This window comes from Podarcis vaucheri (assembly GCF_965113315.1).
Source record: "Podarcis vaucheri genome assembly, chromosome: 5".
Lineage (NCBI taxonomy): Eukaryota > Metazoa > Chordata > Lepidosauria > Squamata > Lacertidae > Podarcis > Podarcis vaucheri.
In genome coordinates this window covers 7577692-7721870 of record NC_138763.1, presented here as the reverse complement: position 1 = coordinate 7721870, position 144179 = coordinate 7577692, and the positions used below count along the sequence as shown (strand labels likewise).

Here is a 144179-nt window from a genome sequence, read left to right as displayed (position 1 = left end):
AGAACTGTTAGGCTGTTTGAACTGCTACATTGAACTGTTACATTGAACTGTTACATTGAAACTCACACTTTTTAGAGATATAACTTCTTTAGGATTAACTCTGCAAAAGTTAAAGGACTTGGAAGGTTTTCGGGAATCTGATGCTGTTTGATATTGTCACTAATTTTTAAGGGACACTGAGTATTTTGGAAAAACTTTATGAACAGTAACTATTCTTTTTTCAAGACATATTTAGTGTCCCTCTAGTGGAATATTGAAGCTGCGCAACTACTGGGTTTTTTTCCCCATCTTTGGACTTGGGGATTTCCATGGGAATCGTAAACCGTGAGACTGACCTTGACGCATAGACAGCGGTGGGATGAGTGGGAAGACAAGATCAGGCAAAGCCAAAACACAACAATCTACGATAATTTCACAGCTGCGCAGATCATCTGTTCCCATTGTTTCTGTGGCACAAGAGGAAGATCTAGAGCAAGCTAGGCCGGAAGGAATGGCCACAGGAGGGGACTTTACTTCAGTATTAGATAAAATTTTTGAAAAATTGGATGGCCTGAGTAAGCAAGTGACGGAACAATCATCTAAAATTGACCAAAACACAGCTAGTGTTAACAACTTGACTCAACAAGTTAGTTTAAATGCACAATCTATTGGGAAATTGTTGGAAGTCACTACAGAAAATCGTAAAACAGCTGAGGAGGCCAAACAGATAGCAGAGGCCATGCAAGAGGAAATAAAACCTATGCACAAACAGATTGGCGAACATCAGGTATATCTGTCTATGATAGAATTAAAAAACAAGGAAAATAATTTGAGATTGAGGTCAGTTCCAGAACTTGAAAAGGGAGATTTAACTGAATATTTGACAAAAGAATTTGCAGAATTTTGGTCTTTGTTTTTTTTTATAATATTTTTTATTGCATTTTTCAGATAGAAATAAACAGCTCAGAAGAAATTAACAAGAAAAGAAAAGAAAGAAAGAAAAAACAGACCATTTCCAAATCTTTTTTCAATCCACCAGCGGACTTCCCCACATCTCCCGCACAGTGCATTCTCAACAATAAATTTGACAGCAAATTATAACCTTATTTCATGTGTTTCTTTTATACCTTCAAATACGTTTTAGGTTTAAATTACTTATTATCCAAATTACTCACTAAATTCATATGTTTTCCTTTTTTAAAAAACCTTTAAACCTTGGTTTTTTCATTATTGTTATCTAGTTTCATATATATTCCACTCTCGTTGCTGGGGCTAACCTTCCGAATCGTGCAAACTCCTATAGTTCATATAACTTATAAAATTTTTGCAAATAGTCCTTAATTTTTTTCCAGTCCTCCTCCATTGCTTCTTCTCCCAGATCTCGAATCCTGACAGTCATCTCGGCCAGTTCCATGTAGGCCATCAATTGCGTTTGCCACTCTTCCAGTGTGGGCAAATCTTGAGTCTTCCAATGTTTAGCGATAAGAATTCTTGCTGCAGTGGTTGCATACATAAAAAACGTTCTGTCCTTCTTTAACACCTTTTGGCCCACAATGCCCAAGAGGAAGGCCTCCGGTTTCTTGGGAAAGGTGTACTTAAACACCTTATTTAACTCATTATAGATCATTTCCCAGAAGGCCTTCACTCTTGTACAAGTCCACCATAGGTGAAAGAATGTCCCTTCAGCCTCCTTGCACTTCCAACATTTATTATCAGACAGATGGTATATCTTTGCAAGCTTGACTGGTGTCATGTACCACCTATATATCATTTTCATAATATTTTCTTTCAGGGCATTACATGCCGTAAATTTAATACCAGTAGTACATAACTTTTCCCAGTCATCAGACATAATGTTGTACCCGATGTCTTGAGCCCACTTTATCATGGCTGACTTAACTGTCTCATCCTGAGTGTTCCATTTAAGCAGCAAGTTATACATTCTCAATAAAACCTTGGTCTTTGGTTCTAACAACTCTGTCTCAAGTTTCGATTTTTCCACCTGGAAACCTATTTTTTTGTCCAGCTTAACCACCTCATTAATTTGGGCGTAATGAAACCAATCTTGCACCTTATCCTTTAATTTTTCATAGCTCTGCAACTTCCAATTATCTCCAACTTTTTCTATTATTTCCCAATATTTCGGCCATCCGGCCTCCATATTGGGTTTTTTCCGAGCCTTGGCCTCTATTGGTGACAGCCACCTCGGGGGTCTTACTTTCAAGTAAGTCTTTGTATTTCATCCAGACCATAAAAATTGCTTTCCTGACAATATGGTTTTTGAACATTCCATGTGTTTTTACCTTGCCATACCACAAATACGCATGCTAACCTAACGAGTTATTAAAACCTTCCAGATCTAGGACATCTGTGTTCTCTAATAAAATCCAATCTTTCATCCAGCAGAAGGCTGCAGCTTCGTAGTATAACCTTAAGTCTGGCAGGGCAAACCCCCCTCTTTCTTTTGCATCAGTTAGTATTTTAAACTTAATTCGGGGCTTTTTGCCCTGCCAAACAAACTTTGAAATATCCTTCTGCCACTTTCCAAAACATTCCACTCTGTCCATGATCTGCAAGGTTTGAAACAAAAACAACATCTTTGGCAAAACGTTCATTTTTACAGCCGCAATTCGGCCCAGCAAGGAAAGCTTCAATCGTGACCAAGTTTCTAAATCTTTCTTAATTTCTAGCCAACATTTTTCAAAGTTATCTTTAAACAGATTCAAATTTTTAGATGTCAAGTTTACCCCCAGGTACTTCACTTTTTTAACCACAGTTAGCTCTGTTTCCTTCTGAAACCCCTCTGTTTCTAAAGGTGTCAAATTTTCCCCCAAAACTTTAGTTTTTTGTTTATTCAATTTAAATCCTGCCACCCGACCAAAATCTTGAATCAGTTCTATAACTCTTTTTGTACTAGATTCTGGCTCCTGTAATGTCAAAACCAAGTCATCTGCAAATGCTTTCAGTTTATATTGTTTCACTCCGACCTGTATCCCTTGTATTTGCCGGTCCCTCCTGATCATATTCAACAGCACCTCCAGGACTGATATAAATAACAGAGGGGATAGGGGGCACCCCTGGCGTGTTCCTTTTTCAATATGGATCTCCTCTGTCACCACATTGTTCACTATCAACTTAGCTTTTTGTTCTGAATAAATTGCTTCTATGCCATTTTCAAACCCCCGTCCCACTCCCATCCCTTCCAGGTTTTTCTTCATAAATTTCCAAGAGATGTTGTCAAAGGCCTTCTCTGCATCAATAAAAAGTAAGACTGCTTTGGTGTTAATATTTGATTGCAAAAGTTCCAGAATATCTATAATATTCCTAGTGTTGTCAAACAAATGTCTACCAGGGAGAAAGCCTGCTTGGTCCTTATGAATTACTTCATTTAAAACCTTTTTAAATCTACTTGCCAGAATGTCTGCAAATATTTTGTAATCCACATTTAGGAGTGAGATGGGACGGTAGTTTCTTAGTTGAGTCTTTTCAGTTTCCACTTTGGGTATCAATGTGATGAAGGCTTCTTTCCACGTTTCCGGTGCCCTTCCTCCCCCCATAATCTGGTTGCACACCTCCATTAGTGGTTGTATCAAATAGTCTTTCAACGTCTTATAGTACTTGGAGGTAAGTCCATCTGGGCCTGGAGACTTGCCCAACTGCATATTCTGAATGGCATCCTCAATTTCCTGTTGTGTTATCTTACAATTCAAGATTGATCTCTTCTCCTGAGATAGTTTAGGTAAGCCATTAAGTTTCAAAAACTGGTCCATCTCAGACATTTCCTCAGGCCCTTGTGCAAACAACTTTTTAAAATACTTCTGGAAACACCTTCTAATTTCAACTGGTTTCTGGATATTTTTCCCTTCCACCTCTAGATTGGTAACATAGTTCATTTTTTGTCTTTTTTTCAACTGCCATGCCAGCAGTTTCCCACACTTGTTCGCTGACTCAAAAGATCTTTGTTTCATTTGTTTAATTTTCCATTCCACTTCTTGATTTATCAATTTCATATATTGTGACTGGTGGAATTTAATTTCTCACAGAATCTCTTTTGATTTTGGGTTGGATCTCAATCTTTTCTCTCCATCTCTTATCTTCTCTAATATTTTATCCTTTTTTCCATTCCAGAGTTTTTTCTTAATCGTGTTTTGTTGTATCAGAAACCCTCTCATTACAGCTTTGCTTGCGTCCCAGATCGTTCTTTTTTCCACCGAGGTGTTCAAATTAATTTCAAAATAGTCCTTTAAAGTTTTTTGGGCCTTCTTTACCAACTCTTGATCTCTAAATAGGCTGTCATTCATTTTCCATCTAAAGGAGCCGGCTGGAGTAAATCTCACTTCCATTTTCAGGGCATTGTGGTTGGAGCAAGTCTTTGGGCAGATTTCCACTCTTATAGTCTTTGGTGCCAGCCCTCTAGTTGTCCAAATTTGGTCGATTCTTGTCCATGACAGGTGGGCCTCAGAAAAGAAAGTTCCTTCTTTACCTAGGGGGTTCCTTGTCCGCCAAATATCAATCAAATCCATATTGTCTGTTAGTTCAAAAAAGGTTTTTGGTAGTCTGCCATCTTTAGTCAAGTTTTGATTTTGTGACTTATCCATAAGGGTAGAAACCACCCCATTCATATCTCCCATCATAATGATGTTCGAGTAGTCCATATAGTCCAGCAAGGTCTCATGCAGCTTTTTGTAAAATTCCGATTTCCCCTCGTTTGGTGCATAAATTCCTAATATCAAAACTTTTTCTCCTTGCGTTTGTATTTCAATTGCCAGGATTCTTCCTTGTTCATCTTTGAACAAAAATTTCGGTGACAAGTTCTCCTTTGCATAGATCACCACGCCTCTCTTTTTGACTCTGTCTGATGAGATAAATTCTTGGCCTAGTATTTTATTGATTAACACTTTCCTGTGGAGTCTTGTCACGTGTGTTTCCTGCAAGCAAATTAAGTCCAAATGTTCTTTTTTTAGAATATGAAAGATCCTTTTCCTTTTCTCCGGGGAATTTGCTCCATTAATGTTCCAACTGTATAGCTGCAGAGACATCCTGGATCAATCTGATGTTTCTATTCTGGGGTGTCCTTCTTTTCTTCCGAACCCGAGGGTGTAGGTGTTGGTACTATTCCAGGCGGTGCCGGTGGCCAAGAAGCTACTGCTCCCTTCTGAAGATCTTCTCCGTGGTCGTGCAGGAACTTCTGGTTGTCTTCTGTTGTTTTAATTTTAACTTTCTTTCCTTTGTAGTTAAATGATAAACCTTGTGGAAACTCCCACCTGTATGATATCCCGTTGCTTCTCAAAAGTCTAGCTAGGTCGGTGTAAATAGCTCTGAGATCCAAGAGTTGTTTTGGTATATCCTTGTAGATCTCTGCTCTTCTGTCCTGGATCTCAAGTGCTTTCTTGAAATGGAGGTCAAGTATTTTGTCTCTCTCCTGTTTAGTCCTCAAAATAATCAGGCAATCTCTAGGTCTGTCCCTCTTTGCTACTCTTCCCAGTCTGAACGCAGTTGTAATTTTGAAATCCTTGTCTTCTTCTATACCCCAGAACTTAGCAAATTCTGTTGTCAGATAGCCTGTCAGGTCTTCCCTTTCAAGCTCTGGGATAGATCGTAATCTTAAATTATTTTCCCGATTTCTCAATTCCGCCAATGACAGGTAGGCCTGCTGGTCACTGATATGCTTATGTAATGGCTTTACCTCTCCTTTCAATTCGTCCACTTTCTGATTCGCTTGGTCCGCCTTCAAGCTAGCAGCCTCGGCCAGTTTCCGGTTCTCAGAAGTGGCGTCTTTTAAATCCGCAATTGCTTGAGAGTGTTGTGCCACTTGTTCAGATAGTTTAGAGGATGTGGCTAAATCAATTTTTGCTGTTTGGTCATCCACCTTCTTGTTTAGAATTGCAAATTGTTGTAGCATTTCCTTTAAGAGGGTATCAGATCCCCCTGCAGCCATATCCTCTGTTGTTGGCTGTTCAGTTTCCTTCAGCACAGCTGTTATTGAAGATTCAAGGACCGCAGGGACTGATGATCTGCGCGACTGAGAAGTCAATGTTGTTTGCACAAGCTGGCCTTTCCCTGCTTTCGCTTTTGCAGCTCTTGTTTTCGGAGGACCACTCATTCCACACGTGTCAAAGCGCCAAGGTCAACTTGTCTATTGTTCCATGAGAGGGACAGTTCCTCAGATTAGATAACAAAACAGCAGAGAGTCAAAACAAAATTAGTTCCCAGGAATTAATAAATCCCAAGTTCCACTAGAGGGAGTATTGTTGCAATTCAGGAAAGAAAGAAAGGAATTTAGCCGCCATTGAAGTCCCTGCGTCTAAATAATAACTCTGCAATAGTTCTTAAAACTTTTTCCACAAGCTTTTTCCACTTACAGAGCCTTCCAAGTTACAGTTTATTTGCTTCTCACGAGTGCAAGTTACAGTTACTTAGTTATCTCTTCCAGTATCGCCCAAATGTAACAGTGTAGCAAATCCAAATATATACTGTATCCGCAAAGACAGCTCTTTTCCCCTCCGTCAGCCCGAGGTCTGGACTCTTAAGGTTACAAAGTCCACAAAGGGAGGAAAGTTCTCAGTTTAAGTTATCCCAAAAGCAAAAAAAAAGACTTGCCTTTCCTTTCAAATACCAGCTCTTCTAATGCACGATATTCCCTTTTTTTTTTAAAGTCCCTTCCGCTGCCTCCAGCTTGTCAGCTCTTTGCCTTTGATCTGTAAGCCTTGCCGGGAGACGGACTTCCTTTTTCTCGTCTCCCGCTTTCAGCCAAATTCATAAATTTGTAATCCAATTTCAAGTAACTCTTACTCACGAGTCGTTGATTTGTAATCCAATATTAAGGAAGAAAGGTCGGCGCTCAGCAGCAACAGCCACGCGGCTTCACTCCCGCAGAAAGAGCGATGAACCCACAGCACCGCTTCCCCTCGGCGCTTCCGGAGCCCCTTACGGGGTCCCTTCTTCGTTTTGGGGGTCGCTCTAGGTGCCCACGGCCACGAGCTCACTCTGCTCGTGGTTTATCTTAATGGGTCGTCGCTTTGCCGCAGCGAACGACCCTTTTCTGCGGAGCCCCTCTTCGCAGCGCAAAGAGGACCGCCATTGCTTATTTCGCGCCGCCTCCGGAAGTCCAGAATTTTGGTCTTTGGAAGAAGATAAAGATTTTAAAATTATAAGTGCATTCAGACTCGGAAAAAGGAGGGAGGAAGGTTAAGTCTAGAGACTGCCTGATCTCCCTCAGAACGAAGGTAGAAAGAGACAAGATACTGAGTGCGCACTTTCAAAAGACCCTTGAAATTCAGGACGTTAAAGTGGAAATCTACAAGGACATCCCGAAACATTTATTGGAACTTAGATCTAACTACGGAGATTTGGTGACATTACTGAGAAGTAACAGAATCATCTTTAGATGGGAGTTCCCCCAGGGACTATCTTTTACTTTTGGGGGGGGGAGTTAAAATCAAAACAGTTGAAGACAAGGAAATTTTTTTGAGTGACTACGGAGAAGACCTTCAGAAAGGGATTGGAGGAGATCCAAGAGCCTTAGGATCTGGACCATTAAGCTCTGTACTTACACCCTTGGGTATTGACGAGCCTGAGAAAGTGATACCACTGTCAAAGGGAGAAGATCTTTTGGGAGCTGTAGGAGGAAAGTAGAATTATTTCAACATGTCTCTGCAACTATTAAGTTGGAACATTCATGGTTTTAATTCCCCTGAGAAAAGGAAGAAGATTTTTCATTTATTAAAAAAGGAACAATTAGACTTAATTTGCCTACAGGAAACGCATGTGATTAGGCTCCATAGGAAAGTTTTAATCAATAAGAGACTAGGTCAAGAATTTATTTCATCTGATAGAGTGAAGAAGAGAGGAGTTGTTATCTATGCAAAAGAAAGCCTATCACCAAAATTTCTTTTTAAAGATGAGCAAGGGAGAATTTTGGCAATTGAAATCCAAATACAAGGAGAAAATTTTTTGATTTTGGGAATTTATGCACCAAATGAGGGGAAGTCGGAATTTTACAAGAAGTTGCAAGAGACAATGCTGGACTATATGGATTATAATAACATCATTATGATGGGTGATATGAATGGGGTGGTATCTACGAATATGGACAAAGCGCAAAGACAAAGTATAACAAAAGAGGGCAGGCTACCAAAAACTTTCTTTGAACTAGCTGACAACATGGATCTGATTGACATTTGGAGAACAAAAAACCCCTTAGGAAGAGAAGGGACATTCTTCTCTGAAGCCAAAATGACATGGACTAGAATTGACCAAATATGGATAACTAGAGGACTGGCACCTAAGACTAGAAAGGTGGAAATCTGCCCAAAAACCTGCTCCGACCATAATGCAGTAAAGATAGAAATGAAATTAACTTCAACTGGTTCCTTCAGATGGAAGATGAATGACACCTTATTAAGAGATCAAGAGATTGTCAAGAAGGCCCAAAAGAATCTGAGTGACTATTTTGAAGTAAACTTGAAAACTACAGTGGAAAAAAGAGTAATCTGGGATGCAAGTAAGGCGGTGATGAGGGGGTTTCTGATACAACAGAACGCAATAAAAAAGAGAACTCAAAATGAGAAAAAAGAGAGAATTTTGGAGAAAATAGAAGAAGGAGAGAAAAAATTAAGATGCTGCGGAAGTAGAGGCCTCTTCCTATGAAGGCAATAAAACACTTAGCAAATCGAACAGTGGGGAAGAGGAAGCGTTTAGTAGAGATGATACCCCCCTTCAGACCTGGCAAGCCTCCAGTCAGGAAAGAGATTGGAATTTGATCCTAAATCCCCAAAAACTGGTACTTACGAACTTCCCGAAGCCTAAGGGCTTCCTTACAGGGAAACAGCAAATAATGAACTTTGTATCTAGCCTAAATGACATACTGCCAGGAACGGTTAATTTTAATGATATTACCTCAGTGGAATATCTACATTATGATGGTCACTCAGTGAGAGCACTGACCACTTTTAGGGATCAGAACCTGGCCAAGCTTATTTTTAGGTCAAGACCTGCCTTTTTAAAAGCACGGATAACAATACTTAGGCTCTTTGAAAATAAGGCTTCTTTGAGCCCCCTTTTGAAAACTAAGCAGGCAAATCTCAGAAAGGGGAAACAACTCTCAAAATTCTGGCCTGACAAACAGAACCCGCAATGCCTTGCAAGCAAAGGCGAGGATTTCTTTACTATGGAAGAAAATATCCTAATTGACCAATTCTGGATGTTCCCACCATTAATACAAACTGACATCTTGGGAAGACTAGATAAGCTAAGAGATAAGCTGGCCGAGAGAGCTTCAGGCAACGAGGTTATCAAGGGGGACCAAAAAAAGACCACAACACGTAACCTTCAGATCAAAGCGGAGATTAACTTTCCACCAAGAGAGAATGTGCCACCCTTCAAGGAGAGTACTCCATCACCCCCCGAAGGAGAAATATCCCTAAGGTGACCCCACAAGACGTATGGGACAAAATGAGATACCTAGATGAAACAGAATTGGGCCAAAATCAGGCCAAAACAGAATATCCACAGAAGGAATTTATGCATAATAAAGATCTGGTGTTCACAAACGTGAGCACTTTGCATCCACCTATTGAAATCATAGAGCGGCTGGATAGCCCGCCATACAAAGACGATAGGTGTCCGATACATAAAGCGACAAACCCTAAAAGTACGTTAGCTAATAATTGACAAAGATTCGATTGTGATAAAGCCAATCTTAAATTTTTATCATGGAACATTGCTGGTTGGCTCAACAAGGCGACTGACCAATCATTTGTCAATTTTATTCAAGATCATGATATAGTCTTCTTGCAAGAGACATGGCTAACAGGGGATTTAGATGTAAATGGTTTTGCCTCATTTTCGCTCGCAGGTTCACCAAGCAACAAAGGGGGACGAGTTAAGGGTGGGCTAGGCATTCTAATATCCACAAGGCTGAGAGCATCTTTCGTCGAGCTGGAGCCTCTGAGCAGTGTGGCCATGGCATTATTAATGAAATGCAGATATTGCACACTTCTATTGATTAATATATATGCCCCTCCCCAAAGAGGCAAGCAGCTTATCAAAAATCTCTGGCATAGGATAGAATCTTATGTCGATGAGCTAATGAATCAAACTCCTGCTGCGGCAGTGCTGCTGGCTGGGGATTTAAATGCCAGAATTGGCCAATCAGACGAAGCGTTATATGCTCATTTTCACGATGTACCTCCCATTTCTGAAGAAGCCCATTCTATTCCCACAAGGCTCTCAAAAGACAAGGGTTGCAATTACGCAGGCCTATGCCTTCTACGTTTTTCCAACAGTCTGGATTTGACTGTATTAAATGGTCATGTCGACAGAGAACCCAGTGGGGAATTTACATTTATATCCAACATGGGAGCCTCCACTATCGATTACGTCCTGGTGTCATCTAACCTTTTGAGCAGAGCACGGGAATGTAAAGTGGTGGAGAGGGTTGACAGCGACCATCTACCACTCTGTTTAATACTGGATGTAAGAAAAGATTTATTTTGCTCTGATATACTTGTAGCCCCATGTTTCGAAAACATGGAGCTAAGATACTCACGTATTAAATGGTCCAGCAAATTGAGTGATGAAATATCGGAAAGACTTCATTCAGATATTTTTCTTGCTAGAAAGGAGAACCTCATTAATTCCCCAACTCCTGAGGCTAGATTAGATATGTTCCGGGAACTGATTTCGTCCCTACAACCTTATCTGACCAACAAAAAAACACCACGGCAATCTCTACACTTTAATAAATCCAAACCTTGGTTTGACCAAGAATGCATGGCTATGAAACGCCTCCTGCTGGATAAGTACAGGAACTATAGAACAGCGAACTTACCTTCGCTTCCATTAGACTGGTTTGAGTCAAAACGCAGTTATAAAGCTTTGATTAGCAAGAAAAAGCTCCAGGCACAAAGGGAGGAATGGCAGTGCCTAGTGGAGGCCTCCGAAAGGAAAGATTCTGCCACGTTTTGGAAAATAATTGCAAAAAGCTGGAGAGACTCCCCGATTGAAATCGAATCCTCTATACCCGCTGGAGCATGGGAGGCCTATTTCCTCTCATTATATTCATCAAATCAACTGGCCCCAGTTCTGCTTCCTGCTTCAAGTGAATTTGGCAAGCAATGGCCCCCTGTAACCACAGAAGAAATTACTGGCCTTATTCAAGCTCTTAAATCAGGGAAAGCCCTGGGTGCTGACAATATCCCACCAGAAATTCTTAAGGCAAATGTTGAATGGTGGGCCCCTGTGCTAGCCGCCTTGTTCACTAGTATAAATCAAGTGGCTATTATCCCGAGGACTGGGGTTTAGCCATCATCATTCCAATATTTAAGAAAGGAAACAGAACTGAGCCAGCTAACTATAGACCAATCAGTCTATTAAGTATTATTAGCAAACTGTATGCTGCTCATTTATGTGATAAATTAGTGGAGTGGATGAAAAGAGAGCATATTCTATCAGAAGCTCAAGCTGGTTTTAGAGCAAAGCGTTCAACTATAGACCAGGCCCTTACCCTTCAACACCTGGCAGACAAATACTCTAGAAAAGGGGGGTCTTTATATGCAGCATTTGTGGATTTTAAATCGGCTTTTGATCTAATACCAAGGGATAGACTCTGGGAAAAGCTTGGCGCTACAAACATAGATAAACGCTTATTACGCCTTATCCGTGGTCTATACGAAAACACCAGGGTGAGGGTAAGATGCGATCGGTCAGGCCATCTAACTAAAGAAATTCAAACGCACTATGGGGTTAAACAAGGATGTGTCCTCGCGCCAATGCTATTTAATTTCTATATCAACTCTCTAGCAGTAAATATGGCGAAAGAAAATGCCCACCCTCCCAAACTGGCAGGTATTCCCATCCCGGTGCTTCTGTATGCGGACGACGCAGTCCTACTCTCCTTTTCCTGCGTTGGCCTGAGGAAGCTTTTGAGATCACTTGCTGACTATTGTCAAGCGGAACAACTATCAATAAATTACAGCAAATCTAAAATTATGGTGTTTTCAAAAAAAAAGAAGGAAACACAAATGGAGAATTAATGGTCAACCTATTGACCAGGTAGCAACTTTCAAATACCTGGGAATAACTTTTCAGGAAAGGGTCTCGTGGCACCAACAGATGAAAAACGCCATTGCCAACGCAGGAAGGGCCAATTAAGCCCTTACAAGATTTTTTCATGGGAAAGGGGGTAAATACGTTCCGGCGGCCTCCCAGGTTTGCTGCAAAAATACTCCCACAACTCACTTATGGATCCCAGGTTTGCAGTTTTAAAAATTTTGCGCCTATGGAGGCATTTCAAACAAAATTCTATCGGTGTTTATTGGGGATCCCCCCCCCTGTGTATCTAATATAGCTGTCCGCTTAGAAGTTGGACAACCATCCGTTAATGCGCGGCTGTGGATTCTAAAGATACACTACTGGTTAAAACTTATTTTTTCCCCGGCCGGTTTGGCTCCTTTAACACTCTTAGACACCTTTCATTCCACCTGGAAAGCTTCCCTGTTTGAAAAGATAAGAAGCTTGGGATTCTCCCCGCAGATCTTGATAGCGGCAGGATATGAGAGAGCCAGAAGTCAAGTGCTCCAACGCATTAGGGACATAGAGCTGCAATGTCATATGGGCAAAATGGATAAACATGCCACAATTAGAGACTTTGGGAGAGGGTTCTCACCTGCAAATTATTTGGCTGATTTACAAATACCTAAGTACAGACACTCCTTTACCCTGGCCAGATTTAACGTTCTGCCCTCTGCCCTGCTGCTAGGCAGATATGAGGGCAAACCATATGAGTCACGTGTTTGCCCATGTGGCTCATCGGAAGTGGAAACAAGTCTGCATGCATTGCTGCACTGTAGTTACTATGAGGATCTACGTTTGACCTTTATTGCCCCAGTTCTACAGAAGCTTAAAAATGAACCAGAACTCCAACGTATGAGAGCCTTGGTAGAAGATAAGGTTCCTGAAATTACGATCAATGTGGCCAAATTTTGTGTAGCTGCTATTAGGCGCAGGAAACAAGAGCTTTCCAATGTCAATATGCAGGCGAAGGCAAATACTTAATTTTATTTATGCTGTCTAATTTTAAATTGCTGTTATGGCCTAATCTGTATTGAAACTGTCCTTTGTTTTTTCCGGTGTTATGCTTCGCTGACTAGCTGTACGAGTTAATCTGGTCTATGACTGTTTAATAAAATTTGATTTGATTTGATTTGATTAAACAAATGAGACAAAAGACTTTTGAATCGGCTAATAAATGTGGAAAACTGCTAGCATGGCAGTTGAAAAAAAGACAGAAGTTGAACACGATCACTAATCTTGAGATTGAGGGGAGAAATATTCAGAATCCTGTGGAGATTAGAAAATGCTTCCAGAGATACTTTAAACAACTTTACACCCAGGGGCCGCAGAAAGAGACTGATATAGACCAATTTTTAAGAACTAATGGATTACAAAAACTATCTCAAGAAAATAAGACAATATTGAATTATAAAATAACAGAACAGGAGATTGAAGGTGCCATTCAGAACCTGCAATTGGGCAAGTCTCCAGGGCCGGATGGATTAACCTCCAAGTATTATAAGACTTTGAAAGACCATTTAATTCAACCATTAAAGGAGGTGTGTGTCAGGGAACTGCCATCAGAGGGACAGGTGGTGGAAGGGTTCACGGAGGTTGGGAGAGACCCAGCAGCTGAAGCAGGAACCAGCAGGGGGAGAGGTGGGTCTCTGAGGGAAAGCGAGCAGGAGGGATGGCTCAGGGACACTTCCAGCGAGAACAGTGGGGAGGTTTCTGGACCTCCAATAGGGAGACCCACTCCTCGCCGGAAACTGTCACGCCGTGAGTCCAGAAGACGTGTTTCCGTTAAGGAGCTTTTATGTTGGAAGCGATTCTGAAAGCAGCCACTGTCGGAATCTGCCAGTGACTAGAGGAGCCATGTTTGAGGGGCTCCGTCACAGACAGAGGTTTGTGGACTTGAGCAAACTCTGAGGGACTACGATTTTACGCACAAGCAGCTCATCATCCCATCACAGCATTCCGACAGTCTTTGAAAGCAGCTTGTGCAGGAGAAGGCATCATGAGCAACCCAGCCGGAACCGGAGAAGCAGGAGCGGGAGCAAGTCCAAGCCTGGAAGAAAGGTACCGGGTGTTGGAGGTCCAGCTAGCGCTGCAGACGGCGAGGCTCGAGGAGAGGAGGGCTCAGGATGCAGACAAAAAGGGTAAAGCCACCCAGCTCGCCAGAAAGGTACCAGGATTGGTGCAGAAGTTTGGGGGGGAGCCCAAGGACTATCATGCCTTTCGGACAGAGATGCAATATGCCCTCAATCTGCAGTTTGATGACTTCCCTGACGAGGAATCGTGAGTGGCTTTCATGATTGGGCATCTTGAAAAGGGGGCAAGAGACTGGGTTAGGCCCCTGATGGCAGCGAATAATGACGTCCTAAAGGACACGATGAAGTTCTTTCGCGCCATGGATCTGATGTTTTCCAGCGATATTGAGCAGGGAGTGGTGCGCAGACAGTTAATGGCTTGCAAACAGGGGAGCCGATCTGTCCGTGAGTACTGGACTGAGTTCACCATGTTGGTCCACAGATTGGGGTGGGACCTATCGGCAGAACCCATTCAAATGCTGTTTGAAGAAGGGCTTGCTTCGGCTGTGAAAGACGAACTTTCCCGGGGCCCCAGGGCGGATTCTATGGACCAGCTGACCAAATCTGCGCTGACCATAGGAGCGTGCCAGGAGGCGAGAGCCTTGGAGAGGCGGGAAGGGAAGGGGGAACGTTGGAAGGAGTTCCGCATGCCAGACATTCCAGAGCCAACTTTCCCACCGGCAGAGCCGATGGAAATTGGAACAGCGCGCGCGTGCGCAGTTTCAAAACCCAGTGAGGGGGGAAAGAAGGAGGGAAAAGGCGCCCGGAAATGCTATCTCTGCCAACAGCCAGGTCACTTTGCCAGAGTCTGCCCCCAGAGGAAGGAATGGCAAGGGATGGCGGGAGCTGTTGAGGGAAGAGAGGAAGAAGTACCGGAGCAAGTAAAAGCCAACGCCTGGCTGCCACCGTCGGGGCACAGCAGCCAGGCCAAAGAGCAGTGAAAGTGCCCACGCCGGAACCTCCTAAACCCGCCCTAGTGATAGAAGTGTCGCTAGAGCTGCCAAACGGACACCCTCTAAAGATAAAGGCGCTGTTGGACTCAGGCAGCTCCTGCAATTTCATGAGCAAAGAGTTTGCAGCTGAACACCAGATACAGACGATCCCTTTAAGCAACCCCCTGCAGGTGACCACGATCGATGGCAGGGAGCTGTTGGGAGGAGAAGTCAGCTTGCAGACCGTCCCAATGATAATGAAGGTGGCAAGGCACACCGAACTGATAGCGTTTAATGTGGCCACCTTGGGAGGAGCTCCCATTATTTTGGGGATGAGCTGGCTAGCGTTACATGATCCGCTGGTGGGCTGGCATCAGAGAGTGGTTTCCTTTGGGTCAGCACATTGCCTAGAACACTGCAAGGAGGGAAAGGGTTCGGCAGGGGCCCGAGCCACCCTAGCAGGGACTGAAGTAACGGAGAAAGAGAAGGTGCCATGACAATACGCAGATCTCTGCGACATCTTCAGCGAAAGGGAAGCTGACCAACTACCCCCGCATAGACCCTTTGATTGTCAAATCAATTTACTCCTGGGGGCACAGCTCCCAGTAGGCAAGTTGTATGCCATGTCAGACAGGGAGATGTTGGAACTAAGGGAGTTCATTGACAAAAATCTGAAGAGAGGTTTCATCAGAGAGTCCAGAGCGGTGGGAGGCAGCCCAGTGTTTTTTGTGGATAAAAAAGACACGGACAAGCCGAGCCTGGTGTGTGACTTCAGGGCCTTGAACGCCGTGTCAGAACCAGTGGCCTTCCCTATGCCCAGGATTGACGACATTTTGACAAGGGTGCGGAAGGGAAAGATTTTTACAAAGCTGGACCTAAGGGGGGCGTACAACCTGATACGAATAAGGAAGGGGGATGAATGGAAAACCACCATGTTCACCCCATTGGGAGCATTTGAATATCTCGCTATGCCCTTCGGTCTACAAGCAGGCTCAGCAGGTTTTCAATCGTTCATGAACCACGTCCTAGGGCCTTTGCTTTACAAGAATTGCGTAGCCTTCTTAGACGACGTGTTGGTGTATTCAGAGAATGAGGAGCAGCATGTGAGAGACGTCAGAGAAGTGTTGAGCAGGCTGCAAGCGAACTGGCTGTGGGTGAAACTGGAGAAGTGTCAGTTTCATACCAAGGAGTTGGAATTCCTGGGGTATCGCCTGTCAGACAAGGGATTGGCCATGGATCCAGGCAAGGTCCAGGCGGTGCTGGAATGGAAAACACCCAAAACAAAGAAGGATGTGCAGAGGTTCCTAGGGTTTGGGAACTTCTATCGTAAGTTCATCCGAAACTTTGCCCACCTGATGGCGCCCATTATGGACTGTCTCAGCAGTAAGAAGAAATTCGTTTGGACTGAGGAGGCGGAGCGAGCTTTCGAGGAACTAAAAAGGGCCTTCGCCTCTGAAGAACAGCTCCTGCATGTGGATTTACAAAAACCGATGAGAGTGGAAACGGACGCATCAGACAGAGCGATTGGGCAGTGCTTCTGCAGCCAGGGAAGGAGGAGTCAGAGTGGAGACCGTGTGCCTTTTTTCCGCGAAAGCTGAACAAATCCGAGAGGAACTACACGGTGTATGACCGAGAACTACTCGCTATTCATGAAGCGTTCTGGAGATGGAGGCACCTGCTAATTGGCGTGCAACATAAGGTGCAAGTGTGCACTGACCACAAGAACCTAGAGTATTGGAGAACGGCACGAGTACTCAACCAACGGCAAGCGAGATGGGCCCAGGAGTTCTCCAAATTTAACTTTGAGATTTGTTACGTGCCAGGCCCGGAGAACATTAGGGCGGACACTCTCTCACACAAACCCGAATATTTGGAGGGGGAGGGGGCACCCGAAGAGAGACATGTCATTCCAGAGGACCGTTGGGTGTGTGGGGGGGCATTGGTGGGGCAAAGAGAACTGGTGGAGGGAACGGAGAATGATGAATACGCCCAGGACAAACTCAGGGGTCTCAGGAGGGAGGGAGACAAACCCGGAGGTTTTGAGGAGAGAAACGGGACATTGTATTACAAGGGAGCACTGTATATACCTGAAGGAGAGTTGAGGGGGAAAGTACTCAAGCAGCTGCACGATAGCCCCACAGCGGGGCATTTTGGGCAACACAAAACCATGTGGTTGGTTACCAGGGAATTTTGGTGGCCCAAGGTCAGGGAAGATGTACGGGAGTATGTGAGAGGTTGTGACCAATGCCAGCGAGCCAAAGGGGAGAGGCGGGCGCCGGTGGGGTTATTAGAACCGCTACCCACACCTGAAAGACCATGGGAAGCAGTGTCAATAGATTTTATGACTGATCTGCCGAAGTCCAGAGGGAAAACAGCCATCATGGTTGTGGTAGACCTGTTAACCAAAATGGGCCACTTTATAGCCTGCTCACATGCAGTCACGGCAGAAGAAACAGCGAAATTGTTTGTAGAAAATGTTTTTAGGTTGCATGGCGCCCCCTTGAGGGTGGTTTCAGACCGAGGGAAACAATTTACTTCCAGGTTCTGGAGGAAGCTCATGAGCTTACTGCATGTAGAGGTCAATTTTTCGACTGCCCGGCATCCTGAAACCAACGGGCAGGCGGAAAAAGCCAATGGCGTCCTCCAGCAATATCTGAGGTGTTATGTCAATGACAGAGAGAATGATTGGGTAGAGAAGCTGGCGTTGGCGGAATTTGCCTACAACAATGCGGAGAACGTGTCCACAGGGATGAGCCCCTTTTTGGCTAATTACGGGTGTCATCCCAGGGCTTTCCCAGGGGGGGGGGAAGGGGAGAGATGGAGCGTCCCAGCTGCCGAACAGTTTGTAGAAGAAATGGAAGCGATCCATCGTCAGCTCCAACTCAACTTAGACAGGGCCAAGGAGGAGTAAAAGAGGCAGGCAGACAGAAACCGAAGGGAAGATGAAACCATTAGGGTGGGGGACCATGTGTGGCTGTCAACCCAAGGGTTACCATTCAAAGGGGGTTGTAAGAAGGGGGTTGAGAATTCCTGGAGAACAGGCGAAGTCCCGGCAGACTGGAGGAGGGCAAATGTTGTCCCTATTTTCAAAAAGGGGAAAAGAGAGGACCCAAATAATTACCGCCCAGTCAGTCTGACATCAATACCAGGGAAGATTCTGGAGCAGATCATTAAGCAAACAGTCTGTGAGCACCTAGAAAGGAATGCTGTGATCACCAATAGTCAGCATGGATTTCTGAAAAATAAGTCATGTCAGACTAACCTGATCTCGTTTTTTGACAGAATTACAAGCCTGGTAGATGAAGGGAACGCAGTGGATGTAGCCTACCTTGATTTCAGCAAGGCATTTGACAAGGTGCCCCATGATATTCTTGTAAAGAAGCTGGTAAAATGCGGTCTTGACTATGCTACCACTCAGTGGATTTGTAACTGGCTGACTGACCGAACCCAAAGGGTGCTCATCAATGGTTCCTCTTCATCCTGGAGAAGAGTGACTAGTGGGGTGCCACAGGGTTCTGTCTTGGGCCCGGTCTTATTCAACATCTTTATCAACGACTTGGATGATGGACTCAAGGGCATCCTGATCAAATTTGCAGATGACACCAAACTGGGAGGGGTGGCTAACACCCCAGAGGACAGGATCACACTTCAAAACGACCTTGACAGATTAGAGAACTGGGCAAAAACAAACAAGATGAATTTTAACAGGGAGAAATGTAAAGTATTGCACTTGGGCAAAAAAAATGAGAGGCACAAATACAAGATGGGTGACACCTGGCTTGAGAGCAGTACATGTGAAAAGGATCTAGGAGTCTTGGTTGACCACAAACTTGACATGAGCCAACAGTGTGACGCGGCAGCTAAAAAAGCCAATGCAATTCTGGGCTGCATCAATAGGAGTATAGCATCTAGATCAAGGGAAGTAATAGTGCCACTGTATTCTGCTCTGGTCAGACCACACCTGGAGTACTGTGTCCAGTTCTGGGCACCACAATTCAAGAGGGACACTGACAAACTGGAACGTGTCCAGAGGAGGGCAACCAAAATGGTCAAAGGCCTGGAAACGATGCCTTATGAGGAACGGCTAAGGGAGCTGGGCATGTTTAGCCTGCAGAAGAGGAGGTTAAGGGGTGATATGATAGCCATGTTCAAATATATAAAAGGATGTCACATAGAGGAGGGAGAAAGGTTGTTTTCTGCTGCTCCAGAGAAGCGGACACGGAGCAATGGATCCAAACTACAAGAAAGAAGATTCCACCTAAACATTAGGAAGAACTTCCTGACAGTAAGAGCTGTTCGACAGTGGAATTTGCTGCCAAGGAGTGTGGTGGAGTCTCCTACTTTAGAGGTCTTTAAGCAGAGGCTTGACAACCATATGTCAGGAGTGCTCTGATGGTGTTTCCTGCTTGGCAGGGGGTTGGACTCGATGGCCCTTGTGGTCTCTTCCAACTCTATGATTCTATGATTCTATGATTCTATGAAGTTAAGACCCAAAAGATTGGGTCCATTTGAAGTCACGCAACAGGTCAACCCAGTGGCTTTCAGACTCCGGTTACCTAACCACATGAAGCTGCACCCAGTTTTCCACAGGTCATTACTGTCACCGTATAAAGGGGACAGAGAAGGGAGGTTCACCCGGGGACCAGCAATGGAGGAAAGGGAACACAGCAGCCATGTGGCGGAGATCCTTGATTCCAGGTGGAAGGGAGATCAAGTGGAGTATTTGGTAATGTGGGAAGGGGAACCGGAGTCAGAAAACACCTGGGTCATGGCAGAGGATGTCAATGACGAGGTCTTAATAGAAACTTTTCATCAGAGGTTCCCACGGAAACCTCAGCCTGTAGCGAGGTTCCGGAGGGAATACTTTGCAACCACAGACGAGGAAGAGGAGTTGGAGGGGTTCACAGACTCCGAGGAGGAGGAGGATTCAGAGACCCGGAACTGCAACCGATGGAGGGAAATGTTCGAGACGTCTGAAGATGAGGAGGATTCTTTTCAGGGTTTTACCTCCTCACCGCCCAGAGGAGAGGGAATGGGAGGGGGTGAAGGGGGCCCTGGAGGGGAGGTGGATGTCAGGGAACTGCCATCAGAGGGACAGGTGGTGGAAGGGCTCACGGAGGTTGGGAGAGACCCAGCAGCTGAAGCAGGAACCAGCAGGGGGAGAGGTGGGTCTCTGAGGGAAAGCGAGCAGGAGGGATGGCTCAGGGACACTTCCAGCGAGAACAGTGGGGAGGTTTCTGGACCTCCAATAGGGAGACCCACTCCTCGCCGGAAACTGTCACGCCGTGAGTCCAGAAGACATGTTTCCGTTAAGGAGCTTTTATGTTGGAAGCGATTCTGAAAGCAGCCACTGTCGGAATCTGCTAGTGACTAGAGGAGCCATGTTTGAGGGGCTCCGTCACAGACAGAGGTTTGTGGACTTGAGCAAACTCTGAGGGACTACGATTTTACGCACAAGCAGCTCATCATCCCATCACAGTGTGCAACGAGATTATGGAGGGGAAGAAGGCACCGGAGTCGTGGAAAGAAGCTTTCATCACACTTATACCAAAATCTGAAGTTGAAAAGACACAACTTAAGAACTATCGTCCCATATCCCTTTTAAATGTGGATTACAAAATTTTTGCAGATATTTTAGCTAACAGATTAAAAAGAGTGTTAAATGAAGTGATACATAAAGATCAGGCAGGCTTCCTCCCAGGCAGACATCTGTCTGATAACACAAGGAACATTATTGATATTTTGGAGCTATTGCAAATGAACATTAATACAAGAGCAGTTTTAATTTTTATTGATGCGGAGAAGGCCTTTGATAATATTTCTTGGAATTTTATGAAGAAAAATCTTAAGGGAATGGGAGTGGGACGGGGATTTAAAAATGGTATAGATGCAATCTATTCAGAACAAAAAGCAAAACTGATAGTTAATAATGTGGTGTCAGAAGAGTTTAAAATTGAAAAAGGAACATGACAGGGTTGCCCTATCTCTCCATTGCTATTTATTTCGGTCCTGGAGGTGATCTTGAATATGATCAGAAGGGACCAGTTGATTAAAGGAATTCAGGTCGGAGCTAAACAATATAAACTCAAGGCCTTTGCAGATGACTTGGTTTTGACACTACAGGAGCCAGAATCTAGTACGAAAAGGGTTCTAGAACTGATTCAAGAATTTGGTCAGGTGGCAGGATTTAAACTAAACAAGCAAAAAACTAAGGTTTTAGAGAAAAATTTGACAATAATGGAAAAAGAAAGGTTTCAGAAGGAGACAGATTTAAATGTGGTTAAGAAAGTGAAATACCTAGGGATTAACATGACGGCTAAAAATCTGAATTTATTTAAAGATAATTATGAAAAATGTTGGTCAGAAGTTAAAAAAGATTTAGAAACTTGGTCAAAATTGAAGCTTTCCTTGTTGGGTCGAATTGCTGCTATAAAGATGAATGTATTGCCAAAAATGTTGTTTTTGTTTCAAACCTTGCCGATTGTGGACAGGATGGATTGTTTCAAGGGGTGGCAGAGAGATATCTCTAAATTTGTCTGGCAGGGCAAAAAGCCCAGAATAAAATTTAAAATATTGACTGATGCTAAAGAAAGAGGGGGGTTTGCCCTGCCAGACATGAAGTTGTATTATGAATCAGCAGCATTCTGCTGGTTGAAAGACTGGCTACTTCTTGAGAACACTGACATTTTGGATTTGGAAGGGTTTAACAATGTGTTTGGGTGGCATGCATATCTGTGGTACGACAAGGTTAAAGCTCATAAAGCATTCAAGAACCATATTGTCAGGAAAGCAGTGTTTAATGTCTGGACAAGATATAAAGATTTATTAGAAAACAAGACCCCAAGGTGGTTATCACCTATGGAAGCTAAGGCTCTGAAAAGACTCAATATGGAGGCCAAGTGGCCGAAATATTGGGAGATATTAGAACAAGATGGAGACACATTGAGATTGCAGAGTTTTGAGAAATTAAAAGATAAAGTGCGAGATTGGCTACATTATCATCAAATTAGAGAGGTCTTTAATATGGATAGAAAAATAGGCTTCCAGGTGGAAAAATCGAAATTAGAAACAGAATTGTTAGAACCTAAAACTAAGGTACTTTCAAGAATGTATAACTTGCTGTTAAAATGGAACACTCAGGATGAAACGGTCAAATCAGCTATGATTAAGTGGGCACAAGACATTGGGTATAATATTATGTTTGCTGACTGGGAACATTTATGGACCACTGGTGTGAAATTTACGGCATGTAATGCCTTAAAAGAAAATATTATGAAAATGATATATAGGTGGTACATGACCCCAGTCAAGCTTGCAAAAGTATATCATTTGCCTGATAATAAATGTTGGAAATGTAAAGAAACTGAGGGAACATTCTTTCATCTTTGGTGGACGTGCCCAAAGGTTAAGGCTTTCTGGGAAATGATCTATAATGAACTGAAAAAGGTATTTAAATATACCTTCCTTAAGAGACCAGAGGCCTTCCTCTTGGGCATTGTCGGCCAATTGGTGTTAAAGAAGGACAGAACTTTCTTTATGTATGCAACAACAGCAGCAAGAATACTCATCGCAAAGTACTGGAAGACACAAGATTTGCCCACCCTGGAAGAATGGCAGATGCAAGTGATATACTACATGGAATTGGCAGAAATGACTGGCAGAATCCGAGACCTGGGAGAAGAGTTTGTGGAAGAGGATTGGAAGAAGTTTAAAGACTATTTGCAAAAACATTGTAAAATGTTTGAATGTTAAATTGATGCAGGATATAAAGACAATATGGCATTAGTGACATAGTTAAAAGGATATGTAAGAAATGTTTCAAGAGAATAAGGGTGAAAAACAAACAAACCAGAACAACATTATGTCAAATTTAAACAAAATGATATAAAAGGATTAAGTTATAAAGAACAGGCAAAAATGGATTTAAAAGTAAAGGAAAATTGGAGACATAATAGGCTGAAACGTATAATATAGAATAAGATTTGAGAGATGGTAAAGAACTGCTGAACATGATTGTGTAAAGGGGAACACAGAAAAGGGAGATGTGAGGAAGTCAGGAAGGAAGGTTATAAAAACAATAAGTAAAAAACTGGATTTTTCTGTTTTTTATGATGCTCTTTTTCTATCTTTTTTATGTTTTTTATGTTCAGTTTCTGTTAATTGATTCTCATGGGAACTTACAGATTCTGGCTTCACACAATTAACTCAAGGCAGTGTCAATTTACTCTTGGCAGAAAGCCAAGGTCTGCTTGACCTAGAAACTACTTACTCTGATTGGTTAACGACCAGCACTCAACTCTGTTATCTAGGATTGCTAGCACAGTGTGATGTTAGGTGTGTTAGGAGAAGGAATAGAAGTGCTGTGTATGGTTTTGAGAGAGAGAGAGAGAGAGAAAGAAAGGATTTATTTTGCTTTGATTTGTATGCAGAAACTCTGCTGGTTTTATTTTTCCTTTTAATAAATCCTGTAAATAGTTATTCTGAGTCTAGCTGACTAGTCATTTCCACCTCGACTAGCTTCTTCGCTGTGCAGGAAAACTCTGCTACGTTTGGGCTAAAGCCATTAGAGCTATGCCTGACACTTCAAAGTTCCAAGATTTTAGTGTATTCTTTTGTTTTTGTTTGATTGTGATAATGTTTACTGTTTCTCTTCTTTTCTGTTTTTTTTTTTGTGAAGATTGTTTTATTATATAAAATTTCAATAAATATCTTTAAAAAATAAAAAAATAAAAGTTATGACGCTAGAAGATGAGCCCCTCAGGTCGGAAGGCGTCCAACATGCTACTGAGGAAGAACGGAGGACATGTACAAGTAGATTCAGAGCTGATGAAGCGGCTGGGCCAAAGCCGAAAGGACGCTCAGTTGTGGATATGCCTGGAAGCGAAAGGAAAGTCCAATGCTGTAAAGAAAAATATTGCATAGGAACCTGTAATGTAAGAACCATGAACCTGGGTAAGTTGGATGTGGTCAAAAATGAGATGGCAAGAATAAATCTTGACATCCTGGGCATCAGTGAACTAAAATGGACGGGAATGGGCGAATTCAGTTCGGATGACCATCATATCTACTACTGTCGGCAAGAATCCCGTAGAAGAAATGGAGTGGCCCTCATAGTCAACAAAAGAGTGGCGAAAGCTGTACTGGGATGCAATCTCAAAAATGATAGAATGATCTTGATACGAATCCAAGGCAGACCTTTTAACATCACAGTAATCCAAGCTTATGCACCAACTACTGGTGCTGAAGAAACTGAAATTGACCAATTCTATGAAGACTTACAACACCTTATAGAAATGACACCAAAGAAGGATGTTCTTCTCATTATAGGGGATTGGAATGCTAAAGTAGGGAGTCAAGAGATAAAAGGAACAACTGGCAAGTTTGGCCTTGGAATTCAAAATGAAACAGGGCAAAGGCTAATAGAGTTCTGCCAAGAGAACAAGCTGGTCATCAAAAACACTCTTTTCCAACAACACAAGAGACAACTCTACACATGGACATCACCAGATGGGCAGCATCGAAATCAGATTGATTATATTCTCTGCAGCCAAATATGGAGAAGCTCTATACAGTCAGCAAAAACAAGACCTGGAGCTGACTGTGGCTCAGATCATCAGCTTCTTATAGCAAAATTCAAGCTTAAATTGAAGAAAGTGAGAAAAACCACTGGGCCAGTAAGATACAATCTAAATCAAATTCCTTATGAATACACAGTGGAAGTGAGGAACAGGTTTAAGGATTTAGATTTGGTGGACAGAGTGCCTGAAGAACTATGGATGGAGGCTCGTAACATTATACAGGCGGCAGCAACTAAAACCATCCCAATGAAAAGGAAATGCAAGAAAGCAAAGTGGCTGTCCAACGAGGCCTTAGAAATAGCGGGGGAGAGAAGACAAGCAAAATGCGAGGGAGATAGGGATAGATACAGGAAATTGAATGCAGATTTCCAAAAAATAGCAAGGAGAGACAAGAAGGCCTTCTTAAACGAGCAATGCAAAGAAATAGAGGAAAACAATAGAATGGGAAAAACCAGAGATCTGTTCAAGAAAATTGGAGATATGAAAGGAACATTTTGTACAAAGATTACCATAATAAAAGACAAAAGTGGAAAGTACCTAACAGAAGCAGAAGACACCAAGAAGAGGTGGCAAGAATACACAGAGGAACTATACCAGAAAGAAATGGATGTCTCGTACACCCCAGGTAGTGTGGTTGCTGACCTTGAGCCAGACATCCTGGAAAGTGAAGTCAAATGGGCCTTAGAAAGCACTGCTAATAACAAGGCCAGTGGAAGTGATGGTATTCCAGCTGAACTATTTAAAATTTTAAACGATGATGATGTCAAGGTGCTACACTCAATATGCCAGCAAATTTGGAAAACTCAGCAGTGGCCAGAGGATTGGAGAAGATCAGTCTACACCCCAATCCCAAAGAAGGGCAGTGCCAAAGAATGCTCCAACTACCGCACAATTGCACTCATTTCACACGCTAGCAAGGTTATGCTTAAAATTCTAGAAGGCAGGCTTAAGCAGTATGTGGACCGAGAACTCCCAGAAGTGCAAGCTGGATTTCGAAGGGGCAGAGGAACCAGGGACCAAATTGCAAACATGCGATGGATTATGGAGAAAGATAGAGAGTTCCAGAAAAACATCTACTTCTGCTTCATTGACTATGCAAAAGCCTTTGACTGTGTCGAACCAAACTTTGGTTCTTAAAGAAATGGGAAGTGCCTAAACACCTCATCTGTCTTCTGAGAAATCTGTATGTGGGACAAGAAGCTACAGTTAGAACTGGATATGGAACAACTGATTGGTTCAAAATTGGGAAAGGAGTACAGCAAGGCTGTATATTGTCTCCCTGCTTATTTAACTTATATGCAGAATTCATCATGCAAAAGGCTGGGCTGGATGAATCCCAAGTCGGAATTAAGATCGCCGGAAGAAATATCAACAACCTCAGATATGCAGATGACACAACCTTGATGGCAGAAAGTGAGGAGGAATTAAAGAACCTTTTAATGAGGGTGAAAGAGGAGAGCACAAAATATGGTCTGAAGCTCAACATAAAAAAACGAAGATCATGGCCACTGGTCCCATCACCTCCTGGCAAATAAAAAGGGAAGAAATGGAGGCAGTGAGAGATTTTACTTTCTTGGGCTACATGATCACTGCAGATGGTGCAGCAGTCATGAAATTAAAAGATGCCTGCTCCTTGGGAAAAAGGCGATGGCAAACCTAGACAGCATCTTTAAAAGCAGAGACATCACTTTGCCAACAAAGATCCGTATAGTTAAAGCCATGGTTTTCCCGGTAGTGATGCATGGAATTCTGATGTATGGACCATAATGAAGGCTGATCGCTGAAGAATTGATGCTTTTGAATTATTGTGCTGGAAGAGAATCTTGAGAGTCCCAAGAGTCCCATGGACTGCAAGAAGATCAAACGTATCCATTCTTAAGGAAATCAGCCCTGAGTGCTCACTGGAAGGACAGATCGTGAAGCTGAGGCTCCAATACTTTGGCCACCTCTTGAGAAGAGAAGATTTCTTGGAAAAGACCCTGATGTTGGGAAAGATGGAGGACACAAGGAGAAGGGGACGGCAGAGGACGAGATGGTTGAACAGTGTTCTCGAAGCTACAAACATGAGTCTGACCAAACTGCGGGAGGCAGTGGAGGACAGGAGTGCCTGGCGTGCTCTGGTCCATGGGGTCACGAAGAGTCGGACACGACTAAACGACTAAACAACAACAAATAATAGAATTGTATTTATATCCCGCCCTACCCAGCTGAAGCCGGGCTCAGAGCGGCTAACAACAATAAAAGTAACACAGCATTCTAAAATCAATTCATTCTAAGATCAATTCAAAATCTAATTAATGGCAACCATTGGCTAGAGTTCTGTGAGGGTTGAAATGGAGGGGGGAGGGGGAGAGATGATAGGAAGAGAACTGCACATAGTGAGAAGCTGCAGAGGTGAGGGAGAGTGAAACTCTCGTATTAAGTTGAAATATCCAACTGTGTTTTTTGAATCCATCATTCCTCTCCTCTCTTTTGACCCAAATGGTAGCTGGGAAAGCAATATGGAAGTATTTTCACCCTATGGATAGGACATCTACCCATTGTAGTACTGTCTGGATTCCAAGTAGTGAAAGAAGCACTCATTGAACACTCTGAAGAATTAGACGAGCGACCAGAAACTCCTTTCCTTAGGACCATGGCAAAAGGAAAGGGTAAGTAGTGAAGAATAAGAATTTCTACTGGTATTTTCCCAAGAGAAAACATTTAAAGGGCTGTCCAGAACAAAGGTTCTCTATTATTGTTGCACTCAACAGGAATGGGTTACCTAGGAGCGAACCACTAGGGGCTGAGGTCCCTTTAGTGCCCCTCTAAAATATGTGAAGGGGCCTGGCTCCGCCAAAGTTCATGGCAATTGCCATTCTAATGGTGGGCGTGAGCCACATCATGTAATTGATTATGTGAGGTGGGGCTCACTTGCCCCCTTCTTGATATTTTATTCAAGTTGGCACCCTGATGGATTGCAACTAACAAGATTCAATTGCAGGTAGCAGTTTGTTGCCTGTTGTAATGCATTTACTATCCTGGCCCTCAGTGCTGGATGAAGAGCTTGAACTCTTGAGTTCTTTCTGCTGAAAGTCTTGACGCCTACATCAGATTGGTACCTTGCCAAGGCACAGGTTAAAAGAAGTGGCAATTCCATAAGAAGGAAAGATACTCATATTAAATACTAGATGACTTTCGGAGACTGGTGCCTGCATTGGCTGGATGAGGTGGTGGGCTGGATGAGGGCCAATAAGGTGAGTCTTTATCCTGTTAAGATGGAGGTATGTGTTAGGGTGTGAAACCTAAGACGCTGGCAAGTTAGCAATGTCATGTGACTTTAAGTAGTCAAGCTCGTTAAGTTGTTAAGTTGCTCAGTATATAAAGAGTGTTTGTTTTCTCTGTGTGTGGGGCGTGAAGCAAAAATGTCCGAAAGCTCCGGAGGTGTTTCTGTTATCTTTCTGCAATAAACCTGTCTTTGGAAAGACAGGCTTCCCTGTGTCGTTATTTCTTTGCTGCTGAGACTCTGAAGCTTGTACTGCAACAAGAATCTCTGCACTGGACTTAATTAATGCTCTGCAAAGAGAGCTGTTGCTGGTGGCGCAGCGGAAGCGTTTACTGGACCAGTACACAAACTCTCTTAGGTTATGGATCCTTCTACGTTTCTACAGCTGTATTGTGTGCAGAGAAAGTGAAAGCAGCTTTCGGATGAGAGAAGACCCGCTTGGTCGTAAATCCAGCTCTTAAAGGAACTGAGAGGCTGGAGGCGTCTGAAAAGTGAGTAAGACAAATCCCAAGGGGAAAGAGAAGAAAGGGCACACAGAGGGAGTAGCAGCAGATCCCAAGAATGGCAGTGGAAAATTTCCTGGTTCCCTTTACAAAGTTGAACTCTGCTAATTACGTGTAGTGGTCTAAGAGGGCTCAAGTCTGGTTGGAAGCCAAAGAAGTGTGGGCTGACTATGTCCAGAGGCGAAAGCCGTTTGTGGCTGTTGCAGCAGATGCCACAGCAGAGCAACAGGCTGCTGCACATGCCCAGAACAGGGAACATGATAAAATGGACACTAAAGCTAGATGCATGTTGATGGTATCGATAGACGATTCCCAATTACCTCATGTGGAAAATTTAAGGTCTGCATTTGAAATTTGGGAAGCTCTTAGGCGAATTCACCATAGAGCCACGCCCGGAGAGAAGGTGAACATTATACGTGCTTTGTATGAGTTGAAATTGAAGCCAGAGGATAGTGTGGTTGAACACATGTCACAGATGACTGAGTATTTCAACCAATTGTCATCTTTAGGTGTGAACTTTCCTGAAAATATTAAAGTTTATACTCTGCTTAGCAGCCTGCATGCAGAGTTTGAAAACTTAGTACTAACTTTACAAGTTTTGCCAGAGGATCAGCTGAATATGAATTATGTGACTGGTAGATTGTGTGAGCAAGAATATCAACATCATCGAAAACGTATTGATAATACAAATACCCCAAGGGTTGGATGTTCAGATAATTCCCAGCGTGGGGAAACTAGCAGGCAGAGCTGTAAGGAAGCCTCACAAGTGTCTGCTATGGCCAGCAAGTCATGTTTTCGATGTGGCAGCAGGTTTCATTTGATAGCAAAGTGTCCAGAAAAGCAACAGGAATTTCAACAGTCCAAGGCCAGTTTCCGGAGTTACAGGGGAAGACGACGTGAGAACTACAAGAACCAACGATCCAGAGGGGGAGCAGGTGCTGATAAGGGACTATCTGCAATGGCAGCACAACAGAGTCCTAAAAGGAGCCAACAAACTTTGAAGTGGATAATTGACAGTGGAGCAAGTCACAGTTTAGTTCCAGCGACATCTAGTGGCCGCTTGATGAACTGCAAGACATTGCCAGTTGCAAAAACCGTGACTATAGCAGACAATAGTAAACGAGAAATGAACCTTAAAGGCACAATTTATGTTAACTGTTTGCAAACTAACCTTCCTGTTTTTGTTCTTCCAGGAATGAAGAATGGACTTTTGAGTGTGTCATGCCTGGTAAAAAGTGGTTTTAAGGTTGAGTTTGAAAATGATGTGTGCACCATTTCGAAACAGGGGAAGGAGCTAGTTAAAATTCCCTGTGAGGATGGGCTTTTTGTTTTGGTTGAAGAGCAGTTAGCAGCAGGTGGATGTTCAACAGGTGAAGCGCAAGCTAAGTGTGTAAATAAGGCTCCTCATACAGGTTGTGCACATCTACTACACAGAAGGTTAGCTCATATATGCTTTAAGTATGTAAGCAAGATGCCAGATTTAGCTGAGGGGTGTAACATTAAACCCTGTCCAAATTTTCTGGATTGTTGTGCTTGTAAACATGCTAAGGTTAAGACATGTAACTATCCTAGATCTGATAGCGTAAGCAAGAAACCCTTTGAACTTGTGCACACAGACGTGTGTGGCCCTATGCCAGTCAAATCGCTTGGAGGTGCGAGATTTATGCAAATTTTGGTGGATGACTTTTCAAGGGCTAGTTGGGTTTTCTTTCTGAAAGAAAAATCACAAGCAGCTTCCATCCTGATGGATTGGATTGAAGAAGTTGAATGTAAATTCGACACCAGGGTACGTAAAATACAATCAGATCGTGGTGGGGAATATGTGAACCACACGCTGGAGACGTGGTTAAAAAGGAAAGGTATAGTTCATAGACTTACCAATCCCTATTCACCACAGGAGAATGCAGTTGCCGAAAGAAAATTTTGAACATTACAGGAAGCCATTGCTGCTTTGCTGTTTGATTCTGGACTTCCACAGCGTTTTTGGGCTGAGGCTGCACTGTATGCAAATTATACTTTTAACAGAGTGTACAATAGCACAGTAGGCAACACTCCTTACTTCATGCTATTTGGGAAAAAACCAAAAATTGATCATCTAAGAGTTTTTGGATGTCGTGCTTATGTGCTGGTGCCTAGGGCACAACGTAGGAAAGGCGATCCTAGGTCTAAAGAAATTTTTTCTGTGGTTATCAAGCAAACACAAAAGGTTGGAGATTTGTGAATGTAGAAGGCAATCAAACGAAAATCACAATCAGCAGAAGGGCAGAATTTTGTGAACAGGATGGTTGGAATAAAATTCATGGAAATCCTGACATACTATTTGATGTGGTGAACAGTAGCAATGAAACTCAGGCCCCAGGGCAGGTATTAGTTCCAGAACAGACTAAGGAATTTGAGTCTAAGGACGAGGGTGAGAAATCGTCTAGTTCACTCAAGTCTGTAAAGTCAGAATCTTCTAGCTCTAAAAGTTCACCTGTACAGCAAGAGAGACGTGTAAAGTCAGAATCAGAAAGTTCTTCAACTACTAGTGACAAACAGGTGACGACTAGTGATTCTGGGTCAGAGGGGGAAACTGAAGGAACATCGCAGGAACTGTTAAGGCGTTCTAAGCGTACCAACAAAGGTAAACCTCCTGAAAGGTACCAAGCTATTAGTGTTTGGGCTGGTTTGGCAAATTGCGAACCTGAAAGTTTTGAGGAGGTTGAACAATTACCCCAGGAGGAGGCCAGTAGGTGGCGTGAGGCCATGCAAAAGGAGTTGAATTCTATGAAAGAACTGGGTGTGTTTTCCATCACCAAACTGCCAGAAGGTACCAAGGCAGTAAGTTGTAGGTGGGTGTACAGGATAAAGACAACAGCGATGGGTAAACCAGAGTACAAAGCAAGGCTTGTAGCTCGAGGTTTTACGCAAAGAAAGGGGTTACATTATTCCGAAGTCTATGCACCCACTTCAAGGAGTGAAACCCTACGGGCACTATTAGCAGTTGCTGCTCAGAAAGGGTTCAAAGTGAATCAATTTGATGTCTCCACAGCTTATCTTCATTCAGACTTGGCTGAAGAGCTCTATATGGAGCTACCGCCAGGATTGAATGTTGGTAAATCAAATCAGGTATGGAAACTACATAAATCTATTTATGGACTCAAGCAATCTGCTCATAATTGGAATGAGTGTTTGAATGACATTTTGGTAGGCATTGGTTTTAGCAGGAGCAAGGCTGACAATTGCTTATATTTCAGAAGTTCAGGAGATGCCCAAGAATCTTTGCTTGTTTATGTAGATGACCTGATTTATACTTCAAAGACACAAGAACAAGTAAAAAAAACTAGCCAAAGAGTTAAATAAACACTTCAAAGTTAAGAATCTTGGTGATGTGAAGGTCTATCTTGGTGTTCAGATAGATAGGACCAAAAATGGCAGTTTTCTACTGAATCAAAAAGGCAAGATATTGCAAATGTTGAAAAAGTTTAACATGACAGAGTGTGCAGGTGTTAGAACACCAATGGAAATGGGTTTTGTAAAAGACAATGAGTTCAAGGATAGTGCTGAATTCAAGCGTGCTGAAATCTTTCAGTCAGCACTGGGAAGCTTACTTCATCTTTCGCAATGGAGTAGACCAGATATTGCTTACGCTGTTAACCTACTCAGCAGAGAAGCTTCGAAACCTAGTGTAAATGCATGGAAAGGAATTCAAAGAGTGTTAAGATATTTACAATACACCAAAGATTTTTGCCTTGAATTGTCTTCGGAAGGACAAGCACAGATTACTTGTTGGGCAGATAGTGATTGGGCAAATTTAAAGGATAGAAAATCAGTGTCTGGCTGTGTAATAAAATTTGGTAACTCTCTGATTGGGTGGAGATCCAAGAAACAGAACCTGATTGCTTTGTCGTTGACAGAAGCTGAGTTCTGTGCCTTATCTGAGTTATGTAGAGATCTAGAATTTTACAAATGCTTGGCACAAGAGATGTATGAAAAGGCCATCACTCCAATCACTGTATGGGGTGATAATCAACCGTGTCTTAAATTAGCACAAAATGGGCAGTTTAAAGGTTGTACAAAACATTTGGATATCCGCTTTCAAAATGTTTGTCAAACGGTAAAAGCAGGAATTGTTAAATTAAATTACTGTCCCAGTCATGAAAATCAAGCTGATGGTTTTACAAAACCGCTTGGGTTTCAGCGGCATGAAAACTTTTGTGAAGAAATGGGTCTGAAGTAATTTTTGTTTTTTGTATTGCCAGCGAGAGGGGGTGTTAGGGTGTGAAACCTAAGACGCTGGCAAGTTAGCAATGTCATGTGACTTTAAGTAGTCAAGCTCGTTAAGTTGTTAAGTTGCTCAGTATATAAAGAGTGTTTGTTTTCTCTGTGTGTGGGGCGTGAAGCAAAAATGTCCGAAAGCTCCGGAGGTGTTTCTGTTATCTTTCTGCAATAAACCTGTCTTTGGAAAGACAGGCTTCCCTGTGTCGTTATTTCTTTGCTGCTGAGACTCTGAAGCTTGTACTGCAATAAGAATCTCTGCACTGGACTTAATTAATGCTCTGCAAAGAGAGCTGTTGCTGGTGGCGCAGCGGAAGCGTTTACTGGACCAGTACACAAACTCTCTTAGTATGGTGGGTGGAGTCTGGACAATTGTTCAGTTTACTGCTATGGATGGGGTTGAACTCCACCTAAGAGAACAGGTTCATAGACTAGGGGTGCTCCTGGATAAATCTTGTCTGCTAGAGGCCCAGTGACCTTAATGCCTTCTACCAGCTTCAGCCAGCAAGGCAGCTTTGGCTAGTAAGACAGCGAAAGTAGTTTCTGGATCAGGATAGTTTAACTACTGTCATCCATGTGCTGGCTATCTCTAGGCTGGATTACACAATGTGCTGCATTTGGGGCTGCCCTTGAAGCAGCGTCTGGCAAAAAATGCAGTGGCTTGACTGCTCATGGGGGCAGGACATAGCCAGCATGTTATGCCACGGGCTGACAATTAGCTTTGACGCCTACGTTAGATTGGTACCTTCCCAAGGCACAGGTTACGAGGAGTAGCAATTACATAAGAGGGAAAGATACCCATATTAAATACCAGATGACTCTCGGGGTACTGGAAGTAGATCACAGTCACTTGGGAGGTCCATGTGCCTGATATAAAGCACACTTCGTCACATCTGCCTGATACATATCAAAATGATTATAGCATTTGATTTCATTAGTGTTTGATTGTATCACATTCCAAGTCTACTTACAAATGGTGTTGAACCCACTGTTGCTTATTTGTTTTCAATAACTGAGCATATATAAGCAGAGAATATTGCTGATGTCTTTGAGGAAAGCAAAAACTCCTTAGAGAAAGAGAGTTGAACCTGACCAGGCAACCTAGAAAGAATTAAGGAGAAAGAGAAGGCAAAAGAAGGATGGAGATACGGACACTTTTGATTGCTCTGCTGGTGCCTCTTCTGATTCTGCACTACCTGAAAGAGCTCTGGTCACGCAGGCATTATCCTCCAGGTCCTCTCCAGCTTCCTCTCATTGGAGCCATATGGAGGTTTGGATTCAAGATTGATGAAAATACTCTCGTTCAGGTACTTATTGCTTCGTAATAACTCAGTCTGATGCCAGCAATTCTTTTATCTATTTCCCCCAACAATTGTGATATTTCAGCTTCAACGATGGCATGGGTTAAAATGGTAAATGCCATAAGCCTCCGTTGTCAGAAGCTGTAAGCAATAGAAAAAATAGTGATAATGTAAATAGTATTATTAATAATATTGAAAAGCACAAAACCATATAAAAGTTGAAAATGCGCATTAAAAACTACAGATCAAAAATATTTATTGTATACTGTTAAACTGAGGAAGGAAGAGAGAACAGCCTCAAAGGAAGAATGCTTTATAAATATCTTGGAATATGCAGAGATGGCAAAAATTGATAAAAGATACAAATTTAGAATCTTTTAAAGAAGATTGGAAAACCTTTCCGGTCTATATAAAAATGTTATTTCCCATATGCAAAGACCACAGTGTGGTTTGAAGTGTAAGAAAACAGCAGAATATATTAAGAAACATGTTAGAGAGGATCAAATTAGATAAGATGGAACTTTAAAATGCAATAGTATGTAATTCGAGTTATAAACATTGATATTCAGTGAGTGGGAGATCACTTGTTTTGTTGAATTGGAATATAGTGGTACCTCGGGTTAACTACTTAATTCGTTCCGGAGGTCCATTCTTAACCTGAAACTGTTCTTAACCTGGAGCACCACTTTAGCTAATGGGGCCTCCTGCTGTTGCTGCGCCGCCAGAGCATGATTTCTGTTCTCATCCTGAAGCAAAGTTCTTAACCCGAGGTACTATTTCTAGGTTAGCAGAGTCTGTAACCTGAAGCGTATGTAACCTGAAGCGTATGTAACCTGAGGTACCACTGTATTATTGTTGAGTAACAAATGTAACTTTATATATGGAAAATTTCTATATTCCATTTTTTTTGTTAATTGGAATGTTGTTGCTGTTGTTGTTGTTGTTATTATTATTATTATTATTATTATTATTATTATTATTAACCACCCAATAACACCCCCCGCCACAAAAAAGAACCACATTTTAAAAGGGCATAGGATGTCAATGAAATCAACCAAAGGCCTAGTTAAAAAGGAAGGTTTTGCCAGGTGAACTTCCCTGGCGAGAGCATTCCACAGACGGGGAGTCACTGCAGAGCAGGTCCATTCTTGTGTTGCCACCCTCTGGACCTCTTATGGAGGAGGAACACAAGGAAGGGCCTCAGAAGATGATTTCAGGGTCCGGGTAAGATAATATAGAAAGAGGCGGTCCTTGAGGTATTGTGGTTCTGAGCCATTTAAGGCTTTCTAGGTCAAAACCAGCACTTTGAATTGGGTCCAGAAACTAATTGGTAGCTGGTGCAGCCGGACCAGGAGCGATGTAATCTGCTCTTGTTCCGGTGAGCAACCTGGCTGCTGAATTCTGCACTAGCTGAAGTTTCCAAACTGTCTTCAGAGGCAGCCCTATGTATAACACATTGCAAGTAATCTTACCTTGAGGTTACCAAGGTTAACAAATGTAACTTTCTATATGAAAAAAGAATAAAATATTATTACAGAAAAAAGATGGACCACAGCATTCATTCACAGCAGCCTCTCAACAGACACTAACCTCCATGCCCTATTCAATCTTTTTCACTCAAACCAGAAGCACTTATAAAAAACAAACTATAGACTAAAATACCAAAATCTTCTTAAAGGATCTCTGCGGTAAACTAGGGTTGCCATTTTTTACGAAATCGTTGCGCTTTTTTCATTAGGTTGCCATACATAGAATCATAGAATCATAGAATCATAGAATCATAGAGTTGGAAGAGACCACAAGGGCCATCGAGTCCAACCCCCTGCCAAGCAGGAAACACCATCAGAGCACTCCTGACATATGGTTGTCAAGCCTCTGCTTAAAGACCTCCAAAGTAGGAGACTCCACCACACTCCTTGGCAGCAAATTCCACTGTCAAACAGCTCTTACTGTCAGGAAGTTCTTCCTAATGTTTAGGTGGAATCTTCTTTCTTGTAGTTTGGATCCATTGCTCCGTGTCCGCTTCTCTGGAGCAGCAGAAAACAACCTTTCTCCCTCCTCTATGTGACATCCTTTTATATATTTGAACATGGCTATCATATCACCCCTTAACCTCCTCTTCTCCAGGCTAAACATGCCCAGCTCCCTTAGCCGTTCCTCATAAGGCATCGTTTCCAGGCCTTTGACCATTTTGGTTGCCCTCTTCTGGACACGTTCCAGTTTGTCAGTGTCCTTCTTGAATTGTGGTGCCCAGAACTGGACACAGTACTCCAGGTGTGGTCTGACCAGAGCAGAATACAGTGGCACTATTACTTCCCTTGATCTAGATGCTATACTCCTATTGATACAGCCCAGAATTGCATTGGCTTTTTTAGCTGCCGCGTAACACTGTTGGCTCATGTCAAGTTTGTGGTCAACCAAGACTCCTAGATCCTTTTCACATGTACTGCTCTCAAGCCAGGTGTCACCCATCTTGTATTTGTGCCTCTCATTTTTTTTGCCCAAGTGCAATACTTTACATTTCTCCCTGTTAAAATTCATCTTGTTTGTTTTTGCCCAGTTCTCTAATCTGTCAAGGTCGTTTTGAAGTGTGATCCTGTCCTCTGGGGTGTTAGCCACCCCTCCCAGTTTGGTGTCATCTGCAAATTTGATCAGGATGCCCTTGAGTCCATCATCCAAGTCGTTGATAAAGATGTTGAATAAGACCGGGCCCAAGACAGAACCCTGTGGCACCCCACTAGTCACTCTTCTCCAGGATGAAGAGGAACCATTGATGAGCACCCTTTGGGTTCGGTCAGTCAGCCAGTTACAAATCCACTGAGTGGTAGCATAGTCAAGACCACATTTTACCAGCTTCTTTACAAGAATATCATGGGGCACCTTGTCAAATGCCTTGCTGAAATCAAGGTAGGCTACATCCACTGCGTTCCCTTCATCTACCAGGCTTGTAATTCTGTCAAAAAACGAGATCAGGTTAGTCTGACATGACTTATTTTTCAGAAATCCATGCTGACTATTGGTGATCACAGCATTCCTTTCTAGGTGCTCACAGACTGTTTGCTTAATGATCTGCTCCAGAATCTTCCCTGCTATTGATGTCAGACTGACTGGGCGGTAATTATTTGGGTCCTCTCTTTTCCCCTTTTTGAAAATAGGGACAACATTTGCCCTCCTCCAGTCTGCCGGGACTTCGCCTGTTCTCCAGGAATTCTCAAAGATGACTGCCAGTGGTTCTGAGATCACATCTGCCAGTTCTTTTAATACTCTTGGATGCAGTTCATCTGGCCCTGGAGACTTGAATACATCTAATCTAGCCAAATATTCTTGTACTATCTCCTTAGTTATTCTGGGCTGTGTTTCCTTTGCTGAATCATTTGCTCCAAATTCTTCAGGTCGGGCATTGTTTTCTTTATTGGAGAAGACTGTGGCAAAGAAGGCATTGAGGAGTTCAGCCCTTTCTGTGTCCCCTGTTTGCATTTCACCATCTTCTCCTCTGAGTGACCCCACTGTTTCTTTGTTCTTCCTTTTGCTACGAACATACCCATAAAAGCCTTTTTTGTTGCTTTTAACCTCTCTAGCAAGCCTGAGTTCATTCTGTGCTTTAGCTTTTCTGACTTTGTGTCTACACGTGCTGGCTATTTGTTTGAATTCCTCTTTGGTGGTTTCCCCTCTTTTCCATTTTTTGCACACATCCTTTTTTAATCTTATCTCAGTTAAAAGTTCTTTAGATAGCCACCCTGGCTTCTTTAGGCACCTTCCATGTTTCCGTCTCATTGGTATTGCCTGACGTTGTGCTTTTAGTATCTCCCTCTTAACAAACTCCCAGCCATCATGAACTCCCTTTCCTTTTAGTATTGCTGTCCATGGGATCTCACCCAGCACTTCCCTAAGTTTTATGAAGTCGGCTTTCTTAAAGTCAAGAAATTGAGTCCTAGTATGCTTGGCTGCTACTTTCCGCTGTATAGTAAACTTCAGAAGAGCATGATCACTCACGCCTAATGATCCTTCCACATCTACCCCACTAACCAGGTCATCAACATTGGTTAGGACCAGGTCTAAAATGGCTGTTCCTCTTGTTGCTTCTCCCACTTTCTGGACAATGAAGTTGTCTGCAAGGCCAGTGAGGAATCTGTTTGACCTTATGCTCTTGGCTGAGTTTGACGTCCAACAAATATCCGGGTAATTGAAGTCCCCCATTACTACTATCTCCCTTCCTTTTGCATGCTTGGCCATCTGTTCCAGGAAGGCATCATCTATGTCCTCCGTTTGGCTTGGGGATCTATAGTAAACTCCCACAATGAGGTCTCTGTTATTCTTCTCTCCCTTAATTTTGACCCAAATGCTCTCACTTTGGCTTTGAGGTTCTAAATCTTGGATCTCTTCACAGGTATACACACCCCTGACATATAACGCCACTCCTCCCCCTTTCTTGTCTGGTCTGTTTCTCTGAAATAGATTGTATCCCCCCATTATTACATTCCAATCGTGGGACTTATCCCACCAGGTTTCAGTGATGCCTATTATGTCATATTTAGTTTGCTGTACCAAGAGCTCAAGCTCATCTTGTTTATTTCCCATGCTTTGCGCATTAGTGTACAGACATTGAAGTCCATTAATCATTCCCCCGTGTCTCTTATTTAAGGATTTTTTCCTCCCTCCACTAGGTCCGCGTGTTGTTTGCTCCACTTGGTCTATGACATTTGGATGATCATCTTCATTAATTGATAGACTCCTACCTTCAGGAGCACTGTCTCCCTCCCCCACATACATCTCAGTGTTCCCTGACATTTTGCCAATTCCTGTCAGGACATGTCAGGAATTTTCCTGATGTATGGCAATATTACAGTAAGTGCTAATCTCCAGGTAATACTTTCTCCAAGATTACAAGGCCAGGGCTGTGAAATCAGCTTCAGAGAGTCATTTAGAAAGCTGTGAAACTGATGGCAGTTGGAAAGGAAGTCTTGCTACCACTTACAAATTGAAAATGCAACAACATTTTATGTTGCCTTGTGTCCCCCCCCCTGATTTCACATAGCTACCCATGCTGCCATTATCCTACTTTATATGGTTTTGTGCTTTTCAGTATTAATCGGAATCTTGCCCCTTTATATTAGTTTTAATGTGTGTCGTTCATAGCTGCTGGTTGAAGGGCACTCATCTCCAAAACACATTGTGTAACACAAGAAGCTGAATTAATAAAACAGCTTATCACAGTATGTTCTTGATCTTGTCTTCCTTTTGTTCTATTGCATGTTGCAACATGGCCTAGAACAGGTATGTCCACTTTTCAAGAGACTGAGATCTACTCCCACTATAAAAGAACTGGCGGTGATCTACCAAATTTGTTGAGCTTTTTTAGGGGGCCAAAGTTCTTGAGCTTTCAGGAGGGTTCGGGGGGCCCCCAAGATCTACCACAGACACACAGCGATCTTCTAGTAGATCACGATCTACCTGTTGGACATCCCTGGCCTAGAATGCTGTGTACTTCTCCCCTTCCTACAGACGGAAGGGCAACAAGTTCAATTGGCAATGAAGCAGGAGCACATCAGTCTTTCTCAGCAGCAGCTCATGTGTAACTAGAGAAGACAAGAGACAAACAGAACAGGCACCTTTCCATTGCCTCCTCCGCAAGCATTAACTCTTTGTCAGACCATAATTTATTTTATCTGTTTGTTTCTTAAATACAATTTGAGCCTTTTTTCAGCAAAAACTCTTCAAAAAATACAATATTACTCAACCATCAGATATGAGCATATCAATTTTTAAAACATTGGAATTGGTAATATTCTCTAGCCCAGACATGTATCATCTGAATTCCTTGCCATATATTTGCATGGTGGTGATGCTCCTGCTGTGACCCACCGTGGGTCTGAAACCTGACCCAGGACTCTAACCCAGCCTATGCTAACCTAGTACCCTCCAGATGTTTTGGACTACAATGCCCATCTGCCCCAACCACCATGGCCAATAGTCAGGGATGGTGGGAGTTCTAGTTCAAAAGCATCTGGTGGGCTACAGGTTCCACATCCCTGCACACACAAAGATTGTGGCAAGATCATTTTCTGGCAATGACTTGTGCATCTTCTTGTCTGTCGCAGGAGGGCTGGTTACTATGAAGTGTCTCTGCTGCTCTGATCCTAGGCAGAGGCAACATGGCTAGGAGGGAGTAAAACAAATGGGTTGGAATTCTGGGAGGGAGGGAGGGAGGGAGGGAGGGACGGAGGAAGGAAGGAAGGAAGGGGAGGAGGAGAAGGAGGGAAAAAGATGATCGCAAGAGAACTGCACATAGTGAGAAACTGCAGAGGTGAGGGAGGATGACGTTCTCGTATTAAGTTGAAATATCCAACTGCATTTTTTGAACACATCATTCCTCTCTTCTCTTTTGACCCAAATGGTAGCTGGGAAAGCAACATGGAAATATTTACACCATATGGTTAGGACATCTACCCATTGTAGTACTGTCTGGATTCCAAGCAGTGAAAGAAGCGCTCATTGACCACTCTGAAGAATTAGATGAGCGACCAGAGACTCCTTTACTTAGGACTCTGATAAAAGGAAAGGGTAAGTAGTGAAGAATAAGAATTTTTACTGGTATTTTCCCCAGATGAAACTTTTAAAGGGCTGTCCAGAAAAACAGAACAAAGGTTCTCTATTACTGCTGCACACAATGGGAAATGCATTACCTAGGAGCCAACACCTAGGGGCTGAGGTCATTCAGAGTAGCTAGTCCTCATGCTATCAAATGACACGTTCATTTGGGTGCATGAAAACCTGGCTTCAGCACGTGTGAAGATTTGATTGATTATGACATCTCTAAGAAACACAATACACTGCTTCTCTCAACAAGCTCTTCCAACATGTTTTGGGCATAGACTCATGTGGCAAATATAACATGTGAACTTTGCAATCACATAGTTACTATCATCATTATGCATTATGAATTGCTTCTTGCATGTATGTCTCAAGGCACCTTACAGAGATATAAAAACAGTTTTAACTATGAATAATCATAGTTTAGAGGTCCCTTGCCCTAAGTAAGTCAGATTATCCTCCACCAGGGCCAGGGCCTTCTCAGTGATGGCTCTGACCTGGTGGAATGCTCTGTCCCATGAGACCAGGGCCCTGCAGGATTTGACTTCCTTCCGCAGGGCCTGTAAGACAGAGCTATTCTGCCTGGCTTTCTATTTGAACTTAGCCTGATCTTTTATTTGCCTTACTCCCCTCCCCTCCCCTTTTTATGAAGATTACCCACTGTGGGATCCCACAGCTAATTCTCCCCTGGTCTCCTCTCTGGCCCAAATGGGACTAATTTAGCCAGATACCCCGCTGATCATCTAATGTTTATTGGCTGGATTTCGTTGTTGTGTATACTGTGTATATACGGACAATGACAATAAATTTATCTAAAATCTAAATCTAAATCTAAATTTCCCCCCTAAATTGATTTTTGAATTCTGAATTTATTGTTATTCATGTTTTATATTGTATTTTATGCTGTTTTTTTGTTGCATCAATTAAGTGTTTTAAATTTGTTGATAGCCGCCCTGAGCCCAGTTTTCTGGGAAACTGGGAAGGGTGGGGTATAAATAAAAAATTATTATTATTATTTATTATAAAAGGTTTTAAAACAGTACAAAAATCAACAACAACTAAATATGGGTTAAAACAATAAAAGGTACACACCTATTGAAGTGACCTTTGTACATGACTGGGAAAGCTTGTTGGGGAAAAAATGTCTTCCTTTTTTGGGGGAAAGTACAGAGTCATATTCTGAATGCAGTTCCAAAGAACAGGGACATTCACTCTGAAAGACACAATGTGAGTTACTGTGGGGCTTGCCTGCCCAATAATTCCCATCACTAACTCCACAGTTTATTACTGGTGCTAAGTGCTCCTCCAGAAAACATTTTTTAATTGCACATTCATCATGATTTGTGCTCATAATACTTTCAAGGTGGTTATATCCAACTCCATTGTCAATACTATTTATGCCTGCAAAGATTTTGAGGTGATCATACAGTTTCATTTCCATTCTGTCACATCCTTTAACTTTCTGCTGAAAACTACAAATGCACAAACTTATTTTTGTCCCACTTTCGTTGCAATATAAATAGTTTTCCCAGACAGAAATAATGCAGTAGTGTTCAGGCAGCGTTTCAGAAGAATTAACAAAGCAGAATATATCCACCATTGATGCATTACATCTTGTCAAGAATATGGTGCAGAATTCACCCTCAGTAAAAATCCCAAACCTGTCTAGTTGGACCAGTAGAAGTAGTAACTGGTTGACACCACACATTATATCCTTAAAAACAGTGTCGAAAAATTGGCTGAATTGGGTTTATTTGGTTTTCCATACTTTTTTATTGAAACTTATCAGCAACACTAGCTAAACAAACAAACAAAAAAGTAAAAGAGAGAAAGAAATGCCAAGCCCTGTCTCAAAGGTAGATCTTATAGGCGAAGGGGATCGAGATATGGATATGCTCGTACCCCTTCCAATCTGTGCCTCATCCCGAGGGACGAGGGTAGGGTGAGCAAGGATTACTCACCTCCGTCACTGGTGCTGTGCTATGCCAGGTCTATAGGCAACAAAACCGCCACCCTGCGAGATTTCTTTACCTCGCAGGGGGTTGACCTGGCTTGTGTGACAGAGACTTGGGTGCACAAAGGGGAAACAATTACCTTACGAGAGATGGCGCCCCTGGGTTTCTCCATCCTCCACCAGTCACAGACTGTGGGCTGGGGGTGAGGGGTTGCATTATTAATCCGGGAAGATTGTCCTTTCAGGGCTCTACCATCACCATTGATCCCCGGCATTGAATGTGTTGGCCTAGTGTGAGGCTCCGAGGAGATCTTGGCTGTCTGTCTGGTGTACCGGCCACCTAGCGCACCAGCAGCCACCCTGTCAGGCCTATTGGAGGCGGTGGCTGGCTGGACATTGGGGTTCCCTAACCTATTGGTATTGGGGGACTTCAACATCCATGCTGATACCACTCCCACCTCACAGGCTCTGGACCTGGTGTCTTCCATGGCGACACTAGGGCTCTCCCAGTTTGTTTCGGGCCCCACACATCAAGCAGGCCACACGCTGGATTTGATCTTTGGCGTAGGTATAGATGTGATCATGTCTCCTTCGATGAAGGTGCCATGGTCTGATCACTATGCTCTGAAAGCCAGGATTGACTTTCCACCCCCACCCTGCTTAGGTGGCGAGCCGATTTGGGCTCGCCCGCAGAGGCTGATGGACCCTGATAGATTCCGCCAAGCCTTGCGGGACCTTGCTCCCCCTGGCGACTCATTGATTGAGCTTGTTGAGGGCTAGAATAATCAACTCCTGCCAGCCATCGATGAGATCGATGAGATCTATGAGATCGATGAGAACGATGCCTTTTGAGGAACAGCTAAGGGAGCTGGGCATGTTTAGCCTGGAGAAGAGGAGGTTAAGGGGTATGATATGATATGATAGCCATGTTCAAATATATAAAAGGATGTCACATAGAGGAGGGAGAAATGTTGTTTTCTGCTGCTCCAGAGAAGCGGACACAGAGCAATGGATCCAAACTACAAGAAAGAAGATTCCACCTAAACATTAGGAAGAACTTCCTGACAGTAAGAGCTGTTTGACAGTGGAATTTGCTGCCAAGGAGTGTGGTGGAGTCTCCTTCTTTGGAGGTCTTTAAGCAGAGGCTTGACAACCATATGTCAGGAGTGCTCTGATGGTGTTTCCTGCTTGGCAGGGGGTTGGACTCGATGGCCCTTGTGGTCTCTTCCAACTCTATGATTCTATGAGATCACACCTAAGTGCCCTCTGTGACCCCGCAGAAACCGGGCTCCCTGGTTTACCGAGGAGCTCCGGAAAATGAAGCGGGACCTAAGACGGCTAGAGTGAGTATGGCGGGGTGCCCGTGACGGAGCCTCAGGAACATCTTATAGGGCTTTTATGAAAACCTATGAGATGCCGGTGAAGGCTGCTAAGAAGTCTTACTTCTCGGCCTCCATTGCATCCGCTAGCTCTCGCCCGGTGCAATTATTTAGTATAATTAGGTCTTTAACGTCCTTTGAGGGACAGCCAAATTTAAATAACAATTTGACACACAGCTGTGAGGCATTTGCGAGTTTTTTTTGCGGAGAAGGTCTTGTTGCTCCGCCATGGCCTCCCTGCCAATTTGGATACAATAAAGGAACTGGAGGCCCCTTGACTGTCCTCGGGTCCAGTATTGGACCACTTCGACCGGATATCCCCAGCCGATGTGGACAGACTCTTCCTTGAAAACCTGCATCTGTCTCCTTAATAGAGGAGCATATTCGTTCCCAGAATCAGAGAGGTAAATTTGACTTTGCAGTTGGCATTTTCACCAAAGGGGCGAAGAAGTTAAAAGTAATATAAAATGAGAATTCTTGGCCATCGGAATAACCTTAGGAGTTTAGAATATTTCTTAGTTGCAAATAATAAAAACATGCTTTTTGTTTTGTTTTCTGCCTGTTAATAATTGCCTCTTCTTGTGCCAGTGTATAGCTTGCTTTCCAACTGAAAGTTCAATTGGTAGATTTATATCCTGGCTATCATTAATCACCACATAATCATCTCTGTCGGTGGAGTGTTGGCAGTAGACATTTAGTCAGCCACCTTTCTTCATGGAAGTCCCTTAACTGAATTGGGTTTGTGATTTGAATTTACTGTTAGTATTTAACATTATGAGAAAACTCAGGTGATACCTGCAAGTTCACTCTTTGTTGCAGAAATCACCACTGTTTACATAGATAAACCCAACTCCCTTTCAACTTTGCTAGGAATAATTGGTGAATCAAAGCATCTATTTTGCTGATAAATGCTTGGTTACAAAAAGCTAAATGTTGACACTGTACAGCAGGGCTTTCAGTAGACTCATGATATGCTCTGGTGTGGTCTGTTGCTCTGGCTGAGAAACTGACCCACCAGGTTAGGGTGGCCAGAAGCAAGTTAAGTCCTTTATCCTTCTACAACACCTGCCATCCATTTGTCTCCCAATGAGAAGTGAATTTTGATCGTGACGGCCTTCCATGGAAAGATTTAAACTTGTCGACATCACACTGTATCAGATACCAGTTTTCTCTGAAAAAATCAAAATGGTAGAGCTGTTGAGAAATCTCACTTTTTGCTGATACTGTAAAGTGCACATGTGTGTGACATCATTCTGAGCGTCTGCACATGTGTGAGCGGCAAAATCCTGAAGTAACCTGTTCCATTACTTCTGGGTCGCCATGGGAGGCAACCTGAAAAGATTTAACCCAAAGCGACTTTAACCCAAGGTATGATTGTTGTTATTTCTCACTGATTTTCCATAGGTATTGGATTATCAAATGGTCACACCTGGAGGCAACAGAGACGCTTTGTTGTAGTTACTCTGCGGAAGCTGTGGCGGGAAAAGAAAGGCATGGAGCACCAAGTAGCAGAGGAGGCCCATCAGCTCGTGGAGGCTTTTGCACGTTCAAAGGGTATGTGATGCTAAGTGATGGTGCTGAGCTGGCATATGGAGATATATTTGTCCATTTTAGAAAGGGATGTGATATGCTTTTCTTGGTTCCTAATGGAGATCCCAGCAGATTCTCTTGGCCACCATGAAACCCCACTCTCAGTATGAACTGGACCAGCTGAGCTAACATTAGTATAACTTTATTTTGCAGGACAACCACTTGACCCCTCCTTGCCCATCGCTACTTCAGTCTCCAACATGATAAGTGCTGTGGCTTTTGGGCACCGGTTTGCTCTTGAAGATGAACGATTCCAGAAGCTGATAGAAGCCATAGAATTTATCCTACAATTTGTATGTAGCTTTGGTTATGCTGTGAGTAGTCATTTCCCTTAATACCTCCCAAGGGCTTTAATACCACAAATCAATATTCTGATAGAAGCTTGGAGAAGTGAGATCAGGTTTAAATTGATCTGAGATAAGGGCCACTTACTATCTCACAGCCTGATCCATTGCTCATGATTATCATTGAGATAAAAAACATGCACAACCCCCCCCATAAAACAGCAACAAAAGAAGACTTTGTCCACCACAAGAGACTCTTTAGAGGGAAGATGGGACAAAAATGGAAAAATGACCTTGAGAACAGATCATCTAGAGCCTACCAAAGGGAACAGGGTGAACAAAATAATCTTCTCAAGAAGGGAATTACATAGTTTTGTTGCTATCATAGAAAACTAAATGTGTCTACTATATACCCACCTAGCAGTGGCAATCATGGTGAGGCCCCTGCAGCCACCACTTGGCTGGAATTTTTTTTTTAATGAAAGAGAGACCAGCAACTCAAGCACTATCGCTATTGCTGAGGAAAGCAGCCCCCTTCTGCTAAACCCTTTCCTCAAATTTAAGTTCAGTTCTCCACATTTCTACATCCATTCCTAATCTGTAAAAAAATAAAAAAGTACTCATGAAACTTACTGTACTTGAATTTTCCCCCATCCCTATTCTCCACCCACCTCCAAGTACCACAAACGGGCACTAACTTGCTCCAGGAGAGGTCCTGAGATAGTGCCCAGTTTTGAAATTATGCCGGGGAGCTGGAAAAATATTTTGAGCCATACTTTTCTTTCACATTTTCAGCTAGGGATAATTCACAGAATCCAATCATTGTGGGATTCCAGAGAAGCTATAGACACCTTCCTTCTTCTTAATGAGACTCAAACTAATATGCTAGCCCTGAAGAATAATGCAGATCATGTTTTTTAAGTGCAATTCCAAAGCACAAATGGTTTGAACAAGCTTCCTCATGGTAATGGCAGTATTTCTGCTATCTTTCCTTTAGCTTTATGAAATGCTCCCATGGCTCATGAAACATCTCCCAGGGCCCCACAAGAAGGCTTTCTCCTGCGTGGAGATGGTGCGTTCATTTGCAAAGGAGGAGATAGAGAAGCATAAGGAGAATCAGTCCCTGTATGAGCCACAGGATCTCATTGATTTCTATCTACTTCAGATGGAGAAAGTAAGTATCTGCTAGAAAGCGAATGCTGCTCATCCAAGGAATCATTATATTCCATGTTATGAGTGAAGTCTGGGGGGTGGGGTGGGAGGGCTGGTTTTCTTTTCGGGGAGGGGAAATTGTTATGTTGAAATCTTTAATAAAAAATAAATAAATAAATATAAGTGAATACTAATCTCTTGCCAGGACACCAATATCTCTCTCTGCCCCCCCCATTCCATCATAGTCATTTTAATTGCTAAAGTGAGTTGACATCCTTCCATAGGCATCTACTAAAATAGCTAGGAAAGGATAGATATTTTCATGTACAAATGTGAATGCGAATGAGTATCTGCTTCAAAACTGTAGGCAGCTCATTATATTCCCTGTTATATGTGAATACTAATCCCTTGCTAATCCCTGCAGGACCTGACATCTTTCTGCAGGGCCTGCAAGACAGAGCTGTTCCACTAGGCTTTTGGTCAGGGGGCAGCCTGACTCCCTCCTCTGGCAATATGCACAGAATTTTGCTTAACGGTTGCCATCAATTTGATTTTAATTAATTTTATAATGGAATGTTTTTAGAATGTGGGATTATTTGATTGTTGTTAGCCGCCCTGAGCCCGGCTTTGGCTGGGGAGGGTGGGATATAAATAAAAATTTATTATTATTATTATTATTGCCTGGAAACCAGTACAGTGGTACCGTGGTTCTCAAACCTAATCCATTCCAGAAGTCTGTTCCAAAATCAAAGTGTTCCAAAACTGAGGCATGCTTTCCCATAGAAAGTAATGGAAAATGAATTAATCCATTCCAGACTTTTATAAACAACCCCTAAAACAGCAATTTAACGTGAGTTTTTCTATCTAACGAGGCCATTGATCCATAAAATGAAAGCAGTAATCACTGTACCGTACTATAAAATAAATAAAACAGTATTGTGGATGATAAAAATTAAAATTAAAATTCTTTCTTACCTGCACTGATGATAGTCATTGTTTGGATGGTAGGTTTTTATCCATTTCCGTAGTCACACAGTCAATCAATCAATCAATCAATCATAAAATGAAGAACAAGCTACAGTCACAGAAATGAAAAAGCCACACAAACAAAAACGTAAATTTTTTTAGCAAAATCAAAAGCACCAAATATAAGCTCCAAATATCACCTCAGGACACTTCAATTGGAAATGGAAGGCTTTGATTACAATGGGGGGGGGCACAAATTAGCAGCACAACAGTGAAAATGGAAGCTCAGGAGCACATTCAGATTCTGAAGCAAAATTCGCAAACCCAAACATTGAATTCCAGGTTTGCAGCATTTAACTTCCAAGTTGTTCGGGAACTAAGCTGTTCGAAAACCGAGGTACCACTGTGTCTTTTCCCCCGAATCTCAGTTGAAAATCGCATTGAGTTTCCTCCAAATATTTCTGATAGTCAATTTAGTTGCTCATCCATCCATAAGCATCTATAGAAATGTCTGGGAAATGTGAGTGTAAAGGAGTGGAAACTTAAGTGTATTATGGGGTCTTGCTTTGGAGCATTTTTTGGATTGATGTTTATCTGACATTCAAATGTGGACTGAGAAAACAGAAAATCCAAAACAAAATATTCTTAAGTTAACTATGACTTCAAATCCCTGTCTCATCCATCTTCATATACTAGAAAGGACAAAATATATTTTCATCTTTCCCTCTTTGAACAATGCTTATTATGGTGAAAAAAGAACTGTTAAATATGTTTAGTGGGAAGTGCCATATTTCACTACATAATTGTCACATTTTTATACCAATTATTCTTTTCAAAAAAGGGAGTTGTGACAATTATGTGGTGAAAAACTAAGGCATGACCCTTATGCGAGGAAACAGTTTTTATTAACAGACATACTTATGGTAATATTGCTTGTTACTTGTTACTAACTGTTTTTGGTGTTATTAGGATGCACAGAATACTTGTGAACAGGTAAAGTCCAAAACAGTCCTCAATTCTGTCACCTTTTAAAAAGAGATTGATAATTTTGGCATCCCTAAAGTCTGCTGAATTTCGAAGCTGGATTTCGAAGAGGCAGAGGAACCAGAGACCAAATTGCAAACATGTGCTGGATTATGGAGAAAGCTAGAGAGTTCCAGAAAAACATCTACTTCTGCTTCATTGACTATGCAAAAGCCTTTGACTGTGTCGACTGCAGCAAACTATGGCAAGTTCATAAAGAAATGGGAGTGCCTGATCACCTCATCTGTCTCCTGAGAAATCTCTATGTGGGACAAGAAGCTACAGTTAGAACTGGATATGGAACAACTGATGGGTTCAAAATTGGGAAAGGAGTACGGCAAGGCTGTATATTGTCTCCCTGCTTATTTAATTTACCGTATTTTTCGCACTATAGGACGCACTTTTCCCCCTCCAAAAATGAAGGGGAAATGTGTGTGCGTCCTATGGTGCGAATGCAGGCTTTCGCTGAAGCCTAGAGAGCGAGAGGGGTCGGTGCGCACCGACCCCTCTCGCTCTCCAGGCTTCAGGAGAGCCCCACCGCCAGCCCCACAAGCTCGGGGGACAGCGGGAGAGGCGCAGCGCGCCCTTCCCGCTGTCCCCCGACTTGGTTAGAAGGCTGGCGGGGGGGGGAGCCTGCTCCTCCCCGTTGCCAGCCCCGCAAACTCGGGAGACAGCGGGAGAGGCGCAGCGCGCCATTCCTGCTGTCCCCCGACTTGGCTAGAAGGCTGGCGGGGGGAGAAGCCTGCTCCTCCCCGTCGCCAGCCCTGCAAACTCGGGAGACAGCGGGAGGGGCGCAGCGCACCTTTGCCACTGTCCCCCGACTTGTCTAGAAGGCTGGCGGGGGGAGAAGCCTGCTCCTCCCCGTCGCCAGCCCCGCAAACTCGGGGGACAGCAGGAGAGGCGCAGCGCGCCTTTGCCGCTGTCCCCTGACTTGGCTAGAAGGCTGGCGGGGGGAGAAGCCTGCTCCTCCCCGTCGCCAGCCCCGCAAACTCGGGAGACAGCGGCAGGGGCGCAGCGCGCCCTTCCCGCTGTCCCCCGACTTGGTTAGAAGGCTGGCGGGGGGGTGGGGTTGGGGAGCCTGGTTTTGCGGGAGGGGGGGGAAATCCCCCCGCCTCCCAGAAAGCCAGGAGAAGCCGTGCAGCCCTTTTAAAAGGCGCGCGGCTTCTGCCGGTTTTGCGGGAGGTGGGGGAATCCCCCCACCTCCCAGGAAAGCCAGGAGAAGCCGTGCAGCCCTTTTAAAAGGCGTGCGGCTTCTGCCAGTTTTGCAGGAGGTGGGGGAATCCCCCCACCTCCCAGGAAAGCCAGGAGAAGCCGCGATCTCTTTAAAGGGTTTGCACGGCTTCTGCGGGCTTTTGGGAGAGGTGAGGGAATCCCCCCACCTCCCAGTAAAGCCAGGAAAGCCCTGTGCAGCCCCTTCGCCAAGGAGAGGCTGCACGGGGCTAAAGGGGAAGCCAAAACAGCGAGCGGGATCCATCCCGCTCGCTGCCTTGGCTTGACACATAGCTGCACGCAACCCCTCTGGCAGGGAGAGGTTGTGTGCAGCCTGTACGCTGCTCTTTGGGGCTGCGGGGGAAAAAAAGATTTTTTTCTTTAATCCCCCCCCCTAAAAACTGGGTGCGCCCTATGGTCTGGTGCGCCCTATGGTGCGAAAAATACGGTATATGCAGAATTCATCATGCGAAAGGCTGGGCTGGATGAATCCGAAGCCGGAATTAAGATTGACGGAAGAAATATCAACAACCTCAGATATGCAGATGACACAACCTTGATGGCAGAAAGTGAGGAGGAATTAAAGAACCTTTTATTGAGGGTGAAAGAGGAGAGCGCAAAATATGGTCTGAAGCTCAACATCAAAAAAACGAAGATCATGGCCACTGGTCCCATCACCTCCTGGCAAATAGAAGGGGAAGAAATGGAGGCAGTAAGAGATTTTACTTTCTTGGGCTCCATGATCACTGCAGATGGTGACAGCAGTCACGAAATTAAAGGACACCTGCTTCTTGGGAGAAAAGCAATGACAAATCTAGACAGCATCTTAAAAAGTAGAGGCATCACCTTGCCAACAAAGGTCCGTATAGTAAAAGCTATGGTTTTCCCAGTAGTGATGTATGGAAGTGAGAGCTGGACCATCAAGAAGGCTGATGTCCGAAGAATTGATGCTTTTGAATTATGGTGCTGGAGGAGACTCTTGAGAGTCCCATGGACTGCAAGAAGATCAAACGTATCCATTCTTAAAGAGATCAGCCCTGAGTGCTCGCTGGAAGGACAGATCGTGAAGCTGAGGCTCCAATACAGTGGTGCCTTGCAAGACGAAAAGAATCCGTTCTATGATTCTCTTCGTCTAGCGGTTTTTTCATCTTGCGAAGCAAGCCCATTGACGGATTAGCGGATTAGCGCTATTAGCGGCTTTTAGCGGCTTATCTGCTGATCGGATCAGCTGATAAGCAGTTTAGCGGCTTAGAAAAAGGGGGGGGGAGGGAAAAAACCAGCAGGAACTCGCAAGACATTGTTGTCTTGCGAAGCAAGCCCATAGGAAATTCGTTATGCGAAGCACCTCCAAAACGGAAAACTCTTTCGTCTAGCGAGTTTTCCGTCTTGCGAGGCATTCGTCTTGCGGGGCACCACTGTACTTTGGCCACCTCATGAGAAGAGAAGACTCCCTGGACTCACAGCTGTCCATGGAGGCACAGGTCAAATCTGTATCCAGGGCAGCTGTTTACCAGCTCCATCCGGTACGCAGGCTGAGACCCTATCTGTCTGCGGACTGTCTTGCCAGAGTGGCGCACGCTCTGGTTATCTCCCGCTTGGATTACTGCAATGCGCTCTATGTGGGGCTACCTTTGAAGGTGACCCGGAAACTACAACTAATCCAGAACGCGGCAGCTAGACTGGTGACTGGGAGCGGCCACAGAGACCACATAACACTGGTCTTGAAAGACCTACATTGGCTCCCAGTACGTTTCTGAGCACAATTCAAAGTGTTGGTGCTGGCCTTTAAAGCCCTAAACGGCCTTGGTCCAGTATATCTGAAGGAGCGTCTCCACCCCCATCGTTCTACCTGGACACTGAGGTCCAGCACCGAGGGCCTTCTGGCAGTTCCCTCACTGCGAGAAGCCAAGTTACAGGGAACCAGGCAGAGGGCCTTCTCGGTGGTGGCGCCTTCCCTGTGGAACACCCTCCCACCAGATGTCAAAGAGAACAACAACTACCAGGCTTTTAGAAGACATCTGAAGGCAGCCCTGTTTCGGGAAGCTTTTAATGTTTGATGTATTATAGTATTTTAATATTCTTTTGGAAGCCGCCCAGAGTTGCTGGGGAAGCCCAGCCAGATGGGCGGGGTATAAATAATAAATAATAATAATAATTATTATTCTGGAAAAGACCCTGATGTTGGGAAAGATGGAGGGCACAAGGAGAAGGGCACGACAGAGGATGAGATGGTTGGATGGTGTTCTTGAAGCTACCAGCATGAGTTTGATCAAACTGCGGAAGGCAGTGGAGGACAGAAGTGCCTGGCGTGCTCTGGTCCATGGGGTCACAAAGAGTCGGACACGACTAAACGACTAAACAACAAACAACAACAAAGTTTGCTGGGATTTCTTCTCTCTCCCAGATTTTTTCGATGAGCTTGTGAAGTTGTTGTGTAAGTTCAATTCCACCCACTTTGAAGACTTCAGCAGGTATTCTGTCAGGTCCACTGGCTTTGTTGTTTTTCATTTGGTTGGCTGTACACAACTCTCCCAGATTAGGAGATACTGCAAGCTCATTTCTAACTTGTTTTTGCAGAATTTGTGAGAGGACCTCAGCAGCTATGGGGGAGTTGCGGTTAAGGAGATGTTGGTAATGTTCTTTCCAGTGCAGTGCAGTAGCTTCTTTATCTTTTAGAAGTGTGGTGCTGTCTGCTGAGCATAGGGGGCATATGCCATGATTTATTGGCCCATACATGGTCTTTGTGGCCTTAAAGAAATTCTGTGCATCATGAGTGTCAGCTAAGCGCTGGATCTCTTGAGCTTTTTTTAATCCACCAGGTGTTTTTTAGTTCTCTGGTTCTTCTTTGAACCTCAGCCTTAGCATTGGCATAGGTTTTTCCCCCCTTAGTGGGACAGTTTCTGTCTCTTTGTCAGATCTGAAAGGCCTTCCTTTTCTTGTCAATCATGTGTTCAATCTGTCTTTCTCATCAAACCAGTCCTCGTGTTTCTTGGTTTGCTATCCGATACTTTGTTCACAGGCTGCAATAATGGATGTTTTTAGCTTGGTCCAGTGTTCCTCGATGTTATCAGGGAATTCTGAAAGCAGATGGTCCTTAAGAGTTGTTTGGAAGCAGATTCAGAAATTTGGGGAAGTGGCAGGATTTAAATTAAACAGGAATAAAACAAAACTACCAGTTAAAAACTTGAAGGAAGAAGAAAAAATGGAATTGGAGCAAAACAATGAGATAGAAGTCCATTAAAAGGTTAAATATTTAATATTTAGGGATATGGCTAACATCAAGAAATATAAACTTATACAAAGACAATTATGAAAAATTTTTGGCTTGAGATAAAAACAAATTTAGAAATATCTCTCACTGTTAGGAAAAAGAGTGGCGGTTAAAATGACTGTGCTGCCTAAAATGCTATTCCCCTTCCAATCAGTCCCAGTAATTGTGAAAGATGAATGTTTTAAAAAATGGCAGAAAGTAATTTTTAAGTTTATTGGGGCGGGGGGCAAAAGGCCAAGGATAAAATATAAGATACTTACAGAATTCCCGGTTAATGGGATCTTGAAGGGCTTGAATGTTCATTTTGCACCTTGGTTTCCTTCCTTGAAGCCTGTGTTGAGGTATAATCTTGATAGCCATCGTGGAACGTATTAGTCGGTGATCTGTCCAGCATTTGTCGGCACTCGTCATAGCTCTGGTAAGGAGCACATCATGGAAATCTTTAGCACAGACAATAACATAGTCTAAGAGGTGCCAGTGGTTTGACTGAGGATGCCTCCATGAAGTTTTAAATTTATTTTTCTGTCAAACGAGTGTGTTGGTAATAGTAGCCTGTTGGCTTTCGGTGAGTTTAACAGAAGTCTGGTAGGGACTTCTGACAGGAGCTTTACAAGATTGTTTTTGATAGCGAAGCCTACCTCATGTATTTGACCTTCTTGTTCAGATAGACCTTTCCAGAAGAACGTGTAGCCTCCTTTTTCTTCCTTCAGTTGTCCCTTGCCTGCTCTTTGAGTCTCTTGAAGCACTGCAATATTGATGTTGAAATGTCACATCTCTCTTGCAATGATGGCAGTTCAGTGTTTAGGATGCTCATTATCTGTGTTATATCTGTCCATATATTCCGTGTTCCAAAGTTCAGTTGTCTTTTACCACCGCTGGGTGGTGACCCCACTGGGCGTGGTAATCCAGTCAGGGAAAAAGAGAGGCAGGCGATGGTTAGGGCACCTTTTCTAGCCCCTCCCCCTTTTTGGAGTGAGCAGAGTAGATCCTAAAAAGCGCTGCTCAGTCATGGATACAGCTGCTGAGCTGCTCAACTGCCTTGTTCCTTGAGTCAGAATGACTGAATCTGTATCCACCGCCCATGTGCTGTTTCATGACTAAGGGCTTCCACATTTCACAATCCTGCCCCTGTTACCATATGCTGATCAGCATGGAACTTTGGGTGTTTGGGTTTGGGATTGGTTTTTTGGAAGACGCCTGTACATGAATTTGTTTTATGTCTGTAGATCAGTGCACACTGACCAATGAACAGTCTTCGCAGTAAGGCTCTGTTCTGATGGCATGAGTTCTCATGGCAACAGGTAAATTCTTATCTGCTGCAGCCTTCATCCACCTTTAGAGCCGTTGTAACATACCGCTTGTTATCACCCGCCTGTTCTGCCGTTGATGAATTCTTGAGTCATTCTTTGTCTAGCTCCTCCCCTTTGACCTTACCGCCTTGGGTGACCCTGCTGGGAGTACGAGATTCCCAATGGCTTTGCTCACAAGGGTCATAGGAATTTGAAAAGGTGATGATCCAGCGAGTGAGGGCAGCAACAGCGGGGGGGGGGGGGGAGGGGTGGCAGCAGCTTCCCATTTCACCTTAGGCATTATAAGAGGATACCCCAGCTCTCATGAAGCAGGTGTGGGTGGTATGGTAATAAGTGGGGGAAGGAAGATAAAGTGTAAATGACATGTCATTTCCCCATTTTCAACACCAGAGCAGGAATGACCCAGAGTCCACCTATGATGAAGAAAACTTGGCCCAGTGCATTTTTGACCTCTTTGTAGGAGGGTCGGACACAACTAGGGGTTCTCTGCAATGGGCACTTCTCCTTCTGGCAAGTCATCCAGATATCCAAGGTGAGAGAGAAGAGAGCCAGGGCTTCTCTTGACCACTAGGGTGGCACATAGTTCTTTAAAGGTTTCATATCGGAAAGAGTTAAAAGTGAGTTTATCATGTAAATTATGGAAGGTAAACGATATTGAAATAAGCTAAATGTTTTTGACTTTCATGTCTGGAAAGATATTTTTCCCACCAACATTTTCCTTCATAGTTTCTAGAACCTATAATTAACAGATGGAAAAATGTAAAATGCCCAGAAAGCTGGGACTGGGGGGAAACCATGGGCCTTGCCCTAAATTCACTGAATGAGCAGGATAGTCAAGTAACAGAATAAAATATCTCTAGGAAGTTTATAGCTGGAGATGAGTTTCATGGCAATGCTCTGTCATTTGTCATAAGGAAGCCTACAATAGTAGGGTTGGAAGGGACCCCAAGGGTCTTCTAATACAACCCCCTGCAATGCAGGAATCAACACATTCCCCCCTCCAGTTTGATACCATACCACAACCTGTACCTGTTTTGTTTTGCAAATCTGCTAGCAGTTTCTTTATGCAGCAAATGTACAAGAATGCGCCTGCTGTGAGATAAGTGACTGAGCCTCATTCCTGCCTCTCCATGCTCCATTACATGAGGGATGCGGGTGGCACTGTGGTCTAAAGCACTGAGCCTCTAGGGATTGCTGATTAGAAAGTTGGCAGTTCGAATCCATAAGACAGGTGAGCTCCTGTTGCTCTGTCCCAGCTTCTGCCAACGTAGCAGTTCGAAAGCATGCCAGTGTAAGTAAACAGGAAATATTGAGGGCTGGGGGTGGAGGATGAATATATGACAGCTTTCATCCCAGCCCTTCAGCAAATCCAGACAGTTCTGGCAACCAGAAACTACTGCGATGAGCTTCTCTTCCAACCTTTTCTTTCCTGGGATCTAGAGTGGGGAAGAACCATATAGACTGACTTAAACTCTTTGGAGGACGAGGTGGGCTTTGAATGCAAGAACCTGGGTCTCATTCACAGAGATTTATGGAATATGTTCAAGGGAAATAAATGTCCAACTGAAATAAAATGCAGTATTGACAATAAACCTTCTGTTTCCATCATTCTCTTCAGATAAAATGCACAAGGAAATAGAAGATGTCATAGGTTCTGCTCACTCAATCTGCTATCAAGATAAGAAGAAACTGCTCTATACCAATGCTGTGATTCATGAGATGCAGCGCTTTAAATTTGCCAGTTTTTTTGGGTTCCCTAGGCAATGTACAAAGGATTTCAAGCTGCGTGGTTTTCTCATTCCCAAGGTATAACAGTGTGATACAGCTGCACTCCTGTAGCCCAAGAGCAAAGAGCAGCAGAAGGTTTAATATTGAGAGAAGCAGCCAGGCATACAGGAACTTCCTGTCTATTCAAAAATCTGAAGGGCAAGAGCAGGAGCTCCATCTGCAGACATGTTTCACCATCAGCAAGTGCCATTCCATGGGGCAATTGTGGCAGGGGAGGAGCATGTAGTGGCCAGAAGTCTCCGCCTGGTTGTGAGCTTTCATTTTAAAAGAGGTGGGGGAAAGTCCTCTTGTGTTGCTGCCTGTACAGAAAGTTTTTACAGTGATGAATACAAAGCCACCCACCAAAATAATCATAATCATAATCATAATCATAATTCAGATCAGTCTCTGCAATGATTAGTCTTGGGATAGTGTGGGACAATTAAAAAAAAAGTATTGATATGAATGCATTCCAAGTCACTTGTTTCTTATTTGCAGGGGACTATTATTGTTCCCGATCTACGCTCTGTTCTTCTTGATCCAACACGATGGGAGACACCTGCAGAGTTCAACCCAAATCATTTTTTGGACAAGGATGGACAATTCGTGAACAGAGAAGAATATCTGCCATTTGGTGCAGGTAAACGCAGAAGACCAAGCTATGTTGTGATCTGTAGATGTGCTTACTGGTCTGCTTCCAGGAAATGACATCAGCAGCAGCAGCACAGGAGGGAGTGGGCCGGAGCAGAAGGAGCATCTTTCTGGCTGGAGTGGCACTGCTGGTCAGCAGAATGGGGCAAGGCACTGGCAAGTTAAGGGGATCTCTAGGTTGGTGGCTTGGGACCAGAGCCATAGCTAGGTCATCTTGCGCCCCTGACAGAACTGTCCAGATTGCGCTCCCTTATTGTTGTTGTTGTTTAGTCGTGTCCGACTCTTCGTTACCCCATGGACCAGAGAACGCCTGGCACTTCTGTCTTCCACTGCCTCCCGCAGTTTGGTCAAACTCATGCTGGTAGCTTCAAGAACACTATCCAACCATATCGTCCTCTGTCGTCCCCTTCTCCTTGTGCCCTCCATCTTTCCCAACATCAGGGGCTTTTCCAGGGAGTCTTCTCTTCTCATGAGGTGGCCAAAGTATTGGAGTCTCAGCTTCACAATCTGTCCTTCAAGTGAGCCCTCAGGGCTGATTTCCTTAAGAATGGATAGTTTTGATCTTCTTGCAGTCCATGGGACTCTCAAGAGTCTCCTCCAGCACCATAATTCAAAAGCATCAATTCTTCGGTGATCAGCCTTCTTTATGGCCCAGCTCTCACTTCCATACATCACTACTGGGAAAACCATAGCTTTTACTATACAGACCTTTGTTGGCAAGGTGATGTCCCTACTTTTTAAGATGCTGTCTAGGCTTGTCATTGCTTTTCTCCCAAGAAACAGGCGTCTTTTAATTTCGTGGCTGCTGTCACCATCTGCAGTGATCAGTGCGCTCCCTAGCCACGGATAAATTAACTCTTCTTTCTGCCTATCCCCCACCCCACCCTGTGCCATTCAATTCCCCACACACTTCACCTTGTATTGAATTCTTTCCCAGAAAATACAATATTTAATTTATTATGTCTTAATAAAAGGTTTCAGGAAAGCAAATGACATTTAGATGGCAGTTGACAGTTTTTTCATGAGCCTCCCTGCTTGGAATGTTTCATTTCAGAGAGGAGATTATGGGGCTGATTTGTAAGTTAGCCAGTTTGCGCGAGGGCGCGTTTGTGCTTGTCCGCAGAATTCACACACAGAAGCATAATAACTTAACAATTGATGCTCAAGGCACTCTCTCCTCTCCCGCCTGTTCCTCCCCCCCTTTTTCTTTTCGTTCCCCATCCAAGCGCTCGATCCACCCTTGGAGCGAACGCCCTGCCCTGCCTGGCTGCTACCCTAAGGTAACGATTCAGCCATGCGATTGGAGCATGCATTCTTCAGAAGTCTCGCAAAAACCAGGAAGTGAGAAAGGCAGAGGGGTGGGTGAGAAAGTGAGAAAGGGGAAAGGGAGAGAAGCACTCTTAAGCAGCCAGGGAGGCAAGCAGCGTCCTGCTACTGGTGGCAGCATTCGGAACAGCAGCAGGATCCCCTATGCCTGAGATTCCCAATGGTCCGTTCCAGCTGAGGTGGGAAAGCGAATGTGCTGTTTGAGGGACATGTGCTGTGCTGTGCTCCTTTCGCCTCCGTACCCGCTGTGGTGCAGGGCTGCGAGAAAGAGAAATCTGGCAGGACAGTTTGCTCATGGTCTTAATCCCTTTTTGCATTGCTGATTTGGGCAGTTGACCAAAGTGTTCCTTTAATTTTTTTAAATCAAGTTTTATTGAAAGTTTTCTACGTGAGACACAATAAAAACCATGCTAATCTAAAAGGGAAAATAGAAAGAAAAATAGGAAAGGAAGAAAAGATTGAAAAGAAATAAAGGAAATAACAGGGTCCTCTATAAAAATTAAATCTTCACCCTTATTCTGCACACAGAAAAGTGAGCCCTCCCAGGTCTCACTGGGAGCTAGACCCTCTTACACTGGCTTCTAGCCCTGGGAGATGCTCTCTGCCCTGCCCCTCCCACAGGACCCTTCATCTTCAATCCATCCTCTTCCTGAATGTATCTTCCTTGATATGAGATAGGGAACTTCAAATTACAGAACAAAACATAAGTATAGCAAGAAGAAAGAAAGGTTAGCACTGACCAGGCTAGAAAATTGACAGCAGCCTTGATGTTTTCCCTATCCTAACTATGTCTATTTTGCCAAAGTGTTATGCAGAATGTTTATAGCTACAAAGCAATGAACATGGGAAAGTAAATTATTGCTCACTTGCTGCCTTCTTCTTGTCTTCTCTTCAGGGGCTCGCATTTGTTTGGGAATGCAGATGGCAAAGATCGAAATATTCATTTTCCTGACCAGCCTGCTGAGGGCATTCAGTTTTCAGCTGCCAGAAGGAGTCAAAGAGCTCAATCAAAAGGCTATAATAGGGACTACAGCACATCCCCATCCTTATAAACTCTGTGCAGTTCCCCGATGCAGCACATAAGAAGATAGGAAAATGTTAGGGGCTGCACCCCTGCTTCCTGCACTTGGTGACCCCTTGGCCACTCCTGACACATGAACCCCCTAGCATTTCCCCTTCCCTTCCCATCTCATCCCATGCAACTACTGAGGTCTCTTTTCACCTTCGCAACTCCATTTCTGAAGCCACTTCTCTCTTATTTTCTGCAGCTCTGCTTTGCATCTGTTTTCCCCTTCACCCCATCTCCTCCTTTTCTTCAGGCCCTTTCATGCCCCTGCTTTCATCTTCATCCCTCTCCCAATGCCTCCTTACTCCCTCCTTTTTGACAACTTTCCTTTGCATCCCCATTCTTACTCTTGCTCCCTTTTCTCCTCGCCCTCCCCTTCCTTTTCTCAAATCTCCCTTACACACACATTCCCACACCTCCTCCTCTCTCCCTCTTCTGCAGCCCCCTTCTAACACCCCCCATGCTATGTTATTGTATCTTGAAGATGCGTAAACTCCTAAGAGCAAGCTATCAGCTTCTCCAGTTGAAGAATGTTAAGTTTCTTTGATGGATACTGTACATGTGTGCTTGTTAATAAAATATCTCTTCTAAATCACTACATTGAACCCGGAACCCAGAACGCAGACCACACAAGGTATCAGGAGTGAAATAGGTTGTGTGGAGGCACTATGCAATATTTGAAGGCTTCACATCCTTTATCCCAGTTAAGGAAGGGAAGGGGGAGAAGTTTGAAACAGACATTCCCCTGACTTCCACTAGCCTTTCCTTCAATGGCAGAAGTTTGAGTAAATGGAGATGGTGGAAAACTGAGATAACTGTGGCTTTAGGAATAATGGAGGGATGGAGGAACACTGAGCAATTGGTGTGTGTGTGTGTGTGTGTGTGTGTGTGTGTGTGTAACATTTTAACAAGGAGAAACAGCAGAGATGGGTACGGAAGCAACCACCTAAAAGCTAACAAAACAGAAGAATGAAATGGAAAGTGGAATTAAAGGGGACAAAGAGACTTTGGAGAACAATATAGAATCATAGAATCATAGAGTTGGAAGAGACCACAAGGGCCATCGAGTCCAACCCCCTGCCAAGCAGGAAACACCATCAGAGCACTCTTGACATATGGTTGTCAAGCCTCTGCTTAAAGACCTCCAAAGAAGGAGACTCCACCACACTCCTTGGCAGCAAATTCCACTGTCGAACAGCTCTTACTGTCAGGAAGTTCTTCCTAATGTTTAGGTGGAATCTTCTTTCTTGTAGTTTGGATCCATTGCATTTCCCAGGTAAAATTCATCTTGTTTGTTTTTGCCCAGTTCTCTAATCTGTTAAGGTCGTTTTGAAGTGTGATCCTTTCCTCTGGGGTGTTAGCCACCCCTCCCAGTTTGGTGTCATCTGCAAATTTGATCAGGATGCCCTTGAGTCCATCATCCAAGTCGTTGAAAAAGATGTTGAATAAGACCGGGCCCAAGACAGAACCCTGTGGCACCCCACTAGTCACTCTTCTCCAGGATGAAGAGGAACCATTGATGAGCACCCTTTGGGTTCGGTCAGTCAGCCAGTTACAAATCCACTGAGTGGTAGCATAGTCAAGACCGCATTTTACCAGCTTCTTTACAAGAATATCATGGGGCGCCTTTTCAAATGCCTTGCTGAAATCAAGGTAGGTGTCAGGGAACTGCCATCAGAGGCGAGAGGAGAGGTAAGACGCTCCAATGATGCAGGGGAGGGAACTAGCAAGGAGAGAGAGAGAGCTTCCGCTGGGGAAGGAAATCCAGGGGACACCAGGGAGAAAGGGGAGGCTGAGAGTATGGCGGAGGGGAGGCTCTGAGACTCTTCCAGTGAAATCAGTGGAGAGAGCACAGGACCTCCGCTTGGCACGCCCACGCTGCACAGAAAGCTTCCGCGCAGAGAATCTAGGAGGAGACTTGGAGTCAAGGAATTTTTATGTTGGAGGAAATTTAGGAAACGCCCACTGACGGATTCTGCCAGTGACTGAGACAGTCGCGTTGTAAGGGCTGTCAAACCAGGGAAAGGTTTAGCTATACAACCAGCTTGGAGCAGTTTGCAGTTTACGCACAAGCAACCCCAATTCCCATTAGAGTAGGCTACATCCACTGCATTCCCTTCATCTACCAGGCTTGTAATTCTGTCAAAAAACGAGATCAGGTTAGTCTGACATGACTTATTTTTCAGAAATCCATGCTGACTATTGGTGATCACAGCATTCCTTTCTAGGTGCTCACAGACTGTTTGCTTAATGATCTGCTCCAGAATCTTCCCTGGTATTGATGTCAGACTGACTGGGCGATAATTATTTGGGTCCTCTCTTTCCCCCTTTTTGAAAATAGGGACAACATTTGCCCTCCTCCAGTCAGCCGGGACTTCACCTGTTCTCCAGGATTTCTCAAAGATGACTGCCAGTGGTTCTGAGATCACATCTGCCAGTTCTTTTAATACTCTTGGATGCAGTTCATCTGGCCCTGGAGACTTGAATACATCTAAACTAGCCAAGTATTCTTGTACTATCTCCTTAGTTATTCTGGGCTGTGTTTCCTCTGCTGAATCATTTGCTCCAAATTCTTCAGGTCGGGCATTGTTTTCTTTATCGGAGAAGATTGAGGCAAAGACGCCATTGAGGAGTTCAGCCTTTTCTGTGTCCCCTGTTTGCATTTCACCATCTTCTGCTCTGCGTGACCCCACTGTTTCTTTGTTCTTCCTTTTGCTACGAATATACCCATAAAAACCTTTTTTTGTTGCTTTTAACCTCTCTAGCAAGCCTGAGTTCATTCTGTGCTTTAGCTTTTCTGACTTTGTGTCTACACGTGCTGGCTATTTGTTTGAATTCCTCTTTGGTGGTTTCCCCCCTTTTCCATTTTTTGTACACATCCTTTTTTAATCTTAACTTAGTTAAAAGTTCTTTAGATAGCCACCCTGGCTTCTTTAGGCACCTTCCATGTTTCCGTCTCATTGGTATTCCTTCATATGGATGAAGGATTTCCAGAACAGAAGGATGAAATGGTGGAGGTGGAGGCAACAGATGGTGTAATGAAGAAGTCCTTCACAAAAGGTGACAAGAGGACTGAAACAGCCAAATGGCAGTGTTGTGATGTTGGAGGAGTGGAAGGAAGCCACCGATGAAGAGATGAAGAGACATCCTAAGCTGGAAGAGATAGAGTTGGAAGAGAAAGGAGTCTGCACACAACTTGGAGTGAATTTAGAGAGGAAAGCTATCAAACCTCTGGAACTTTTCTTGGAAAAAGAATGGAAGAAGTGTAAATGGAAGGGCTATTTTTTTCACCTTGCCAACAAAGGTCTGTATAGGTAAAGCCATGGTTTTCCCAGTAGTGATGTATGGAAGTGAGAGCTGGACCATAAAGAAGGCTGATCGCCAAAGAATTGATGCTTTTGAATAATGGTGCTGGAGGAGACTCTTGAGAGTCCCATGGACTGCAAGAAGATAAAACCGATCCATTCTTAAGGAAATCAGCCCTGAGTGCTCACTGGAAGGACAGATCGTGAAGTTGAGGCTCCAATACTTTGGCCACCTCATGAGAAGAGAAGACTCCCTGGAAAAGAGCCTGATGTTGGGAAAGATGGAGGGCACAAGGAGAAGGGGACGACAGAGGACGAGATGGTTGGACAGTGTTCTTGAAGCTACAAACATGAGCCTGACCAAACTGCGGGAGGCAGTGGAAGACAGGAGTGCCTCACGTGCTCTGGTCCATGGGGTCATGAAGAGTTGGACACGACTAAACGACTAAACAACAACAATTTTTTTCACAACCAAGATGGAAAATCACAGCAAACACAACAGGTTCAGGTTGTGTCCTTCAGAGCAGGAGAAATCAAGCTCACTCCCTCTTCCAAGTGACAGCCCTGGAGATATTTGAAGATGGCTCTCATATCTCCTCTCAGTCTCCTCTTCTCCAGGATAAGGATGGGCAGATATTTCTATCTTGGTCTGCAACCCTTTAAGCAGAAATGCTAGAAATCGACCCTGGAATTTTAAGCATGCAAAGACTCTTTGCATCTTTCCTCATGCCCTGCTCAGAATCAGTCTATCATTTCGAAGGTATTCAGTTGCATGGGCCAGAGGGAAGAGTGAATTGGAGTATAAGCTGTCATGTCAGAAACATATTGCACTCATTTTTTTAAATAATATATTTATTAAGATTTTTTTAAGATATTACAATACAAAAACAAAAAACAAAATAAAATAAAAATGATTAAAACCCCCTCCATTTTTCTATTACTTATTTACCTTAGCTTGTTTCCCGGACCTCCTCATACCTCCCTTTTTTGTATTCCAGTTCAATTTGTTGGCTCAGCAAATCCTTACCCTCTTTGTTTATCCTAATCTTTGGTCTTAAAATAGTAACATTAGATTTTTCCCTATTAACAACCCATTTTTCATATTCCCTTAAAGCATTACAGCTGGAAACCACTTAATTTCTATCCAACATCATTCTAACATTCATTAATATTACAATATTTCTGTAGATAGTCTTTAAATTTCTTCCAATCTTCTTCCACCGACTCTTCTCCCTGGTCTCGGATTCTGCCAGTCATTTCTGCCAGTTCCATATAGTCCATCAGCTTCATCTGCCATTCTTCCAGAGTGGGTAAATCTTGTGTCTTCCAATACTTTGCAATGAGTATTCTTGCTGCTGTTGTAGCGTACATAAAAAAAGTTCTATCCTTCTTTGGCACCAATTGGCCGACTATGCCCAGGAGAAAGGCCTCTGGTTTCTTCAAGAAGGTATATTGAAATACCTTTTTCAGTTCATTATATATCATTTCCCAGAAAGCCTTAATCCTTGGGCACGTCCACCAAAGGTGAAAGAATGTACCTTCAGTTTCTTTACATTTCCAACATTTATTATTGGGCAAATGATAGATTTTTGCAAGCTTGACTGGGGTCATGTACCACCTGTAAATCATTTTCATAATATTCTCTCACAAGGCATTACATGCCGTAAACTTCATACCTATGGTCCACAACTGTTCTCAGTCAGCAAACATAATGTTATGTCCAACATCTTGTGCTCATTTAATCATAGCAGATTTCACCGTTTCATCCTGAGTATTCCATTTCAATAGCAAGTTATACATTTTTGACAAAATCTTAGTTTTGGGTTCTAACAGTTCTGTTTCTAATTTTGATTTTTCCACCTGGAGACCAATTTTCTTGTCCAAATTATATGTCTCCATTATCTGATAATAATGAAGCCAGTCTTGCACTTTGTTGTTTAATTTCTCAAAACTCTGCAATTTCAATCTATCTCCGTCTTGTTCCAAAATTTCCCAATATTTTGGCCATTTGGCCTCCATATTGAGCTTTTTCGGAGCTTTTGCTTCCATCGGTGACAACCACCTTGGAGTTTTATTTTCCAATAAGTCCTTGTATCTTATCCAGACATTAAACAATGCTTTCCTGATAATGTGATTTTTAAATGCTTTATGTACTTTGACCTTATCATACCACAGATATGCATGTCATCCAAATACATTGTTAAAACCTTCTAAATCCAAAATGTCAGTGTTTTCAAGAAGCAACCATTCTTTCAACCAGCAAAAAGCTGCTGATTCATAGTAAAGATTAAAGTCTGGCAGGGCAAATCCACCTCTTTCCTTTGCACCTGTTAGTATTTTAAATTTTATACTAGGCTTCTTGCCCTGCCAGACAAATTTAGAAATATCTCTCTGCCACCTCTTGAAACAGTCCATTTTGTCCACAATTTGCAATGTTTGAAACAAAAACAACATTCTAGGCAATACATTCATTTTTACACAGCAATACGGCCCAGCAGTGAAAGCTTCAAATTTGACCAAATTTCTAAATCTTTTTTCACTTCAACCCAGCATTTTTCATAGTTGTCTTTGAATAAATTCCCCTTTTTTTGCTGTCATGTTAATCCCCAAATATTTAACTTTCTTAACCAATGTTAAACCTGTCTCATTCTGAAACCTCTCTCTCTCCACTGGTATTAAATTTTTCTCTAAAACCTTGGTCTTTGACTTATTCAACTTAAATCCTGCAACTTGACCGAATTCTTGAATCAGTTCTAAAACTCTTTTGGTACTAGATTCTGGCTCCTGTAACGTCAATACTAAGTCATCTGCAAATGCTCTCAATTTGTACTGTTTGGCTCCGACCTGTATACCTTTAACCAACCGGTCCCTTCTAGCCATATTCAGCAAAACCCCCAGGACCGATATAAAAAGCAATGGGGAAATTGGGCAACCTTGTTGTGTCCCTTTTTCTATCTTAAATTCTTCCGTCACTACATTATTTACAATTCGTTTAGCCTTTTGTTCTCTTTGCATCTTTCCTCATGCCCTGCTCAGAATCAGTCTATCATTTTGAAGGTATTCAGTTGGGTGGGTGGGAGGGAAGAGTGAATTTAGAGTATAAGCTGTCATGTCGGAACCCTCTCTTGGGCTCAAGGGAGAGAAACATATTGCACTCATGAATTTATATGTAAATAATGCTTGTTGTTTAACTGTTGCCAGCCTGACAAGTAAAGATTTATCTTCAACTATACGTGCAAGACATTTTTTAAAATCACAAATAGCTAAAAAAGGTTATGGGCTCAGTCATGGCCAGCAGGTGGTGATAGAGAATGGCAAGAAGATTTTGAAGTCAATCCCAGAAACCAGCAACTCAGCACAGTAAAGGATATTTTTTGCAGATTTACCTACCCCTTGATCCATGTCTGTTGAACTTCCTGGCACGACTTAGTCTCAAAGTTTAGTTCATTCAATTTTACTCTTTCTTTTTTTTTTACAGTTCATGAAATGTTTATTCCCCCCCCCAAAGACTTTCATTGGTGATATTTTCCAATTCAAAATTCTGAATATGTGGCTTGTTTCCACTTTACACATGTGAATTCTCACTTACAACACCTTCACTTGATAAGCCTTTTGTTAGTAAGCCAAACATTCCTTGCTCTTGAAGACAGGGAAGTCAAAAAACTGCATGCCAAAGCACACTAAGTGGTGTCTCAGTGCTTTTCGCAAGGAGAGCAGTAACTGCTGCTCTTTTAATCCTTTAGTCACGGGAGTCAGTCTTTCAAGAGGTAGGTTGTTGGCCTCCTCTAGCTATTCAGTTTCTGGGTCAGTACTCCAGAACTCTGGTGGCCTGTCGTTTCCCCTTCTGTTTGCACATACACGGTTACAGTTCAAATGTCTCCCGGGGACGGGGAGTTCTGACCGCTTGCTTAGGGCATCTTATGAGCTTTTCTAAACAAGTTTCTGGGCTCAGAAACCTACCCCCCTCCCTCCACCACTTTGATGCTTCCAAAAAACCTCACACAACTGTTTTTACACTGGATTTTTATCCAGACAAATTTCTTTCTTCTGCTTGTCACCCTACAATAAAAACAACAACTGCAGAGCAGAAAGAGACCCCGAGGGTCGCCCAATCCATCCCTCTGTAATGCAGGGAATGTCAACCAAAGCATAGTAGTAGTAGTAGTATAATGGTAGTAGTATAATAATTGAAGGCAAATTCCCATTTCTTCCTCAAACATTCTCTGCTGAAAGCCTTCAATGAACAAGAGTCCACAATCTGGTTAAGTTTTCCAGCAAAAGTGGATCATTTAAGTTTTACCAGAATGCTATTCTTTCAGCTCGTATCACTGGTGATTACTACCTGTTCAATGTCTGGGATATAAATTTCAAGGTTGGGGATGTTCCAAGAAAACTCCTTGGATTCTTGAGCAGGGAACGGTGAAGATATGGAGCAAATGAATTTGCCCTGGGCTGAATGAAACTTGCTGCTTGCAGTTTGCAAAGCACATTTGCAAAGCAACTTCCTCCTTAACACGTTATCATGTACAGAAAGCTGGCAAGACATTGTCATGTCTCTTGTTTCACGATTTTGGGGCTGGGAAAAAAATATAAAGGTGTAAAACAGTTTGCTTTTCTGAAACTCTCTGCAACAACACTGTCTCCTTCACTTGAGGTCTTCTCTGGACAACATGCTTAATATGAGTCAACAGTGTGATGCAATTACAAAAAAGCTAATGCTGTTCTAGGCTGCATCAGCAGATATATAGTGTCCAGATTAAGGGAAGTAATAGTTTTTTTCCTGGGACTAGGCTACATTTGTAAAGATAAAGCTCTTTCTATGCATTATAACACTATGACACCAGATGGCGCAGTGGAGTCCCATTTTTCGCCAAAGGAACTTCCCTGTATGAAGTTTACAATGCATTTAAGTGGGGAAGGATATCAGTAATAAAAATGAATGTGAAGTTACTTTCCAAAATGTATAAACTGTTGCTAGAATGGTATGCTAAAGATGAATAAATTAACGATAGGTAGCCGTGTTGGTCTGCCATAGTCAAAATAAAAGAATTCCTTCCAGTAGCACCTTAAAGACCAACTAAGTTAGTTCTTGGTATGAGCTTTCGTGTGCATGCACACTTCTTCAGATACTTCTTCAGATACTTCAGTTATCTGAAGAAGTGTGCATGCACACGAAAGCTCATACCAAGAACTAACTTAGTTGGTCTTTAAGGTGCTACTGGAAGGAATTCTTTTATTATGAATAAATTAAATCAGTGATGATACAATAGACAAGAGATATTGGGCATAATATACCATTCTCATCTTGGGAAAAGTTATGGAGGGAAGATTTAAAATTCACAGCATGCTGTACATGGAAAACTTTGTGAGAATGATGTATCGTGGTATCTAACACCTACTAAATTAGCAAAAATGTATAGAACTGCTACAAATATTTGTTGGATATGTAAAGATAAAGAAGGCACCCTCCACAATACATGATGACCTGCAAGATAACAAAAGCATTTTGGGAAATGATATATAATGAGTTGAAAAAAATATTTAAAATAACCTTTGTGAAGAAATCCAGAAGCGTTTTTACTAGGAATCTAAGGTGCAGAAATATGAAAGGAGCAGAAACGACTATGTATGCTACGACAGCAGCGCCAATATTTTTGGTTCTGAGAAGGAAACAAGATAAAGTCCTTACCAGAGAGGAATGGTTGAGAAAAATGATGGACTATGCCAAAATGGCAAAAATGACCGGAAAGATTAGAAACCAAGAAGAATAACTTTAATAAGGAATGGGGAAAATTTGTAAGTTCCCTTGGAGGACACTGTACACAATTAAAAACATTGGCAGCAATGTAACAACACTTGTAATGTAACAAGAACTATGGTAAGAATGGAATTTTAGGAAAAACTGGAGAACATTATATGATGCAGTTGAATGGAATCCATGGAATCTCAGCTCAGGGAAGTCCAAGGATTCAGAGAATCGTATACGTTTATGATTATGACTTTTATTTGAATGTGAATGTTAATTGTAAAATTGAACAATAATTTTAAAAATACAATGTGTTTAACTGAATCGCTTCTTTGATATGTATTGATCCAGCCCTGCTCTGGAGGGTAGGACTCAAATCAATGGCTTCATGTTACAAAAAAGAAGATTCAGAAATAAACATATGGAAAAACTTACTGACAGTAAGAGCTTTTTGACAGTGGAATGGTCTCTCTTGGGAGATTGTGGACTCTCCTCCTTGGAGGTATTTAAGCAGAAGTTGGATGGCCATGTGTCGTGGATGTCTTTAGATGATTCCAGCATTGGAGGGAGTTGGACTAGATAGGAGAGGCCAAGAGGCAGAGATGAGCCAGGCTAGTGAAGGAGCCAGGGTGTCCACCCTTCTGCTGCAACAAGCTCCCCTCTACCGGTGTCTTCCAGGACCAGAAGAGGGATGAAGAGGGAGGAGCAGAGAAGGGTGCATCAGTGGAGTCTTAGATAGCATGGAAAGGACCTGTGGAAGGAGGAGAGCTAAACAGCTGTGGGAAGAAGGAGATGTTCATCCTCCACAACTGCCTCATGGGGGCAAGACCTACTGAAAAGAGTTGCTGTGGCCTGGCACCTGTGAGCAGGCCTTGCTTCTTCTAATATTCTAATTATTCCAATAAGAGTTATCTTCTTCTTCTTGTTGTTGTTTAGTCATTTAGTTGTGTCCAACTCTTCGTGACCCCATGGACCAGAGCACGCCAGGCACTCCTGTCTTCCATTGCCTCCGACAGTTTTGTCAAACTCATGCTGGTAGCTTCGAGAACACTGTCCAACCATCAGCTTCACGATCTGTCCTTCCAGTGAGCACTCAGGGCTGATTTCCTTAAGAATGGATCGGTTTTATCTTCTTGCAGTCCATGGGACTCTCAAGAGCCTCCTCCAGCACCATAATTCAAAAGCATCAATTCTTCGGCCATCAGCCTTCTTTATGGTGCAGCTCTCACTTCTATACATCACTACTGGGAAAACTATAGCTTTAAGTATACTGCCTTTGTTGGCAAGGTGATGTCTTTGCTTTTTAAGAGGCTGTCTAGGTTTGTCATTGCTTTTCTCCCAAGAAGCAGGAGTCTTTTAATTTCGTGACTGCTGTCACCATCTGCAGTGATCATGGAGCCCAAGAAAGTAAAATCTCTCACTGCCTCCATTTCTTCCCCTCCTATTTGCCAGGAGGTGATGGGCCCAGTGGCCATGATCTTCGTTTTTTTGATGTTGAGCTTCAGACCATATTTTGCGCTCTCCTCTTTCACCCTCATTAAAAGGTTCTTTATTTCCTCCTCACTTTCTGCCATCAAGATTGTGTCATCTGCCTATCTGAGGTTGTTGATATTTCTTCTGACAATCTTAATTCCGGCTTGGGATTCATCCAGCCCAGCCTTTCGCATGATGAATTCTGCATATAAGTTAAATAAGCAGGGAGACAATATACGGTAATTGGTAATTACATTTATTGTGATGATGGGTTTCAAGAGTAACTCTCACTGGCTTGAAATCAACAGGGGAGCAGAATTTGTAAACTAATGGGAGGTCACAGCAGGGAAACTGAGGCGAGTAGAAAAGAGGCGCGTAGGTGTTTGTGTACAGCATATAGTAACAGCTAACGAATATTGCACCATGTACAAGTCTTTAAGTACATGTGGGAGGATTATAGAGAGCATAATCCCACTTAAGAGTAGACATGATGAAATTGCCTGACATGACTAATTTAGTTGCATTAATTCCAATGAGTGTACTGTGGGTATGATCTTACATAAATAAGCCCCAAAGATCCCAAATTTTGTTGCAGGACTTGCTGCTTCTGTCTCTCCTGTGATTGAATCACAATAGGTTCAGAATCCCCCAAGTGGATCAGGTGTCTATTCCTCATCAGCAGAAGCGTGTAGAAACCTTTTTGAAATTATGATTTAATCATAGACATATGTTACAGCTCAATTGCCAGGAATTAAAAGGATAATATCAGCACCAATCATTCTGTGTGACTTCAAAGAGCAAGAAGGCATGGCAGGAAGCCTGAGGAGCAAGTGCAGAATGTTGATGAGAGATAAAGCACTGACTCCTTTCCCAGCCGGATTTTCCCACTGGATATCTTTTTAAATTAAGTGTGGCTAGTTCTCATGCCATCATATGACACATTAGTTGGGGTGTATGAAAACCTGGCTTCAGCACATGTGGAGATTTGGTTGATTATGACATCTCTTAGAAGCACAAAAGACTGCTTCTCTCGGCAAGCTCTTCCAACATCTTTTGGGCACAGACTCATGTAACAAAGGCTCCTCCAGAAAACTTTTTGATTACACATTCATCATAATTTGTGCTCATAATAATCTCAAGATGGTTACATCCAACTCCATTTTCAATAATATTTATGCCTGCAAAGATTTTGAGGTGGTCATACAGTTTCATATCCATTCTATCACATCCTTTAACTTTCTACTGAAAACTACATATGCACAGACTTCTTTTTGTCGCACTTTTGCAATAGATATAGTTTCCCCAGACAGCAATAATGCGGGAGTGTTCAGGAAGCATTACAGAAGAACTAACAAAGCGGAATATTCTTCTCAAGAATATGGCGCAGAATTCACCCTCAATAAAATCCCGCCTGGTTGAACCAGTAGAACTAGTAACTGGTTGACATTATACATTCTATCCTTAAAAACGGTGTGGGGAAAATTGGCTGAATTGGGTTTGTTTGCTGAAACTTTTCAGCATACTGACTAAAACAAATAAATAAATAACCAAAATAAAAACAAAGAAAGGAAAAGAGAGAGAGAGAGAGAGAGAGAAATGCCAAGCCCTCTCTCAAAGATACGTCTTAACTCTTGTCTCACACAGAAGGGAGTGGCTCCCAGCTCTCACCTGGGTGCTTCCCTTTCTTCCCCCAGTCTCCCACCCTGCCTCTCACACAGGGTCTTTCACTGGCCAGATATCAACTTCATGTGTGTATTCAAAATATTCTAAATGTTCATTCCAGTATGAGTCAAGAATAGTCCTCTTCCAATCCAGGATGATGACTTTATCTCTCCGCCCCCCCCCAAAAAAAATTTCCAACCTTTCCTCCATATATGAAAACAATAAATCCTTCATTTTTATTTAAACAGGAAGCTCTCCACTGTAGTCATTTATTTTAAAAAATCCAGTTATTTACTTGTTGTATATTCATTATTTTACACCCGTGTTTATATCTTGCAATTCCTGTAGGGAAATTTATCAAGAGAAAAAGAAAAGAACTTCCATTTCTACCACTTCCATTCTTTTCCCAATAGGGTCACCAGAAGCTTGATAGGTTTTTCCTCTAAATTCCCTCCAAATTATACCCAGAATCCTTTCTGCATTATCTTGTAATTCTCTGCTTTAGAGAGACTAAGCAGCTCTTACATGCAAAGGCATGAACTTCAATAAACATGGTTTGTTCTGAGATGGCAACTTTTCACATTGATTTCTGTAAGTCATTATTTCTCACTGATTTTTCGTAGGTATTTTATTTTCAAATGGTCACACCTGGAGGCAACAAAGACAGTTTGATGTAGTTACTATGCGGAAGCTGGGGCTAGGGAAGAAAGGCATGGAGCACCAAATAGCAGAGGAGGCCCATCAGCTCATGGAAGTTTTGCACGTTTGCACGTTCAAAGGGTATGTGATGAGGGGCGATGGTGCTGAACTGGCGTATGAAGATATATTTGTGTACTACCTCTGTCCATTTTAGAAAAGAATGTGATATGTTTTTCTTGGTTCCTAATGGAGATCCCAGCAATTTCTCTTGACCACCATGAATTCCCACTCTCAGCATGAACAGGAGCAGCTGAGCTAACATTAGTATAACTTTATTTTGCAGGACAACCACTTGACCCCTCCATGCCCATCGCTAATTCAGTCTCCAACGTGATATGTCCTGTGGCTTTTGGGCACTGGTTTGCTCTTGAATATGAACGGTTCCAGAAGCTGATGGAAGCCATGGATTTTGTCATAAAAAAATTAAGTAGCTTTTGGCATATCGTGAGTAGTTGTTTTCATTTCTCCTAAGCCAAACAGGTCCCCCTGAATACCACAAATCAGGGCCTTAATACCACAAATCAATATTTTGGAATCCATTATGATAGAGGATAGAGGGTTGAAGAAGTGACATCAGGTTTAAATTGATCTGAGATAAGGGCCACTTACTATCTCTCCGCCTGCTCAATTTCTTATGATTATCATTGAGATAAAATAAAATAAAAAGCATGAGTAAGAAGACTTTGTCCACCACAGAAGACTCTTTGGAGGAACGATGGGATAAAAATGGAACAATGACCTTCAGAACAGGTCATCTAGAGGGGACAGAGGTGAGCAAAATAATCTTTTCACTAAGGGAATTACATACTTTTGTTGCCATCATGGAAAACTAAATGTGTCTACTCTCTACTGACTTAGCAGTGGCAATGATGATGGTGCCTATAGTGAGGCCCCTGCAGCCAAAACCTTGGCTGGAATTTTTTTAATGAAAGAGAGACTTGCAACTTAAGCACTGTCCCTACTGCTAAGGAAAGCAGCTCCCTCCTGTATGACCCAATTAAACTCTTTTTCCAAACTTAAGTTCAGTTCTCCACATTTCTTCATCCCTTCTGGATCTTTTTTAAAAAAGTACTCATGAAACTTCATCAGCATTTTAGTGCTAATTTCTCCTAATGCACACACATTTGTGCAATTTTGCCCGAAGCAAGGCCTGTGTGTTATTTTCACTATTGTATGCATTTTTAGGCACACATGACCATATCATTTGCATTTCCATTTTTGTACGCATCACTTGACTGGGAAACTACAGACAACTTTCTATCAGTGTTCTAGGCACAGTTGAAACAAGGAATTTCATTAGTGTGAGCAGTTTCTGACTTCTGGGCACAGTTCTAAGCCTAAAATTTCCGATTAAAACTGCAGAGTGGAAGGAAAGGAGGACCTTTTTCTGCCTCCTCACTTCCAGCCACTCTTTGAAGACTGGAGAAGAGACTGTCTTAAGAATATTAGGGGGTCAGGTAGGGGAGGCATGGCTTTTTTTTTTCAGTATTCAGATGAGGACTAGACCATGTGAAAAATGAATATAAGATTTTAGCTGCAGTTCATTCATTTTCATTTTCTGCTTTGAAGCTAAATACTGCTCATCCAATGAATCATTATATTCCCTGTTATAAGTGAATACTAATCTCTTGCCTGGAAACCAGCATCTTTTTTCCTGAATCTCAGTTGAAAATGGCATTGAGTTCCCCCAAAATATTTCTCAAAGTCAATTTAGTTGCTAAAGTGGGTTGACATCCATCCCTAAGCATCTATAGAAATGGCTAGGAAATGTGAGCTTAAAAGACTGGAAACTGAAGTGTGTTAAGGGGTCTTGCTTTGGAGCATTCCTTCTGTACATACATTATTTTGGATTGATGTTCATCTGACATTCAAATGTGGGCTGAAAAAACAGAAAATCCTAAACAAAATGCTCTTAAACTAGAGTATGACTTCAAATTCCTGTCTCATCCATCTTCACATACTAGAAAGGCCAAAATATATTTTCATCCTTCCCTCTTTGAACAATGCTTATAATGAATGGTTAAATATGTTTAGTGTGAAGTACCATATTTCACCATAGTTGTCACATTTTTATGCCAATTATTCTTTTCAAAAAAGGGGGGGTGCTACGATTATTGGGGGAAAACCAAAGCATGACCCTTAATCGAGGAAACAGTGTTTATGAAGAAACATAATTATGTTTATATTGCTTATTACTTGTTACTAACTGTTTTTGGTGTGATTAGGATGCACAGAATTTGTGTGAACAGGTACAAGAAGGATAATAGGTAGTCTGAATTGGGGCAAGGCATTCTCATGCACGCTTACAATGCCCTGTGACCATTATGTGGTGAATGCTTTGGGAATGATTTGAAAAAAGGAGCTCGGCTATTATATGGTGGTGACCATTAGGCAGTGAAATATGTAGCACACATTTTGAATATCTGCTGCCAGAGTTTCCGTTGGATCCCTCTCTTCATGCCAGTATTGGGTTATTATGCCAACCCACAGATCCTGAAATCTAGCACCAGCAGCTACCGCTATAAATACAGGAAAGTGTGTGTGGGTTTCTTATCATAACCAGCTATGAAGCAGAGGGCCGGTCCACCCACAAGGCAGGCTGTGACAGCTGCCTTGGGCAGTGGAATGCCAACAGGAGGCATCTCTGGGGGTGTGCTGCCTTGCCATCTGAAGAATTAGACGAGCGACCACAGACTCCTTTCCTCATGACTATGAGAAAACATTTAAAGGGCTGTCCAGAACAAAGGTTCTCTATTATTGTTGCACTCAACAGGAAATGGGTTACCTCGGAGCAAAGAACCAGGGGCTGAGGTCCCTTCAGTGCCCCTCTAAAATATGTGAAGGGGCCTGGCTCCACCAAAGTTCATGGCAATTGCCATTCTAATGGTGGATGTGAGCCACATTATGTGATTGATTATGCGAGGTGGGGCTCACTTGCCCCCTTCCTCATATTTTATTCAAGTTGGCACCTCTGATGGATTGCAACTAGCAAGTGCTCTGTGGAAGTAACAATTGTACTGCACTGTGGTTCGATTCAACTGCAGGTAGAAGTTTGTTGGCTTTTGCAATTGTAATGCATTTACTATCCTGGCCCTCATTGCTGGATTAATAAGAGCTTGAACTCAGAGTTCTTTCTGAAGGCTTTGACGCCTACATCAGATTGGTACCTTCCCAAGGCACAGGTTACAAGGAGTAGCAATTCCATAAGAGGGAAAGATATCCATATTAAATACCAGAGGACTCTTGGGGTACTGGAAGTAGATCACAGTCTCTTGGGAGAAAAAAATAAGGAGAAAGAGACAGCAAGAGAAGGATGGAGGTATGGGCACTTTTGATTGCTCTGCTGGTGCCTCTTCTGATTCTGCACTACCTGAAACAGCTCTGGTCACGCAGGCATTATCCCCCAGGACTTCTCCAGCTTCCTCTCATTGGAGCCATATGGAGGTTTGGATTCAAGATTGATGAAAATACTCTCATTCAGGTACTTATTGCTTCGTAATAACTCAGTCTGATGCCAACAATTCTTTTATCTATTTTCCCCAACAATTGTGATATTTCAGCTTCAACAATAGAATGGGTTAAAATGGTAAATGCCATAAGCCTCCGTTGTCAGAAGCTGTAAGCAATACAAATAATAGTAATAATGTAAATAGTATTATAATTAATATTGCAAAGCACAAAACCATATAAAAGTTGAAAAATATGCATTAAAACCTACAGATCAAAAATATTTATTGTATACTGTTAAACTGAGGAAGGAAGAGACAACACCCTCAAAGGAAGAATGCTTTATGAAAATCTTGGAATATGCAGAGATGGCAAAAATTGATAAAAGATACAAATTTAGAATCTTTTAAAGAAGATTAGAAAACCTTTCCAGTCTATATAAAAAGTTATTTCCCATATGCAAAGACCACAGTGGGGTTTAAACTGTAAGAAAACAGCAGAATATATTAAGAAACATGTTAGAGAGGATCAAATTAGATAAGGTGGAACTTTAAAATGCAATAGTATGTAATTCAAGTTATAAACATTGATATTGGTTGAGTGGGAAATCACTTGTTTTGTTGAATTGGAATATAGTGGTACCTTGGGTTAAGTACTTAATTTGTTCCGGAGGTCCGTTCTTTCTTTTTTTTAAAATAATTTTTATTAAATTTCCAGTTAACAAACCAATCATATCACATTAATTCCAAATTATACCAATACATAATAAACTCCAAATATTTAGCGGAATCTAAAATTTTTGTTGGGGGTACCCATGCTTTAAGTTCAAAAAGGGTCCAATCATCTCATATTTCTGCTGCTTTGATGTTCACAAGTCCCATCTTTCCATCTCTTTGTTGTTATCCTTTACAAATCCCGTCTTCCAATCTTCTTGCTGTTATCATTTTTCTTCTTAATAACCTCTGAGTTATCTCCACAAGCGAGTTGAAGCAAACATTATTATAGTCCTGTGTGGATTTTCACGCAGATCCAAAAGTCCTATTCAAACGGCAGGCGCCATTTCAGCAGTTCCCATAAAATACAGTCTAAGCGTCTGCTCATTAACTTTCCCAGACCAGTTGCCCCATAAATCAGCCTTTCCAGGGGAGTTCTTGCCAAATCAAACGTAAAATTCAGATATGATAACAGAACAGTGGCTCCCTCCCCCTTTGACTGTAAATCTTGCAACAAAGTCAGTCTCATAATGTCGGTTCCCAATTAGAACTGCGTCATCCAAAAGCCTTTTGTTACCTTTCCAGATCTTCCGCAAAACAGAGCCTTTAGTTGATAATTTTATTTTCACTCAGTTTATTTTCCCATCTTACTTGCTATCAGTAATGTGGCGGTTCTTCTTGGGGAGGGGTTGTTAGGTAAATCATATTGAAAAAGTGAAAAGTCTCCCCCCCCGTTCCGATCCGTTTCAACATACCGACATGGTTGTGATTCTTTGATGTAGTCTTCTGTTCAGTCCAACCCATCACTCAGCTTCTCAGTGGTCGATTTAATTAGCAATCAGTACACCCTTTCCTTCGCTCGAAACATGTGCATTTACTCTTCTCCAATTACTTATCTTGAGCAATGCAACACGGATCATAATCAGAAGTAGCGTCCAGGAGATCCAAAAACTCACTTGAGGGCTTTCCGTCCAGTGCCCCCACCCCTCCTTCTTTCGAACTCGGGGGTGATTTATTGGCAACTGCGGACGAGGCAGCATTTTCCTATCCCCTGGGAAAACTCAGGAGGCTAATTTACTCCCATCATTAGCCTCTTAACCTGTCCGTTCTTACCCTGAAACTGTTCTTAACCTGAAGCACCACTTTAGCTAATGGGGCCTCCTGCTGCTGCCGTGCCGCCAGAGCATGATTTTTGTTCTCATCCTGAAGCAAAGTTCTTAACCCGAGGTACTATTTCTAGGTTAGCAGTGTCTGTAACCTGAAGCGTATGTAACCTGAAGTGTGTAACCCGAGGTACCACTGTATAATTGTTGAGTAACAAATGTAACTTTCTATATGGAAAATTTCTATATTCCAATTGTTTTGTCAATTGGAACATTATTATTATTATTATTATTAACCACCCAATAATACGCCCCTACAGAAAAAAATCAGATTTTAAAAGGGCATAGGCCTAGTTTAAAAGGAAGGTTTTGCCAGGTGAACTTCCCTGGCGAGAGCATTCCACAGACGGGGAGTCACTGCAGAGCAGGTCCATTCTTGTGTTGCCACCCTCTGGACCTCTTATGGAGGAGGAACACAAGGAAGGGCCTCAGAAGATGATTTCAGGTCCGGGTAAGATAATATCGAAAGAGGCGGTCCTTGAGGTATTGTGGTTCTGAGCCATTTAAGGCTTTCTAGGTCAAAACCAGCACTTTGAATTGGGTCCAGAAACTAACTGGTAGCTGGTGCAGCCGGACCAGGAGCGATGTAATCTGCTCTTGTTCCGGTGAGCAACCTGGCCGCTGAATTCTGCACTAGCTGAAGTTTCCAAACTGTCTTCAGAGGCAACCCTATGTATAACACATTGCAAGTAATCTTACCTTGAGGTTATCAAGGTTAAGAAATGTAACTTTCTATATGAAAAAAGAATAAAATATTATTACAGAAAAAAGACCACAGCATTCATTCACAGCAGCCTCTCAACAGGTACTAACCTCCATGCCCTATTCAATCTTTTTCACTCAAACCAGAAGCACTTATAAAAAACAAACTATAAACTAAAATACCAAAATCTTCTTAAAGGATCTCTGCGGTAAACTAGGGTTGCCATTTTTTAAGAAATTGTTGAGCTTTTTTCATTGGGTTGCCATACATCTGGGTGTTCCCTGACATTTTGCCGATTCCTGTCAGGACATGTCAGGAATTTTCCTGATGTATGGCGAGTTTACAGTAAGTGCTAATCTCCAGGTAATACTCTCTCCAAGATTACAACGGCAGGGCTGTGAAATGAGCTTCAGAGAATCATTTAGAAAGCCGTGAAACTAATTTCACTTGGAAATGAAGTCTTGCTACCACTTACAAGTTGTCCCATAGAAAATACAACGTTTTATGTTGCCTTGTGTTTTCCCCGGATTTCACTTAGCTACCCCTGCTGCCATTATCCTACTTTGTATGGTTTTGTGCTTTTCAGTATTAATCGGAATCTTGCCCCTTTATACTAGTTTTAATGTGTGTCGTTCATAGCTGCTGGTTGAAGGGCACTCATCTCCAAAACACATCGTGTAACACAAGAAGCTGAATTAATAAATCATGATCTACCTGTTGGACATCCCTGGCCTAGAATGCTTTGTACTTCTCCCCTTCCAACAGACGGAAGGGGAACAAGTTCGATTGGCAATGAATCAGGAGCACATCAGCCTTTCTCAGCAGCAGCTCACGTGTAACTAGAGAAGACAAGGGACAAACAGAACAGGCACCTTTCCATTGCCTCCTCCGCAAGCATTAACTCTTTATCAGACCATAGTTTAGTTTATTTCCTTGTTTCTTAAATACAATTCTGAGCATTTTTCAGCGAAAACGCTTCAAAAAATACAAAATTACTCAACCATCGGATATGAAAATATTAACTTTTGAAACATTGGAATTGGTAATATTCTCTAGCCCAGATATGTATAATAATAATAATAATAATAATAATAATAATAATAATAATAATTTATTATTTGTACCCCGCCCAAAAAACACTAAAATATCATACATTAAAAGCTTCCCTGAATAGGGCCGCCTTAAGATGTCTTCTGAATTTCAGGTAGTTGTCCATTACCTTGACATCCGATGGAAGGGCATTCCACAGGGCGGGCGCCACCACCGAAAAGGCCCTCTGCCTGGTTCCCTGTAGCTTTGCTTCTCGCAATGAGGGAACCGCCAGAAGGCCCTCGGCGCTGGACCTCAGTGTCCGGGCAGAATGATGGGGGTGGAGACGCTCCTTCAGGTATACTGGGCCGAAGCCGTTTAGGGCTTTAAAGGTCAACACCAGCACTTTGAATTGTGCTCGGAAACGTACTGGGAGCCAATGTAGGTCTTTCAAGACCGGTGTTATGTGGTCTCAGCGGCCGCCCCCAGTCACCAGTCTAGCTGCCGCATTCTGGATTAGCTATAGTTTCCGAGTCACCTTCAAAGGTAGCCCCACGTAGAGCGCATTGCAGTAGTCCAAGCGGGAGATAACTAGAGCATGCACCACTCTGGCCAGACAGTCCGCGGGCAGGTAGGGTCTCAGCCTGCGTACCAGGTGGAGTTGGTAGACAGCTGCCCTGGATACAGAATTGACCTGCACCTCCATGGACAGCTGTGAGTCCAAAATGACTCCCAGGCTACGCACCTGGTCCTCCAGGGGCACAGTTACCCTATTCAGGACCAGGGAGTCCCCCACACCAACCCGCTCCCTGTCCCCCAAGAACAGTACTTCTGTCTTGTCAGGATTCAACTTCAATCCATTAGCCGCCATCCATCCTCCAACCGCCTCCAGGCACTCACACAGGACCTTCACCGCCTTCACTGGTTCTGATTTGAAAAAGAGGTAGAGCTGGGTATCATCTGCATATTGATGGACACCCAGTCCAAACCCCCTGATGATCTCTCCCAGCGGCTTCATATAGATGTTAAAAAGCATGGGGGAGAGGACGGAACCCTGAGGCACCCCACAAGTGAGGGCCCAAGGGTCTGAACACTCATCCCCCCCCACCACTTTCTGAACATGGCCCAGGAGGAAGGAGCGAAACCACTGTATAACAGTGCCCCCTGCTCCCAACCCCTCTAGACGGTCCAGAAGGATGTTATGGTCGATTGTATCAAAGGCCGCTGAGAGATCCAGCAGAACTAGGAAACAACTCTCACCTTTGTCCCTAGCTCGCCGGAGATCATCAACCAGTGCGACCAAGGCAGTTTCAGTCCCATGATGAGGCCTGAACCCTGATTGGAAGGGATCCAAGTGGTCCGCATCCTCCAGGCGTGCCTGGAGTTGTTCAGCAACCACGCGCTCAATCACCTTGCCCAAGAATGGAAGATTTGAGACTGGGCGATAGTTGGCCATACTGGCCGGGTCTAAAGATGGTTTTTAAAGAAGCGGTTTAATGACCGCCTCTTTCAGCGGATCTGGGAATGTTCCCTCACGGAGCGAAGCATTCACCACCCCCCGAAGCCCATCGCCCAGCCCTTCCCGGCTTGCTTTTATTAGCCAGGATGGGCAAGGATCAAGGAGACAGGTGGTTGGTTTCACGCGTCCAAGCAGCCTGTCCACATCCTCGGGGGTAACGGATTGAAATTGATTCCATGCAACTTGACCAGACAGGTATCATCTGAATTCCTTGCCATAGATTTGCATGGTGGTGATGCTCCTGCTGTGACCCACCATGGGTCTGAAACCTGACCCAGGACTCTAGCCCAGCCTATGCTAACCTGGTACCCTCCAGATGTTTTGGACTACAATGCCCATCTGCCCCAACCACCATGGCCAATAGTCAGGGATGGTGGGAGTTCTAGTTCAAAAGCATCTGGTGGGCTACAGGTTCCACATCCCTGCACACACAAAGATTGTGGCAAGATCATTTTCTGGCAATGACTTGTGCATCTTCTTGTCTGTCACAGGAGGGATGGTTACTATGAAGTGTCTCTGCTGCTCTGATCCTAGGCAGAGGCAACATGGCTAGGAGGGAGTAAAACAAATGGGTTGGAATTAGGGGAGGGAGGGAGGGAGGGAGGAAGGAGGGGAGGGGAGGGTAGGGGAGAGGAGGGGGAAGGAGGAGGAGGAGGAGGAGGAGGGGGAATGATGATAGAAAGATGACTGCACATAGTGAGAAACTGCAGAGGTGAGGGAGGATGACGTTCTCGTATTAAGTTGAAATATCCAACTGCATTTTTTGAACACATCATTCCTCTCTTCTCTTTTGACCCAAATGGTAGCTGGGAAAGCAACATGGAAATATTTACACCATATGGTTAGGACATCTACCCATTGTAGTACTGTCTGGATTCCAAGCAGTTAAAGAAGCGCTCATTGACCACTCTGAGGAATTAGATGAGCGACCAGAGACTCCTTTCCTTAGGACTCTGATAAAAGGAAAGGGTAAGTAGTGAAGAATAAGAATTTCTACTGGTATTTTCCCCAGATGAAACTTTTAAAGGGCTGTCCAGAAAAACAGAACAAAGGTTCTCTATTACTGCTGCACACAACGGGAAATGCATTACCTAGGAGCCAACACCTAGGTCATTCAGAGTGGCTAGTCCTCATACTATCAAATGACACGTTCATTTGAGTGCATGAAAACCTGGCTTCAGTACATGTGAAGCTTTGATTGATTATGACATCTTTAAGAAACACAACACACTGCTTCTCTCAACAAGCTCTTCCAACATGTTTTGGGCATGGACTCATGTGGCAAATATAACATGTGAACTTTGCAATCACATAGTTACTATCATCATTATAAATTATGAATTGCTTCTTGCATGTATGCCTCAAGGCAACTTACAGAGATATAAAAGCAGTTTAAACTATGAATAATCATAGTTTAGAGGTCCTGGGCCCTAAGTAAGTCAGATTATCCTCCACCAGGACCAGGGCCTTCTCAGTGATGGCTCTGACCTGGTGGAATGCTCTGTCCCATGAGACCAGGGCCCTGCAGGATTTAACTTCCTTCCGCAGGGCCTGTAAGACAGAGCTATTCTGCCTGGCTTTCAATTTGAACTTAGCCTGATCTTTTATTCGCCCTACTCCCCTCCCCTCCCCTTTTTATGAAGATTACCCGCTCTGGGATCCCACAGCTAATTCTCCCCTGGTCTCCTCTCTGGCCCAAATAGGACTAATTTAGCCAGCTAGCCCTGGTGATCATCTAATGTTTATTGGCTGGATTTCCCCCCTAAATTGATTTTTGAATTCTGAATTTATTGTTATTCACGTTTTATACTGTATTTTATGCTGGTTTTGGCTGCATCAATTAAGTGTTTTAAATTTGTTGTTAGCCACCCTGAGCCCAGTTTTCTGAACTGGGAAGGGTGGGATATATATAAAAAATTATTATTATTATTTATTATAAAAGATTTTAAAACAGTACAAAAATCAACAACAACTAAATATGGGTTAAAACAATACAAGGTATACACCTATTGAAGTGACCTTTGTACACGACTGGGAAAGCTTGTTAGGGGGAAAATGTCTTCCTTTTTTTTGGAAAATAGAGAGTCATATTCTGAATGCAGTTCCAAAGAACAGGGACATTCACTCTGAAAGACACAATGTGAATTACTGTGGGGCTGGCCTGCCCAATAATTCCCATCACTAACTCCACAGTTTATTACTGGTGCTAAGGGCTCCACAAGAAAACGTTTTTTAATTGCACATTCATAATGATTTGTGCTCATAATACTTTCAAGGTGGTTATATCCAACTCCATTGTCAATACTATTTATGCCTGCAAAGATTTTGAGGTGATCATACAGTTTCATTTCCATTCTGTCACATCCTTTAACTTTCTGCTGAAAACTACAAATGCACAAACTTATTTTTGTCCCACTTTCGTTGCAATGTAGATAGTTTCCGCAGACGGAAATAATGCAGTAGTGTTCAGGCACCGTTGCAGAAGAATTAACAAAGCAGAATATATCCACCATTGATGCATTACATCTTGTCAAGAATATGGTGCAGAATTCACCCTCAGTAAAAATCCCAAACCGGTCTAGCTGGACCAGTAGAAGTAGTAACTGGTTGACACCACACATTATATCCTTAAAAACAGTGTCGAAAAATTGGCTGAATTGGGTTTGTTTGGTTTTCTTTACTTTTTTATTGAAACTTTTCAGCAACACTAACTAAACAAACAAACAAAAAAGTAAAAGAGAGAAAGAAATGCCAAGCCCTGTCTCAAAGGTAGATCTTATAGGCGAAGGGGATCGAGATATGGATATGCTCGTACCCCTTCCAATCTGCGCCTCATCCCGAGGGACGAGGGTAGGGTTAGTAAGGATTACTCACTTCCGTCACTGGTGCTGTGCAATGCCAGGTCTATAGGCAACAAAACCGCCACCCTGCGAGATTTCTTTACTTCGCAGGGGGTCGACCTGGCTTGTATGACGGAGACATGGGTGCACAAAGGGGAAACAATTACCTTATGAGAGATGGCGCCCCCGGGTTTCTCCTTCCTCCACCAGTCGCAGACTGTGGGCCGGGGGGGGGGAGGGGTGGCATTATTAATCCGGGAAAATTGTCCTTTCAGGGCTCTACCATCACCATTGATCCCCGGCATTGAATGTGTTGGCCTAGTGTGAGGCTCCGAGGAGATCTTGGCTGTCTGTCTGGTGTACCGGCCACCTAGCGCACCAGCAGCCACCCTGTCAGGCCTATTGGAGGCGGTGGCTGGCTGGACATTGGGGTTCCCTAACCTATTGGTATTGAGGGACTTCAGCATCCATGCTGATACCACTCCCTCCTCACAGGCTCTGGACCTGGTGTCTTCCATGGCGACACTAGGGCTCTCCCAGTTTGTTTCGGGCCCCACACATCAAGCAGGCCACACGCTGGATTTGATCTTGGGCGTAGGTATAGATGTGATCATGTCTCCTTCAATGAAGGTGCCATGGTCTGATCACTATGCTCTGAAAGCCAGGATTGACTTTCCACCCCCACCCTGCTTAGGTGGCGAGCCGATTTGGGCTCGCCTGCAGAGGCTGATGGACCCTGATAGATTCCGCCAAGCCTTGGGGGGCCTTGCTTCCCCTGGCGACTCATTAACTGAGCTTGTTGAGGGCTGGAATATCCAGCTCCTGCCAGCCATCGATGAGATCGCATCTAAGTGCCCTCTGCGACCCTGTAGAAACCGGGCTCCCTGGTTTACCGAGGAGCTCCGGAAAATGAAGCGGGACCTCAGACGGATAGAGTGAGTATGGCGGGGTGCCCGTGACGGAGCCTCAAGAACATCTTATAGGGCTTTTATGAAAGCCTACGAGATGGCGGTGAAGGCTGCTAAGAAGTCTTACTTCTCGGCCTCCATTGCTTCCGCTAGCTCTCGCCTGGCGCAATTATTTAGTATAATAAGGTCTTTAACGTCCCTTGAGGGACAGCAAAATTTAATTAACAATTTGACACACAGCTGTGAGGCATTTGCGAGCTTTTTGCAAGGCATTTGCAAGGTCTTGTTGCTCCGCCATGCCTCCCTGCCTATTTGGATACAATAAAGGAACTGGAGGCCCCTTGACTGTCCTCGGGTCCAGTATTGGACCACTTCGACTGGATATCCCCAGCCAATGTGGACAGACTCCTCCGAGCTGGAAAGCCCACCACCTGTCCTCTCGACCCGTGCCCGTCTTGGCTGATTAGAGCGTGTCCAGATGAGGTGCAGGCCCTCCTAGGGGAGATCATCAATTTGTCCCTTGGCACTAGGACATTCCCAGGGGAACTGAAGGAGGCAGTGGTGCACCCGCTCTTAAAGAAAACATCATTAGATCCCTTATATCTAACCAATTACTGCCCAATTTTGAATCTTCCGTTCCTGGGTAAGGTGATTGAGAGAGCGGTTGCTGAACAGCTTGGTGGGTTTCTGGATGAAACATCGGCTCTGGATCCATTCCAGTCCGGCTTCCGCACTGGTCATGGGACCGAGACGGCTCTGGTTGCCTTAACAGATGATCTTCGTAGATAGCTGGATCGAGGTGTGTCAGGGTTGCTGATTCTTCTAGATCTGTCAGCAGCTTTCGACATGGTCGATCACAAACTTCTGGACCACTGCCTTGCCGACGTGGGGATCCAGGGCACAGTCCTTCAATGGCTGCGCTCATTTTTCTCTGGTCGGGGACAGAGGGTGGTGCTTGGGGGGGAATTGTCATTGCACCACTCCTTGGTGTGTGGAGTACCTCAGGGTGTGATACTCTCCCCGATGCTTTTCAACATCTTTATGTGCCCCCTCGCCCAGCTTGTCCAGAGTTTTGGGCTGGGTTGCCATCAGTATGCCGATGACACCCAACTTTATCTGTTGATGGATGGCCATCCTGACTCGACCCCAGACACACTGACTAGATGTTTGGAAGCTGTGGCTGGATGGTTACGTGTAAGCCAGTTGAAGCTAAATCCTTCGAAGACAGAGATCCTGTGGCTGGGACAGAACGATATGGGATTGGGGGGCAACTCCCATCTCTTGCGGGGGTGCAATTAGTGCCAGCACCGTAGGTTAAGAGTTTGGGTGTAATCTTTGACACCTCCCTTTCCATGGAGGAGCAGATTGCAGCTATAACAAAGGTGGCATTTTCCCATCTCCGCCAAGCTAAGCAGTTGGCTCCTTACCTCTTTAGCCCTGACCTAGCCACTGTGATCCACATGACGGTCACCTCCAGACTGGATTATTGTAACTCGCTCTACGTGGGGCTGCCCTTGAGACTGACCCAGAAACTCCAGCGGGTGCAGAATGCTGCAGCGAGACTCCTTACGGGGTCCTCGCTGAGAGATCACATTCACCTGGTGCTATACCAGCTGCACTGGCTCCCGGTGGAGTACAGGATTAGGTTTAAGGTGCTTGTGTTAACCTTTAAAGCCCTATATGGCCTAGGACCCTCGTACCTACGGGACTGCCTTTCCTGGTATGTCCCACATAGAAACTTACGGTCTTCAAATAAAAACATCTTGAAGTTCCCAGGCCAGGTTAGGCTGGCCTCAACTAGAGCCAGGGCTTTTTCGGCTGTGGCTCCGATCTGGTGGAACGCTCTGTCACAAGAGACTAGGGCCCTGCGGGACTTGACATCTTTCCGCAGGGCCTGCAAGACAGAGCTGTTCCAGCAGGCCTTTGGCCAGGGCACAGCCTGACTCCCTCCTTCGGCAATCTTCGTGGAGTTCTGGCCCAATGGTTGCCAGTGGTTTGCTTTGAATTAATCTTATAATGAATGATTTTAGAGTGTTGTTTGTGCTGTACTGTTGTACTGTTTTATTGTTGTTAGCCACCCTGAGCCCGGCTTTGGCTGTGGAGGGCGGGATATAAATAATAATAATAATAATAATAATAATAATAATTATTATTATTATTATTATTATTAATCTTGTCTCACACAGAAGGGAGTGGACCCTCCCAGCTCTCACCTGGGTGCTTCCCTTTCTTCCCCCAGTCTCCCACCCTGGGAAATCTTTCCTTCTCTGCCTCTCACACAGGGTCTTTCACCAGCCAGATATCACCTTCAAGTGTGTACCCAATAGTCTTCCTCCATTCCAGTATGGTGACTTTATCTCCCAAAAAATTCCAACCATTCCTCCATGTTTTTTTTTTAAAAAAACAAATCCTTCATTTCTTTTTAAACAGGAATCTCTGCACTGTAGTCATATACAATATTAAAAAATAATCCATAGTTAATTTCTTGTTGTATATTTATTATTTTACACCCAGTTTTATACCATACTGAGGTCTTATTAACAACTCACTCTCCACCTTAACAGTCTGCCTTGAAAACCTGCATCTGTCTCCTTAATAGAGGAGCATATCTGTTCCCACAATCAGAGAGGTAAATTTCACTTTGCAGTTGGCATTTACACCAAAGGGGCGGAGAAGTTAAAAGTAATATAAAATGAGAATTCTTAGCCATCGGAACAACCTTAGGTGTTTAGAATATTTCTTAGTTGCAAATAATAAAAACATGCTTTTTGTTTTGTTTTCCGCCTGTTAATAATTGCCTCTTCTTGTGCCAGCGTATAGCTTGCTTTCCAAGTGAAAGTTCAATTGGTAGATTTATATCCTGGATATCATTAATCACCACATAATCATCTCTGTCGGTGGAGTGTCGGCAGTAGACATTAATCAGCCATCTTTCTTCATGAAAGTCCCTTAACTGAATTGGGTTTGTGATTTGAATTTACTGTTAGTATTTAACATTATGAGAAAACCAAGATGATACCTGCAAGTCACCAATGTTTACATAGATAAACCCAACTCCCTTCTTAGCTTTGCTAGGAATAATAGGTGAATCAAAGCATCTATTTTGCAGATAAATCATAGATTCATAGAATAGAATCATAGAATCATAGAGTTGGAAGAGACCACAAGGGCCATCGAGTCCAACCCCCTGCCAAGCAGGAAACACCATCAGAGCACTCCTGACATATGGTTGTCAAGCCTCTGCTTAAAGACCTCCAAAGAAGGAGACTCCACCACACTCCTTGGCAGCAAATTCCACTGTCGAACAGCTCTTACTGTCAGGAAGCTCTTCCTAATGTTTAGGTGGAATCTTCTTTCTTGTAGTTTGGATCCATTGCTCCGTGTCCGCTTCTCTGGAGCAGCAGAAAACAACCTTTCTCCCTCCTCTATGTGACATCCTTTTATATATTTGAACATGGCTATCATATCACCCCTTAACCTCCTCTTCTCCATGCTAAACATGCCACAGCTCCCTTAGCCGTTCCTCATAAGGCATCGTTTCCAGGCCTTTGACCATTTTGGTTGCCCTCCTCTGGACACGTTCCAGTTTGTCAGTGTCCTTCTTGAACTGTGGTGCCCAGAACTGGACACAGTACTCCAGGTGAGGTCTGAACAGAGCAGAATACAGTGGCACTATTACTTCCCTTGATCTAGATGCTATACTCCTATTGATGCAGCCCAGAATTGCATTGGCATTTTTAGCTGCCGCGTCACACTGTTGACTCATGTCAAGTTTGTGGTCCCCACTCCCAGTTTGGTGTCATCTGCAAATTTGATCAGGATGCCCTTGAGTCCATCATCCAAGTCGTTGATAAAGATGTTGAATAAGACCGGGCCCAAGACAGAACCCTGTGGCACCCCACTAGTCACTCTTCTCCAGGATGAAGAGGAACCATTGATGAGCACCCTTTGGGTTCAGTCAGTCAGCCAGTTACAAATCCACTGAGTGGTAGCATAGTCAAGACCGCATTTTACCAGCTTCTTTACAAGAATATCATGGGGCACCTTGTCAAATGCCTTGCTGAAATCAAGGTAGGCTACATCCACTGCGTTCCCTTCATCTACCAGGCTTGTAATTCTGTCAAAAAACGAGATCAGGTTAGTCTGACATGACTTATTTTTGAGAAATCCATGCTGACTATTGGTGATCACAGCATTCCTTTCTAGGTGCTCACAGACTGTTTGCTTAATGATCTGTTCCAGAATCTTCCCTGGTATTGATGTCAGACTGACTGGGCGGTAATTATTTGGGTCCTCTCTTTTCCCCTTTTTGAAAATAGGGACAACATTTGCCCTCCTCCAGTCTGCCAGGACTTCGCCTGTTCTCCAGGAATTCTCAAAGATGACTGCCAGTGGTTCTGAGAGCACACCTGCCAGTTCTTTTAATACTCTTGCATGCAGTTCATCTGGCCCTGGAGACTTGAATACATCTAAACTGGCCAAGTATTCTTGTACTACAGTGGTGCCTCGCAAGACGAAATTAATTCGTTCCGCAAGTCTCTTCGTCTTGCGGTTTTTTCGTCTTGCGATGCACGGTTTCCCATAGGAATGCATTGAAAATCAATTAATGCGTTCCTAGGGAAACCGCCTTCAGACCAGGTCCGGGGACAGACTGTCCCCGGACCTCTTCTGAAGGCTGGGGGGGGGGACAAGGGCTTTTCTTCCCACCCCCAGCATTTTAAAAAACCCTGGGACAGCGGAGGACTTCTCCGCTGTCCGGGGCGATCTTAAAATGCTGGCGGGCGGCATTTTAAAATCGCCCCGGACAGCGGAGGACTTCTCCGCTGTCCGGGGCGATTTAAAAGCCCCTGGGAAGGCAGGCAGGGGGGACAAAGACTTTCGCCCCCTGCCCGCCTTCAGAAGGTGTTCCCGCCCCCCGCCCCGCTTCGGAGCAGCGTTCCGAAGTGGGGCGGCTGGGGCAGGTGTCCCCGCCCCCCCTCCCCGCTTCGGAACAGCGTTCCGAAGTGGGGCGGCTGGGGCAGGTGTTCCCGCCCCCCCCCCTTCGGAACAGCGTTTTAAAATGCTGGGGGTCGGGAGCGAAGCGCTGCCGACCCCCAGCATTTTAAAACCTTCCCAGGACACGGGGAGATTTTAAAATGCTGGGGGGCCGACCCCCAGCATTTTAAAATCTCCCCCTGTCCCGGGGAGATTTTAAAATGCTGGGGGTCGGGAGCGAAGTGCTGCCGACCCCCAGCATTTTAAAATCTTCCCGGGACACGGGGAGATTTTAAAATGCTGGGGGTCGGCAGCGCTTCGCTTCCGACCCCCAGCATTTTAAAACCTTCCCAGGACACGGGGAGATTTTAAAATGCTGGGGGTCGGCAGCGCTTCGCTCCCGACCCCCAGCATTTTAAGACCTCCCCGGGACACGGGGAGATTTTAAAATGCTGGGGGTCGGCAGCGCTTCGCTCCTGACCCCCAGCATTTTAAAAACTTCCCGGGACACGGGGAGATTTTAAAATGCTGGGGGTCGGCAGCGCTTCGCTCCCAACCCCCAGCATTTTAAGACCTCCCCGGGACAGAGACTTCTCTGCTGTCCCTTGGAGATTTTAAAATGCTGGGGGTCGGCAGCGAACGCTTCGCTCCCGCCCGCCAGCATTTTAAGATCGCCCGGGGCAGGCGGGGGGGAAGGCAGGCGGGGGGGGAGCAAAGACTTTTGCCCCCCGCCGGCCTTCAGAAGAGGTCCTCTTCTGAAGGCCGGCTGTGGGCGAAAGTCTTTGCTCCCGACCGCCAGCATTTCCCTATGGGCTTTCGTCTTGCGATGCAAGCCCATAGGGAAATTTGTCTTGCGAAGCGCCTCCAAAACAGAAAACCCTTTCGTCTTGCGGGTTTTCCGTCTTGCGAGGCATTCGTCTTGCGGGGTACCACTGTATCTCCTTAGTTATTCTGGGCTGTGTTTCCTTTGCTGAATCATTTGCTTCAAATTCTTCAGGTTGGGCATTGTTTTCTTTATTGGAGAAGACTGAGGCAAAGAAGGCATTGAGGAGTTCACCCTTTCTGTGTCCCCTGTTTGCATTTCACCATCTTCTCCTCTGAATGACCCCACTGTTTCTTTGTTCTTCCTTTTGCTACGAAAATACCCATAAAAGCCTTTTTTGCTTTTAACCTCTCTAGCAAGCCTGAGTTCATTCTGTGCTTTAGCTTTTCTGACTTTGTGTCTACACGTGCTAGCTATTTGTTTGAATTCCTCTTTGGTGATTTCCCCCCTTTTCTATTTTTTGTACACATCATTTTTTAATCTTAACTCAGTTAAAACTTCTTTAGATAGCCACCCTGGCTTCTTTAGGCACCTTCCATGTTTCCGTCTCATTGGCATTGCCTGAAGTTGTGCTTTTACTATCTCCCTCTTAACAAACTCCCAGCCATCATGAACTCCCTTTCCTTTTAGTATTACTGTCTATGGGATCTCACCCAGCACTTCCCTAAGTTTTATGAAGTCGGCTTTCTTAAAGTCAAGAAGTTGAGTCCTAGTATGCTTGGCTGCTCCTTTCCGCTGTATAGTAAACTTCAGAAGAGCATGATCACTCACGCCTAATGATCCTTCCACTTCTACCCCACTAACCAGGTCATCAACATTGGTTAGGACCAGATCTAAAATGGCTGTTCCTCTTGTTGCTTCTCCCACTTTCTGGACAATGAAGTTGTCTGCAAGGCCAGTGAGGAATCTGTTTGACCTTATGCTCTTGGCTGAGTTTGACATCCAACAAATATCCGGGTAATTGAAGTCCCCCATTACTACTATCTCCCTTCTTTTTGCATGCTTGGCCATCTGTTCCAGGAAGTCATCATCTATGTCCTCTGTTTGGCTTGGGGATCTATAGTAAACTCCCACAATGAGGTCACTGTTATTCTTCTCTCCCTTAATTTTGACCCAAATGCTCTCACTTTGGCTTTGAGGTTCTAAATCTTGGATCTCTTCACAGGTATACACATCCCTGACATATAACGCCACTCCTCCTCCTTTCTTTTCTGGTCTGTTTCACTGAAATAGATTGTATCCCCCCATTATTACATTACAATCGTGGGACTTATCCCACCAGGTTTCAGTGATGCCTATTATGTCATATTTAGTTTGCTGTACCAAGAGCTCAAGCTCATCTTGTTTATTTCCCATGCTTTGCGCATTAGTGTACAGACATTGAAGTTCATTAATCATTCCCCCATGTCTCTTATTTAAGGATTTTTTCCTCCCACCACTAGGTCTGCGTGCTGTTTGCTCCATTTGGTCTATGACATTTGGATGATCATCTTCATCAATTGATAGACTCCTACCTTCAGGAGCACTGTCTCCCTCCCCCACATTAGTCAGTTTAAAGCCCTCCTGATGAGGTTTCTGAGATTTTTGGCAAAAACTTTTCTCCCAACCGTTGTGAGGTGCAGCCCATCGCTTGCCAGAAGTCCATCTTCAAGAAACTGCAGTCTGTGATCTAAGAATCCAAACCGTTCCTGTTTACACCATTTGCGAAGCCAACTGTTCACTTCCACTATTTTTCCCTCTCTCCCTGGGCCACGTCGTTCAACTGGGAGGACAGATGAGATGACAATTTGTGCATTTAATTGCTTCAATTTCCTGCCCAGAGCCTCGTAGTCTCTTTTGATCTTCTGGAGGCTATTTCTTGCAGTGTCATTGGTTCCCACATGAACCAAGAGGAAGGGGTATTTGTCAGTGGGTTTTATTATTCCTTGCAGTCGTTCAGTTACATCTTGAATCTTAGCCCCGGGGAGACAGCACACTTCCTGAGACATCTTGTCAGGCCCACAGATCACTGCTTCTGTTCCCCTCAGTAGGGAATCCCCTATCACCACTACACGCCTCCTCTTAGGTTTGGTTGGGGTCCTTCCGTGAGCTGTCCGTTCCAAGGTCGCCTGCACATTCCTTGAGGACTGACTTTGCTGCTTGTCTTCATATACCTGATCGACTGTAATGAGGGAGAGATCCTCAAATGGAGTCTGCTCTTCGTCTTCCATGCTAGGGGAGAGGACCTCAAAGTGATTGTGTATTTCTAAACAATCAGAGCGAACCCTGGGCCTCCTACTTCTCTGAGTCACGTTTCTCCATATATCTGGCTCCTGTGTTGGTGACCTAGCCTCCTTCTCAGGGGAGTCCCCTGTCACCTCCTTGGTGGAGACGGTGTGCTCTGTTGCTTCCAAGAAGAGCTCCAGCTCTCTAATTCTTTGGAGCGTAGCTACACATTCCTCCAGTTGCTGGACTTTGTCTTTGAAGAGGGCAATCAACATGCAATTGCTGCAGGTAAAGCTGCCTGCAACCTTTGGCAAGATGTCAAGCATTGCGCAGGAACCGCAGGCGACTGCAGCTGTTCCCTCCCCCTCCATCTTGAGAACGTGTCGTTGGGGGTGTCTACAGCGGTCCTCCATCATAAAAAGCGTGAAGACAGGACAAATAACTCCCCCCACAATAAAAACCTAGGTCTCCCCCAACAAATGTTTGAGACTAGCCCCCCTAAATCTAAAAGATGGATCTAACTGTGTGCACTGCTAGGCCCCCTCTGACCTTTGCACAGGGAGAGCAGCTAATCAGCCACAAAGAAACACACACACCAATGGTTGCTTACAAAAAGCTAAATGTTGACACTGTACAGCAGGGCTTTCAGTAGACTCATGATATGCTCTGGTGTGGTCTGTTGCTCTGGCTGAGAAACTGACCCCCCAGGTCAGGGTGGCCAGAAGCAAGTTAAGTCCTTTATCCTTCTACAGCACCTGCCATCCATTTGTCTCCCAATGAGAAGTGAATTTTGATCGTGACAGCCTTCCATGGAAAGATCTAAACTTGTTGACATCACACTGTATCAGATACCAGTTTTCTCTTCAAAAATCAAAACGGTAGAGCTGTCGAGAAATCTCACTTTTTGCTGATACTGTAAAGTGCGGGTGCATGTGATGTCATTCTGAGCGTCTGCACATGTGTGAGCGGCAAAATCCTGAAGTAACCTGTTCCATTACTTCTGGGTCACCGTGGGAGGCAACCTGAAAAGATTTAACCCGAAGCGACTTTAACCTGAGATATGATTGTTGTTATTTCTCACTGATTTTCCAAAGGTATTACATTATCAAATGGTCACACCTGGAGGCAACAGAGACGCTTTGTTGTAGTTACTCTGCGGAAGCTGTGGCGGGAAAAGAAAGGCATGGAGCACCAAGTAGCAGAGGAGGCCCATCAGCTCGTGGAGGGTTTTGCACGTTCAAAGGGTATGTGATGCTAAGTGATGGTGCTGAGCTGGCATATGGAGATATATTTGTGTCCTACCTCTGTCCATTTTAGAAAGGAATGTGATATGTTTTTCTTGGTTCCTAATGGAGATCCCAGCAGTTTCTCTTGGCCACCATGAACTCCCACTCTCAGTATGAACTGGACCAGCTGAGCTAACATTAGTATATTTTTATTTTGCAGGACAACCACTTGACCCCTCCTTGCCCATCGCTACTTCAGTCTCCAACATGATAAGTGCTGTGGCTTTTGGGCACCGGTTTGCTCTTGAAGATGAAAGGCTCCAGAAGCTGATAGAAGCCATAGATTTTTCCCTACAATTTGCATGTAGCTTTGGTTATGCTGTGAGTAGTCATTCCCATTCCTGCCAAACAGGTCTCCCAAGGGCCTTAATACCACAAATCAGTATTCTGATAGAGGGTTGGAGAAGTGAGATCAGGTTTAAATTGATCTGAGATAAGGGCCACTTATTATCTCACAGCCCGATCCATTGCTCATGATTATCATTGAGATAAAAAACATGCACAACCCCCCCATAAAACAGCAACAAAAGAAGACTTTGTCCACCACAAGACACTCTTTAGAGGGAAGATGGGACAAAAATGGAACAATGACCTTGAGAACAGGTCATCTAGGGCCCACCAAGGGGAAGAGAGGTGAACAAAATAATCTTCTCAAGAAGGGAATTACATCGTTTTGTTGCCATCATAGAAAACTAAATGTGTCTACTCTATACCCACCTAGCAGTGGCAATCATGATGGCATCCATGGTGAGGCCCCTGCAGCCACCACTTGGCTGGAATTTTTTTTAATGAAAGAGAGACCAGCAACTCAAGCACTATCGCTATTGCTGAGGAATGCAGCCCCCTTCTGGATGATCAACTAAACCCTTTCCTCAAATTTAAGTTCAGTTCTCCACATTTCTACCTCCATTCCTAATCTGTAAAAAAAAAAAAAAAGTACTCATGAAACTTACTTGAATTTCCCCCCACCCCTATTCTCCACCCACCCCCACCTACCACAAAAGGGCACTAACTTGTTCCAGGAGAGGTCCTGTGATTGTGCCCAGTTTTGAAATTATGCCGGGGAACTGGAAAAATATTTTGAGCCATAGTTTTCTTTCACATTTTCAGCTAGGGATAATTCACAGAATCCAATCATTGTGGGATTCCAGAGAAGCTATAGACACCTTCCTTCTTCTTAGTGAGACTCAAACTAATATGCTAGCCCTGAAGAATAATGCAGATCATGTTTTTTAAGTGCAATTCCAACGCACAAATGGTTTGAACAAGCTTCCTCATGGTAATGGCAGCATTTCTGCTATTCTTCCTTTAGCTTTATGAAATGCTACCTTGGCTCATGAAACATCTCCCAGGGCCCCACAAGAAGGCTTTCTCCTGCACAGAGATGGTGCGTTCATTTGCAAAGGAGGAGATAAAGAAGCATAAGGAGAATCAGTCTGTGCATGAGCCACAGGATCTCATTGATTTCTATCTACTTCAGATGGAGAAAGTAAGTATTTGCTTGAAAGTGAATGCGGCTCATCCAAGGAATCATTATATTCCATGTTATGAGTGAACAGGGAGAGGAGCTGAGGGAAGTCTGGGGGGTGGGGGTGGGAGGGCTGGTTTTCTTTTTGGGGAGGGGAAAATAGGGGGGAATGAGGATGATACGTTTTTGATTAATTGTTATGTTGCAATCTTTAATAAAAAATAAATATAAGTGAATACTAATCTCTTGCCAGGACACCAATACCTCTCTCTGCCCCACCCCCAATTCTCTCATAGTCATTTTAATTGCTAAAGTGAGTTGACATCCTTCCATAGGCATCTACTAAAATAGCTAGGAAAGGATAGATATTTTCATGTACAAATGTGGATGCGAATGAGTATCTGCTTCAAAACTGTAGGCAGCTCATTCAAGGAATCATTATATTCCCTGTTATATGTGAATGCTAATCCCTTGCCTGGAAACCAGTACAGTGGTACCTTGGTTCTCAAACTTAATCCGTTCCAGAAGTCTGTTCCAAAATCAAAGTGTTCCAAAACTGAGGCATGCTTTCCCATAGAAAGTAATGGAAAACGAATTAATCCATTCCAGACTTTTATAAACAACCTCTAAAACAGCAATTTAATGTGAGTTTTACTATCTAATGAGGCCATTGATTAATAAAATGAAAGCAGTAATCACTGTAATGTACTATAAAATAATTAAAACAGTATTGTGGATGATGAAAATTAAAATTAAAATTCTTTCTTACCTGCACTGATGATAGTCACTGTTTGGATGGTGGGTTTTTATCCATTTCCTTAGTCACACAATCAATCAATCAATCAATCAATCATAAAATGAAGAACAAGCTACAGTCACAAAAAGGAAAAAGCCACACAAACAAAAACGCAAAAAATAGCAAAAACAAAAGCACCAAATATAAGCTCCAAATATCACCTCATGACACTTCAATCGGAAATGGAAGGCTTTGATTACAATGGGGGGGGGGGCACAAATTAGCAGCGCAACAGTGAAAATGGAAGCTCAGGAGCACATTCAGATTCCAAAGCAAAGTTCGCAAACCGAAACATTGACTTCCAGGTTTGCAGCATTTAAGTTCCAAGTTGTTCGGGAACTAAGCTGTTCGAAAACCAAGGTACCACTGTGTCTTTTCCCCCGAATCTCAGTTGAAAATCGCATTGAGTTTCCTCCAAATATTTCTCATAGTCAATTTAGTTGCTCATCCATCCATAAGCATCTATAGAAATGTCTAGGAAATGTGAGTGTAAAGGAGTGGAAACTTAAGTGTATTATGGGGTCTTGTTTTGGAGCATTTTTTGGATTGATGTTTATCTGACATTCAAATGTGGACTGAGAAAACAGAAAATCCAAAACAAAATATTCTTAAGTTAACTATGACTTCAAATCCCTGTCTCATCCATCTTCATATACTAGAAAGGACAAAATATATTTTCATCTTTCCCTCTTTGAACAATGCTTATTATGGTGAAAAAAGAATGGTTAAATATGTTTAGTGGGAAGTGCCATATTTCACCACATAATTGTCATATTTTTATGCCAATTATTCTTTTCAAAAAAGGGAGTTGTGACAATTATGTGGTGAAAAACTAAGGCATGACCCTTATGCGAGGAAACAGTTTTTATTAACAAACATACTTATGGTAACATTGCTTATTACTTGTTACTAACTGTTTTTGGTGTGATTAGGATGCACAGAATACTTGTGAACAGGAAAAGGTAGTCCAAATCAGGGCAAGGCAATTTCATGCACACTGAGAATGCCCTGTGACTATTGTCTGTTGAATGCTTTGGGACTGATTTTAAGGCTTGAGAAAAGTAGCTTGACTATTGTGTGGTGGTGACCATTAGGCAGTGAAATACAGTAGCACACCTTTGAAATATCTGATGCCAGTGTTTCCACTGGATCCTTCTCTTCATGCCAGTGTTGGCTTCTTACGCCAACCCACAGATCCTGAAATCTAGCACTAGCAGCTACAGCTGTAAATACAGGAAATTGTGTGTGGGTTTCTTTTCATAACCAGCTATGAAGCACAGGGCCAGTCCACCCATGAGGCAGGGTGTGACAGCTGCCTTGGGCAGTGGAATGCCAACAGGAGGCATCTCTGGGGGTGTGCTGCCTAGCCAGCTGCTAGTGGAGAAGCAAAGGGGACAGCTTCTGGCAAGATTTCAACAAAATCTTCCAAGATCTCAACGAGCCCCCTGTTGTTGCCACTTTGTGGACACTGCTGTGCAACCCAGGCAAGGCAGGCAGCAGCAACAACAGGATTTCTTCTTCATCTTTGGTGATCACTCATAGCCAAGATTGTCTTCCATAAACAGGGTTTTAACAGTGAGTCCGTAAGTCACTGCGGAGGCCAATTCTGGATTCACACGTCCCTCCACAGTGGAGACATTGGTTTCCAGAAGGGAGATGATCCTGGTGTGGATTTGCCAAGCATGCCTTCCTCTTAGCAGGTTTCTCCCTTGTGTCCTGAGTTTGAGTATCTTCCAAGCCCACGACACCTTTGGTAAAGGCTGTTCTCCAACTGGAGTGCTCACAGGCAAGTGTTTCCCAATTGTTGGTGTTAATGCTACATTTTTAAAAAATTGCCTTAAGACAGTCTTTAAACCTCTTTTGTTGACCACCAGCATTACACTTTCCATTTTTAGTTTGGAATAGAGTAGTTGCTTTGGAAAACGATCATCAGGCATCCGCACAACATGACCAGTCCAATGAAGTTGATGTTGAAGAATCATTGGTTACACTGTTGATCTTTGCTTTCAGCCTGCTCACATTAAACAGCTTTCCATCTGTTTAATATATGATATCTACTCTGGTGGGGAGTTTCCCTTCAACAAAGTGTAGGATCATGGCAATGAAAATAATGAATAGTGTTGGGGCAATAACACAACCCTGTTTAACACCTGATCCCACTGTGAATGGTTCACTCTGAGAGCCATAGTTATCCTTGATGGTGGCTGTCATATTATCATGGAGGAGCCAAATGTTGTTCACAAATTTATCTGGGCAGCCAATCTTCAGGACAGTCCACAGGGCATTATGATTTACAGTGTCAAAAGCCTTAGTTAGGTCAATAAATGCCATATACAAGGGTTGGTTTTGCTCTCAGCATTTTTCTTGAAGCTGTCTAGTGGTAAAAATCGTGTCCACTGTCCCCCTAGAAGGCCAAAAACCATTTTGGGATTCAGGAAGGGTCACCTTGGATATTGTTAAGAGACGGTTTGCTAAGATCCTTGCAATAATTTTGCCAGCCGTAGCTAATAGAGAAATGCCTCAATTCTGTCACCTTTTTAAAAGAGATTGATAATTTTGGCATCCCTAAAGTCTGCTGGGATTTCTTCTCTCTCCCAGATTGTTTCGATGAGCTTGTGAAGTTGTTGTGTTAGTTCAATTCCACCCACTTTGAAGACTTCAGCAGGTATTCTGTCAGGTCCACTGGCTTTGTTGTTTTTCATTTGGTTAATGGCTGTACACAACTCTCCCAGATTAGGAGATACTGCAAGCTCATCTCTAACTTGTTTTTGAAAAATTTGTGAGAGGACCTCAGCAGCTATGGGGGAGTTGTGGTTAAGGAGATGTTGGTAATGTTCTTTCCAGTGCAGTGCAGTAGCTTCTTTATCTTTTAGAAGTGTGGTACTGTCTGCTGAGCATAGGGGGCATATGCCATGATTTATTGGCCCATACATGGTCTTTGTGGCTTTAAAGAAATTCTGTGCATCATGAGTGTCAGCTAAGCGCTGGATCTCTTGAGCTTTTTTTAATCCACCAGGTGTTTTTTATTTCTCTGGTTCTTCTTTGAACCTCAGTCTTAGCGTTGGCATAGGTTTTTTTCCCCTTAGTGGCACAGTTTCTATCTCTTTGTCAGATCTGAAAGGCCTTCCTTTTCTTGTCAATCATGTGTTCAATCTCACTGTCTTTCTCATCAAACCAGTCCTCGTGTTTCTTGGTTTGCTATCCGATACTTTGTTCACAGGCTGCAATAATGAATGTTTTTAGCTTGGTCCAGTGTTCCTCGATGTTATCAGGGAATTCTGAAAGCAGATGGTCCTTAAGAGTTGTTTGGAAGCAGATTCAGAAATTTGGGGAAGTGGCAGGATTTAAATTAAACAGGAATAAAACAAAACTGCCAGTTAAAAACTTGAAGGAAGAAGGAAAAAAGGAGTTGGAGCAAAACACTGAGATAGATGTCCATAAAAAGGTTAAATATTTAGGGATATGGCTATCATCAAGAAATATAAACTTATACAAAGACAATTATGAAAAAAATTGGCTTGAGATAAAAAGAAATTTAGAAATATGGAGCAGAATGAATCTCTCACTGTTAGGAAAAATAGTGGCGGTTAAAATGAATGTGCTGCCAAAAATGCTATTCCCCTTCCAATCAGTCTCAGTAATTGTGAAAGATGAATGTTTTAACAAATGGCAGAAAGAAATTTCTAAGTTTATTGGGGGGGGGGGCAAAAGGCCAAGGATAAAATATAATATACTTACAGACATAAAAGACAGAGGCAGTTTTGCCCTCCCAGACCTTAAATTGTATTATGAAGCTGCATGCCTGGTATGGATTAGGGAGTGGATGAAGTTGGAAAAGCAAGAAGCATTAGAATTGGAAGGACATGACAATAGATTTGGCTAGCACACATACTTATGGTATGGGAAAGGGAAGGTTCATAAAAGTTTCTATAACTATATAATTAGGAAATCATTAATGAAAGTATGGGAGATATATAAAGATTTTTTTAGAACAGAAGACCCCTTGGTGGCTTTCACAACATGAAGCTTTACTGCTCAAACCACTTGGAAAGAAAGGAAAGTGCTTTACGTATGTTGATTTGCTAAAGCATCAAGAAGGAAAATGGGAACTAAGAGATTACGAGGAAATAAAAGACCACTTTCAGAGTTGGTTACACTATTGGCAACTACATGAAATATACAAAGAAGACAATAAGAAAGGATTTAGCTATACGACATCTAGATTCCAAAAGGAAGTTGTAGAAGGGAAGGTGAAGCTGCTGAAAGGTGCATATAGTATTCTGCTAGAATGGGAAACAAAAAATGAAGAGGTGAAATCAATTATGATTAAATGGACACAAGATATAGAACACAAAATAATGCTTGAAGTTTGGGAAAGATTGTGGAAAACTGATTCAAAATATACAGATTGCTCTTTGCTGAAAGAAAATTACATGAAAATGATGTATAGATGATATATAACACGAGTGCAAATAGGAAGAATGTATAAAACTGGTTCAAATATGTGTTGGAAATGTAAGGAAAAAGAAGGGACTTTTTACCATATGTGGTGGGATTGTAGCAAAATTTTAAAAAATTCTGGGAAATGATATACAATGAGTTGAAGAAAATGTTCCAATTAACATTTATAAAAAAGCCTGAAGCACTTTTGTTAGGGAATGTAGGAAAAGACCGGCCAAGGAAATTGAAAAACATCTTCATGTATGCGGCAACAGCGGCAAGAGTCTTAATAGCACAAGTGTGGAAGAATGAAGAAATCCTGACCAAAGAACTGTGGCAAGAGAAACTGATGGATTATGCAGAAGTGGTGAAATTGACATACAAACTACGTGATAAGGACAGCTGTGATTTTAAAGAAGAATGGGAACCCTTTACAAAGTACTTAAAGAAACAAGAAAATGAACTGGACTCCTTGGCAGGTTTTGAAGAAACATTCACAACCCTTTTATTGGTAATATATAGATAGATAAATTAAGGATATCTACAATTTTATAACATGCAGAGATATTATGTGCTGAAAAACCAGAGAGAGGAGCTGAGGGAAGTCAGGGTGGGTGGAAGGGTAGGTTTTTTCTTTTTGGGGAAGGGGGAGGGAAAATGGGGGGGATGAGGATGATGTATTTTTGATAAAATATTATGTTGAAATTCCTAATAAAAAATATTTTTAAAAAAGAGAGTTGTTTGGAAGCAATCCCGGTTAATGGGATCTTGAAGGGCTTGAGTGTTCATTTTGCACCTTGGTTTCATTCCTTGAAGCCTGTGTTGAGGTATAATCTTGATAGCCATCGTGGAACGTATTAGTCAGTGATCTGTCCAGCATTTGTCGGCACTCGTCATAGCTCTGGTAAGGAGCACATCATGGAAATCTTTAGCACAGACAATAACATAGTCTAAGGGGTGCCAGTGGTTTGACTGAGGATGCCTCCATGAAGTTTTAAATATTTTTTTTTGTTGAATGAGTGTGTTGGTAATAGTAGCCTGTTGGTTTTTGGTGAGTTTACCAGGAGTCTGGTAGGGACTTCTGACAGGAGTTTTACAAGATTTGATAGCGAAACCTACCTCATGTATTTGACATTCTTGTTCCGATAGACCTTTACAGAAGAATGTGTAGCCTCCTTTTTCTTCCTTCAGTTGTCCCTTGCCTGCTCTTCTTGGATCATTCTTTGTCTAGCTCCTCCCCTTTGACCTTATCGCCTTGGGTGACCCTGCTGGGAGTACGAGATTCCCAATGGCTTCACTCACAAGGGTCATAGGAATTTGCAAGCCCACTCACTATGAAAAGGTGATGATCCAGCGAGTGAGGGCAGCAACAGCGGGGGGTGGGGGTGGCAGCAGCTTCCCATTTCACCTTAGGCACTATAAGAGGATACCCCACCTCTCATGAATCATGTGTGGGTGGTATGGTAATAAGTGGGGGAAGAAAGATAAAGTGCTGAAGGACAGAATGTAATGCATGTAAATGACATGTCACTTTCCCCATTTTCAACACCAGAGCAGGAATGACCCAGAGTCCACCTATGATGAAGAAAACTTGGCCCAGTGCATTTTTGACCTCTTTGTAGGAGGGTCGGACACAACTAGGAGTTCTCTGCAATGGGCACTTCTCCTCCTGGCAAGTCATCCAGATATCCAAGGTGAGAGAGGAGAGCCAGGGCTTCTCTTGACCACTAGGGTGGAGCATAGTTCTTTAAAGGTTTCATAAGGAAGCCTACAATAGTAGGGTTGGAAGGGACCCCAAGGGTCTTCTAATACAACCCCCTGCAATGCAGGAATCACACATTCCCCCCTCCAGTTTGATACCATACCACAACCTGTACCTGTTTTCTTTTGCAAATCTGCTAGCAGTTTCTTTATGCAGCAAATGTACAAGAATACCCCTGCTGTGAAATAAGTGACTGAGCCTCATTCCTGCCTCTCCATGCTCCATTACATGAGGGATGTGGGTGGCACTGTGGTCTAAAGCACTGAGCCTCTAGGGATTGCTGATTAGAAGGTTGGCAGTTCGAATCCATAAGACAGGTGAGCTCCTGTTGCTCTGTCCCAGCTTCTGCCAATGTAGCAGTTCGAAAGCATGCCAGTGTAAGTAAACAGGAAATATTGAGGGCTGGGGGTGGAGGATGAATATATGACAGCCTTTCATCCCAGCCCTTCAGCAAATCCAGACAGTTCTGGCAACCAGAAACTACTGAGATGAGCTTCTCTTTCAACCTTTTCTTACCTGGGATCTAAAGTGGGGAAGAACCATATAGACTGACTTAAACTCTTTGGAGGACGAGGTGGGCTTTGAATGCAAGAACCTGGGACTCATTCACAGAGATTTGTGGAATATGTTCAAGGGAAATAAATGTCCAACTGAAATAAAATGCAGTATTAACAATAAACCTGTTTCTGTCATTCTCTTCAGATAAAATGCACAAGGAAATAGAAGATGTCATAGGTTCTGCTCACTCAATCTGCTATCAAGATAAGAAGAAACTGCCCTACACCAATGCTGTGATTCATGAGATGCAGCGCTTTAAATTTGCCAATTTTTTTGGGTTACCTAGGCAATGTACAAAGGATTTGAAGCTGCGTGGTTTTCTCATTCCCAAGGTATAACATTATGATACAGCTGCACTCCTGTAGCCCAAGAACAAAGAGCAGCAAAAGGTTGCAGCCAGCCGTACAGGAAGTTCCTGTCTATTCAAAAATCTGAAGGGCAAGAGCAGGAGCTCCATCTGCAGACATGTTTCACCATCAGCAAGTGCCATTCCATGGGGCAATTGTGGCAGGGGAGGAGCATGTAGTGGCCAGAAGTCTCCGCCTGGTTGTGAGCTTTCATTTTAAAAGAGGTGGGGGAAAGCCCCCTTGTGTTCCTGCCTGTATAGAAAGTTTTTACAGTGATGAATACAAAGCCATCCACCAAAATAATAATAATAATAATAATAATAATAATAATAATAATAATAATAATAATAATAATTCAGATCAGTCTCTGCAATGATTAGTCTTGGGATAGTGTGGGACAATAAAACAAAAGTATTGATGTGAATGCATTCCAAGTCACTTGTTTCTTATTTGCAGGGGACTATTATTATTCCCGATCTACGCTCTGTACTTCTTGATCCAACACGATGGGAGACACCTGCAGAGTTCAACCCAAATCATTTTTTGGACAAGGATGGACAATTCGTGAACAGAGAAGAATATCTGCCATTTGGTGCAGGTAAATGCAGAAGACCAAGCTATGTTGTGATCTGTAGATGTGCTTGAGGGAGTGGGCTGGAGCAGAAGGAGCATCTTTCTGGCTGGAGTGGCACTGCTGGTCAGCATAATGGGGCAAGGCACTGGCAAGTTAAGGGGATCTCTAGGTTGGTGGCTTGGGACCAGAGCCATAGCTAGGTGATCGTGTGCCCCTGACAGAACTGTCCAGATTGCGCTCCCTTGTTGTTGTTGTTTAGTCGTTTAGTCGTGTCCGACTCTTTGTGACCCCATGGACCAGAGCACGCCTGGCACTTCTGTCTTCCACTGCCATCCGCAGTTTGGTCAAACTCATGCTGGTAGCTTTGAGAACAGTATCCAACCATCTTGTCCTCTGTCATCGCCTTCTCCTTGTGCCCTCCATCTTTCCCAACATCAGGGTGTTTTCAGGGAGTCTTCTCTTCTCATGAGGTGGCCAAAGTATTGGAGCCTCAGCTTCAGGCTCTGTCCTTCCAGTGAGCACTTAGGGCTCATTTCCTTAAGAATGGATACATTTGATCTTTTTGCAGTCTCGTCCAGCACCATATTTCAAAAGCATCAATATGGTCCAGCTTTCACTTCCATACATCACTACTGGGAAAACCATAGCTTTTACTATACAGACCTTTGTTGGCAAGGTGCTTTGTTTTTAAGATGCTGTCTAGGTTTGTCATTGCTTTTCTCCCAAGAAGCAGGCGTCTTTTAATTTCGTAGCTGCTGTCACCATCTGCAGTGATCAGTGTAACATTCATATAGATATTAAAAAGCATGGGGGAGAGGACGGAACCCTGAGTCACCCCACAAGTGAGAGCCAAGGGGTCTGAACACTCATCCCCCACCACCACTTTCTGGACACGGCCCAGGAGGAAGGAGCGGAACCACTGTATGACAGTGCCCCCAGCTCCCAGCCCCTCTAGACGGTCCAGAAGGATGTTATGGTCTATGGTGTCAAAGGCCGCTGATAAACATTCTGAATAACACTTTGGCAAAACAGACATAGTTAGGAATGGGAAAACATCAAGGCTGCTATCAATTGTCTAGCCTGGTCAGTGCTAACCTTTCTTTCTTCTTGCTATACTTATGTTTTGTTCTGTAATTTGAAGTTCGCTATCTCATATCAAGGAAGATACATTCAGGAAGAGGATGGATTGAAGATGAAGGGTCCTGTGGGAGGGGCAGGGCAGAGAGCATCTCACAGGGCTAGAAGCCTGTTATGTACTGAGTTGAATAGGATCCAAACTGCAGCAGTCTGATTGGTCCTAGAACAATAGGATCCAAATTGCAGCAGTCTGATTGGTCCAAGAACAATTCAGCAGTATGATTGGTTGGCAGGAACCACCCAATCATGCCCCAGATATAAGTGAATCCACAACCTGATTGGCTTACAGTAGAATTCCAGAATTAACCAATCATGTGCAGTCCATTGTGTAAATAATGTATATAAAGCAGATACTTTGAGGGGACTTTTATTCATTCCTCCTCACCACTATGAGCTGAATAAAGAGCATGAAATCACTTTGCGACTCTGAGTATATTTCACTGGCGACGAGGATGGGATCCCGCTGAGCTGACTGCCACACACAGCACCGCAGCACCGCCACCTGCCGCACCGCTGCCTCGCACCGTGTATCCAGGCTTCAGCTCCGGGACACAAGGAACTCTGAATGGCAACCGACAGCAGCCTCTCACCGTTCAACCCAGCACCTGGTGACTGACTGGGAAGCGTACGCCTCCCGTTTCACCTTCCTCCTAGAAGCCAAAGGGGTCACCGATGAAGAAGACGCCAAGAAGAGGGTGATATTCTTCAGCATCTGTGGAGAGGAGACATTTGAAATCGCCTGGGCTCTCCTTGCACCTGAAGACGTCGCTACTGTTCCATACAAAACAATAATGGAACAGCTGAAGGGGCACTTTTCACCGCAGCCCTCAGTGGTGGCTCGTCGAAATGCCTTCTACGCAAAGCGGCAAGCCCCTGGGGAAAGCATAACTGGGTTTGTGACCTCTCTCTGCCAAGCTGCCCGGTTCTGCAACTTCTCAGAGCTGGAGAACATGCTTCGTGACCGCCTCGTCGGTGGCCTGAAGGATGAGAAGCTGCAACGACGCCTCTACGCCAAGAAGGACCTAACGTTCCAGGTCGCTCTGGAGGAGGCCCTGGCAACGGAAGCTGCCAAGAGGTCGATGCAAGAGGCACGGCTGAGCCTGCCAACCCAACCGAGGGTCCACCATGAAGACCTCACCGACGACTCAGGATCTGACAGGGAGGAGGTGCACCGAGTACAGCAGCGCACTCAAGCAGCCCACATACCACAGCTGCCTCGACGAGAAGGAGGGAACTGCGCAAGCTGCGGGGAAAGTCACGCGAGGAGGACCTGCCGTTTCCGCAACGCAGAGTGCAGGCAGTGCAGAAAATTGGGACACATCGCCCGGGTGTGTCGAGCTCGGCCCACCCGACGCCAGGCATCAGATGACCAATCCAAGAGCCCCAGGTCCCGGGGCCCAACGCACCAAGGCAACTCTACGGAGCTCACGGACTTCCAGGTATACCAGTTGCCCCACCCCAACGTAGAGAAAATTTATGTAGAGGTACAGATAGAGGGGACCCCATGCCGCATGGAGCTTGACACGGGTTCAACTCTATCCATAATCTTGGCAAGGACCTTAAGGAAACTGTGTCCTACTGGGGGTCCCAAACTCAGGCCGGCCCCATTCACCCTCCGGGACTTCCAGAAACGTAAGGTCCCCACAATGGGGGTGGGGACCTTCAGGGTGCAATACCGAGGGCGGACGTGGCAACTGGACTTGCTCGTGGTCAAGGGCCCCTACATTAGCTTACTGGGATTGGCATGGTTTGGACCACTGGGGCTAGCCATCACCGGGGTGAACCACACTACCTTACAAGTGGATGTGGACGCCATCTGCAAGGAATTTCCAGTGGTTTTTGATGGGAAATTGGGACAGTATACAGGGCCCCCCATTGCTCTACAGCTTGACCCCACAGTACGACCGGTCAGGCTCAAGGCCCGCCGGGTCCCGTTCGCCCTGAAACCCCATATAGACGAGGAATTGGACTGGCTCGTGGAGCAAGGAGTGCTGGAGCCAGTGCCTAATGCCCCCTGGGAAACCCCAATCGTCACACCCGTAAAGCCTAATGGTTCAGTCCGCATCTGCGCAGACTACAAATGTACCATAAACAAGGCCCTCACAGCCCATGCATACCCAGTGCCAGTGGTCAGCCATGTCCTTGCCACCCTGGCTGGGTCGAAATTTTTTGGCAAGCTGGACTTGGCCCAAGCATATCAACAGCTGCCAGTAGATGAGGCCACAGCAGAGGCACAGACGATTGTGACGCACAGAGGAGCGTTCAGGGTAAAGCGGCTGCAATTCGGTGTCAGTGTGGCACCAGGCATATTCCAGAATCTAATGGACTTGCTCCTTAAAGGGATTCCTGGCGTCACCCCCTTCTTCGATGATGTGTTGATTGCCGGGCCCACACCAGAGGAGTTGGAGGACCGCCTCCGCACTGTTCTGCACCGTTTCCAGATGGCGGGTCTCAAGGTGAAGCGGGAAAAATGTCTACTAGGAGTGCCTCAGGTGGACTTTCTGGGATTTATGGTGGACGCAGAAGGGGTCCACCCAACTGGGGACAAGGTACGGGCCATTTGTGATGCCCCAGCACCCAAGAGCAAGACTGAACTTCAGGCCTTCTTGGGACTATTGAACTTTTACCATTCCTTCCTTCCCCACAAGGCAGCGGTAGCAGAGCCCCTACACAGACTCCTGGACAAGCGGGCCACTTGGGCCAGAAGGCTGCATTCCAGGCAGTCAAGGACTTGCTTGTCTCAAACTCGGTCTTGGCACACTTCGACGAGAGGCTGCCGGTGGTGCTAGCATGCGACGCCTCGCCCTATGGCATTGGCGCTGTCCTGGGACACCAACTCCCAGATGGAAGAGAGGTAATGGTGGCATACTTTTCCCAGACACTCAACGCAACCGAGCGGAACTACTCGCAAATAGACAAGGAGGGTCTGGCAATCGTGAAAGGAGTAAAAAAATTCCATGATTTCTTGTACGGGCGGCCCTTCACCGTGGTGACTGACCACAAGCCGTTGCTTGGCTTGTTTGCCCCCGAAAAGCTGACCCCCCAAGTGCTGTCTCCTCGCGTCCTCAGGTGGTCAATTTTCCTTGCCAGCTACCAGTATGCACTGATTCACCGCCCGGGGAAGGCAATGGGCCATGCGGACGCCCTCAGCAGGCTACCACTACCGGAAACAGGCCCCAACCCAGCACCTGCACAAGAGGTTATGAGCCTGGAGCTGCTTCCCGACCACCCCATTCAGGCACAAGAAGTTGCACGCCATTCCAAGAAAGATAGGGTCATCTCCCGGGTCCTGGACTGGGTGTGGAGGGGATGGCCCAGCAGCAGCCCTGGGCCAGAATTCGCTGGCTACACAACCCGCAAACATGAACTGTCGGCCCACAAGGAGTGCCTGTTATGGGGAAGCAGGGTCGTTGTTCCCCAGCCCCTCTGCAAAAGGGTCCTCACAGCCCTACACGAGACACACCCAGGGGTAGTAAGAATGAAGGCCCTTGCCAGGAGTTATGTGTGGTGGCCAGGGATCGACGGAGAGATAGAGGCCTGGGTCAAACATTGCCAGGCCTGCCAAGAATCCCGCCCAGATCCCCCAAGGGCCCCAGTCCAGTCCTGGGAGTCCGCCCGAGCACCATGGTCACACCTGCATGTGGACTTCGCTGGCCTCTTTCAGGGGAAAACATTCTTTATAGTGGTGGACTCCTACACCAAATGGCTGGAAGTCGCACTGGTACCGTCCACTTCTACATCCGCAGCCATCCGGGTACTACGCAGGCTGTTTGCAGCCCACAGGCTCCCTGACACACTCGTCTCAGACAACGGGACTGCATTTACGTCAGGAGAATTCCAAACCTTTACAGCGCAGAACGCCATCCGCCACATCCCTTTGGCGCCATTCCCCCTGCCACCAATGGCCAAGCAGAACGCATGGTGCGGACCACCAAGGACACCCTTCGCCGCATGACGCAAGGGGACTGGGAGTACCGCCTTGCTACATTCCTCCTAGCACAGCACAGCACCCCCAGCTCAACGACTGGCTGGAGCCCCACTGAACTACTAATGGGTCGGCGCCTTGCAATCAGATTGGACCACCTTCACCCCGATAGAGCTCAGGATGAGGTAGTGGTGGGGGAAGGCAGGAACCCCCGGACCTTCGAGGCCCAGGACCCAGTGTACGCAAAGAATTTTGGGGCAGGCCCAGCATGGGTACCCGCCACAGTCACCAGGGTCACTGGCTCCGTGTTGCACGAGGTGCTAACGGATGGGGGGCAATGCTGGCGCCGCCACTGCGACCAGATACGGCAACGATTCCCAGGAGAAAACCAGGAGGAGGAAAGGTCAGAGGAGTCCCAAGGGAACAGAGGGGCAGTGAGGCCCATAGACCAGGAGGGGCCAGCAGGAGAGGCAGAATCAGTAAGTACAGAGAGGACCCGCGAGGCCGAAAGGACACCGGAACCAGAACCACGACTGAGCGAGCCGGTTGCGCCAAACCAAACAGGCCCATCACAGCCAGCATCCTTGGAACATAAGCCAGAACCTAAACCCCGGACCAGGGAACACCACAGGCCGCAACGCACATGTAGGCCGCCGGCGTACCTCGAGGACTATGAGTGCGACCTCCCGGGCAGGACTGGAACTTAGAGGGGAGGGGTGTTATGTACTGAGTTGAATAGCATCCAAACTGCAGCAGTCTGATTGGTCCTAGAACAATAGGATCCAAATTGCAGCAGTCTGATTGGTCCTAGAAAAATAGGATCCAAATTGCAGCAGTCTGATTGGTCCAAGAACAATTCAGCAGTATGATTGGTTGGCAGGAACCACCCAATCATGCTCCAGATAGAAGTGAATCCACAACCTGATTGGCTTACAGTAGAATTCCAGAATTAACCAATCATGTGCAGCCCATTGTGTAAATAATGTATATAAAGCAGATACTTTGAGGGGACATTCATTCATTCCTCCTCACCACTATGAGCTGAATAAAGAGCATGAAATCACTTTGCGACTCTAAGTATATTTCAAAGCCAGTGTAAGAGGGTCTAGCTCCCAGTGAGAACTGGGAGGGCTCACTTTTCTGTGTGCAGAATAAGAGTGAAGATTTAATTTTGATAGAGGACCTTGTAATTTCCTTTATTTCTTTTCAATCTTTTCTTCCTTTCCTAATTTTTTTTCTATTTTCCCTTTTAGATTAGCATGGCTTTTATTGTGTCTCACGCACGTACAATAAAACTTGATTTAAAAAAATGAAAGGAAAACTTTGGTCAACTGCCCAAATCAGCAATGCAGAAAGGGGTTAAGACCATGAGCAAACTGTCCTGCCAGGTTTACTTCACCTTGGTGGGAACCAGCATTGCTGCCTGAAAAGAAGTTGGGTGGCTTGCAGTGGTGATGTGTGACAGGGAACAGCACTATCCTGGTGCTTGCTGTGCCGCCTCTCTCAGGGACAGGGCAGGGGTGGCAAATGTAGGGAGGTCCAGATGGTAAACAATGGAGGCCCCATAGTGCACGTGTGGGTCCCAAACAGGGCCGTAGCTAGAAGGTGGTGATATGGGCATAGGCGCCGACTCCATGGGGCTTGAGGGGGCCCGAGCCCCCTCAAAAATTCGTTTGGGGGGGCTCAGCCCCCCCAATAATCTCGGGCGGCGGTGGGCGCGTCCGCGGCTTTTATAGGGCGCCCGGCGCGCACCAGCTCGATAACGGGCACCCGCGCGGCAGGGGGCGGCCGGCCTGTCTCCTTGGCAACCCCATTGAGCAGCGCCGGCTCCCCTGGAAGGGCCATTCCCCCGCGCCGCCGATCGCCAACACAGCCCACGCTGTGGCTGCCCGAGCCCGAGCCTGAGCCTGAGCCCGACCCGGAGCCCGAGCCCGACCCGGAGCCCGAGCCCGAGCCCGACCCGGAGCCCGAGCCTGAGCCTGAGCCCGACCCGGAGCCCGAGCCCGAGCCTGAGCCCGAGCCCAAGCCCGTCAGTCAGTCAGTCAGGAAGGAAGGAGAAATGGGGAGGGAGACGAGGGAGGAAAATTGCGCGCAGGGTGAAGAAAGGAGAAGGGCGAACGAGACGAGCTTCCAACCCAAAAAAGGGCTGGAAGACTGGGAGGATGCAGGATCGGGAAAGAAAGCAACGCCTTCCCTGCCCGCGACGTCGCCCACTTGTCATTGGCAGCGCAGCGGGCGCCCAGAGGGGCTGGGCACCGGCGCAGGGCCGCTCCGCAGCCGCGGAGGACAGCTGCGCGGCTAGCAAGGTGCGCCGCGTAGAGCGCGGCCCTTGTGTGGCCCGGTGGCCAGGCAAGCTCGGGCGGGGACCCCCATGCGAATCTAAGACGGGAGAAGAGGGCAGAGCAAAGGGGGTCCCTTCCCCAACCTCCGGCTCTGAGACTTCCCTGAGCCCCAGAAAAGCGAAAGGATTTTCTCTTCTTCTTTTTTTATAAATATTTTATTAAGTTTTCAAATACAAAGTTAGAAACATACACTGAAGAAAAAAGTAAAAGAACAAGAAAAAGAAAAAAAAGAAGAAAAGAAAACCAACCATTCAACACATTTTTTATATAACTAACTGGACTTCCTCGCATCTCCCTTACCCTGCATTCTTTATAATAAAGATATCAGCAAATTATTACCTTGTTTCGTACCTTATTTTGTACTTTTCAAATACTATACCTCTAAATTTAACATACTTTTCATCAGTTACTTATATCTTAAATTAAACATAGTATTACCTTAGATTTTGACCTTTTCTTACTTAAAATATAATTTCCTGTTTCCCAAATCTAATTGCTGAAGCTATAGTTTCCGAATCGTGTAAATTTTTAACATTCATACAACTTATATTGTTTTTGTAAATAGTCCTTAAATTTTTTCCAGTCCTCTTCCGTTGTTTCTTCTCCTAAATCTCGGATTCTGCCAGTCATTTCAGCCAGTTCCATGTAGTTCATCAATTGCGTCTGCCACTCTTCCAGTGTGGGCAAATCTTGTGTCTTCCAATATTTTGCGATAAGTATTCTTGCTGCTGTAGTTGCATACATAAAGAAAGTTCTATCCTTCTTTAACACTTTCTGGCCAACAATGCCCAAGAGGAAGGCCTCTGGTTTCTTGGGAAAGGTATACTTAAATACCTTTTTTAACTCATTATAGATCAATTCCCAGAAGGCCTTAACTTTTGGACAAGTCCACCAGAGGTGAAAGAATGTCCCTTCAGCCTCCTTACATTTCCAACATTTATTATCAGACAGGTGATATATTTTTGCAAGCTTGACTGGGGTCATGTACCACCTATAAATCATTTTCATAATATTTTCCTTCAAGGCATTACATGCCGTGAATTTCATACCGGTGGTCCATAACCTTTCCCAGTCCTCAAACATGATGTTATACCCAATATCCTGAGCCCATTTTATCATGGCTGATTTGACTGTCTCATCCTGAGTGATTTTCTCTTCAACCTGCCCTCCATCCTCTTGCAGAAAACTCTTTGCCTGCCCTGCCCGTATCTCGTTTTTGCTTTTTAATTCCACACACGCACCCTTCGGACTTCGTGGCAATCGGGCGCGTGGGTGCGTTTCCTAAGAGAGTGAGGACCCCCGCCTCCTCCCCACCTGCTCCATCGCCAGCCAGCCAGCCGCGCGCCCTAGCCGGAGAGCCCCGGCCGTCCCCGTCGCGCAATCGGCTGGATCTCCGTTCAGCAGGCCGGGCTCACAACTCGGCCCAGGGACCCCCCAGCAGCGGATCTCCGGCTCAGCTGAAGAATCCGGCAACAAGCCCCCTCCTCCCCAATCGCTCCGCCGAAATACGCTCCAAAACCCCCCAGATAGGCCGCCGGCCGCCAAGTCTAGTGGCGCCCTGAGCGAGGGTCTCTCCCCAACACCGCCACCTCAAACTGCGTTCTCCCGGCTACCCGAGCGAACCAGCGGCAGGACCCCGGTATGGGCCCCCCCAATATTTTTTATAAGTCGGCGCCCCTGGATATGGGCCCCCACCAGGGGTGCAGAATTGGCTAAAAATATGTCACCTTCTCTTTCTCTAGCAGTAGCAGCAGCAGCAGCTGGATTCCGCAGCCCTGCACCACAGCGGGTACGGCAGGGAAAGGAGCACAGCGCGGCTCCCTCAGACAGCACATTCGCTTTCCCACCTCAGCTGGAACGGACCATTGGGAATCTCGGGCATAGGGGATCCTGCTGCTGTGAATGCTGCCACCAGTAGCAGGACGTTGCTTGCCTCCCTGGCTGCTTAAGAGTGCTTCTCTCCCCTCCACCTTTCTCACTTTCTCACCCACCCCTCTGCCTTTCTCACTTCCTGCTTTTTGCGAGACTTCTGAAGAATGCATGCTCCAATCACATGGCTGAATCGTTACCTTAGGGTAGCAGCCAGGCAGGGCAGGGCGTTCGCTCCAAGGGTGGATCGAGCGCTTGGATGGGGAACGAAAAGAAAAAAGGGGGGAGGAACAGGCGGGGGAGGAGAGAGTGCCTTGAGCATCAATTGTTAAGTTATTATGCTTCTGTGTGTGAATTCTGTGGACAAGCACAAACGCGCCCTCGCGCAAACTGGCTAACATACAAATCAGCCCCGTAATCTCCTCTCTGAAATGAAGCATTCCAAGCAGGGAGGCTCATCGGCAATCCAGTAGCCTTTCTGAGAAAGGGAAAGGTTTTGTTTCCGACTGCAATCTATTTATATGGAATTGCACAGTGCAAACGGCAATGCTTTTCCTCATGCGATGTGAATAGAAATATTGTTTTGCAAGCTGGAATAGCCTTTGCACAGAGAAAGAGGGAGGGGGGAGTCCAACGCTTACAATACGAGCTGAAAATAGGCTGGTAGTCAACTAAGCTTTACTCAGAGTAGACCCATTAAAATGAAGGACTATGACTAAGTCAGGTCCATTAATGTCAACAGTTGACCTTCTCTGAGCTGACTACTGTCCAGAGTTTCTTTCAGACGAATAGACTGTGATCCTGGGTCCTAGTATGGCTCCACTGAAGGAGGGAGAAACATAGACTCTGTTGATGTGCATGAGCTAATATAATATGAAACATTCACTGAAAACAAAATCTCTTTTGAGAATAAAAGTTCTATATGTTTCCGAAAGGTCATGTTCATGCCTTAGAATCTAAGGTGGCCCCCAGATGTTGGTGGGTTCCAACTCCCATCAGGCCCAGATAGCACAGCCAAAGGCAGGGATGATGGGTGTTGTAGTCCAACAGCATCTGAAGAGCCTACAAAGGCAAAGCAGGTCTGGTCTGATCAGTTGCTTTCAAACTTGCTGAATACTCAGTGCCTATTGAACCAATGATATCTGTAGTCATTATTTAGCACTTGAATACTGTGAATCTAATCCAAAAATAGCCTTGCAATAATCAGGTCAGTCAAGCCGCAAGCCAGTATCCCAAGACCCAAGCATATCTGTGGAAATAGTTGAGCTCAGTTTCCTAAACCCTTGTTTTATACCATCCATCTACACATATTCTGGAAACAAAAGTTACTGAAACAATTTGTTGTTCCATATGCATATATATATCTCAATGAGTATATATCTCAATGAAAAAAAAATGTTTATTAAAAGCTGACTATTTATTTTCTGTTTCTATTACTTATTTTCTATTTCTTATTTTCTCCCAGACTTAGAAAGATTGTCCACCAACTGGGAAAACCAACGTGAAAAAACATGTTTATTAAAAGCTAACTATTTATTTTCTGTTTCTATTTCTATTTCTTATTTTTTATTTCTTATTTTCTCCCAGATTTAGAAAGATTGTCCACCAACTGGGAAAACCAATGTCTCTCAACTTTCAATTTCCCTGATTCTAAAATTGGATTTATTTTTTGTTTGTTTTAGTGAATCCATCGCACTAATTTTCAAGATTAGTGAAGCACACAGCCAAGGACTCTGTAAGCTAAATGTGCTACATATATAGTAAATGTATAATAAACAGATAGCTGGAGGTTTGCAGAATTTGTAGCACTTTTAGTTGAGGTGGTCAAGTACCGTATATGCATTTGGAGAGTGCCCCTAAATTCCATACTGACAGACACTTCAGGTGATTTACACAAATTGCATACTTTAGTAGTACTTTGGTCTACTTTGTTATGTGAAGTATCACAGACTGTCAGAAATTATCTAGGTAAATGTTTTTTCTGTGTCAGCAACAGTTCTTTTCTTTTGAAGAGTTGGAAGTATGTCTACAATAGTGTTGTGCATTTCATTTTTAACTTAGGCATTTTGTAAGCCCTCTGTTAGAGTTGCTTTTTAGCCTAACATTTTTGTCACACCTCTTATATGCATGCTTCAAATCAGCGGCATGCAGTGAAATTTTCCATAGGGGAACAGTTAGGGCCTGAGGTGTCGGCTTCCAAGGGTAATTGTGGGGAGAACGTCATGTATTTGACGTGTGCAAGCGGCAAACCCAGAACTAACCCATTCTGGTACTTCCGGGTTGCCGTGGACATTCACCGCAATGGACGCTATTCAGGGCAGATGTTTGCAGAGGTATTACCGTAGCACTGAGAATATTTCTCACTATGCCAGGAAGTGTAGCATCTTGTGAACATAGTTTTAATAACTTAAAACTCATACAAAACTACTTAAGATCAAGTATGAGTGAAACCAGACTAACAAGTCTAGCAATCCTGTCCATCGAGGATAAAGTTCTAATCACATCAGACTTCATTGAGGAGATTCCTACTTAAGGCCAGAGTTGGCCTAACTTTACTTTTTAAAAAGATTTCAAATAACAACTCTTCTGAATAAGAACTTGTAACGTGACTTGTGAATAATGTTAATAGTTTTCTTATTTATATCAACCAAATAACACAGATATTGTGAAAGCAATGCCATTTTACATCATATAGTATTATAATATAAAGTTATCATTGTGAAATAAATCAGTATGATATTTTTCTACATTTCATTTAGGCCTATCTGTATACTGTTTTACAACTTAATTACATTTAAAAAACTGTCAACTGCCATCTAAATGTCATTTGCTTTCCTGAAACCTTTTATTAAGACATAATAAATTAAATATTGTATTTTCTGGGAAAGAATTCAATACAAATTGAAGTGTGTGGGGAATTGAATGGCACAGGGTGGGGTGGAGGAGAGGCGGAAAGAAGAGCTAATTTATCCGTGGCTAGGGAGCGCAATCTGGACAGTTCTGTCAGGGGTGCAAGATCACCTAGCTATGCTTCTGGTCCCAAGCCACCAACCCAGAGATCCCCTTAACTTGCCACTGCCTTGCCCCATTCATATAGATATACAGAACAAAACATAAGTATAGCAAGAAGAAAGGAAGGTTAGCACTGACCAGGCTAGAAAACTGACAGCAGCCTTGATGTTTTCCCTATCCTAACTGTATCTGTTTTGCCAAAGTGTTATTCAGAATGTTTATAGCTACAAAGCAATGAACATGGGAAAGTAAATTATTGCTCACTTGCTGCCTTCTTCTTGTCTCCTCTTCAGGGGCTCGCATATGTTTGGCAATGCAGATGGCAAAGATCGAAATATTCATCTTCCTGACCAGCCTGCTGAGGGCATTCAGTTTTCAGCTGCCAGAAGGAGTCAAAGAGCTCAATCAAGAGGCTATAATAGGGACTGCAGCACATCCCCATCCTTATAAACTCTGTGCTGTTCCCCGTTGCAACACATAAGAAAATAGGAAAATATTAGGGGCTGCACCACTGCTTCCTGCACTCGGTGACCCCTTGGCCACTCCTGATACATGAACCCCCTAGCATTTCCCCTTCCCTTTCCATCTCATCCCATGCAGCTACTGAGGTCTCTTTTCACCTTCGCAGCTCCATTTCTGAAGCCACTTCTCTCTTATCTTCTGCAGCTCTGCTTTGCATCCATTTCCCCCTTCACCCCATCTCCTCCTTTTCTTCAGGTCCTTTCATGTCCCTGCTTTCATCTTCATCCCTCTCCCAATGCCTCCTTACTCCCTCCTTTTTGACAACTTCCTTTGCATCCCCATTCTTACTCTTGCTCCCTTTTCTCCTCCCCCTCCCCTTCCTTTTCTCAAATCTCCCTTACACACACATTCCCACACCTCCTCCTCTCTCCCTCTTCTGCAGCCCCCTTCTAACACCCCCCGTGCTATGTTATTGTATCTTTAAGATGAGTAGACTCCTCAGAGCAAGGCTATCAGCTTCTCCAGTTGAAGAATGTTAAGTTTCTTTGATGGATACTGTACATGTGTGCTTGTTAATAAAATATCTCTTCTAAATCACTACATTGAACCCAGAACCCAGAACGCAGACCACACAAGGTATCAGGAGTGAAATAGGTTGTGTGGAGGCACTATGCAATATTTGAAGGCTTCACATCCTTTATCACAGTTAAGGAATGGAAGGAGGAGAAGTTTGAAACAGACGTTCCCCTGACTTCCACTAGCCTTTCCTTCAATGGCAGAAGTTTGAGTAAAATGGAGATGGTGGAAAACTGAGATAACTGTGGCTTTAGGAATAATGGAGGGATGGAGGAACACTGAGCAATTGGTTTGTTTGTATGTGTATGTGTATGTGTGTTTGTATATATAACATTTTAACAAGGAGAAACAGCACAGATGGGTATGGAAGCAACCACCCAAAAGCTACGAAAACAGAAGAATGAAATGGAAAGTGGAATTAAAGAGGACAAAGAGACTTTGGAGAACAATATGGATGAAGGATTGCCAGAACAGAAGGATGAAACAGAAGGATGGAGGCAACAGATGGTGTAATGAAGAAGTCCTTCACAAAAGGTGACTAGAGGACTGAAACAGCCAATGGCAGTGTTGTGATGTTGGAGGAGTGGAAGGAAGCCACAGATGAAGGGATTAAGAGACCCCCTAAGCTGGCAGAGATAGAGTTGGGAGAGAATAATAATAATAATAATAATAATAATAATAATAATAATAATAAATTTTTTTATATCCCACCCTCCCCAGCCGAAGCGAGGGTCCTAGGCCATATAGGGCTTTAAAGGTTAAAACCAGCACCTTAAACCTGATCCTGTACTCCACCGGGAGCCAGTGCAGCTGGTATAGCACCGGGTGAATGTGATCTCGCAGCGAAGACCTCATAAGGAGTCTCACTGCAGCATTCTGCACCCGCTGGAGTTTCTGGGTCAGTCTCAAGGGTATCCCCACGTAGAGCAAGTTACAATAATCCAGTCTGGAGGTGACCGTCATGTGGATCACAGTGGCTAGGTCAGGGCGAGAGAGGTAAGGAGCCAACTGCTTAGCTTGGCGGAGATGGAAAAATGCCGCCTTTGTTGTAGCTGCAATCTGCGCCTCCATGGAAAGGGAGGTGTCGAAGATTACACCCAAACTCTTAATGGACAGTGCTGGCACTAATTGCGCCCCCGCAAGAGATGGGAGTTGCCCCCCCCAATCCCATATCATCCCGTCCCAGCCACAGGACCTCTGTCTTCGAAGGATTTAGCTTCAACCGGCTCCCACGTAACCATCTAGCCACAGCTTCCAAACATCTGGTCAGTGTGTCTGGGGCCGAGTCAGGATGGCCATCCATCAACAGATATAGTTGGGTGTCATCAACATACTGATGGCAACCCAGCCCAAAACTCCGGACAAGCTGGGCGAGGGGGCGCATAAAGATGTTGAAAAGCATCAGGGAGAGTATCGCACCCTGAGGTACTCCACACACCAAGGAGTGGCGCAATGACAATTCCCCCCCCAAGCGCCACCCTCTGTCCCCGACCAGAGAGAAACGAGCGCAGCCATTGAAGGACTGTGCCCTGGATCCCCACGTCGGCAAGGCAGTGGTCCAGAAGTTTGTGATCGACCATGTCGAAAGCTGCTGACAGATCTAGAAGAATCAGGAGCCCCGACTCACCTCGATCCAGCTGTCTACGAAGATCATCTGTTAGGGCAACCAGAGCCGTCTCAGTCCCATGACCAGCGCGGAAGCCGGACTGGAATGGATCCAGAGCCGATGTTTCATCCAGAAACCCACCAAGCTGTTCAGCAACCGCTCTGTCAATCACCTTCCCAGGAACGGAAGATTTGAAACCGGGCGGTAATTGGTTAGATATAAGGGATCTAATGATGTTTTCTTTAAGAGCGGGTGCACCACTGCCTCCTTCAGTTCCCCTGGGAATGTCCCCGTGCCAAGGGACAAATTGATGATATCCCCCAGGAGGGCCCGCACCTCGTCTGGACACGCTCTAATCAGCCAAGACGGGCACCGGTTGAGAGGACAGGTGGTGGGCTTTCCAGCTCGGAGGAGTCTGTCCACATCGGCTGGGGATATCCGGTCGAAGTGGTCCAATACTGGACCCGAGGACAGTCGAGGGGCCTCCAGTTCCTTTATTGAATCCAAATTGGCAGGGAGGTCATGGCGGAGCAACAAGACCTTCATTGCAAAAAAGCTCGCAAATGCCTCACAGCTGTGTGTCAAATTGTTATTTAAATTTTGCTGTCCCTGAAGGGACATTAAAGACCTGATTATACTAAATAATTGTGGTGGGCGAGAGCTAGCGGATGCAATGGAGGCCGAGAAGTAAGACTTCTTAGCAGCCTTCACTGCCATCTCGTAGGTTTTCATAAAAGCCCTATAAGATGTTCTTGAGGCTCCGTCACGGGCACCCCGCCATACTCACTCTAGCCGTCTGAGGTCCCGCTGTGTCTCCCATGTCTGTAAGCAGAGCTTATTGTATTTAGCCGTAGCTCTGTAAAAGCTTTTTGAAGTTGTGCAAAAGTCAGTTCATTAAAATAAGATATGTGTTCATTAGCCTCTCTAAGTTTAAAATACAATGGGGCACATGTAGATGTGCACATAGAGTTTAGATCGTTTTTAGTTGCCACTGCCCTTATAGTTCGTTTAAATATATTTTTCTGGGAATATAAGGGAAGTTCTTTAATCTCAGTCACTGAGAGGTCATATTTGCCCATCAGTTGGGCAGCATGATGTACCCAGTTTTTAAGGGGTAATCCATTTGAGAGCTCAATCAGGCATTTTTTGGTAGCCTTGTGTTGTCCATCTGTTGAACTCTAAACCAGTAACAGAGAATTCTTTTATCTATTTGGCTCTCTATGCTCAACATGCGAGTTTCCAACCTGACCATGGCAGATTCCACGTCTTTGGGTAAACCTAAAAGAACTCTTAAAAAATAATTCTGTGGGGGTTCCAAACCAGAGACCTTTGAGGTACCCCAAACCTCTGCACCATATAGAATCTGGGCCATTGTTTTTGCTTTACACACAGATAGAGCTGGGTTGACCAAATTCCCACCTTTACAGGCAGCGAATTTCAGAATAGCTTTTGCTGATTTAAAGGCTTGCAATCTAATATTGGATAGCTGTGTATTCCAAGATGCCATTTCTGAATAAATCAATCCCAGATATTTAAACGTATTTACTTGGTTTATGATGTGTTCATCCAGGTGCCAAACATGTTTTTAGAACGCTTCCCAAATACAATGACCTGCGTCTTATCATAGTTTATAGATAAAGCATTCCCCGTGCATTATGAACTTAATTTTGCAAGCAGCCGTCTCAGGCCCACCTGGGTTCTAGATACAAGTACTAGGTCATCAGCATACATTAAAACTGAGAGTTTTTGGTCGAGAATTGTGACAGGGGCAAACTGTAGGCCCTCCAGTTCTTTAACCATGTCATTAATATAAAAATTAAGCAGGAAATGTGCCAAAATGCATCCCTGTTTGACTCCAATAATGGTCTTAATTCTAGCGGTGAGATGGCCAGCCAGATCTACCTTTATTTGTATTGATGTGTCAGTATATAATGTTTTGATGAGAAATAATAGATGGGGGTCTATATTTGTCTTTTCCAATTTTTGCCACAATGCATGTCTTGGGACCGTATCAAAAGCTGACTTTAAATCGATAAAAGCAACATATAATTTTTGCTTCAAATTATGGATGTATTTACATAGCAGAAAGTTCATCACAAAGCACTGGTCCAATGTGGATTTCCCTCTTTGGAAGCCTGCCTGGACTTCAGATATCACCTTATTTGTATCTGGCCATTATTCTAGTCTCCCAAGAAGGAGCCTGGCTTATAGTTTGGAGGCTACATCTAACAAACTAATGGGTCTATAATTGGCAGGGTTTTTCTTATCACCCTTTTTATATATTGGGGCAATTATACTCAACTTCCACCCTTCAGGTATGCGACCTGAGCTGTTAATGTATCTGCTGCATCAGCAGATATATAGTCTCCAGATTAAGGGAAGTAATAGTTTTCTCCTGGGACTCGGCTACATTTGTAAAGATAAAGCTCTTTCTATGCATTATAACACTAAGACACCAGATGGCGCAGTGGAGTCCCATTTTTCGCCAAAGGAACTTCCCTGTATGAAGTTTACAATGCATTTAAGTGGGGAAGGATATCAGTAATAAAAATGAATGTGAAGTTACTTTCCAAAATGTATAAACTGTTGCTAGAATGGTATGCTAAAGATGAATAAATTAACGATAGGTAGCCGTGTTGGTCTGCCATAGTCAAAATAAAAGAATTCCTTCCAGTAGCACCTTAAAGACCAACTAAGTTAGTTCTTGGTATGAGCTTTCGTGTGCATGCACACTTCTTCAGATACTTCTTCAGATACTTCAGTTATCTGAAGAAGTGTGCATGCACACGAAAGCTCATACCAAGAACTAACTTAGTTGGTCTTTAAGGTGCTACTGGAAGGAATTCTTTTATTATGAATAAATTAAATCAGTGATGATACAATAGACAAGAGATATTGGGCATAATATACCATTCTCATCTTGGGAAAAGTTATGGAGGGAAGATTTAAAATTCACAGCATGCTGTACATGGAAAACTTTGTGAGAATGATGTATCGTGGTATCTAACACCTACTAAATTAGCAAAAATGTATAGAACTGCTACAAATATTTCTTGGATATGTAAAGATGAAGAAGGCACCCTCCACCATACATGGTGACCTGCAAGATAACAAAAGCATTTTAGGAAATGTTATATAATGAGTTGAAAATAATATTTAAAATAACCTTTGTGGAAAAACCCAGAAGCGTTTTTACTATGAATCGAAGGTGCAGAAATACCGAAGGAGCAGAAACGACTATTTATGTATGCGACGACAGCAGCACCGATACTTTTGGCTCTGAGAAGGAAAAAAGATAAAGTCATTACCAGAGAAGAATGGTTGATAAAAATGCTGAACTATGCCAAAATGGCAAAAATGACCGGAAAGATTAGAAACCAAGAAGAATAACTTTAATAAGGAATGGGGGAAATTTGTAAGTTCCCTTGGAGTATGGGTATGTTCGTAGCAAAAGGAAGAACAAAGAAACAGTGGGGTCACTCAGAGGAGAAGATCGAGAAATTCAAACAGGGGACACAGAAAGGGCTGAACTCCTCAATGCCTTCTTTGCCTCAGTCTTCTCCGATAAAGAAAACAATGCCCGACCTGAAGAATTTGAAGCAAATGATTCAGCCAAGGAAACACAGCCCAGAATAACTAAGGAGATAGTACAAGAATACTTGGCTAGTTTAGATGTATTCAAGTCTCCAGGGCCAGATGAACTGCATCCAAGAGTATTAAAAGAACTGGCAGATGTGATCTCAGAACCACTGGCAGTCATCTTTGAGAATTCCTGGAGAACAGACGAAGTCCCGGCAGACTGGAGGAGGGCAAATGTTGTCCCTATTTTCAAAAAGGGGGAAAGAGTGGACCCAAATAATTACCGCCCAGTCAGTCTGACATCAATACCAGGGAAGATTCTGGAGCAGATCATTAAGCAAACAGTCTGTGAGCACCTAGAAAGGAATGCTGTGATCACCAATAGTCAGCATGGATTTCTGAAAAATAAGTCATGTCAGACTAACCTGATCTCGTTTTTTGACAGAATTACAAGCCTGGTAGATGAAGGGAACGCAGTGGATGTAGTCTACCTTGATTTCAGCAAGGCATTTGACAAGGTGCCCCATGATATTCTTGTAAAGAGGCTGGTAAAATGCGGTCTTGACTATGCTACCACTCAGTGGATTTGTAACTGGCTGATTGACCGAACCCAAAGGGTGCTCATCAATGGTTCCTCTTCATCCTGGAGAAGAGTGACTAGTGGGGTGCCACAGGGTTCTGTCTTGGGCCCGGTCTTATTCAACATCTTTATCAACGACTTGGATGATGGACTCAAGGGCATCCTGATCAAATTTGCAGATGACACCAAACTGGGAGGGGTGGCTTGTTGTGATTGCAGAGTCCTTTGCACAACGGAATGATGAACAGTACGTGCCACATGCTTATGTTGCTTTATTTTCAGTTCAAAGTGGAGAAATTACAAACATGCATCTTGCCTCTGCTGGAGCAGAGAAGCAACCGTCCTTCTCCTCGGAATAACGAACACCGAGAGGGCAGTGAAAAACAGGAAACCAGTGTACGTCACATCCAGCTTCCCATTCCCGTGTGAAAACCCAACAGTGCTCTGACTGTGGAATGTAAACATTGTCTTGTGACAAGCACTCTGCTGCACAGTGAAGAGAGCAGAAACCAACATCCTCCCCCTTTCCGTGAACATCACTGGGCAGCGTGTTCGTACAATATCAGTACAAACCCAACTTCTGTACATAGGTACAGTGTTGATCCCTTGACACAATCTTGGACAATACATCAGCAGGAATTTCATTACCTGGCATATAGGACACCGTTACGAGTCCCTTCTGAATATGTTCCCTAGCATGTTGCAACTTCAATTGCAAGTGCTTCGTGCTTTGCTTATAACCTTCCGAATTCAGCAAAGCCAAACATGCTTTGTTGTCCTGGTAAACCTGGATTGGACATTTGACAGGAATTTTCATGTCTTTGCACAATTGTAACAACCATTCACAATCCTTAAGTGAATAAGACAGTGCATTCAGTTCAGCTTCACAAGTACTTAAGCTAATTGTTGTTTGCTTCTTGCATGACCAATCAAAAAGACCCTGATTGTACATGTAGCAAACTCCAGACGTACTTTTCCTGTCTGTAGTGTCACTTCCAAAACTTGCATCTGCAAAAATCTCAAGACCACCAGACTTCTGATTGTTAAATCTCAGTCTGTAATGCATAGTGCCTTTCAAATAGCGTGCTATGCGTTTCAGAGCTTTCCAATCCTTAACGGTAAGATTGTTAACTTGTCTGCTTAGCAAATTACAGCTAACAGCAATGTCAGGTCTTGAACATCTGGCAATGAAGTTTAGCTTACCTAGCACACTTCTGTACAGTGTAGTGTCAGAAAATGCTTCTTCAGTGTCTTCTACCTGATAACCTGTTGTCATCGGTGTGTCTACAGGGTTAGCATCCATCAGGTTTAGTTTGCTTAACACATCAGCAATTTTCCGTGACTGGTGTACTAGAATGTTACCACTTTGATCTTTCTCTATTTCTAGAGATAGGTAATTGTTTACCTCACCAAGATCTTTCATGTCAAAGTGCTCTTTCAGTTGAGCTAGGGCGTTATTGTACATTGAGACATCTTTCCAAAAGAATAAAATATCATCAACATAAAACAAACAATACAGCTTCTTTTGCCCTTCCTCTTTGACAAATACACATGGATCAGCTTTCCCTTGCTGAAAACCTAGAGAAAACAACGCTTCAGTGAGTTTTGTGTGCCAACACCGTGCACTTTGTTTGAGACCATAAAGGGACTTCTTCAGAGCACAAACAAATCCCTGTTTTACCTGTACGCCATCAGGTGGAAGCATATATAGTGATTCACCTAGAGATCCATACAAAAACGCTGTATTCACATCGTGGTGACTAATGTGTAGATTCTCCTCTGCAGCTAGCTTGAGCATAAGCCTTATGCTCTCATATCTCACCGTGGGTGAGTAGGTCTCGTGATAGTCTTCACCTGGTACCTGTGCAAAACCTCTGGCTACCAATCTGGCTTTGTGTCTGACTATCTTGCCATTCTGATCAGTTTTCGCTTTGAAGACCCATTTGCTTCCAAGCAGTTTCATTCCTGGAACTACTGGAACTAGCTCCCAAGTTTTGTTCCTTTCTAAGGAATCAAGCTCAGCCTTCATAGCATTTAACCATGGCTCAGCTTCCTTAGAATCCAAATCCTGGATTTCTTGGAAACTTGAAGGTTCAAATACCTTCTTGGAGCTTTTAACAGCTGCTACTGCTGTCTTAGCAAATTCATCAGCAAATCTCTTTGGAGGTCTGCCTTTCGTGGCTCTTTGTGACCTGCGAATCAGCCTTTGGTCTTCAACACTCTCCTCTTCCTTCTTAGGAGAAAAGTGACCTATTGTGAACAATGGTTCTTCCAATTCCTGATCAGAGCTTTCAGAGGGTCGCATAGAGGCTTTCGCACTCTTGAAATCCTCTGAATTATCCGATTCAGTTTCAGACTCAGAACCTTCATCAGTGGGTGTGGGTTGTTGCGGCTGCTTATCCTCAGTCTCATCACTGTCATCAGGATAACATTGGAAAATCCCACATTCTCCCCCCACTTGGCATTGTACTCAACACTTCTTGTGAGTTTAATTGTCTTAGAGTCAGTCATCATTATTCTGTAAGAACCTTTCTGATAACCTAGAAAGATACCATGCAATCCACGTTTGCCTAACTTGGAGCTTTGTGGTGAATGAATCCACATGTCAGAACCAAAAATTTTCATGTGTTTGATGTATGGTTTCTTGCCAAACATCTTCTCATACGGGGTACAACCAATCGCTGAAGATAACCTGCGATTGTAACTGTAAATAAAACACGAGAGAGCTTCGGCCCAATAACTCTCTGGAAGATTGGCATCATGCAGCAAGGTTTTTAACCCTTGAAGCAATGTTTGATTTGCCCTTTCGCAAAGTCCATTCTGCCATGGCGAGCGAGGACTGGACAAATCGTGTTGAATTCCTTTCTCAGTCAGAAAAGCTTCAAACTGCTGAGAAGTGAATTCTCCCCCGCGATCTGTGAAAAGAATCTTTATCTTCTTACCATGCACATTTTCCAACCAAGCACAGAATTCCTTAAACCTTGGAAAAGCCTCTGATTTCTGCTTGAGATTGTACACATGAATATACCTGGAAAATGCATCAATGAGAACCATGAAGAACCTATTGCCACCCAAAGAGGGTGATAGTGGACCAACTAAATCAGCATGAACAACCTGGTATGGTTCTGTAGCTTGCCTACTAGACACCTTACCTTTCGCAGCCATTTTCACCTTGTTTGCTGCGCATGCCTTGCACTTCATGTGGTACCTGCAGGATTTAATAGTCATACCTTCAACCAAGGCAGGCATTTTAGATACTGCCTCAAAATGCAAATGACCAAATTTCCTGTGAAAATCATGAATACATCCTGCATGCAAACTTTTGTTAGAACCTGCAATGCAACAAGTTTCATTCTGCACAACATCATCATAATACAAAACAAACAAACGATCAACACATTCAGCATGCAATACATAATCGTTTTTCTTTGTGATGGTGCATTTCTTGTTCTTGAAGGAAACGTCAATGTTCCGTTAATTCAGCTGCATAACACTGAGCAGATTGTGTGTGGCATTTGGTACGTAAAGCACATCCTGTATCGATAAGTCCAAACTGTGAAGAACAACAGTTCCGTAGCCTTGACTGGGGATCGTGTGGTCATCCGCCTGGTGAATCGCACCTTCCTGCGGTGTAAAAGACACGAACAGTCTCTTATCGTTGCACATGTGGTGGGTAGCTGCTGAATCAACAACGAAGAAAGATCTAGACGTCTTCTGGACCTTTGCGACGTTTGGAGTGAAGCGTGAGACCATTGCCTTGTGCTGCGTTGACCTGGAGACCGGACCTTTGCCTTGGCCTTTTCCACGCGATGAACTTTCGCTGCGCTGCTCTGTCTTGGCCCTGGGATATCTGCATTCCCTCTTCATATGGCCTAGACGTCCACACGAGTAGCATTTCACTGCCTTCAAAGCTTTGGCGCCCTCTGGTGGTTCCACTGCACTCTGGGATGACGTCTGTGAAGACTCCCCCTTTCCCATGCAGCTAGCACCCCGGCGATCTGCTTCATTCTGGATCACGGCAGTAACATAGGCTACTGTGAGCTGAGCAGTTGGTTGAACAGCAATCTGAGTGGCAACGGACTCCCAACTTGGTCCCAAAGAATGTAGTATCATGAAGGAATACACAGCCTCTGGAAAGTTGAGTCCTCTCTGTTGCAGCTCGTGTCTCAGATTCTGCATCTCCATCAGATGTTTACGCACATCTCCACCTTCAGCAAGAGCCATACCATGCAGCTTGGCATAGTAGTACATTGAGGAACCAGCTTCTGTCCTCAAGTGAGCCTCTCTTAAAGAGTCCCAAATTTCTCTGGCTGTGGTCTTTCCACGCAACAGACAGAGCTCTTCTGGGGATACTATCAATGTAAGTGTTCCCCTTGCTTTGGAATCCTTAGCTGTCCATTCAGCTGTAATTGGAGCTGGGGGGTTGTCTGTAATAACATTAAACAGACCTTCTTTCCGCAGAATTGCCTCTGCATACTGCACCCACTCCGTGTAATTTTTCTTATTGAGCTTAGGAATCCCAAAAGCTTCAACCAGCTTTGCATTAGCCATTATTGCTGCTTTAATCAAACTGCGTCACAGTACAACGTCCAAAAGCACTTGTGAAAAGTACTTTCGTTTTCCCCAGCCATCCAAGCCTGTGAGCTTGTGCCTTAAACTGTATCGCGGCAAAACGGCTTTGAAAGTTCAAAGTCCAGCCATAAAACCATAAATTAGAAACTGGCAGGCTGGCAGGCTGCTCCGGGCAGCATGAGCACATACCTTCATCAATCAAACTTGACGCGCAGAGCAGATAACGTGATCCGTTTCTCTGTACCTCTGCCGGCATTCTTCAGTTTGATTTACGTCTTTCTGGGCCCATAACCAAAATGTTGTGATTGCAGAGTCCTTTGCACAACGGAATGATGAACAGTACGTGCCACATGCTTATGTTGCTTTATTTTCAGTTCAAAGTGGAGAAATTACAAACATGCATCTTGCCTCTGCTGGAGCAGAGAAGCAACCGTCCTTCTCCTCGGAATAACGAACACCGAGAGGGCAGTGAAAAACAGGAAACCAGTGTACGTCACATCCAGCTTCCCATTCCCGTGTGAAAACCCAACAGTGCTCTGACTGTGGAATGTAAACATTGTCTTGTGACAAGCACTCTGCTGCACAGTGAAGAGAGCAGAAACCAACATGGCTAACACCCCAGAGGACAGGATCACACTTCAAAACGACCTTGACAGATTAGAGAACTGGGCCAAAACAAACAAGATGAGAAATGTAAAGTATTGCACTTGGGCAAAAAAAAATGAGAGGCACAAATACAAGATGGGGGACACCTGGCTTGAGAGCAGTACATGTGAAAAGGATCTAGGAGTCTTGGTTGACCACAAACTTGACATGAGCCAACAGTGTGACGCGGCAGCTAAAAAAGCCAATGCAATTCTGGGCTGCATCAATAGGAGTATAACATCTAGATCAAGGGAAGTAATAGTGCCACTGTATTCTGCTCTGTTCAGACCTCACCTGGAGTACTGTGTCTAGTTCTGGGCACCACAGTTCAAGAAGGACACTGACAAACTGGAACGTGTCCAGAGGAGGGCAACCAAAATGGTCAAAGGCCTGGAAACGATGCCTTATGAGGAACGGCTAAGGGAGCTGGGCATGTTTAGCCTGGAGAAGAGGAGGTTAAGGGGTGATATGATAGCCATGTTCAATATATAAAAGGATGTCACATAGAGGAGGGAGAAAGGTTGTTTTCTGCTGCTCCAGAGAAGCGGACACGGAGCAATGGATCCAAACTACCAGAAAGAAGATTCCACCTAAACATTAGGAAGAACTTCCTGACAGTAAGAGCTGTTTGACAGTGGAATTTGCTGCCAAGGAGTGTGGTGGAGTCTCCACATTTTGGAGGTCTTTAAGCAGAGGCTTGACAACCATATGTCAGGAGTGCTCTGATGGTGTTTCCTGCTTGGTAGGGGGTTGGACTCGATGGCCATTGTGGTCTCTTCCAACTCTATGATTCTATGATTCTATGATTAACACTGTATACAATTAAAAACATTGGCAGCATTGTAACAACACTTGTAATGTAACAAGAACTATGGTAAGAATGGAATTTTAGGAAAAAAGGGAGAACATTATATGATGCAGTTGAATGGAATCCATGGAATCTCAGCTCAGGGAAGTCTAAGGATTCAGAGAATCGTATATGTTTATGATTATGACTTTTATTTGAATGTGAATGTTAATTGTAAAATTGAACAATAATTTAAAAAATACAATGTGTTTAACTGAATCGCTTCTGTGATATGTATTGATCCAGCCCTGCTCTGGAGGGTAGGACTCAAATCAATGGCTTCATTGATTGAGGGCCCTGCTCTTGCCACTTACCATCTGGCCTGGGGCGGGGCCTGAAGCCTCATAAGGACTGCGTGCTGCTTGCTGCCTGTTGCCCAGGAAGACTCCCCTTAGTGAGTGCCTGAGGGCCCTGCTCCTTCCTGCCACTTACCACCTGGCCCAGGGCGGGGCCTGACAGGCCTCACTAGGACAGTTGTTATTGCCGGAGGGGCACAGAGTGTTTTTAAAATGTTTTTTAAAAAATTCTTTGGATTTTTTGTATGTGGGGGGTGGGGGTGGGATGGATGTTTGGTTGGACTTGGGGAATTATTATTTTTTTATTTTGATGTTTTTGTAATTTTTACATTTTTGTTTGTTTGTATTGTTTTATTGGTTTTGTTTGTTTGTTTAAGGTGTTATTTTGTTTTTAGGGGGAGGGGTCAGGGCTGCCGGGGAGTGGGCCCCAGCCCACAAAATGGCTGGGGCATGTTCCACAGGGGGGGATGCACTGGGACAACCGATCTCAGTGATCACGGGTAGGAGGAGGAGTTACGCTAAGACTAGACCATGTCATTACAGAGGGGGCAGGTTTAGTCATTGTTTGAGGACTATTCCTGCCTCCGGGTCTGGTCCTGACCGGATGGATACTAGAATCAGCAAGGGATACCCACATGACCTGAAGGTGCTGCTGTGCAATGCCAGGTCAATGATTCATAAGACCACTGCCATCCATGACGTAATCATGGATGGAGGACTTGACCTGGCATGTGTAACAGAGACTTGGTTGGATGAAGCAGATGGGCCTGTCCTTGCCGCTGCTTGTCCACCAGGTTTCTCTTACGCACAGCAACCCAGGTCACGTGGGCGGGGAGGGGGGGTTGCAGTGATTTTTAGGAAGTCATTAGTTTGCACCAGGCGTCCTATTGGGAAGACCCAGTTTTCTGAGTGCATGTTCTGGAAGTGGGGCAATAGGGGCAGTACAGGATTCCTTTTGGTGTACCGACCTCCCCGCTGCACCAAGGATTCCCTGCCCGAGCTGCTTCAGGTCGTGGCGGATGTTCTCTTGGAGACACCTAGCTTGGTCGTCCTAGGGGATTTTAACATCCATGCCGACACGACCTTACAAGGGCCCGCTCGGGACTTCGTGGAAAGCATGGCCTCCATGGGGCTGTCCCTGAATAAGTCTGGCCCAACGCATAGCTGTGGACATGCCTTGGACCTGGTGTTTACCTCTATGAATGTTGGTGATCTGACACTAAGTAAAAGCGAAACGAAAGAAGTGCCATGGTCAGATCACTTCCTGGTGCAACTGGACTTCTCTGCGACCCTTCCCCTCTGCAGGGAGGTGGGACCTTTTATTCTCAAAAGAGATTTTGCTTTCAGTGAATGTTTCATATTAAATTAGCTCATGCACATCAACAGAGTCTATGTTTCTCCCTCCTTCAGTGGAGCCATACTAGGACCCAGGATCACAGCCTATTCGTCTGAAAGAAACTCTGGACAGTAGTCAGCTCAGAGAAGGTCGACTGTTGACATTAATGGACCTGACTTAGTCATAGTCCTTCATTTTAATGGGTCTACTCTGAGTAAAGCTTAGTTGACTACCAGCCTATTTTCAGCTCGAATTGTAAGCGTTGGACTCCCCCCTCCCTCTTTCTCTGTGCAAAGGCTATTCCACCTTGCAAAACAGTATTTCTATTCACATCGCATGAGGAAAAGCATTGCCGTTTGCACTGTGCAATTCCATATAAATAGATTGCAGTCGGAAACAAAACCTTTCCCTTTCTCAGAAAGGCTACTGGATTGCCGATGAGCCTCCCTGCTTGGAATGTTTCATTTCAGAGAGGAGATTACAGGGCTGAATTATAAATTAGCCAGTTTGCGCGAGGGCGCGTTTGTGCGTGTCCGCAGAATTCACACACAGAAGCATAATAACTTAACAATTGATGCTCAAGGCACTCTCTCCTCTCCTGCCTATTCCTCCCGCCCCTTTTCTTTTCGTTCCCCATCCAAGCGCTCGATCCACCCTTGGAGCGAACGCCCTGCCCTGCCTGGCTGCTACCCTAAGGTAACGATTCAGCCATGCGATTTGAGCATGCATTCTTCAGAAGTCTCGCAAAAACCAGGAAGTGAGAAAGGCAGAGGGGTGGGTGAGAAAGTGAGAAAGGGGAAGGGGAGAGAAGCACTCTTAAGCAGCCAGGGAGGCAAGCAGCGTCCTGCTACTGGTGGCAGCATTCGCAGCAGCAGCAGGATACCCTATGCCCGAGATTCCCAATGGTCCGTTCCAGCTGAGGTGGGGAAGCGAATGTGCTGTTTGAGGGACACGTGCTGTGCTCCTTTCCCCTCAGTACCCGCTGTGGTGCAGGGCTGCGAGAAAGAGAAATCTGGCAGGACAGTTTGCTCATGGTCTTAATCCCCTTCTGCATTGCTGATTTGGGTAGTTGAAAAAAGTTTTCCTTTAATTTTTAAAATCAAGTTTTATTGAAAGTTTTTACGTGAGACACAATAAAAACCATGCTAATCTAAAAGGGAAAATAGAAAGAAAAATAGGAAAGGAAGAAAAGATTGAAAAGAAATAAAGGAAATAACAGGGTCCTCTATCAAAAGTAAATATTCACCCTTATTCTGCACACAGAAAAGTGAGCCCTCCCAGTTCTCACTGGGAGCTAGACCCTCTTACACTGGCTTCTAGCCCTGGGAGATGCTCTCTGCCCTGCTCCTCCCACAGGACCCTTCATCTTCAATCCATCCTCTTCCTGAATGTATCTTCCTTGATATGAGATTGGGAACTTCAAATTACAGAACAAAACATAAGTATAGCAAGAAGAAAGAAAGGTTAGCACTGACCAGGCTAGAAAATTGACAGCAGCCTTGATGTTTTCCCTATCCTAACTATGTCTATTTTGCCAAAGTGTTATGCAGAATGTTTATAGCTACAAAGCAATGAACACTGGAAAGTAAATTATTGCTCACTTGCTGCCTTCTACTTGTCTCCTCTTCAGGGGCTCGCATTTGTCTGGGAATGCAGATGGCAAAGATCGAAATATTCATCTTCCTGGCCAGCCTGCTGAGGGCATTCAGTTTTCAGCTGCCAGAAGGAGTCAAGGAGCTCAATCAAGAGGCTATAATAGGGACTACAGCACATCCCCATCCTTATAAAGTCTGTGCAGTTCCCCGCTGCAGCACATAAGAAAATAGGAAGCATGGAAAGGACCTGGGGAAGGAGGAGAGCTAAACAGCTGTGGGAAGAAGGGGATGTTCACCCTCCACAACCGCCTCATGGGGGCAAGACCTACTGAAAAGAGTTGCTGTGGCCTGACACCTGTGAGCAGGCCTTGCTTCTTCTAATATTCTAATTATTCTAATAAGAGTTATCTTCTTCTTCTTGTTGTTGTTTAGTCATTTAGTCGTATCCAACTCTTCGTGACTCCATGGACCAGAGCACGCCAGGCACTCCTGTCTTCCATTGCCTCCCGCAGTTTGGTCAAACTCATGCTGGTAGCTTCGAGAACACTGTCCAACCATCTCGTCCTCTGTTGCCCCTTCTCCTTGTGCCCTCCTATTCCAGGGAGTCTTCTCTTCTCATGAGGTGGCCAAAATATTGGAGCCTCAGCTTCACGATCTGTCCTTCCAGTGAGCACTCAGGGCTGATTTCCTTAAGAATGGATTGGTTTTATCTTCTTGCAGTCCCTGGGACTCTCAAGAGCCTCCTCCAGCACCATAATTCAAAAGCTTCAATTCTTTGGTCATCAGCCTTCTTTATGGTCCAGCTCTCACTTCTATACATCACTACTGGGAAAACCATAGCTTTCAGTATACTGCCTTTGTTGGCTAGGTGATGTCTTTGCTTTTTAAGAGGCTGTCTAGGTTTGTCATTGCTTTTCTCCCAAGAAGCAGGAGTCTTTTAATTTCCTGACTGCTGTCACCATCTGCAGTGATCATGGAGCCCAAGAAACTAAAATCTCTCACTGCCTCCATTTCTTCCCCTCCTATTTGCCAGGAGGTGATGGGCCCAGTGGCCATGATCTTCGTTTTTTTGATGTTGAGCTTCAGACCATATTTTGCGCTCTCCTCTTTCACCCTCATTAAAAGGTTCTTTAATTCCTCCTCACTTTCTGCCATCAAGATTGTGTCATCTGCCTATCTGAGGTTGTTGATATTTCTTCTGACAATCTTAATTCCAGCTTGGGATTCATCCAGCCCAGCCTTTCGCATGATGAATTCTGCATATAAGTTAAATAAGCAGGGAGACAATATACGGTAATTGGTAATTACATTTATTGTGATGATGGGTTTCAAGAGTAACTCTCACTGGCTTGAAATCAACAGGGGAGCAGAATTTGTAAACTAAAGGGAGGTCAGAGCAGGGAAACTGAGGCGAGTAGAAAAGAGGCGCGTAGGTGTTTGTGTACAGCATATAGTAACAGCTAACGAATATTGCACCATGTACAAGTCTTTAAGTACATGTGGGAGGATTATAGAGAGCATAATCCCACTTAAGAGTAGACATGATGAAATTGCCTGACATGACTAATTTAGTTGCATTAATTCCAATGAGTGTACTGTGGGTATGATCTTACATAAATAAGCCCCAAAGATCCCAAATTTTGTTGCAGGACTTGCTGCTTCTGTCTCTCCTGTGATTGAATCACAATAGGTTCCGAATCCCCCAAGTGGATCAGGTGTCTATTCCTCATCAGCAGAAGCGTGTAGAAACCTTTTTGAAATTATGATTTAATCATAGACATATGTTACAGCTCAATTGCCAGGGATTAAAAGAATCATATCAGCGCCAATCATTCTGTGTGACTTCAAAGAGCAAGAAGGCATGGCAGGAAGCCTGAGGAGCAAGTGCAGAATGTTGATGAGAGATAAAGCACTGGCTCCTTTCCCAGTCGGATTTTCCCGCTGGATATCTTTTTTAATTAAGTGTGGCTAGTTCTCATGCCATCATATGACACATTAGTTGGGGTGTATGAAAACCTGGCTTCAGCACATGTGGAGATTTGGTTGATTATGACATCTCTAAGAAGCACAAAAGACTGCTTCTCTCGGCAAGCTCTTCCAACATCTTTTGGGCACAGACTCATGTAGCAAAGGCTCCTCCAGAAAACTTTTTGATTACACATTCATCATAATTTGTGCTCATAATAATTTCAAGGCGGTTACATCCAACTCCATTTTCAATAATATTTATGCCTGCAAAGATTTTGAGGTGGTCATACAGTTTCATTTCCATTCTATCACATCCTTTAACTTTCTACTGAAAACTACATATGCACAGTCTTCTTTTTGTTGCACTTTTGCAATAGATATAGTTTCCCCAGACAGCAATAATGCGGGAGTGTTCAGGAAGCATTACAGAAGAACTAACAAAGCAGAATATTCTTCTCAAGAATATGGCACAGAATTCACCCTCAATAAAAATCCTGCCTGGTGGAACCAGTAGAACTAGTAACTGGTTGACATTACACATTCTATCCTTAAAAATGGTGTGGGGAAAATTGGCTGGATTGGGTTTGTTTGCTGAAACTTTTCAGCATACTGACTAACACAAATAAATAAATAACCAAAATAAAAACAAAGAAAGGAAAAGAGAGAGAGAGAGAAATGCCAAGCCCTCTCTCAAAGATACGTCTTAACTCTTGTCTCACACAGAAGGGAGTGCCTCCCAGCTCTTACCTGGGTGCTTCCCTTTCTTCCCCCAGTCTCCCACCCTGCCTCTCACACAGGGTCTTTCACTGGCCAGATATCAACTGTGTGTATTCAAAATATTCTATGTGTGTATTCAAAATATTATAAATGCTCATTCCAGTATGAGTCAAGAATAGTCCTCTTCCAATCCAGGATGATGACATTATATCTCCCCCCCCCAAAAAAAAATAATTCCAACCTTTCCTCCATATTTGAAAACAATAAATCCTTCATTTTTATTTAAACAGGAAACTCTCCACTGTAGTCATTTATTTTAAAAAATCCAGTTATTTACTTGTTGTATATTCATTATTTTACACCCGTGTTTATATCTTGCAATTCCATTTCCTGTAGGGAAATTTATCAAGAGAAAAAGAAAAGAACTTCCATTTCTACCACTTCCATTCTTTTCCCAATAGGGTCACCAGAAGCTTGATAGGTTTTTCCTCTAAATTCCCTCCAAATTATACCCAGAATCCTTTCTGCATTATCTTGTAATTCTCTGCTTTAGAGAGACTAAGCAGCTCTTACATGCAAAGGCATGAACTTCAATAAACATGGTTTGTTCTGCGATGGCAACTTTTCACATTGATTTCTGTAAGTCATTATTTCTCACTGATTTTTCGTAGGTATTTTATTTTCAAATGGTCACACCTGGAGGCAACAAAGACAGTTTGGTGTAGTTACTATGTGGAAGCTGGGGCTGGGGAAGAAAGGCATGGAGCACCAAATAGCAGAGGAGGCCCATCAGCTCATGGAAGTTTTGCACGTTTGCACGTTCAAAGGGTATGTGATGAGGGGTGATGGTGCTGAACTGGCGTATGAAGATATATTTGTGTACTACCTCTGTCCATTTTAGAAAGGAATGTGATATGTTTTTCTTGGTTCCTAATGGAGATCCCAGCAATTTCTCTTGACCACCATGAACTCCCACTCTCAGCATGAACAGGAGCAGCTGAGCTAACATTAGTATAACTTTATTTTGCAGGACAACCACTTGACCCCTCCATGCCCATCGCTAATTCAGTCTCCAACGTGATATGTCCTGTGGCTTTTGGGCACTGGTTTGCTCTTGAATATGAACGGTTCCAGAAGCTGATGGAAGCCATGGATTTTGTCATAAAAAAATCAAGTAGCTTTTGGCACATTGTAAGTAGTTGTTTTCATTTCTCCTAAGCAAAACAAGTCCCCCTGAATACCACAAATCAGGGCCTTAATACCACAAATCAATATTTTGGAATCCATTATGATAGAGGATAGAGGGTTGAAGAAGTGACATCAGGTTTAAATTGATCTGAGATAAGGGCCACTTACTATCTCTCCGCCTGCTCAATTTCTTATGATTATCATTGAGATAAAATAAAATAAAAAGCATGAGTAAGAAGACTTTGTCCACCACAGAAGATTCTTTGGAGGAATGATGGGATAAAAATGGAACAATGACCTTCAGAACAGGTCATCTAGAGGGGACAGAGCTGAGCAAAATAATCTTTTCACTAAGGGAATTACATATTTTTGTTGCCATCATGGAAAACTAAATGTGTCTACACTCTACTGACTTAGCAGTGGCAATGATGATGGTGCCTATAGTGAGGCCCCTGCAGCCAAAACCTTGGCTGGAATTTTTTTAATGAAAGAGAGACTTGCAACTTAAGCACTGTCCCTACTGCTCCCTCCTGTATGACCCAACTAAACTCTTTTTCCAAACTTAGGTTCAGTTCTCCACATTTCTTCATCCCTTCCGGATCTTTTTTTAAAAAGTACTCATGAAACTTCATCAGCATTTTAGTGCTAATTTCTCCTAATGCACACACATGTGTGCAATTTTGCCCGAAGCAAGGCCTGTGTGTTATTTTCACTATTGTATGCATTTTTAGGCACACATGACCATATCACTTGCATTTCCATTTTTGTACGCATCATTTGACTGGGAAACTACAGACAACTTTCTATCAGTGTTCTAGGCACATTTGAAACGAGGAATTTCATTAGTGTGAGCAGTTTCTGACTTCTGGGCACAGTTCTAAGCCTAAAATTTCCGATTAAAACTGCAGAGTGGAAGGAAAGGAGGACCTTTTTCTGCCTCCTCACTTCCAGCCACTCTTTGAAGACTGGAGAAGAGACTGTCTTAAGACTATTAGAGGGTGAGATAGGGTAAGCATGGCTTTGTTTTTTACAGTATTCAGATGAGGACTAGACCATGTGAAAAATGAATATAAGATTTTAGCTGCAGTTCATTCATTTTCAGCTTTGTATTCTTCTTATTAAAAAGGCACACCTAAACATTCCGTTGCTCCACCCATAATCTAGGTTTAAGGTGCCATTTAGCTCAGAGCTTTCATATCTCAGTTTCTAACACTGCATTAGATCAGTCCAACTTTAATTTTCTAGCTCCTTATGTATTCAGAAAATGTAAGTAATTGATCTTTAAAGAGAAAACAAGGAAGGAGAAAAAACATCCTTCTTCAAGGTTTAGTTTTTTGTGTTGAAAGATCAGAATTACTTGACTGGCAAACTGGAAGATTTAATAAATACAATTAAAAAATTAAAAAATGGAAAAGTGTGTAGATTTATTAGTGCGTGACTTGCTAATTGATTTACGGTCCAATTAGCTCTTTACAGCGGTCCGGCACGCTTCCCACTCAGCGGCGCAATCTGCTTCGCTCCGTCACGCCTAACAGAGTAAAACACAGCGGCAAGCTGTCACGTAGCTTCCAACAAATACACAGAGCACCAGATTGTCCATTTACAGCTCTTTATTGCATCATTTCTCAGAAAACTCCAGGACTTCTCGCAGCCATGACAAACTGTGTCCTTCTCTCTCAAAGACCGAGAGGAACAGACAGAAAACTCCTCCCAGCTTCCAAAGCTGACGTCAGAATGCTGAGGCATCATGGGAACAACTTAACCTCTTAAGTTCCGACTCCCATACCCCCTCTGCATCACATTCTGACAATACCTGTGGAACGTCCACATAACTCTCAGGTTCACACAGTGCGAAACTTACCCATGCTCCTGTGGCCTGATACCTTTCAGGTGGAATACCCTTCGTTGTGCGACTGGATCGCCTGGGCACGAATTCAGATGCTACCCTTGACTCACCATCACTAGCAGGTGTGTCCTCAGCATCACGGTATTCCCCCTCTGACTTAACACGTTTTCGAATCCTCTCCATCACACTCACTGGAGAACTAGGCTCACTCTTGGCCTCTCTTTTAACAACTTGTGGAGATGCCCCACCCTGCTCCAGACCTTGGTCAGTGACCTGATCGTCATCAGCAGACTCAGCCTCTCCTTCCTCCCCCTCAGAATCTTCCTGTTCTGAATCAGAAAAACATTCTGATAGAACATCACGCTTGACAGGAGTCTTTGACCTTTCGTCCTGTTCGTAGAACTCAGCGTGTTTGCTGATCAGCACCTTACTCTGATCACCTGATGGGAACACAAACCTCCATGCACGCGCTGCTGGCTCATACCCACAGAAGATCATTTTCCGGAACTTGGATCCATCTGGCCCTTGCAAAACTTCAGGCACCGGCACAGATGCATGCGAACCAAACCTGCGCAGAAAATGAATCTGGGGTTTCCTGCCATGCAACAAACCAAAGGGTGTGTCACCTATCATTGAATTGTAGGTCCGATTCCAGGTGAAGCCCACATACCTGATTGCCTCCAGCCAAAACTTTGGTGGCAACCCAGAATCTCCCAGCAACACCTTTGCAGCCTGGACCAGAGCCTCACATCGGAGCTCTGCCACCCCCCTCTGATTGGGTGAAGTCACTGTGTGACGTATCCCTTTCTTGCGAAAGAACTTCTGCAAAGCAGATCCTGTAAACTCAGCACCTCTGTCACTTGTGACTGCTTGCACTTTGGTGGAGAACCTTAGTTCCACCTCCTCAATCCAACTTCTGATCAGCTGAGCTGCATCTTCCTTGGATTTGAGCCCGAGAGTCCAGGTATTCTGCGTAAAGCTATCCTGCATCGTCAGCAGAAACCTTGACCCTCCCAGACTTGGTTCCTTTACGGGACCCAATAGATCTATGTGAATCAGTTCAAAGGGTTTTGTGGTTACCCTCTCCACCTTTGGGTAACTGCACCCTTTTACCTTTGCCTGCCTGCATGCTTCACATTTTATTACACATCCACATTCTACAATGTGACAACCTTTGGCGACCTCAGGCAGCGTCTGTAGTTCTTCTAAAGAACCATGAGCTGTCCTAGCATGCCAAACATGGGCACATGACACATGATTGGGAACTGTAGCACACAGGGCTTGTGCTTTCTCAACCTTCCCCTCACCCTCCAGAGACGTTTTAAGAATGAAGAGATCATTCTGCCCCTTTTTAACCTTGGCAAGTATCCTCCCTCCTTTGGAGATTGTGCAGACATCATTTTCGAAACAAACCTTAAACCCCTTTTTTAACAAATAAGGCATAGACAAAAGACAGTGGTGTATCCCTGGAACAATACAGCACTCCAACTGCTCCTGTAAAAGAGAAATATTTGCAACTTTAGTTACATTTCTTTTCTGTCCATTTGCAAAAAGTACAGTTTTTCCGGCTGGAACTGCTCTGCAATTCCACATCTCGACAGCAGGGGTCTCTGGAATCAAGTTGTGATTAGCTGCAGAGTCTATCACAAAACAAAACTCTGAGCCTTCCTCACAGCTGTTCTCAAACAATGCCATACTGGCTGTTATTTGATAAGTCTCCTCCTGGTGTTTGTCACGTCCACCTGCCTCAGTCCCACGCCTGGCTGCTCTCCCAGGCTGGTTGCCATGGAAACCCGACTGGTTCCCATGGGAGTTGACCTTGACAACATCCTGCCTTGCCTCCTTGCTCCGGTGGGGGCAATTACGACGCAGATGTTCCGTTGAATTACACACGTAGCATCGACGAACGGAAAAAGCCTGAACCGTGCATTCCGCTGGCTTGGCTCCGCCCTTACACCCAGAGCTCCTGGTGCCAGCCCTGCCCTCTTTCTGGCGTTTTTCTTCTTTATCCTGCAAGCGTCCCGTCACGTAATGCAGCGTCAGCTGTCGCGGATCTTGAGACTCCAGAGTTAGACACAGATTGTCATAACTCTTGTCCAGAGAGCTGAGCAAAATGTACACTTTCTGCTCCTCTGGAAAGTTGACACCCAACAGTCTCAGCTGGTTAAACACGGCCAGCATATAAGTTACATGCTTCCTGATGCTATCCCCAGGACGTAACTTCATCTCAAACAAGCGTCTGGTGGTGTGGATCTTTGCCCCAGCCGTGGTTCTGTGGTGCACCCGTTCCAACGCTTGATAAGCCTCACAAGCATTTTCCAGGCCCTCAACCAAAGGTAGCTGCGAACCATCCAGGCTAAGCACGATTGCTCCCAGGGCCCTCTGGTTCCTCCTCTGGGAATTCCGGGCTTCTGCTATCTCAGCTGCTGTAGCTCCAGCCCCTGGCGTAGCAAGTGGGGGTCCCTGCACGGCCTCCCAAAGACCCTTCGCTACCAGCCATGCCTTCAGCCTCCTGCTATACTCTTGCCAATTCTTTCCGTCCAATTTTTCGAAAGGTATGGAATATGAATCGTGGCCTTCTGCCATGGTCTCCCGTTCTCCCCAGGCGCCCCAAGCTGTACTCACAGATCACCAGCTCTTCCGGCTCCTGGCCGTGGAGAAACGATTCCTTGCTGCTCTTGGCACGGCTGCATTCAGCACAGGCAAACCTTTGCATCTTTCAGCTAGCTGCTTGCCTCAGATGCAGGCCTCCGCCTCCGGTCAGCTACACTGCCTCCGAACGCATACTTCAATGCTCTCCGGCAGCCTCCAGCGACAGCTTTACAAGCGGTAATTGCGGTCCATAACCTGTAGATTTATTAGTGAGTGACTTGCTAATTGATTTACGGTCCAATTAGCTCTTTACAGCGGTCCGGCACGCTTCCCACTCAGCGGCGCATTCTGCTTCGCTCCGTCACGCCTAGCAGAGTAAAACACAGCGGCAAGCTGTCACGTAGCTTCCGACAAATACACAGAGCACCAGATTGTCCATTTACAGCTCTTTATCGCATCATTTCTCAGAAAACTCCAGGACTTCTCGCAGCCATGACAAACTGCGTCCTTCTCTCTCAAAGACCGAGAGGAACAGACAGAAAACTCCTCCCAGCTTCCAAAGCTGACGTCAGAATGCTGAGGCATCATGGGAACAACTTAACCTCTTAAGTTCCGACTCCCATAAAGTGTACATTTTGAATGATGGCTGTCTTTCCCTTTGTGTATTAGGCAAATTTGCTTTTAAATGTGAACTTACTTGAATTCCCCCAACACCCACCTACCATAAAAGCCACTAACTTGTTCCAGGAGGGGTCCTCTGATTGTGCCCAGTTTTGGAATGATGCCTGGGAGCTGGGAAAATATTTTGAGCCATAGTTTTCTTTCACATTTTCAGCTAGGGATAATTCACAGAATCCAATCATTGTGGGATTCCAGAAAAGCGATGGACTCCTTTCTTCTTCTTAATGAGAAACTAATATGGTAGCCCTGAAGAAGAATGCAGATCATGTTTTTTAAAGTGCTAATCCAAAGCACAAACGGTGTGACCAAGCTTCCTCATGGTAATGGCAGCATTTCTGCTATCTTTCCTTTAGCTTTATGAAATTTGCCCATGGCTCATGAAAATCTCCCACGGCCCCACAAGAAGGCCTTGTCCTGCTCAGAGATGGTGCTTTCATTTGCAAAGGAGGAGATAGAGAAGCATAAAGGAGAATCAGTCTCTGCATCCAATGAATCATTATATTCCCTGTTATAAGTGAATACTAATCTCTTGCCTGGAAACTGTTACCATAAAGCACCAATGCTGCAGCAAGCAAAGGCTCCAGCAGCTCAGTCAGCTGCTTGTGGCTGGAAAGCCAGACAGGATGTTTGTGACTGTTGCCATGGAAACAAAGGGGCAGTCCATTCTGTACTGAGCACCGGATGTTAGCTCAGTGTGTGTGTCATATGACCTGTACTGGAAGTACATGGGTGGAGTTTCTTCTTGCTGTTGTCGAGTGCAGACGTGTTTCTCTGTACTGATATGAGAGACAGAAATAAAAGATGTAAATAGTTTTCTGTCTGCTTCTTTCCCGTCCCCTGGGGGACACCAAAGGGGAGAGACGGAGAACGGTGTGTTCCTCGCACACATCTGAGATGAATCACCGGGACCTCGCCTGCTTATCAGCAGATTGGAGACGCGGGGAGGTCGACAGGAATATCTGCCGGTGCCTACGCTGTGGCACATTCCTCTGACCCAGGCAGAATTCCAACATGGAATTCTCATGAAAATCTCCCACGGCCCCACAAGAAGGCCTTGTCCTGCTCAGAGATGGTGCTTTCATTTGCAAAGGAGGAGATAGAGAAGCATAAAGGAGAATCAGTCTCTGCATCCAATGAATCATTATATTCCCTGTTATAAGTGAATACTAATCTCTTGCCTGGAAACAAGTATCTTTTTTCCTGAATCTCAGTTGCAAATGGCATTGAGTTCCCCCCAAATATTTCTCAAAGTCAATTTAGTTGCTCAAGTGGGTTGACATCCATCCATAAGCATCTATAGAAATGGCTAGGAAATGTGAGCTTAAAGGACTGGAAACTGAAGTGTGTTAAGGGGTCTTGGTTTGGAGCATTCCTTCTGTACATAAATTATTTTGGATTGATGTTCATCTGACATTCAAATGTGGACTGAAAAAACAGAAAATCCTAAACAAAATGCTCTTAAACTAGAGTATGACTTCAAATTCCTGTCTCATCCATCTTCACATACTAGAAAGGCCAAAATATATTTTCATCCTTCCCTCTTTGAACAATGTTTATCATGATGACAAATGAATGGTTAAATATGTTTAGTGTTAAGTAATTATTTCACCAGAATTGTCACATTTTTATGCCAATTATTCTTTTCAAAAAAGGGGGGGTGCGACGATTATTGGTGAAAAACCAAAGCATGACCCTTAATCGAGGAAACAGTCTTTATGAAGAAACATAATTATGTTTATATTGCTTATTTCTTGTTACTGTTTTTGGTGTGATTAGGATGCACAGAATATGTGTGAACAGGTACAGGAAGGATAATAGGTAGTCTGAATTGGGGCAAGGCATTCTCATGCACGCTTACAATGCCCTGTGACCATTATGTGGTGAATGCTTTGGGAATGATTTGAAAAAAGGAGCTCGGCTATTATATGGTGGTGACCATTAGGCAGTGAAATATGTAGCACACATTTTGAATATCTGCTGCCAGAGTTTCCGTTGGATCCCTCTCTTCATGCCAGTATTGGGTTATTATGCCAACCCACAGATCCTGAAATCTAGCACCAGCAGCTACCGCTGTAAATACAGGAAAGTGTGTGTGGGTTTCTTATCATAACCAGCTATGAAGCAGAGGGCCGGTCCACCCGCAAGGCAGGCTGTGACAGCTGCCTTGGGCAGTGGAATGCCAACAGGAGGCATCTCTGGGGGTGTGCTGCCTTGCCATCTGAAGAATTAGACGAGCGACCACAGACTCCTTTCCTCATGACTATGAGAAAACATTTAAAGGGCTGTCCAGAACAAAGGTTCTCTATTATTGTTGCACTCAACAGGAAATAGGTTACCTAGGAGCGAAGAACTAGGGGCTGAGGTCCCTTCAGTGCCCCTCTAAAATATGTGAAGGGGCCTGGCTCCACCAAAGTTCATGGCAATTGCCATTCTAATGGTGGACGTGAGCCACATTATGTGATTGATTATGCGAGGTGGGGCTCACTTGCCCCCTTCCTCATATTTTATTCAAGTTGGCACCTCTGATGGATTGCAACTAGCAAGTGCTCTGTGGAAGTAGCAATTGTACTGCACTGTGGTTTGATTCAACTGCAGGTAGAAGTTTGTTGGCTTTTGCAATTGAAAGGCATTTACTATCCTGGCCTTCATTGCTGGATTAATAATAGCTTGAAAGAGTTCTTACTGAAGGCTTTGACGCCTACATCAGATTCGTACCTTCCCAAGGCACAGGTTACAAGGAGTAGCAATTCCATAAGAGGGAAAGATATCCATATTAAATACCAGAGGACTCTCGGAAGTAGATCACAGTCTCTTGGGAGAAAAAATTAAGGAGAAAGAGACAGCAAGAGAAGGATGGAGGTATGGGCACT

At 44.1% G+C, this 144179-nt stretch overlaps 2 protein-coding genes and 1 pseudogene across 4 annotated transcripts in view; all 3 read left to right on the top strand.

Annotated features, from left to right (window-relative positions):
• The first annotated feature begins 33710 nt into the window (after positions 1-33710).
• LOC309533171 (cytochrome P450 2J2-like) lies at positions 33711-60093 on the top strand. Its single transcript, XM_082224377.1, has 9 exons — positions 33711-33965; positions 40358-40520; positions 45288-45437; positions 45627-45787; positions 46755-46931; positions 55079-55220; positions 56307-56494; positions 56954-57095; positions 59328-60093. The coding sequence occupies exons 1-9, from the start codon at positions 33798-33800 to the stop codon at positions 59513-59515; spliced, it is 1479 nt and encodes a 492-aa protein (XP_082080503.1). The 5' UTR covers positions 33711-33797; the 3' UTR covers positions 59516-60093.
• Positions 60094-75666: 15573 nt separating this feature from the next.
• Positions 75667-117283, top strand: LOC309533170 (cytochrome P450 2J5-like). 2 transcript variants are annotated; one of them, XM_082224376.1, is made up of 9 exons: positions 75667-75864; positions 81764-81926; positions 93802-93951; positions 94154-94293; positions 95306-95482; positions 102250-102391; positions 103162-103349; positions 103821-103962; positions 116517-117283. In XM_082224376.1, exons 1-9 carry the CDS (start codon positions 75697-75699, stop codon positions 116702-116704), a joined length of 1458 nt encoding a protein of 485 aa, XP_082080502.1. In that variant the 5' UTR covers positions 75667-75696; the 3' UTR covers positions 116705-117283. The 2 variants fall into 2 exon arrangements, with proteins under 2 accessions (XP_082080502.1, XP_082080501.1); XM_082224375.1 differs by having other exon boundaries at positions 94154-94314.
• Positions 117284-144132: 26849 nt separating this feature from the next.
• LOC309533180 (cytochrome P450 2J2-like) overlaps positions 144133-144179 on the top strand; it is a 20380-nt pseudogene continuing 20333 nt past the window's right edge. The window contains exon 1 of the transcript XR_014224706.1: positions 144133-144179. This exon is cut by the window's right edge and continues 151 nt beyond it. The product of XR_014224706.1 is annotated as a cytochrome P450 2J2-like (transcript).

Bases quoted from the DNA above. Each gene is read 5' to 3' on its own strand.
- LOC309533171 (XM_082224377.1), top strand. From the start codon at position 33,798: ATGGAGATACGGACACTTTTGATTGCTCTGCTGGTGCCTCTTCTGATT. The intron at 33,966-40,357 runs GTACTTATTGCT...CCCAAATGGTAG, and splicing joins ATGAAAATACTCTCGTTCAG to CTGGGAAAGCAACATGGAAA. The intron at 55,221-56,306 runs GTGAGAGAGAAG...CATTCTCTTCAG, and splicing joins AAGTCATCCAGATATCCAAG to ATAAAATGCACAAGGAAATA.
- LOC309533170 (XM_082224375.1), top strand. From the start codon at position 75,697: ATGGAGGTATGGGCACTTTTGATTGCTCTGCTGGTGCCTCTTCTGATT. The intron at 81,927-93,801 runs GTAAGTAGTGAA...GATTTTCCAAAG, and splicing joins GACTCTGATAAAAGGAAAGG to GTATTACATTATCAAATGGT. The intron at 93,952-94,153 runs GTATGTGATGCT...TTTATTTTGCAG, and splicing joins GGGTTTTGCACGTTCAAAGG to GACAACCACTTGACCCCTCC.